The 144179-nt window shown below is 29.3% G+C and overlaps 3 protein-coding genes across 4 annotated transcripts in view; 1 reads left to right on the top strand and 2 right to left on the bottom strand.

The window, feature by feature from the left end:
- Nucleotides 1–340, bottom strand: part of LOC113556021 (myeloid leukemia factor) — an 8625-nt gene extending 8285 nt beyond the window's left edge. Inside the window, exon 1 of one of the 2 annotated variants that reach the window (XM_026960719.1) lies at nucleotides 1–340. This exon is cut by the window's left edge and continues 32 nt beyond it. In XM_026960719.1, coding sequence (XP_026816520.1) covers nucleotides 1–21 — 21 coding nt within the window. In that variant the 5' untranslated portion in view covers nucleotides 22–340. The other variant, XM_026960718.1, reaches the window with a different exon arrangement.
- A 26413-nt stretch (nucleotides 341–26753) lies between these two features.
- LOC113556628 (disheveled-associated activator of morphogenesis 1) lies at nucleotides 26754–52083 on the top strand. The gene is made up of 15 exons (XM_026961694.2): nucleotides 26754–27139; nucleotides 38904–39002; nucleotides 43998–44123; nucleotides 46541–46639; nucleotides 46721–46993; nucleotides 47777–48256; nucleotides 48328–48445; nucleotides 48520–48652; nucleotides 48751–48877; nucleotides 49101–49661; nucleotides 49731–50029; nucleotides 50774–51077; nucleotides 51242–51496; nucleotides 51568–51738; nucleotides 51820–52083. Exons 1-15 carry the CDS (start codon nucleotides 27122–27124, stop codon nucleotides 52081–52083), a joined length of 3327 nt encoding a protein of 1108 aa, XP_026817495.1. The 5' UTR covers nucleotides 26754–27121.
- Nucleotides 52084–56799: 4716 nt separating this feature from the next.
- LOC113557537 (diencephalon/mesencephalon homeobox protein 1-A-like) lies at nucleotides 56800–143727 on the bottom strand. The gene is made up of 6 exons (XM_026963111.1): nucleotides 142822–143727; nucleotides 121471–121524; nucleotides 97662–97764; nucleotides 97334–97457; nucleotides 61766–61940; nucleotides 56800–60658 (listed from the first exon to the last, which is right to left on the bottom strand). Exons 1-6 carry the CDS (start codon nucleotides 143291–143293, stop codon nucleotides 59904–59906), a joined length of 1683 nt encoding a protein of 560 aa, XP_026818912.1. The 5' UTR covers nucleotides 143294–143727; the 3' UTR covers nucleotides 56800–59903.
- Between the last annotated feature and the right edge of the window lie 452 nt (nucleotides 143728–144179).

The raw sequence follows: 144179 nt of genomic DNA, 5'->3' as shown, positions 1-144179 counted from the left end.
CATCAATGCATTAGGAAACATGTCGGATTTGCTGTGGTAAGTCGTCTCCGTAAGAATCGCAAAGTTGATTCGAGAAATTCAAAGTTATGTACTATTTGAATTGCCAATATACAACACGGATTGCAAAAAATTAAAATTATTTATATTCTAATTTCTAGTACTCAGCACGACAGCTGGAAATTAATATGATCGCACAACACTAAATTCACAAAACAAAACGCGTAGAAATTAAAATTATACGACGATTACCTAAAAATAAAACACACGGATCAGTGAAATGCGAATAGCGTCAATATCGATTATCGATGTGATAATTGTAAATCGCAATAAGACATACAATATTGTGATTTGTGATTTTATTTTAGTTTGATGTCTAGAAAAATCCAGAACTTTCTTGACATAATCAGTGTTACCACAACTGAAACACTAAAATATTTTATAGTGATTCATAAATTAATAGCACCTACGACATTCTAAAACTTAAAATATTTTGGAATTTTTCACTTTCTCAGTGCTCAATTAGATGCCTAAACACGACTGACACGAATTCAGTTAGAGACTATAATATTAGTATATTAGTATATGTGATATACCGTATGTCCTAGAAAACAGGGTACACTTCATCACTCAAAGGCGCCCGGTGCTAATGTGATTTTGTCTTTAAAAACACGCTTTACGGGAATAATGATACTGCCCTGTAGAATTAACCAAATTTGATTTTATTTTTTTTTCAATTGGCAGAGAAAAATATTCTACAGCCCGCATCGAACTTCTTTTTTCGAAATTTTGATCTCGTACTTAATAATAAGTCTTTAAAAAAAAAGACAATTTTTATCTTTTTTTATTAATTATTTTATACTATTATTTAAAATCAAATAAAAAATTTGAGTTCGATGCGGGGTGTAGAATATTGTTGTTTATCAATTAAAAAAGAAATTATCTGAAAATATTCAGTTGTCAACGAGTTATCCATATTCCCGTGGTCATTTTGGTCCGTTGAAACGCCCAAAACGGACAACTAAATATTTCATTATTAATTTTTGGGCGGTCTGCGTTTGAACGAATTACCTTTTTACCCGCATAATGAAAGTAATGTGTTTGTGAGACAATATAAAGATAAAAATGTAAAGTTATTATATAAAATCTATAGAAACATAGGCATTTCAGCATTTGTTACAATAAATTCAAGTAAAAACTAACACAAAATGCAATACTATAAATAAAAATATTTACAATATTCAACGAAGTCATATTAGAAAAACAAGAATATATTTTAAAAACAAGCTGGGATAAGTAAATACCAGGTGAGTACGAAGTACCGCGTATTATAACTTGCATTTATTATTTTAAAATATGTATTGACTGTATTGTTTAGACATAAGTTTTTACATTTAATTATAATTTAAAAATAAAATTGTATATATTTTTACAAAATGTTAAGCATTTAAAAAACATAAAATTAATATAACATAGAATTTAATTATATATTTATATTATTATTAAAATTAGTTCGATGTTACCTATACATATTATATGATTTATAAAATAAAAATATTATCAAATACCTGGCTAAAAACAAATAATAATTTATCTTAGCTATATAAACTGCTTTTAATGTAGTATTTCAGGATTTACTATTTCTTTCAACGAATGATTTTTATAAAAATCAACAAATTGAGTTTCCATTTTATTTTTCCAAAACTCAGTATTACGTTCTATTTTTTCAACAAAAATATCCGTAAAATGTGTATTATTTAGACTTATTATAAAACAATTATTAATATATTTTTTAATTATTTGTAAATATTGATTGTTGAATACAAATTATAACTATAATAATAATATTACCTTTCGGGGTCCATACTATAAAATAACACGAACTTTTATTGGCTACTCTATAATTTGACCGTGGATTTGATAGTAATAATAATAATTTTTTTTTTTAAATTTTATGTTTCCATCTTGATCATTTATCAGAAATTTTATTTTATTAGCTAATAATCCTTCTTTGGGGGTCATCATGTCTTGAATACTATGCGGACATTTAATCTCTATTATATCATTATCTCCCACTAATCCACCAGGAGAACCCGCCAAAAATTATATTCTGCATCTACAAATAGACCTGCTGGAAAAACTTTTAAATTATATTTTATTTCAAATTAATCTTTTGTCATTGGCTCATATTGAATTTAATAACTAATAAAAAAACAATTAGGCATTTTATCAATTGTAACGAAATTCAATCCTTGCTTGTTTTGATATTATGTTAACTTGTTTTGTTTTATTTGCACATATTAATACAATGGTTTATACAATATTTTCCTTTGATATTCAGACTAAATGTATTGTTTAATAATTTACAATAAAATTCAAGGGGGTACAATAATGTGGTGGAAAATAAGAAGATGAACTCCCAGTTTAGTTGTGTTTACGAGCTCTACCGGAGTCTCCAGATTGATTTTGTCTGCTTCCACAGTTAGGTGTTAATTGCTGCGATTACTGGCGTTTTCACAATTAGAAACGAGTGAAATAACAATATCATATATTCTACACCACTCATTTCCCGACAATGCGTGGAGAGTGAGATGTAGAATACTCGATTATGGCTCCGTTCAACAGAACGTTGTCCACTTGTCCTCTACTAAAGCCACTAAAGGTAAACTTTTTAGTGGACCGCGGTTTGTCGTAGCTCAGAATTTATTTATTAGCTATTTGGTCATATTGTTTTTCACGGTATGAGAGGGCAGTTGAATATTCTCCGGCTGAAACACAACCAGCTACGGAAGCTGAGGGAGAGTGAAGGTGTCTTGGAGCTGTATTCGACGGTCTTATATAGTCTTCGGTGGCTTCATGACCGCATTATCTGAGTTACTGCATTTGTGGTCTTTACAGAGTTTTATTTGTTATTTTTCGGTGGTTTGATATATTTGTATTTTTATGGTGATCATTTGGATATGGTATCAAGTTTAAATGTTCGGAATAAATGAATAGATAATGTATAAAAAAAATAAATAAATGCATGGTCTGCAACGACGGTGGCAGGGTGAGCGTCCTCTATGTTGGGAACGAGACGTATTTTTGGTCGGGGTGCGGTGCGCGGTAAGTTTTCATGTTTTGATTAGGTTGATGTACAGCACAAGAGCGCGACACTAGTATACTGAGCGATCTTGTCCCATTACATAATTTATTAATTTCATTTGAATATTAATTTAAACTATATAGTATAGTCTTACGTCATTGATGTTGTTTTTGGTGTAAATATTTCACTGTATAAAATAAATTTAATTGTATTTATTCATGGAGTATTGTTTCTTAATTTACATACATGACCGAAATTTGAAGCAGTAAGGCGGTGTTTTCATTCATCTATTGTTCTTCTTTCTAACAAATTGATTGCTTGAACACTCAGCTTTAAGTTATTTAAATATTAATTAGACTTTGTTCCAAATTTTCTTGTGAAATCGGCAGTTCACCGCAACCCAACTCATTACACAGATCTCCGTAGTCTTTATCGAGTCCAGAAAATGGTTTCAATTTATTAGTTTATGAACTAAAAAAATATTATCATAAATAAGAGAAATATTTAAATGTAAAAAAAATAATTTTTTAATTTTAATTACTCAGTACTCAGTAGAGTAGATGGTCCAAAGACGAGTTTAGATTGTTTACTGCTCTGTTACCTGTTATGTTTTTCTTTTGCAATTTCGTATGTATAATTTTGTAAACTTTCCTGGACTTTCTTTAGTAGCAGTTTTATGAAGTTTACGTATGTAGTCAAGACCAAAATTAAAAGAGGACACTGCTGTCATCTTGTATTATAAGAAATTATATAATTGGTTAAAAATATATCAAATACAATTTACAGAGTACCTAAACTATGTACAACATTTTTTAATTATTACCTCTCAAAGAATAGTTGATTCTTCCTCCCCCCCACAAATTTAGCAACTTCACTATTATACATAGTTGTTGTTTACGTCGTAAATTAGACTATTTGCATGATATGCTACTAAATTTTTGGCTACAGAAATATCTTGCCATAGGTAGGGACGGCTATGGAATATAAATTCAGGCCAGGAAAATGTATTACCCAGGCCACAAATCAATGATTACCTGAAAGGCGTTACTTTAGTAGTGGGGGTAGGGGATGGTTAAGTTTATGTTCTACTCCCTCCCCATCAATACTACCCAATTTATTTTATAATTAATCATTTATCTAATATTTTAGTTTTTATTATATGTAAGAGGACATAAAAAAATAGACATTCAATTAGTATCAATATTTTAGTTTATTTAACTAATGTAATTTACATACAAAAATAAATATGTATGAAAATATAAAGAAATGTGGACAAAAACAATTCTACAAATTTAATTATTAATAGAATATAAACAAATTGGGTCGGTACTATTTTTATGTGCTCGTTATAACTATTGTCTATTATATTTTGAATTTTCTTATTTACTACATATAAAATATTAAATAATATATTTTAAAAAAGTTGCATTGAATAATTATTGTTTTTTTTAAATGTTCCGTTGAAAATCTTCGTCTATTTGCTAATACGTATATATTTAATTAGGTAAGTACCTTTACTCCGTATAACCGTATTATATTTTCAACAATACATAAGTGATAACATATAAAAACAGATAATCAAACTTGTATTTCAGATTCAGTTAATAAAATATAAAATTACACAGTATTTTTCAGCATTTTGCATCAAAAACTGTCAAATATGCACTTAAAAACACAAATAATGAACTTCTAATAAAAAATAGAGAAATATAAAAAAATAATGTTTTAATTATATGCAAAACAAAATTTTGATAATTTAAATGTAGATATCATGAAACACATTTCTATGTAAGAACGGAAGTTATTTTGCAGCCAAAAAAAATATGCAAAATCATAAACACCCTATAACCCTAATAATAACAATATAAATATAATAAATAAATCTTCATGGATTACCTACATCATTGTAAATTCAATACATTTATCACTTCGGTTAGAATCGAATAAACTAACTAATAATAATAATAAAATATATTATAGAAGTTTAGGTAAAATATTATTTGTACTTACAACACCAGATAAAGCATTACAGTTTGTCCCATAACTTCTTTTGGACCAAGCTCCATCAGCTATAACTGTGATCATAGGAATTCCATTTTCATTTACATCGCATACTCATTGACAGTAAAACATTGTTTATGTTGTAAATAATATTATCAAGATAATTATAATAATTTTTAGTGTTTTGGTAAATATATATTTGATGTTTATAAATACAAGTTCCGGTACAGCGTGCCGTGATCCTAATAAACCTGTTCGGTTATACAGGTAGACGGATAGTATAAGGGATTCACTCACACTAATAATCATAACACTACTACATACACACAATATCGTGCGAGACTAAATAATATAAGAATTAGGTTGCCAATAATTTACTCCTTAATAAATAGCCGGCACCGGGCACCTTTATTTTTCAATTCTGTTTACGGGACGTTAAACTAGACAAATGGATCATAAATTCCTATGGCTTACAATTGTTTTAACTCGTGTAGTTTGCGCATGCGCAACATAATTTCATTTTTTTTAATGACAACTTTTATTTTTAATATAATTTTCAAATTACTCAATGTTTTTCAAGCAATGTCGATCTATCAATATATATTTAAACCCAAAATTGGCGAAGTTTTAAGAGTATATTAGTAATAATATGGTCTAAAGTACGAGTATAATTGTGTTTTAAAAAATACTTTTTTTATTACCTATATAATTATAAATTATTATATTACATATGCTATACTTTAGGCTTTTAAATGTGCATAGAGAATCAGCTGTAGTTAATTGACTTATTATGATGATTAATTATATTCTAGCCTTTGCATCTTAAAACAAATAGTACCTAGGTATCGCAATATCCGAACATAGAGTTCGGTGCTACCGAGTAAAATATCTGAATATTATAAAATGGTGTACCTCAAGGGACTACCCTACCTCTCACAGTCTCACATTGTTCGACTTACCTACTAATCAATGAAATAAATTATTTAATATGATAAATTGTATTAACTTTACTAATTACTTACGACTCGCACTTCCTTTTGTTCTTAAAACCACTCCATTTCAATGAAAAACTCAACTTAGGTATACTACGCATCAATTACCTAATATGATTATCATTATGAATATATTTTCAAAATTGGGAGAGGGTTCAAACTTTTAAGTTAGGTCTGGCGGCGAAACGGTAGCGGCGAAATGTCCGGGTTCGCTTATTTTTTATTGAACTTAAACGACAGTAAACTTTAATTACTAGTACTTGATCATTGTTAGACATAAATTAATATATAAATTTACAAATTATCAAATCAGTAAAAATCAGTAAATACAAAATTAAATACTACTATGTTATATTATTGGTATTGAATATAATCTGTAATAAAATTATATTATATGGTTATTAATAAATTACAACAAGATACTTTAAAATCATTATTATATAGTTTATTACCTTAAAAAATAAAATCGTATACAAATTAAATAATGTTTGTACCTATACCTAAATCGTACGTTATGTAATAAATAATAATTAATAATATAGTATTACAACAAAATAATTCAGTTTAAGAATTTCGTAAAAAATATAAAGGTTGAAATAAATTTGTTTGATACATTTTTGGAATATTCTTCATGGTTAGATCAGGAACATGTATTCGTAAAAAGTATCTATGACCATATGACTTACGAGTAAATATTTGTATAGCATATTAGTATATTAATTATAATATAAGTAAATATGATTAATTTCGTATTTAAATTTAAATATATAAAGAACATACCAATAATAAAAATCAAGAATTAAAAATTAGATAATAATAAATTCAAAACTTATAATAACACTTTATTTAAAAAATTAAATTAAATTAAGAATACCAAAAATAATATTAGGTGAACGGTATATGCCTTCACGACTGTTCCTAAGTATCTTCGTTTTCCGAAAAAAGTTTCAAATTTTTGGTATAATAATGATAGCTCTACAGTGGAACATATAATATAAATGTAAAAAGTGCTTATATGAATTAATTTTAACATATTACTCAAAATTATACCAGAATATAGTATTATTACTTATAATTACTAAGTACCTACTATAAGCAGTCAAAATCTATTTCTGCAACTTTAAAATGTGGTAGATTATAATAAGTATGGGACGCACGTGTCACCCTTCGTTTAATAGATATTTCGTAACCAAAAATAAATGCCTGCTCAGTGTTCACTGTTCACGAACAGACACATTTTAAATATATCACTCAAGAAAAATATCAACTGCAAACTTCTTTTTTTATTTTAAATAAAATGCAATGAAATAATAATTATTAATAATATTATATGCTTTATAATTGATATGATAAATGTGTTAGAAAACATTTATTTTTATAATTATTTAGCTTATTTTAGTATTAAAATATTTACTTGTTTTTACACAATAATATAAGAAATATTCAAATATATGTGCAGAATATTGTACGTCCTTTTTATCAACTATAGGTATTTACTTTGAATACCTACTTAATGCGTTACCTATAATGACCAATAGACTATATATATTCTTATTTTAAATAAGATATTGTATGTAAATATGTACATAGATATTAACTTATATATATATTAAAATGTTATCATATAATATTATTTTTATATTTCAATCATTAAAACTTTTAGGTATAAGAAACTAATAAATATGCTAAATAGTGTTAAAATTATAAGTTTATATTAAGAATAAAATTTAAAAAATCTTAAATTGTAATTATATATGCTAAGGAAATTGACTGAGGAATGATACAAAGAAAATAGAATTATTTTATAAATATAATTCTGGTGTTATCTGAAATATAACGGACAATAAATTAATAAGAACGTGAGGAAAGTTACAAAATTTGTCTTTGCATTTAGGCAAGAATGCAGGATATATGACAAGTTCAACTTCCTCATATGACATGTAATACACGGCGTATATGCATTAATGCATTATAATTTATTTTATAAATAAATTTACAATTCAGGAAAAATTTTTAAAGTTGAATAAAAATATTTTATTACATATTTATATGTATGGAATAAGTTTGTAATAAAAATATAAAATTATTAATTTTAGAAAATTACCAATGTTGAATTATAGCGTTATTTACTGAACTTTTTCAAAATTACCGCCACTATAAAATGGCCAATGGGGTTGAGGTGGTTCGTATTATTGATCGATCCGAGAAGCGACGCACACGCCACCACTGGTCTGGTCCACTCGCGCTTTCAGTCATCTCGACCGTGTACGAGAATCCGGACTTCCGGGTTTCCGTAAATCTTGTTATCATTACGTAGCTTTGGTCCAGTGATAGCAATTGTACATTTTTATTGTTGTGCGAAGTGCGTTCGGTAGCAGCGGAATTAATGATATTATCGACGAGATAATATGTAAGTAGACAACATGATATTCGTATAATATACAATACAATAATCCAACACTGTACACTGTATATCCGGTGTAAACGTATATACCTATTTGTTGAGGAGACCGGTACACCTCACCCCGCTAATAATCACCCTTTGTTTTCGACAGTTACCTACCTTATTAAGTATTCGTTATGTGGGCACACGTCACATGTAGTATTGCCTACACCAACTATACAATTACACTGTGTGTTAATGTCTGTTGATTTTCTACTGTATTTTTTAATAACAGTAAAGAAGTAAACTATATTGTGTCTAATATGTAATAATTATACTATATGGATTATGGTAGTATTGACTAAATTTCTTTAAATTTGTATTTACTCTCACAAATAGTTACCTACTTTTAAATATTTCAATCTAAATTCGAATTATTATTTATAAAAACATTTTCCACCTACCTTAATGATGTATTTTTTTTAAAATAATTATACTTAAATATACATACAATAATTATGTGATAAATAAAAAATATTATAAATATAAAAATACAATGATAAAAAGAGTATATGATATTAACCGCGAAAATTCAAATATTCATATGACTGATATATCCATAAGTAAGTAGGTACAATAAAAATGTAAACAGTAATATAATAGTAAATAATAAATATAACAACTCAACTTTTTTTTTAAACAACTACAATGTTACAATATAAACCATAATAAATTGAAGTATTGAACAATACTTATACACGTAATCTCGTTAATTTATTAGCTAGATTATCTATTGATTATTTAATTTTATATTTTATAATTATAAGCATAACTGCATAACACATTTAATACATGTTATATATCTATTGAAATATGATTTTGTTATATTTAAAAGTGTTTTAAAAGAGCATATTGATCAACTTAAATAAGTGTTTGCATTGATTACAATATTATGCTTGACGCCATTCGTGTATTATTTATGATTTTAAATGAAGTATAAACAATGATTTATATGATAGAGCAACACATATACTTTCATAATCAATTATACTTTTGTACCTCGTCAAGCAGGGTTATAGTTGGACGTTGGACTGTAATACAATTATTATATACAAATTCCAAATATTATTTATTTAGACTAATGCCTAAATGCCTAATGGCTATCAACTATTAAAGTATAAAATGTAGGTACCTACTTAAAATATTGAATTTCCAAACTACATTTAATTAGTAGAAGGCATGTTTGTATAGTTGAATGTAAATAATAAATGATAACGATTAAGTGTGATTACACAGATAAAACGCAAAATATCTATTTTAACCCAAGTTTATTAGTTTGAAAATAATAATTTATTAACCTATCATTTATTAACAGTATTCGAGAAGCAATTCGATTAAATATAACAAAAAGTATTAAGACTAAAATCTTATTATTAATAACTTCAAATAGAGGTTTTATCTTTTATGTCAGAAATAATGACAAAAGTTGCAAATAATATTTTAATATTATAATATTATTATATGTTTAGGTAAATACATTTCAGTTATAATTAAATAATTTAATATTTTAAGAAAAACTAAATAAAACTTTTGTGAAAACGTGTATATGAAGAAATGGTGAAATTAAATCGTTAGTTTGTTTTGCAAACTTCATAAATTATTCAGTTACATATTTTATATTTTTGTTAATTTATATTTTTAACGCTGATATTTAATTAAAATAGATTTAGAACATTTGAATTAGAACTGACGACAGTAAATTTAAGGTTGATTAAAAATATAATGTAATACATTCAATTTATTACGAATTTCAATTACACAATTATCAAAACATTATAAACAGTGTGGTATTATACATATTCTGTGCCAATGCTTCCAGTCAGGGCTAGGCTTCATTATTGCCCAACTTTTTTCGAAAGAATAAATACATATAACTTTTAATACTGTACTAGGTACCTAATATACAGTCATACGGATTATTTACATACAATTACACATTTACACAATAATGTAAATAATATTATAATATTATACTTCGGTTTTTAACTGTATGAAAATAAATTACAGTTTACGACTACGATTGAGCGTTATTTATAACCAGGGCTCGGGAATTAGCACTTAAAATCTTTAAAATAAGCGCTTAAAAACATCATTATAAGCACTCAAATAAGCATTTAAAAAATTTCAACTTGAGCAAAAATATTTAATTAAAAATAAAACTTTCTTTTTACATGATAAAGTTGGTACTAGACATAATTTGTAACTGTACTAAAAATAATATAATTAAAGACTACAAAAAATATTGAAACAAAATGATTAGGAAGTTTCTAACTAAAAAATCAAAATAAATCTTTATATTATAAAAAAATTAAACTTCACTTTCGAGACATTTTGCTTTATTGTTTATAGATTTTCCGAGGGATTTTCCGAAAAAACCATAAAAAGTAGAAAAATTGGTCAAAAAAGCAAAAATAATCAGAAAACTGGTAAAAAAGCATATTTTTAAAACAATCGTCGAAAAAAGTAAAAAAAGCACTTTCAAATTTTATAACTGAATGTGTTTTAACATGCCATACACTTCCATTGCATTCTGCTACATATTAAGTCAATCCCTAGAAATAAGCAAATGCTGTAAATCCCGAGCCCTGTTTATAACTTATTATATTATGTAATATTTTATAATTTAAGGACAGAAATATTTAATATTTATTTAAACTGACTATATATCTATATAATATATATTATTAGTTATATTACTTGGAATTAAAAGATATTAAAGTGGAACTTTTTTTGATCACGAGCCAATCTATGAAATAGACCAACACTATTAAAAACTTAGGTCCGTGAAGTAAGTTATCTAAATAGCAAATTTAAAACTATATTAAAACAATAAGTTTTTCAATGTTATTTGGATTTATTTGTAAGTATCTGTAAATTCAATTATTTCTAGCTTCCATCTCAGAAAATATTTTTATCAGTTCTTTTGTGTCCATTTGTCTGTTTTCTAATAATATGATAGGTATGTTTTGGTTGTTTTGAACTTTTTTCTAAGTATTACTAACCTAACCTGTCTCGTGAATTTTAAAATGAAATACAAATGTTTGTATATCATTTTAGATTTTGAACGGAATGAGGAATGTATTGATTTTACAATGATGTATGCTTTTTTTTATTTTTGTGTCTGTCATCACGTTTTGGAGTAGAAATAATGCTTTGATTTTTTACTTCAGCCCCTTTTTGAAAAGAAAAATTAATCTAGTTGGTATTTAGGGGGAGGAGTCAAAAAATTGTCCAGTAATTTTCAAAAGCGTCAGGCAAAATCTTAAAAAAGTAACAAAATAACGGGAAATTTTACGCATAATCAGTTTTCGACAAAATCGATTTTTTTATTTCGCTGTAACCCAAAAATGAATCATTGTAAATACTTAAAATATTACAAAATGTTTATATTACGGTTATATATTTACGATTAAATTTTCAAAATATTTTGACTTTTAAAGCTTTTTGCAGACAATTGAAATTTTTGATTTTTCTAAATTTTTTTTAAAATGCCGATAAAAAAATTTTGCTTTCCAAAAATTCTTTAAAATTGAACACAAGGTTTATTATAAGTTGTCCTTATCGTAGAAAAAAAAATCGTTAATCACAATTTTTGTTTATAAGCATTTAAAGTTCAAACGTTTACAAAATATGTCAGAATCGCAAAAATTAGCAAGGAATTTTGAAGTTGAAAATTTATAACATTTTTGTGATTTATACCTAAGGTAAAAAAACTCAATACAAGGTTTTCCATAAGTTTTCCTTCAAATAACTGTAAAAAAGAACTCCAGCTTCAATATAGAAAACATTTTGTGAGCATATGAAATTTAATTTTTTACGAAATCACGTAAAATAACAATATATTACAATTTAAATATAGGTAATAATATAATATTATTTTCTACTAATTATCCTAGACTAACAAATCATCTCTGTTCAGAATCGTTTTTCGTATACAATGATACCTGTCATTGCATTCAAATAGTGACCTACTCCCCATTTCTACTATACACTATACAACAGAGCAATACCCACTTGCCCACGCTTTTTTATAATACAAATTGTATTTACAAGAGTCAAGGGTCTTTCCGGGGTCCTCCAAGTCCAGGGCCCCGGGGCATTGCCGTGCCTTGCCATTCCATAGTTACGCTACTGGAGGCACATCCAAAAATGTATTAAAAAAAATACGTGAATATATTAATATAATAATTTTTTCTTTAGTATACTAAAGAGTTATTTATCCACATACTCACCATCGTTTGTAATTGAAGTCGTGATAAAAAATATTTTTTAAAGAACAATGGAGTGTTCTATTTGTTTACTGATTTTCATCAATATTATTTTTATTTTTTTGGAAATTTTGATATTTATAAAAATTAAATTTCAAAACGACTATTTAAGAAGTTAGTAATAAATAAATTAATAAAGTATATGTATTTGACGAATCAATCAGTGGATCAATATTTTCAGAAAAATATTATTTTCAAAAAATTGTTTTGTTGTAAATCCAAAAGAAACTAAAAATCGATTATTATTAAAAAAAAATTGTGAAAATAATGAGTTGACTTCAAATTAGAAAAAATATTTTCAAGTTAATTTGTGTTAATTGCTTAAAAAAACTTTACCGGGCACTATGTGTACAGTATACATATAGTCTCGATTAGTCAGCGCCGGAATAAAATTACCGAACACCTCTAGCACCCAAAATAATAAGATTACGTAACCTGATGTCTCGCGTGGAGCCTCACTGCTCACTGGATGCCGACGGCGATCGCCCCCGCACACACATGCCTGACGATGAAATACGATTTCTATCAATCCTTTCCACATGTGGCACACGCGCACGCGTTTATACACGGTACGGACATTTAATATCCATTAACAACGGAGGTACCGTCGACGTATGTTAATGTAACAATATAACGAATGCGTAGCGAGCAGTGTACTGTATCTACATAATAATATGTACACTAATAGAATAATATCGTATTATATTATTATATTACATAATATAACATCTAGTTAAGCGACAAAAAATTATACGAAAAGACGACATTATTGACAATATTATATTTTGTGCAAACCTGACGTAATACAGCGAGTTTCACGTTGGTACAGATCATTTTGATTGACCGGTTGATACATAATGCATGTTTTTGGAAATACATTTTATTATTATGGGTACTTTATTTAAGAAAAATAAAATAAATAAAAGATACTATCAGTATAGTTGATTGCACTTGGCACGTAACTTATTTTTGTTTTTATAAATTATAACCATAGCCTATAGGTACATAATTTCGTATTAATAATACGATTTTATTTTGACAGTTTAAACTTCAAAACTATAAAGAACCGTAAAACTGATTATCTGATGTACATGTACCTACTCAGCTTCAGCTATTATACCAATAAAAGTTGAATTTAATATTACAAACATTATTATTATTTCTTAATTATTAGTAATGTGGTTTACGTTTTAATTTGTTGATTCTATAAGCCCACAGATTTCACTGTAATATTTTAATATATTTACTCAAATAATAAAGTCTGATTAATAATATAATTACGAGAAACGACGACCTCAATTATTTATGGGTATACCTATTTTATTTATTAGGTACATACTTTAAATTATTATTGCCAACTGTGTATAATACTATAATATTATAGTGTTACAACTTACAAATGTATAGACAATTATCACGTACATGGTACATATAGAGAGAAGCGTTCTATCGTCAAAAATGCAATGATTTTTTTTTTTTTTGCAGCTGTTCCGGTGTTAACGGTCCCTTGCCCAGCCTCGGCGAATCCACCCCTGAAACGTGCGTGTCTCCCCGTCTATCAGGTATATATATATATACACACACATATACCCGACGCACGCACTCGCGCTGCGCACACAAACACACCCAAACGGCGAGCACACCCAGTCGTCGTCTGTATAACATTTAATAATAATAATAATAATAATAATAACAATAATATGGCGCGTGCGCCCCGGCACAATAGTCTTTCGGCCGTGGCGGCGGCGGAGAAGCATCGGCGGCGGTGGCAGCAGCAGCGAGCAGCTGTTGGTTTGGTGGTCGTGACGTAGTCGTCGTCGTCGTCTGCCGCAGAACAACTGAAATATTATTATTACTATTATTATCCCTGTCGAAGCGGCCGTCGTGCATACACCACGACCGCGTCCGAACCAGCGACCGCCGTAGTGCGCGTGGAGGTGCCGCCGCCACAGCAGCAGAGCAGTCACCGACCGCAGTGTGCAGCCGTTCGCCGTCAGTCCCGTTTACCCGTTTAGCCGTCCCTCGGTGTTCGCGAAAACGTCTGCGGACATAATATCGTTTTGAAATTTTTGACATCGATCGTCGTGCGATCGCGATCGGTAAAACGAACGTCCACGCCGTTATGCTGTCGTCGCCGAACACTCGATAACTGTGGAATGACTACCGGTTTGGTGAGTACCTACGCAATAATAATAATTAATAAAACTATACAGTATATTATAATAATAGGTATACTACTACTGTAAAATATAAACGGTTACATTATTACTCTTTCACGGTAGAATGTTCCCGATTTAAATTCGCTAGGATAAACCGGTGCGCCTAATTTATGCCTATTTTTCGTTTCCGGTTAATCAATGTTTGATACGGGGCGTTTAGTTAGAGGATAGACTTCGTGGATAGATAGGCTTACCCCTACCGTTAATTATTATTTACGATAACGAAATTAACGTGGAAACATGAAAAAAAGGAAAGATCAGTTTTGGGTTGGAGACACGCCGTGTGTTTCTCGACCACCTTGTCAATGTAGTAAGAAAAAAAATTAAAGCCGCCGTTTTTCATTTTTAAATCTATTTAGAATCAATCCTTTTTAAAACAAACTATTTTACTTTTTAAAGAGAAATCTACACTGGCTTTATATCTTTCTTGTATACTGTACTTTAAGGTATATAATTATGAGTGTTTTGGTGATAAAATTAAATATTGTATAACATTTTTTTTATTATTATTATCTACCGGTTTCCGTCGACCGGGTTTCCCGCCAAAACAAATATAAATATATCAGTATTCGTTCGTCCTCGAAATTGCTTATGAAGACTGGTTACCGGTGTCACCACTCGCCCGTTATTGACTATTATTTATTATTTATTAACATTTAACTCTAAGCATTAACACTATTTGGGTCTTTTGTAAAGCGCACGATACTTTGTACACTTGCCTATACATAAAATATATAAGTAGGTTTAATGCTGACTTATTGATGTCTGATAACAATACAATTATTATCACGATACCGTTAGATATTTATGGTTTGCTGCGTAAAATACTGAAATGCACGCCTGGCTAGTGATAATACTGATATTTTTATACGATAAACTACATTTACTATGCGTTGATATTATATTACAATATTTAAAGTATTATTTAAATAATTATTAACAGTTCTCTACTTATACTTTATAGACACAATGCAGTATGTCAGAATTCATTTTACTCGTTTAGTTTATATTAAATCCGTTCAGGCGTTCAAATTAAAAATAACTTAATTGTTTTAAGTATACCTAGTTATACAAGGTTACTATTTAGTAGAAATGTAGAATATGTGGTTGAACCGATTCAATAATTTAATAACATCAGAAAACTTTAGGTATATGTGTATTATAGTTTTTTTTTATTATAATATAGTTATATCCCTCACCCAAAATTACGTAGAATAATATAATATATAAATATTTTAGATGTTAAAAGCAAACAAATTAATAGTATATTTTATACCATGCTATACTATTTATTGACAGGTATAATAGGTATATTCTAGTGAGAAGGTAGTAGATTTTCTTGTATTTATGGCATTTGGTTAATTATTTTTAGAATGTTTACGCATTTAGTAAATAATAGTGTGTATAATATTTTTTGTTTGATTGTCTTATTGGTGATTTGGTATTTTAAGAAAATTGCATTATAAAACGCTTAAACTCGTAAAATCGAGTTTAATTTGAAAATAATATAATGTATTTGTTAAGATAAACATCGATTTGTACCAGTGTTTATTGGTTAGGTATTCCAAGTGAATTACCAAATAACTCATGGCTATGAGTCATGGAAACGACATGTACGTGTTCTCTAACTAAAACTATATTTGTTCCTTAAAAGGTTTGTAAAAATATACTGCTTTAATGTTTTTATTATTATTATTATTATTATTATTATTATTGAATATAATAATTGTATTATTCTGATAAGCTTAAAAAGGATTCTGTTTGTATACAACTTTTATTAATTGGTATAGATTATAAAAATTAATATAACACTGAATACAATATGCAGTATATCAATGACCAAATTATAAATAATACTGCATTATTTTAATAACGGTTAATTTGTTATGAAATTTGATAATCTGAGAAAGTAAAATGCGTTAATAATAATGTTATATTTATATGAAATAATAATAATAATGCAAATTATATCGCTGAAATAACATCCATGTCTTGTCATATATATATAATGTAAATTATGTAAAAATCAACTTAGATTAAAAGGAAGATTAAACATGTGTTTTTGGTACTTGAAAGGAGTCGCATAGATATTACTAAATCGTCTAAATCAAACAAGTTACAAATAACGGTGAATCATTGGGCACAACGTGTATTAATATTAACGATAAGGTTGACGAGTCACGATGAACAACGGAAATACTAATTTAAAGTTTAAACTGAATAATGCCCATATTATTTAGGATGTTGTACTGTTGTTTAGTTTAGGTTTTCAGGAGAAATGATTTAAACATTTTCTAATTCTTAGTAGATATAAATCATCTATATCTTTTAGACAGATGTTTTACTACTTGATTACTCAACCATTATATGTGTGTCGAACTGGCAACTTTGGATACGTCAAAATGACTCTTGTACCTACATTTCATTTTAAAATATTATTGAATTTTTGTCAAATATTGATTGTAGTATGTTATATAATGTTGTGCCTTGTGTTGTAATGTGATGTTGTTTTACTGTCTATAATATCTTATCAGAAGATAATGTTGATAATAAAATATTTGATTCTAATAAACTGGTCAGATTATTATGTTCACTGGTATGAGTTTTACAATGTGTAAATAACATAAATATATATTATAACTTATAACCATTAATTATATCTATGATATACTACATAACTTTAGTAGTATTTTAATATTTCTATAATTTGTATGTATTATATTTATATAATTTATCTTATAAATTAAGTACTTCAGATTTTAGTCAATATTTTATTTTAATCCTATACTATATTATTACCTCAACCTACCTAATGCCTATTCTAAACGTAAAACGTAGTGACTGAAAATGCAGTCGGCATATCGATTTTTATGAACATTTTCGCAGTGTTAGTCGAAAAGGGTTATTCACGTTACTTTTGGGTGCGTCAAGAAGGGGCCGCACTACAATGCTTGTTAATGAAACGTAATCTAAAAACAGCAATGTATAGTGGGGAACAAGTTCTTCCCTGTGTATGTATTAAATTCTAGGTACCTACTTCTACAATGGTTGAAAGGCCTGATGAGCTGTAGTTCTGGGCAATAAGCAATGAGTGTGACCCTTCAGTTTTTATGAGCAACGGACTAGTCATTCCGGTGAATACTTGAAATACTGTATGCAATTGTAGTTTTATGTTTTCAAACTAGAATTTTTTAACACTGTGTTGACTGTTAGGTTTAATATTCCGTGTTATACGGTCATTTGTCAAAAGTAAACGGAGATAAAGCGTAAAAAATTGTTATATACTCACGAAAAAAAAATTATAATATATTATACGGAATACGAATTCCCGTAATATGTAATATACTCTATAAATAAATGCGTTCTTTGTTGTATGTATAAATATCATCTCGATTAAATCAGTTTGATACATGTATATTATTATATGTGATCTGCGAGGAATGTTCCATATTGCGGTAAATATAGTATGTAAAAAAAAAATATAGTGATGATAAAAGGTAATAGGTATAGGCTTATAATACATGCAATGCGTATTGTTATACATAAGTCGTAGGTATATAGTTAAATCAGGCATTTTACTAAATGCCTAGGGCCTAGGCAAATTGTCAAAGAATTAAATTGTTATGCAATTTTATTATCCGCCTATAGACCAGTGGTCGGCAACCCTTTTGGACTCTTGGGCTACATTCACGAATAAAAAAGTTCGCAGGTCGGACAAAAATAAAAATTGTATATTCTTAAATTACTTAGTATATATATATATAAAATACTGTCTAAGACTTTAAAATAATGAAATGTATAAAAAAAATGTTGCTGTCCTAATAAATTTAAAGCGGCGAGAGTCTGGTTGCCGATCACATCGTCTTAGACAATTCGTTAAATGCCTATTTCAAGATAGGCAAATTATAAAAATGACACATTTTGTATTATTTTAAAAATGTAAATATATTTTATTATTAATTTTTTCATTGATATTTTATATTTTTATAAGTTTAAATGCTTATAAAAATATGCCTATATTTATCTTTAGTATTTTTAAATAGCTATAATTAAAACTTATGAGGAACCTCGTATCAGATTTTCAAACTTTCTGACTCAGCAAATATTTTTTAATGTTATTTATATAAAAAAAAAAAAAATAAAAACATCGAAAACTTCCAGTATCTTTATATAGCTTAAAAAGCGTCAAAATATTTTGAAAATATTATCATGAATAGAACATGTTAATTTAAATATTTGGCAAGAATTTCAATCTTCAAGTAGGTTAATATATTCATTTGTTTTTGAGTTACATCAATTGAACAATATCGATTTTATTAAAAATAATAAAAACTGGTTTCATAAAACTTCCCGCTTTTTCTTAATTTATTTTTCCGATTATTATTTTTAAAAAAGGTACCTACTGGGAATTTTCTACTTTGATTCCTAAAAAATACCAACTATATCGAATTGTTGATCAAAAACCACTTTTAAAGTTAAAGTTTGAAATATTTTTTTAGTATCATGGTATTTCTAAAATGAACGAGGTAATATACGTATACTCCTTGTGATGGTCCAATGAAGATAACATTTTTATAATTTAGAACATTATGAGTAAAGATCAGTAGGCTAATATTACTAAAGGTATTATATATTACAACAGTTTTTAATGAAATCAAGTACTTTCATAAATAAGGCTTAAACCAATGTAATTAGTATATTTATGTGAATATCAAATGAGTAATAAATAAATAAAAGTTAAATTATTTTTATTCAAAATAAATAAATGATACAAAATTATATTAAACCTAATTTTGCTTATTCCAATTTAGTTAGGTACATCAATTTTTGTTTTACAATATATGGCTAAATATGTCTCAAATTTGTTTAACCCTATTTTTTAGACAAAATATAATTAAATATATATATACTAACATAGAAACACACAAAATCAATATTCTATTTCTATGTAGCCCTAGACTCTTCACAAGATTTACTATGTTTTCGAAACATTTAAAATACCTACTTCTTACACTGATGATACGACACTTTTAAAAACATTTTATTATTTAAAATAATATTATTTTCATTTTCGCATAAGTACTTTAGTAGGTATACATATAAGATAATTTTAACATATCTAGTGTGCTTTGAATCTGTATGGTATGGGTTGTGTGAAAATGTATGTCATAAGTTGTATAATTAATCTTCTAATTAATTATTGTTGACTCAATTTAGAATTCAGATACAATGTATATTGAAATGTATTGCATACAAAGATTACAATTTTCTACTATTTAAGCGAATTATTTTAAATATTTAACTATCTATTGTAGTCTATATAGTGTAGGTATTATATTTAGGTATGTACATAATTATTTCAAATAAAAATGCAAATAATTTATTTAGTTGATATTAATATATAGTATATATCACAAAAAATATTAAAATTACATTACACGATTTTATCAACATAAATATTAGTATTGGGACGATATTAATTCAAGTACAACAATCTATTTTATCATGAAAATATTTATAATTATTTATATATTATGAAAAAATATAATAATTAAAATAAAATATAGTAATTATAATTTTTTTTTATTTTTTATGTATTCATATTACATATATAGTGTACGTTTGTAGGTTATACGTATGATTATTTTATAATATAGAGATTAATAGAAAGACCTGACAACCCGGTAACTTTTTTCTCATCATATTTTTGAAATTTAGATACTTTAAGAAGTACAATTATGCATTATAAAATGATAATGGTATGGATAAGAACAAAAGTTATATAATTAATTACAATTGTTATATATTTATGTCACACCTAAATATACATACGGTTAGGTTTTAAAATAAAAATGTATTAAAATTCAATAAAACTTATATAGGTAATATTATTATTATATTATTAATCATTGTTATATATTTTGTATGTTGGTTATATATTTAGATATATAATAACATCATGATAAATTATTGATGTACATATTATAAATATGCCTTATTAAATATTTAGCGTTTGACGTCAAGATAACATTACAACCTTATAATAATGTACAAATTACAATAAATGATAACATATCTCGTAGTCGACTACTATAATCTCTATTCCTATATGTAGGTAGTTCAGTTATTTATTAATTCGTGCTTATTTTGATAAACAAATTCACTCATTTTAGGTATGCGTACGACTGTGTTTCAAAAAATACATTTAGTCTATCTTGTGCGGTTTTGTATAGTTCTCGTTAAAGTTAAAATAAGTAAGAATCCTCATAAACCTAATCATATTTAATAGATTCAAAAAAATGATCTTTTTAATACTTTAGTGGTCATGATTGAATGGTAAACACATTCACTAAAATATAATTTTGGACATCCGGCATAAGAAAGGTCAAGGGTAAGTTTTGGTAAATTTTTATTGATAAATTTAATGGTTAGATTAAATTTGACAGAAGTGATTAAAGTTGATATTGCATTCAAGTGGACACAGTGATTCTCATGCTGTTAACAACGCCCATTGAATACAATGTTGTTTGTTGTTTTTAATCGTACCACATATGTTATAGACTTATATAATTATGACAGCCGCAAGTAATTTATCCCCACTTAAGATTTTTATCCTTAGGGGTATCGTGTAACGTAAATAAAACTTAATATATTGTTTATTATAATCCAAAAACTCTTCCAAGTGGGAACAAAGAATAACATTTTTTCTATATTACGGTTTTAAACTAATATTAACATATTACATACATTTGCTTTACATCGATTATAATATATAAATAAATAAGATTCCAGTAAATAAATGCACATTCCTAAAAAATTATCAAAACGTGTATAATTTACATGCTCATGAGTTGAATTTGTGCGTATTGTTTTGCAATTATAAAACGTTTATTTAGTTAATGATTCTCTGTACAAGGTAATCCAGTTGATATTGCAGGTTATCATTTGATCAATATTTTTAGATTCAAAATAGGTTATTGTTAGAATATTATTGTATAGTATTATGACGTTTTAGAATACATTTTACATAGTTGTCTACTTTTTATGGAAGGTGGTATCTATTTATGTATAATATATTTTTATTAGAAATAAAAAAAAACAATTTAAATATTATGCCATTAGTGTATAATATTCGTAAATTTTAAATAATAACTATCAATAAGCAATAAGCTAATTAAGAAAACAAATGTATTACCTATATAATTGTATGTTAAAAGCCGAATACAATAAATAAATGTATATTATATATCGTATATGTAAAAAAAGTTTGTTTCTAGTTTTATTACGTAGTTGCTTGTTTGAGTTATCAACAATGTCTCTAGCTGACATACAATTGATAACATTTGAATTATTATCTATGTAATTCCTACGCATTAACAGTTTAATGTGAATAATGAATACACGTATAATAATATTCTAACATTAAACAATGTAATATGAATAATGTAAAGGTATTGTTAATAAAAGTATAACATGATGCTAAGTATTTGGTATAAGTTTTTTTAATATTTTATGTATGATTATTTATGTTGCATACCTTATATTACCAATTTATTGAGAGCATTTTTTAAAAATCACTCATAACATTTTTTTCATTATCTTAAATAGGTACTTAGGTACTATAATATTTATTATTTATCAAACATAAATTATTTATTCACATAAGTACACACGTGTAAAAACACACAACCTGCTTACTTTTACGTTTGATAATAGTTCAATTCACTATAATATTAAAGCTACAACAACAGAAAGTTGGTTATATTGAACGAAAATTTGCTATGTTGTAGGTACCTATATGTTCGTAAGATAGACAAGATAGTTGCGGGCGTGGCGCCTTTTTAACACAAAAAAAGTTCTATTCATTTTTCAAATTAAGTATAACATATATCATGTACAACGTTATCTTGAGCTTATGCAAGTTTTTTATATTCCTATGTGTAGATTTGTTTTGAACATCTCACGAGCCTTTACATTTTTATAATAATATTGTGCTATTATAATTAATGTAAGTTATAGCACAAAGCCGCGGCGCGATTTTAATCACTATTATATGATAATGAATACTATGGATTACTCAATCATCCGTAGCTTTAATATGTTTTCTTTAATAATTATTAGATCATTTTTAATACGTAGATATTGCCTAAAAATTATTATAAAAAATAATAATTTATAATTTTACAATTTTTATATCATTGAATTTGTTTAGTATTATTATTCATTATACAATTAGAATAACTAAAATATTAAAAAAAAAATAAAATTTTAGGTATACGAATTATTCAATTATGTAATACATTGTATACAGAATTAATAGTTATAATATAAATATTGAATCTATTATAACAAAAATAAATCAAAACTACATGAGACTTATATTATAAATTCCACTATTAGTCAAGATTGACATGACCATACGATGATAATTAATGAATTGACTATAATTACATAATAAACATACATTATATATATGGCGGCAATAATTTCGTAGTAATCATATCGTAAGTACAAAAATTATACTTATCATTTATATAGAAAGTGTTAATATAAAAATTTGGTAAACATTTAATTTCTAGCATCTGCGGTTATTTGTTTTAGAATTACTCCAAAAAACAAAATTTATTTTGTCAAAAACCGGTTTTGTGGGTAGGATTTCCATTTTTATAATTTTTTTTTTGTTCTTGATTATTTTGAAAACTGCTGATTTTTTTTCACCAAGTACTGACTAGATCCAAGTTGATACCAGAAGTTACCCTCGAATTTAACAATCCAAACATTTTTTTTACGATAAAAATGACTAGAAACAAAAAAACATTGTTAAATCTAAAATTAATACATTCATCGTTCGCTCAGAATATAAAGTATTATAATATTGCTACATCATATAGTTTTATTTAAAAAATATTGAATAAAATACATAAATAAAACCGTATTAAAAAAAAAAAAAAAACAGAGCAGGAAGTCACTCTGCTATATGGGTTTCAAGTGTACTATTGAGTTGGTGAAATATAGGTCATTAATGCATGAAGTGTTATACTGAATTCAATGATGAATTATTACATAGAACTGGACATAACCCCGATAGGTACCAAAATTGTTCTGAGCGGAGACGGTGTAATACTGTGATAACCTCTATTTCTAAGGGTATTTTATTACTTGCTTATGTTTTTATTTTCGGACGTATTAGTATACATTTATCTTAATCTATGAGTCACTTTTATCTGTGGCTGTGGTACCTATCTAAAAGCAATTTAACGCTAATACTTAAAAGATACTTATCTGTTCTATCTGTGAGATATGATGTCAGAAAAATATAATTTAAATAGATTTTTTTAACAGTTATTTTTAATACTTTCTATTAAATGTAAGGCAAATTTAAGCACAAGAATACCAAAATTAAATTTAATATTATATCATAAACATGATGTTTTAGACAAAATATCGAGTAGATATGTATAAATCGTTAAAGCATTTTCTAATATTCAAAAACATTAAAAATACCTAATGTTGTTAAAAGTAGAATTAGTTCTAATTCATTTTTGTTATATAGTTGATTAATTGGTTGATGAAATATGCATAATGTATTTTAATTCTAATTTTTTAATACATAACATTATTTTATATTGAATTTCTGATATTGTACAAATATTAAAAATAATATAGATAATGTTTTACATTTTATAACCCTGGCCCTTATTTACAATATATATTACTTATGATGTGTACACGATAAATATATATGTAATGCTACACAATAAATAAATAAAATTAAAAATGTTTGTAGATAATTATAAGTTTAAATTAGCATTAAATATACATTTCTTTGAGTAGGTAACAGAGAAAGTAATTCCAATTTCCGAGACAAGTGTAATAAAAAAATATTAATAAATTAAATACTTGATCACAATATGCATATGCTTTTTCTTATATTACGATTATGTTATGTCATTAAATTGTGATTATGTTGTGACCTATTGCAAGGAATGAAATCATTTTATTGGCAGTGGTGACAATTTTAGTGATGACAATTTGGTAACCTGTAACGTAGGTTTTATAGGATTTGTGCTTTTGAAAAATGAAATTGATTTCATAATGATTTTCGATACTGCAAAACAATAAGTGTACTGAAAAAAAAATACCAAAAACGATTTCACAATCGATTAGTCGATATTGTCGTTTATGACAGTATAATATTATATTCTACAGTATTGTTGTGGGTAAATTTAAATTTGTCAGATATGAATATTTTTAACCTACTCATAATTTACTCTTATAAAAAAAATGCAATTTTACTTGTAACAATATTTGCATATACCTATCTATCGCATAATAATCACCACAAACATCAACCAATAATTAGCTAATTTATATCATTTATTGTCTTAGTGTTAATATATGTATCTACCAAACTTATTATATTAATATATTAATATATTTAGGAATAAAATAATAATATTGTATTTATTGTAAGTCTGATGCGTTATAAATTATAACTATTAGTAAAATTTAAAAATAAATATTATATTTATTATTAAGTTTTTACTTTTTATTATATCATATAATAATAATTATATTTATAATAAACAATAATATATATTGAGGGTGACTGGTGAGGATGAAGCAACATTAAAGTCATGATGATATTGCTGTTGATGTATACAGATCTTGTCGTATATACACGTAGGTACATACATAAAAAAATACGAAAGTATTTTTTTAATCATTAATTAATTTTTTTTTAATGTAGTTTTTGTATAATTATTTATTGAGTAAAAACTATATAATGATTTAATAGTATTAAGTGAACAGAGTGCAATGTTAATGGCATAATGATTACCATTATAATTTTATCAAGCCGGTTTTACCCGTCAAATTAGTTGATTATAACACCTGATTAAAAAATGTGATAGTGCCTATCAAACAGTTATCAAACAAACGGTGTATTATATATTATTTTAATAATTATTGAATGATTATGACTATAATATACATTTCTGTGTCTTGTCAAATTATTTATACATTTTATACATAAATCTAGTTTTAATATAATATTTTATTAATGTCAGTAATGTCACTATTATCGATTTGCTAGTTGCAACGATGTCATCAAGTTTTTGCTTACATGCCATATGATACATGAACCACTATACTAACAACTGTAACAATTTCTGTATTTTAAAATCATTATTTTTCGTGTGTGGAGGTGTAAATTGATTAATTCATGAATATTTAGACCCATGTGGCCAAGTATACCATACATATATATACCAAGCGTTCAGCGTTGTATCCTATAATCCTATCCACCGCGAATAAACTGTCCACTTTGGTCATAATTTGTTTTCAGAGCGAGATTCACTGACACTGACAGGACCGTGAATTGAAGTACACTAAAACCAACTTACATTAAGTGCTGTATATTATTATATTGTTTATTTTTTCCCGGGCAAAGTTGGGTAATACAGCTGATATAATATAATAATGTATTGTGTAATGGGAATATCGTGTGCCGCCGACTAGATGGACATAAACTTTAAGACGTGTATAACCGTTGCGTTTAAATAGTATTTTTAATCAATGGTTATAACTATTAACTACTTATAAGCGTATAACACAATAACACACATTTCACGTTTACGAGGCATCCGCTAGATTGCGGGCGAACTGGTACAATTGAATGGTAAAAAAGTGACTGCAGACAGCTTGCGCGTGTCTAGGAACATGTGTAACCGCTGCCGCTGCCGTCTGGTGAACCGCAAACCGATCGCACTATCATCACGATACGCATCGCAGTCAGTCGAGCGTGTCATGCCTGACCGGTTATGTTTACCGGCACATTATTGTGACGACTACGAAGACGTACAGTTCTGTTTTATTGTCATTCAGCCGACGATTGACGATTTCGTGTGCGCATTTATTTACAACATTTAAATAAAAACAACAGCACTCGGAAAACATTTTTTTAGTCGATATTTTCGTAGTTTGTACGGCACAAATTCAAGACAAGACACAACATCCTTTTGACTCGTCTTCCAATTTCCGCCGTGCGAATGTTGTAGATGCGCGAGCTAACGCGCCCGCTGTACTTCGCCCTACGACGATTTTAAGCCATACCGATGAAGCTGATCAAACTGGTAAGCGTTGTTGTCTACGTATACCTATATAATTCGGCGCGCTTTGACAACACGTATGTCGTCTATTACTCTAATTGCGTGTGACTGGCCGCATGAAATATACAAAAGTCTAAGTCATCTGTGTAGTAGGGGGAAAGTTAAGCTTCATGTAATATTTGATGAAAAATAATGTGAATTTTGGTAATATTCAAAGATATTCAAAACGAATGACGTAGGGTGCTGGGTCCCCTTAGGCCCCAGCTAGCCCTGTTTGCTTCATCGCCATGTATGAGTCTTGTCGGTACAGATCGTATCATAATAGCGTACTGGTATAAAGATTAAAATCGATGTCGAATATTTAAAAAAAAAACATTTGTTTTGCCAATGATATGTACGTAACCACTTGCCATAGTATAGTAATCATTCACAATAAATCATTTAAAGGGAGTGCAACCGTAAAAGACGACCACCCGCCAATTTCAGTTTTACACGTTTACTGACGCCACTGATAAAAATAATATATTACACCGTATTATTCGTCATATTATTATTTGCACACACCACACTGGAAAAGAAAAATACTTATATTATCTCGACGTGTGTGGTGATGCCGTTTTTTTTTTTTTAGTAATATAATATTTACATACCTATCGCCAATTATGTGTTTTAGTTAGTTGAATACCCGGAGTGCCAACGTATCGTTTACGATTTTATTGGTTGATTTCCGTTGTGTTTTGTTTTTGCTACGTTTTATATCTGTTCTCTATACGGTGGTCTCTTGTTTCTTATAGGAGCTATGTTCCCTCACCGGCCTCACCCCGTAATTAAATTAATCTGACACGATATCCATTAAATGTTGTACCTAACATAATAGTTGTATATAATAAACAATAATATGTATGGTGATCTAAATTCAACTACTGGTGAATCGCTAAACATCTTCGATGACGTACTTGCATATTTATTATTTTTAAATCGAGCCAGGAAAAACACACTCGTTGATTAAACCATTTTACGATAGTGGTAATATTATTTATCTGAACGAGGTTCGATTTTTATGTTTTCTTGCAGGCCGCAGTTTAATAAGCAAATAATATATTATTTATATAGATATCATAGTATAAAGGTAGGTATATTATAGTATAAATATTTATATTTATATATGAATGTACTACCGGTAGTAAAGCCGTAATAATTACGCAGATACGACTTTCATTCGATGTATGTTTTTTGTCGACTATCGTAAAATGTTTTTGACACTATAAAACTGCCTTGATCAATATTATGAAGTCAATATTCCTGTGTGTTACGTATGATAGAATTTTTAAAATCACTCCCGAACTATTGATAATTATGATTATAATCATACTCTCTGCAGTTATTGACTCTAAAATCTATCTGTTTATATTTCTTGGCATGTCTCGTACTTTTGCACTAAAAGTAACAAACAATACAATTTATATTTACATATTATTATGTGCAGTGGTCCTGCCAATCAATATTTTTATAGGACCACATTAGTAATTCCGGAAGTTTTCGCAGGCTATCAAAATTATACGTATATAATTAACTAAAAATAGTAAAAGGAAAAATATTGAAAACTTAATTTACTTCACTATAAGTATAATTAATAATTTATTATTTATTTAACGAACAATATCAAAAGTTTTTTACAATAGTTATAAAAAATAAATAATGTTGGTTTACTTATTAAAGTTTATGGTTGTTTTATTAATGTGTAAATTATTGTTTAATTAATTCACCTATAATCTATGAAAATAGAATATATGCACGGATTTTTTTTTCGAAAATAATTTTCTTAGTTGGATAAAATGTATCCGTGGGCAACTTATTTATTGTATACTTATATAATTTAATTTAAGGTTGATGTATTGGTTATCAATTATCATACAAATATAATCGTATGATATTTTAGATTTTAATATTATAATATATAGTGTTACAATAGTTAAAAACGACTGATGGGAATTCGTTTTCCTATAATTAAATTTGATTCTAATTTAGATATTTAAAAATAATGTTTAATTTTATTATTTAAGTATAATTGCTTTTTTATAAACTTCCACATGTATACATTTATACGTAATATTTAATTTCTGTTGAATAACCTGAAAGTATATATTAATAACAGCATTTTTCAACCAACTAATAATTTATTGTTTTAGACGTTTCATTGCATATATAACGTGACACCATTATTTTTAATTTATCAACAATAGTAATTTATCTATAGGTACTTATAAAATATAATAGCTTACATGTAATACATTATTCGGATATGTAACTGATTGTAATTTATTTTGTTTGAAGCATATGTAATATTATTTACACTAATTATTTTAGTAAAATTATCTAAAACTTACTATTTTATGTCCTAACCATAGAGTAATATGTTTCTAATTATATCATAACCTAATTTACAGTAATTTTATCTTTTTGATTTAAAAATGATTTAAACTTTTTCTTTTGATATGTTTGATAATTATTTATTACTACGGCTTTTAAGTAGACTATTACGTGATTTAGTATAATGAGAAAGAGAATTACGTTAAAAGGAAGCGAAAGGGATTAATAATTATCCTTAACGAAAATAGTTAAAAAAAAAGTTAATTTATAAATTATACAATATATATCAATGATTATACATGCTAGAATAATAGTTTGAAATAAATATAAATGTACTACCATGCACATCAACCATATTATGGTATAATATTTTGCATTAGGTAATAAAATTGTATAAATACCTTTAGTACCTATATTATTGTGGTATATTATGATATACTTATCTACTTAATTATTTTAATATTAATGTGTCTTATGCCCGGGAGTGAAAATAATAATAAAATGTCCTTTAAATAATCCTTACCATATACATATTTATATGCTATTTTTTGTATTTATAGGTAATAACTAATAAATAATAATCAATAACATAATATTCAAAATTAAATTATTGATTTTTGTTGTAAAAAATCTTATGTAGGTAGATTAATCCAGATATTTTTAATTAATAATCTTTTTTAAAAAATATAAAATTTTTCTTGTTAATAATTTAAAACTGACAGCAGGCTCGTTTTCAAAAAATGCTTGTTTTATAAATAAAAATAAAAAAAAACAGTACCTATCATCTGACAGCAATTCTACCTCGGACTAGGTAGTCAGCACTTATATTAATTATGTCATCTTAATATGTGTATTAATGGAAAACAGTCAGTAAATTATGAAGTTTAAATGACACTTTATTTCTATATTATATATTAAAATTAATTAATTATGATTTACATTTAAAAATATTATTTAAGTTTAATAATTGGTCCAATAATAATACCATCTAATATTAACATGTTTATATCAAACAAGACTTTTAGACACATGTATATAAAAACTCCGGTACTATTGTCTCAGATACTTACCAATTCTTTATAATATAATATATTAATATCTTAGGAGTATAATGTTGATGATTAATGATAATGATTAATGATTATGTTAAATAAATATCAGGTTTTGTCATTTTCGTTGATAAATAAAATATTATAGTAATATATACGCGTGTTCGTCGCTTGACATCAATAAATTATATACCTATATTGGCTATTATATTATCTGAGGACAAAATCACAAAATAAACACTCAAGTATATAATATTGTTGTACGCTTCTATTACTACGACTTCCGGAAAATACTGGTCATGCGGAGGAAGACCAATAATGTAATTTAATAAAAATAATAATATATTAACGATGTCCATTATTGTTTTAATCGGAGCGAAAAAAAATAACGTATAAGGAAAAATTGCAATGATACTCGAGCAATCAGGTTTTCCGATCATCCAATTAAGCTATTCTGCGAACCGTTAACCTAGTGACCAGTAAACTATTATCGAGACTATTATGTATACATACAGGGTGATTCACCAAGTATGCACATCTCTATATTTTCTATTTTCAAAATCTGATTTTTAGAACGTTTAAGTATTTATACTTATGAATCGTATTTGCATATACTTGGATTTTTATACCATTTAAGGAGTGTTGTATAGCGATAAAACGTATTTTATGTTTAAACGAAAACAACTCTTTTTTTACTGTAATTTATCAAGGAACAGAGTTTTTGAAAATTTTTATGTTTCTAAATCAAAGTTTAAAAATGAATATTTTTAAAATTTTAAACGTTGTGTAGATAGGTTTAAAATATATGAAGGTTGTGTTTATTTGAAAATTATTTTAAGTAATTATAGTATATATTTATCAATTTGTAAAAATTGTCTATATATAATACGTATATTTTATATTTGTGTAAAACAATTATTGTAATAAGAAAAGTTTTTGTACCTTAGAAACTACTTTGATTTTGATTTAGACGCTTCAAAATTTTCAAAAAGTTAATTAAGTAACAACTTTCAGTGAAAAATATAATTCTCATTAAAAAAAAAAAAATTTGTATCGCTTTAAGATTCTTAAATGGCGTAAAAATCTATAAGTATTCGAAAATACGGTACCGCATAATCAAATTTAAAATTCTGAAAGAGAATAATAGTAATTATTAATAATAAGATGCTGAAGAGATGAAGAGATTATTAAAAGATAAAATGGATGCTTAGTAAATCACCCTGTATATAATCGGTACTTTGCCTGCTGCTATACCGTTTATTGTATAGTATACAATCGCAGTAGGTGGTATGTACATATATAAAGCACTTGGCGCTAATTTTAATGGGCCATACAAATTGTGATGTCACAGTTTTAAAATTTTAACGATAAAGAAAATAACCGTATAGAAAGAAAAATAATAAAATGTTTAAAAAAAAATTCGCGAACCGAAAATTGCCGCCAAAAACATAATCTATAACAGTATAATACCCATTAAATATTGCCGTTATTTTAATAATAATATTGTAATGTTGATGTCAAGCAGTAGCATCGTATATTATTATATAAATAATACCGTGGGCGGTATACGTAAAAGAGAAAATACTTTTTAGGTGCCCGACGGAAACAAATAGAAGAAACGTTAATATTATTGTAAATAGTACGCGCGCGTGCCGAGGTGGTTAACCGAATACTAATAAAACGGCACAGTCGAAAAATCGAGTAAAAAATGCGTTTAATTGATATTCCAGTGTGTACTTTGACACGGATATAAATTAATATTATACTTTTCCCAAACTCTTATAGTATAGACTATAGATACTGCATTAACGATCATAATACATGTCATACAATACTATATTAATATTATTGTTGTTTATGCACCGATGACGATGACCCGGAACGTCTTTTATTGAAGGTTGTGTAGCTATGTTCCTGCTAATATGAGGGCGGAAGAGTTATAATCATTGTGGTGCAATTAGTTGAATTTTTTTTTTTTTAAGTGGAGGCTTTAGTCCCAAGTACCCACCAAATAATTTATGCACGTATAATGTAATAATACACTGTATCATATTAATATTTAAAATAAATAAAAAGTTAAAAGGCACACAAGCCTTTATGGATAATAAATTTGGGGGAGGGGTCATAAATCTTCATTTGAAGGAATAGTAAGTTCTCCTATAGTTAGTTATCATAATGGTCATATTACTACGTCTCGACTCGTCAATATGCATCAATATAGGAATGAAAACGTGTTATATAAAGTATAATATTGTCTTTATTGAATATATATTTGAAATACAAAAATACAATAGTAAACTATAAAGTAGCGAGTAGTGTTATGACCTACCTCTGAACGTCTTAAATATCTCCAATAACCATCTGCCGAGTTCTTGTAGTCGTATCCTTTTTACATTATCTTATTATTAATACTTAAAAGAGCAGCGGTTGTAGTAATGGCGGCTGTACTGTAAAAGGCAGATTTTGAGATCTCGTAGTATTCTAATCCGTGAACATCGAGTTTCGATGAGTTCCGAAAAGAGACGTGTGACAATACTTAAATAGTTTGATTAGAATAGTGCAATGTTCACCATTACGCTCTTTGCCCTCACCTCATCATGCTTGTGCTGTTAATTGCCTTATTAATCGTGTCATACTATATGAAAAGTATGTTATAGTATTCAATTATGTGTGTGATTTTAATAGGGTACGTAACAATATTATATAATACGTATCGTCTTCTATATTATTGCTAATACTGCAATAAATATTTCTTCCTTATTATAGTAACGCTGTAGATGATGTATATTTTGTATAATTTGACCTAAACAATTTATGATTGATGCTAATAATTAATTAATATAAAATAATGTATAAATAAATAATTATAGTACACAACTGACAATTGATGAACAGCTTTGAGTGTTTCCCACACAGACATGGAAACGATTGGAAATTGAAATGTCATCTGAAAATGTTGTAGGACTTTAACCTATTGTATTATATTATTATAATACGATCGCGATCTATATGATATAATCAATTGGTACGATGTTATAATGGATATAGCGGTCTGAGTTTGCATCTTGGACACAATGATCGAGGTGTGTTGTTCCTGGTATTATTCAAAATTGTTAGGCACAGAAAAACAAAAAAATAAATAAACTCCCATGACGTAATTAATAATTATGTACCTATACTGTGCGCGAGGTCCGTGTTTCACTATCGTCGAGCTAACGTAGTGTATACTACCCACAAAATATGGGCATCCAATGTTTCGAACATTTGTTGTTTTTTATATTTCTCATTGTATCAGTAAGTATTGGAACTATAGGTATAAGTGCGCGACGAAAAAGCGTAACTCATTTATTATTATTTATTTATTTATTTTTTTTTTTTTGGTGAAAGCGGATGTTTTGTGTTTAGTATATTCTCCCTTATTATATAGTTAGAATAATAATATCTCCACGATGTCTTGTTTTGCTAATTAGCTATATACGAAAAACTGTAGAATTCATTAATACAATTTAAAAACAATTCGTATCGAATTTCGTTTATTTATAGAAGTGTTGCAAATATTTTTTTCAGCAGGAAAGTATATGGTTGACCTTCGATTTGTGTTTCAGCAATTTTAATTTTTTGCATGTTGTACAACAATAATACAGATGATATCGAACTAATTATATAGGTAGTATTTTTTATACATTTATGTATATATATTCTTTTAATAACTCCTGTTTACCAGTTTGTGTATAAGTTATAAAGGTACAAGTTAAATTTTACGTCCATTTATTTTTTATTTATTTTTACTTTTCAGCAACAGCGCATTTAAATCGTATTAAAAAAATTAATTTTTCAGTGAACACATTTTTTTATTAGGTATAGGTATAATATGTACTTGTTTCATTACACACAATACACAATATTCGAATATAATTACTTTACTACTTTAGTTTATACTATAATTATTATAGTTTAACTATAACATATATATGTGTATAAATATCGTATATTATTTCTATTTTATGTTCCATATGTTGTCGAGTGTAGGCATATTGCTTTAATAGTTATAATTTACGGAAATAATTCACTGTTTTATATTGTATAAAACCCTTGTCAAATATTCGTGCTGTGCGAAATAATCAAGGTAAGCCACATAGGTATATTATTATTGTTCTTGGCAATATCTCCTATAACAGCTTGCATTATTCATTACAATTACAAATCGAGATAATTAATCTAGGAAATCATAAATACTTTGAGGTTTGCCTTTTGACTGTAATTCTTTAGGAATGTCATTAGTCCTTTATAGAAATGTTTCGTTTTGAATTAATAGTATTTCATATGGTAAAATATTTCTTTAATGATTTTATATTAACCAATTTTTAATATAGATGTTAACACTTTAACCTATAACAAACAAAATATTGTTATATCTAAAATGTTATAAAAATTGATTTGATCATTAATCGATTTAAATTGTAGTCGTAATTTTATTCGGTTTGAATGTTATGATTATTTGCAACTATATACAGCTTTTTATTTTCTAATACTCAAATGGTCCTATTTGCTTTCAATAGCAGCTGTACTTCTGTTACCATATGTCGTATGCGTATGATATTGTAATATAGTTTCTTAAATGAGGATATGTTTAACATAATATTATATATTATATTTAATATTTTAAACGTTATCCTGTAACGTTCAGAATATATTATTTTTATTGTTCGAGTTAAATATGAGTTAAAAGTACAAAATCAACAATTGGCCTAGTAAATTGTAAAAATACGTGACAAGTATTTTAGTTTTTCAACGAATTGACATGCTTTTTTTAAATACCTACCCGGCACATTTAATTCCAAAAATTCTACGTGCTATAGTGTTATATGAGTAAGTATGTTCACACGTGTATTGGTTTGATAAATAATATAGTTTACACCAAGTGGGTCAGTAGCATGAATAAATAACGTTTATTATTTTTCAAATCCAATACAAAATATTGGTACAATTCTTCCAAATGTAGTCAAGCTGATTGTCGTTCAAAACTATACAAGTAAAATAGTTGAATGCGCGCCGACCTGCTGGTAAATAATGCATTTAATATGTATTATTACATTTATTTATTATAGGTATGGATTATAATTTTAATAAAATTCTTATAGCTGCAGAAATGTCGTACATAATTAATAATAATTATAAGTTATTCGTGTTAAGAAAAAATAATAATAATAAAAATATAAGTAGGACTACCAGTAATGTAAATCCATTAAAATTATAAAATATTATTATAAAAAGTGAATTTTTGGTAATAAAATTATTGTATTGAGGCTTATATAATAATATAGACTATAGTTCCTGAATATATTATAATAACACGACGTCTTGTATCTCGATATTTGATATTATATTCACATGTTACAAAAACAATTTGACATTTCTTGTTCTATAAAATCCTGATTGCCGATTCTATTTCGTTATTTATTACAGATGTGTAATATACTTATATACACACTTACACAGCATAATATCCACTTACTCGTACAGAAAATACGTTTTAACACAATATATTATATATTATATTATGCTTATTATTTATTATATTACACACTTAGTTGTCGTAAACTCATAAACGCGCGTAAAACTTAGGCGTATTCGGTTTCCCTATATTTGTCAAACGTCACGTGCCTATACTGCCTATAGTATATAACACGAGTCGGGTATACCTACTGTTATGCAAATATTATGTTTTATCTCACTGTTTCAGTTGGTTAGAAAACATAATATTATATTAAGCTTGTTGCATCAACTTGCGGGGCGTTTAGACTTCATATTATATTATATACTTTCACATTCCTTCACATTATACTTCCAGGTACAAATAGTAATAATAATAATAATAATAATATATTTGTATAAACAAATTTGGCATGTGTTTCCGCTTTGGCGTCTGGAGGTCAATAACGGCGGCCACCCGCAACCCGTATAAAAAATATATATTATATTCGTATCTATACCATATATTACTTATACCGTATGCGATCACCCGCGGTCTGTCTATCGATCACGTGCGGAGCGCGTTAAATCGTTTTTGTAAAAGGAAGAAAAAAACTAATCTATCTCACCGTCAATCGTAGATGAACGCTTCGATCAACTAGGTATTATAGTAGCAGGTATATAGTTTCCGACGATAGGTCGCGCTGTGAATAAGACAGAAAAATATCGTTCGCGCAAGGTTACCCACATCTCGACGCCTCCCCGCCGCCCAATCCACCAATTTATAATTGATTGGTTTCGTTTTGTTGGATCTCTTTTTTTTTTTAACGAATATTGTCGTTTTGTACTTTTGTTGAGATGATGATGGATGTCAAGTATGCCCACGTCTGCGTGTAATGCGTATATCAAAATGTTAAGTTGCTATATATGATATATATAATATGCGTACTTGCTATCCGTATAGCGGCAAGGCTACATTCTTTGAAAGTGAAAACCGGCGTGCGGTTCATGTCTAATATCATACAGATGATAGGTACAGTCGACGACTACAACGACGATGATGATCGACTTTTATTCGTTTAGGCTACGCGTGATTTATACGGCCGGAGAAAAATTAAAGTAATAAAAAAAAAACAACAGCTGATATTATTCACGGTGTTTTTTTTTTCTCCTAATGTATAAATCGTTTTATGATAGAGAAATCAGATGGACTATCTTTTATAATGTGTGGTATACTTATTACATAGCTACGGACTGTGGTATAATTGAGGTATGAGAGTTGTACCTTGTTGTGAACATATAAATATAATTTGATTATCGCGCGGACAAACACCGAAAGCACTTAGATTCAGTTCAAACACCGTAAACCTATAATTATTGAATACTCCCTCCCCCTATTAACATTTATCCTTACTTAATTTGTTTTTATTACCTATTTTCATTTCGAAATGAATTAGTCAAGTTTTAGTATCTTTAAGAAGTGAGAAATAAAGTAAGGATCTTGTTCAGGTCTGTAGTTAAACGTTAGATTTTAATCTTAATATACAATTTGCAATAAAGTTTTGTATAGTTATTTTCTTCTCTAAAATCCAACTCAGGATTCGCCACAGACGTACATAGGTATTATCATCATTATTGAAGCAGGTGTGTGTGTGGAAAGCCGCACCTTAATTCCATTCGGTGTATTTGGTATACATACAATTACCAAGTACCCTTATCCCCTTTTACCATTAAATGATGCATTCCAAATTATTCAAATTTTGAATTAAAATAATTTGTAATTATACTAAATACTTATTGAACACTAAGCTCAGAATTTGTATACTATTTATAAGAATAAGTGTCCTGCATATTATGTTACAACAAATGAAAATCGCTCTTTTTTAATGAATTAAGCTGATGATTTTTTGTTAAAAATTTTGATAATTTCGTTTATCCAGCTATTCGAATTTATGTAGTTTAGGATAACAAGTAAAAAAGGGTGATAACTTTCTTCAAATAATAAATGGTGTAATAATCGAATTACCCGTTTGAAAATATATAGTGTATATAAGTACCTATGCATACTTAAAAATAAAATAAATGCGTGAAAAATGGGAATAAACATATTACACCTTGCACATAAAGGTAACATTTAAATTTTATTCCTAAAAATATTTTATTATGGGTAATGTTGTAAATTATGTATAGATATAACATTATATTCGTATCTATAATACAACTATATTACTACTAGTTTTCGTCAGCTATTTCTCTCTATATATATCTGCTATTTGTGCATACTTGGTATGATAATGATTTATAATTATTGATCTATGTTTAAACAGAATATAATATAATATATTCGTTGTAATCATGCATCATCATAATAATAGGTATTTTTATTCTATATAGCTAGTGTAATAAGTCGTATTTATGGTGGTAATAGTTATCGTATTATGATGAGGTATAATAACGTGGATTGTATAGTTTATAACTGCACAGATATAATATTATTCGATATACTTAGAACATTTATAATTATTAAGCACAACTCTATGGCCGAGTTCGATGATAATATGATATAAACGTGAGTATATTATTATAATAGGTATGTTATTGCTGTACACAAATTTATAATCCCGTAAGTACGAGTTGATAATTGATATCGAATGCAATTAATTGAGAAAAATTTATCAAGTGGTTTATTTTGTTTAATATTATAAGTACTCAAATATAATATATAATATAAAATATAATATATATTGTAAATAAAAAAACTATTTTAATAATAGTTTTAAACAAGGCGGTGTAGTAGAAGGAAGGGTCCTCCTCGTACTTATATTCTATATAATGTGATATCCTTATGTAATAATGATATTTAACAGAAAACTTTATTTTTTTTATTCGTGTTTCAGACTGTACCCCGCTCCATGGCGGGCTTGGCGGAGAGACTATCGGGAATGATGCCTACGCCTAGCGTAAGAGGAAGAAAGGGCTGGTGTGGCTGCCTCAAGGTAAATATCAACATAATTTAATAATAATATTCACATATTTATTATATTATATAAAGTCACTGTAATACTATATATATATATATATATAAATATATAGTTATCAGCGATGTTATAAACAATATATGCACTCACTATGCTACTACTAGGTTGGTACTTATATCAAAATATGCATCGTATTACAAAATAGCTATGGACGATAACATTATTTATCGTTTAAACATATACTTACAAATACGCTGTAAAATTATGCAGCTACGTATATATTATATTATACATGGCGCTAACTGCAACACCGTGACGATTCCGTGTTCTGAGCCTGTCGTCAAGGGCGGATTACATTATCATCGTAATTATCTAAGTCTGTTTAAGCCGTTGAAAGGACAAACCGCAGTGTCGATTGAAACCGCAATGAAAATGATTTTAATTGACACCGCAGTTGGACGTCGTATTCGTCGTAATAATAACATTATAATATAATTCAACACTATAAACTAAAAAAAAAAGTTGGTTTTATTGATAACTTCTATTTTTTGATCGGTATAGATTCTTTTGGAGTTCATATCAACAGTAAAAATAACTGATTTGTTGAATTCTTAAACTATTTGTTACTTGAGAAAAAAAATAAACAAAATATCTCCTATGATAGGATTCGAGATACATTTTTATAAGTAGGTAAAGAAGATAATATCGTTCACAATTGTTCTTTTTGGCTTAATATGCTTTACACTTATAAATAATTTAAATTTTAAAACAAGTATGGTATATTTTCAATACTAGACGATCTTATGAGAAAACGCGTATGCGATATACCCAACTACCCAAAAGCTCTAAAAGAACAAATCAAAAGAGCTGTTTAAATAGCTATAATAAGTAATAAACTAATAACCTATAACCTACAGGTTGTATATAGGTACTAGGTAGTAGATACCTACTAATGCGATGGAGTGGATAGCGATTAGTTAGAAACAATCAAGATATTCTGTATATGGGATGGTTTATTAGTATATACTATGGATACAATATGGTAGTGTGATAGAGAGGTCCCTCAGTCCGCAACCTTGAGTTATTACTTTATAAAATATGTATAGCCGTATAGGAGTTATATAGAAGTAGTGACGGGCGTCAAGCTACTACAAGTCCCGCGGTTAAAACAATATTATTATTTTTGACGTCTTCGGTCATTAATTATTTTTCCAGATTACCTTTAAGCCTTAATTTTATTTACGCGTGAGGGACGCTGTAGTTTCACTAAGTAATTTACGGTACAAGGAGTACCGCCAGTAGTGTCGTCGTTTATTTATACGTTTCGTGTTTTCCACGTGTATCTCATTGCATTCTTATTTCGTGTGATAAATCATACCTATTAGCATTGTGTAATGAGGAATCGCATGCATGATGTATACGTATTGTAGAAAAGGCATTCTTTGAGATAACAAGCGCATAAGATAACAGGCGTAGTATTTTTTTTCCTATAATACAAAGAAACATTTGCAATATTTTACATGTCGCAATTAATGCCGGAATGCCATTTTATCGATTATACGATTAGGTCTCTTGGAAAATGTCTAGGTGGCTGTCATTAAAAACGCATATAATTTAATGTTTTTAACAACTACATAATTTATCATTATTTATTGGTCATTACTCGGTAAAGTTGCCACTCGTCAGACTCGAGTTACAAAAAATATAAGTATACTGTAGATTAGTAACGTTAAAAATATGTTGAAATAAATTTACTTAAACAAAAAAAAAACAAACAATTACGGTATTCGAGAATAAATTATACATTTAAAACTTGCAGGAACATCTGGTTTTTAACTTTTTAAGTTTAGATTGTAATTATTGTCAGTAATAATATATAGTTCACAAGCAAAAAAATATGCTTTGCTCTTTTTGTAATGAATTGTTGGTATAGAAATAATTAAAGCTCGAAATCATGTTTTTATTTATGGTTATTATCTTATTGAGATTAATAATTAAATTAAAATTAGTAGATAAGATAAGATAAACATATCATATTTTATTTCTTATTAGTAATTATTATAAGTTATAACTATTGTATATGATGACATAATGCAGTTATATAATATATTTATTAATGCACTATAAACTTATAACATTCAATAAGATTAAAGATGATTGATTGGTACTTAAAATCCAATAATAATAACTTTTTTTAAAATCTATCTATTGTTTTTTTATAATTATAAATTATAATAAAAATTCATATCCACTTAAATTTAGTTATACTTAGTAAATGAAAGTAGTTTATAACTCGCTTAATAAATACTTATAGGTATTACATTTTTTCAACTTATTCAATCCGAAATGTTTATTATTGTTCTTATTATAAAATTGGCTATTATAGCTAGTCATTTAGGTAGTTATAAAAGAAAAATGTATTAGTTTAATAACACATGTTATGTACAAAGTTAACTCTTAGCTTAAAAGTTAGGCTAACCACTAACACAACGTACTAGAATATGAGTACAAAAGAAGAAAATTAAAAAAGCTCTATTATTGAATTACGAAGCCAATTAATAAAGCAAGATTATGTTGGCTGTTTATATGAAAATAACATAGTAAGGAAGCGGGACATTCAATAAGAAGGTGCGCAAAATCACAAATAAATTATTTTCAGTGTGGTGTTAACAGAGAGAAGAGTCAATACCAAGTTTGTAGGAATGATACGAAAAAAGATTATGATTAGATCTTAAGAAAGATAAGTGCGCGAGTTATAATTGCGATTATAGGATTAATTAGACAATTAAAAAACCCATACTTTATGCATCTAGTTGATTTAAAGTTGTTTAATTTAAATTGTAGTTAATCATCGATAATTGTTGAAATGTGGTTACAAAATCAAGTACTAATTAACAATTATTTCGTTTAACATTGAACACAAATTTTTTTTCGGATTATCTGAGACATTTTTGTTATATAGTCCTTAATTTGTTTTTTCTCGATTATTCATTGTTCGTAAACTCAATAATTAAATATCAGTAAATCTCAATTTCACCAATTGTGTAAAATATCTGAACACGTGACCGACGGGTCAAGCACCTGGTAAATATTTTAATTAGCCACCTCATATTAAATACTCAATGATTTTGTTTGATGACTGATGATTATGGTTATCGGAAAGACAACCCACTGTGCTGAAAGTGTGGAATTTTTAAATATTAACGCGCTGACCTAGCCTAAGTGCGTTTTCCTTGTTAAAAACAAATGTAATTGGCAGCTCCAAGCTACAAAACGTGTATAATCGTTTAGATTAATCGATGGAGCGGACAGTATTTATAATAATATTATGCTTTCACCATATGACTCATTTATTATCATTCTAATTTTACATAAATTTATGCGAGTTTATTTGTACACCTATAGGGATATTGTTATTTGTTGCTGTATATAATAAACATACACGAAAAATATAAAAGCATTGATATTATTATTGCAAAATTATAGAAAATAAAGCGTAAAAAATAATGTTACGATGTAAATAATATTATTTAATATAATAATATTGTACTCTGTTATCGTATATAATAATACGAGTATGTAATAGGTATATTTCATATTTTCGTCGATTCAATAATATAGTAGTCGATAAAGATCCACTCAACTAGAGTTTTCGTTGTTTGAACTGCGACTTCTACGAATTGTATTGCCTCCGATAGTTATTATTATTGAAATTGTATTTCTCTTCATGGTACAATGAGAAAAACATCGATCAAGTTCAGATTACGTAACTCATCATGTTTCAAGATCGTTACTGACGATGAAAAGTGTATAAAAGGATTACACATGAAAAATTAGAAAGTAGAAAGAAGTACTCATCACCGACGTTTCGATTCTTAATTTTTCTATACCTATCTATATAATACGTCACGTACGGTGCTTTAATTAAATTGGATAATATCATCCGTATCTGTCTGACAGTAAGTGATCAAAGGATATTATTTATAAAACCTCTACAGAATTTTATCCAGAGGCGCACGCACAACGTTTACTTTTATTACGAATACTTTGATGCACTTGAAGTGGTTTTATCTTTCTAGAATAGATATACGTTTCGTATCATATATATAGTTATTTATTAGTGTATTATTATATTATTATCGAGAAATGAGTGAATTTCTTCTTAGAACATTTCATTTTTAATAATATTTTGATTATTTAATACTACATTCATAGGCGCAACTCCAGCTCTATTTCTGGGTAAGCTAAATTGATATCAGCAACCCGTGGGGGCTTTGCCCCTACACCACTAGTATTGATAACATATAAAACTGGGGGGGCCAAGCCCACCCAAGACCCCCCTAGTTGTGCTTATGACTACATTTAATAATTTGTTATTAATACGATAATACAATATGATATACCACTACAGGACCACGTATTACTCAGTATTAGTTAAAATTTGTAATATGGGTACTTATGTATAGATATGTATTTTGTTCGGAAAACAAGTAACTGAAGTAATGTAACCTGCAGTGTACTTATAAACAACATAGCTGCATGGGCGTAACTAGGATTTAATAATTACAGGGGCTAGAGTCCTAGAAAATCAAAGTTAAAAATAATTTGAAGGCTAATTGAGGCTAAAAAGTAAAACCTTGTAAGGGCTAAGCTCCACTAGAACCCCCGAGTTACGCCGATGCACAGCTGTCATTAAAAGTTTAAAATTCATTACATTGTCACAAAGAGAATAAAATCTTTTATAGTTAATAATATAATATGCTTATATTAAAATGTATTATCGTATAAACGCCATAGAGTAGTATACTCCATGGAAAACGCTAAAATCGTTTTATTATTATTTTCATAGTTTTCATTACATATTTTATTTAAAAACATAGTAACACAGTGCGTATATATTTAGTAAACAACTATAATGTTATAATAGAAGCTATCGACGCACAGTATTCACGTTGAATTTGTTTATTATACTTAATTATGTTTGCAATACGCTATATTATGCGTTTTTTTCAGGACGACGAGCCGCCAGAGATCACGTACATCGTGGTGGATTCAGGTACTCTAACGTTGCAAAAGATGACACCCACACTACCTATGCCCGAAAAACCAGAACTAGACAGACTATTCGCCGAGTTGGTTGTAAGTGTCACGGATTTATAATAATAATATAGGTACTATATGAATACCCGGTGATGTATCATTTTAAGCGTAATGTGCAATTTACACATATTTGTATAATATTCTACATCAGTACCTTATTTGCCGCCCTTAGTCGATTTGTTTGCTGAACATCACGAACAGGACGTTATTTTAAATTTCTATAAGACGTGTGACGTATAGTACCTTCCTGTTTCTAAAATTAATTTCTGTGGTTAAGAACTTATAATTTTTGTTGATATTGAATTAAGTCCATGCTACTTTTATGTGCTTGAACTGAATCTAGCTTATTATCTTAATATCTTTGATTCTTTGAATGGAGTCCGTATAGATAAAATGTCATAATTACCTATACAGTAAAATTCTCTCAAAATTAAATGCTTTTTTTCATTCGGGACATCCAAATATTATTATTCTTGTGGACACTCTTCTGGGAATACAATCTGATATATATATAATTAAGAAGCAAAGCAAAAAGACCATGTAAAGAAACAATAGAAAAAGAAAAATTTTACGGGAGCAGATAAACAAATATATAAATAAGCAAATTTGGAGATTTGATTTTTTTAAATCTATATCATTTAAATTTTTATTAGCCACTATATTTAATTATTAACATTATTTTATTACACATAATTATTATTATTAAAAACAATGTAAGCAATCAATATATATCAATAATAGACTGAAGGGACTCAACTCGAATAACCTAACAATATTGGTCGGACTCAACTCCGATAACCCAAAAGTCTTTGCAGGACTCAATTAAATATTTGGGACTCAATTCAATTTCAGCCATAATTTTATACATAATTTATATAGTATATAGGTACAACGGTACATATATTTTAAAAAATGTCGTTACTTAAATTTATATAGTTAATGTTCCATAGCTTAAAATTTTTAGTTGGATTTTTTTTTTTACCAGAATATTTCAATTGATTTATAATATAAATTATACTGTTATACGGTTTTTACGTAAAAAAAAAAAAACCTAACATTTTAAATAGAAAAACATTGCTAATAATTATTATGTTTGTTTATCTCGTATTGATTAAGGCTCGTATTAATGAGTGTTCTAATAAATAATAAATTGTCTGTATTTTATCAACGTTGTATCATCGCAAAGTCTTAACTACTACGTTCACTTGGCTTGATTAAAATATGTGTCCTTCTAAGCGTCTGCCTATTTTTTTTCCGGATACTAAATCCGCAACCGATTATATAGGTAATGTCTCTATATTCTTATTAAACGTTATGTAAAAGTATCAGTTGATTTTAGTATTTTACATCTTAGTCCCCATCGCCGCTGTCGTATTTTTCTCTTTTTTTTTGGACGACGTGCATGAAAAATCGTCTCCGATATTACGCAACAAGCATTTTCACTTACATAACACGCACACGCGCATAGATATCATCGACTCGTCGTGCGATCCCATTCGACTCGCACAGCATTGTTGTACAGTGCATGAGAAATTCTCAAGGGAATTACTTAACTATTAAAGAACTTTTGGGATTAGTTTTTATGACCTATAAAATATTGACTGACCACACACACGATTTAACAACCGTCATATTCGTATTACGTAATTTTGTGTTATTATTTATTGTAAGATGTACATTGTATTGTTGAGTTTGTTGACCGGGGCGCCGATCTTAATTTGATATTATAAATACGGACATTTTCGTTACTAATCGTAAAAACGTGACTGCAAATCAGACATGGTTAAAAATAAAGATAGGTAACGTGGACTGTGGATGTAGAGTGCATGATGTTGATATTACATTTATTATTATTACAATGATTATCATGGTTTTTTTTTTTATTTTCACGTTGACACTTTTTTGAATTAGTAAAACAACTTTGTAGTTGTACCTACGTATTTCATTGTAAGCCCCCTAAGATATAAATAGTTATAATACAACATTCGCATGGTACAATGAGTACGCAATTTTTGGATTTTCTTAATTGTATTTTAAGAAAATAAATCTTAAATTATTTTCCATTTGTAATAAAAAACTAAAAAAACTAAAAAAACTCAATATCATTCAACAGCTAAAATATTGAATAAATCTTCATGGAAACCACTTGACTGTTTTTTTTTAAATGCTTTGACTTTTACTATAATACTGTCCTACACAAATGTTTTTTTTAAATTTGTTTTAAAACTTTTAGAATTTTAACTTTGTTTTTTATAAGTTATGTAAATATTTTACTACAATAGTCTATAATTTATTTGTTTGAAATAATGTAGTAATATAATCTAATTATAATTATAGAATTAATACTAAATAAATATAATATTGACACATATAATTAAAATCTCCTAAATAATAAATTCATCAATTTATAACAAAATGTATATTATATAATACATTTTTTATTTTATTTTATATAGGAAGAACTTGATTTAACTGCTACTAATAAAGCAGCTATGTTGGAACTCCCTGAAGAAAAGAAATGGCAAATTTACTGTAGTAAAAAAAAGATATTAGAGGTAAAAATATATATTTAAAAGTTAGTTGATATAATTTATTAGTTACTAATACACAATAGTTAACATTATTAATTATTTTAGGATCAAGAAAATACAACAGATTTATCACAATCACCTGAAAATTACATTGAACGTATACAATCGTTGAATGGAGATGAACAAGAAAACACCAAGTTATTTGATTCCTTAAAGACTGCTCTACGTACTCAGCCTCATAGCTTTGTATTGAGATTTGTCCAAGCTGATGGATTAGTTACTCTGTTAGGAGTTTTGTCATCTATGAATTATGATACTCAACAAGGAGCTATGCACACATCAATTATTGGCTGTATCAAAGCCCTTATGAATAACTCTGTAAGTTTATTATATTTATGTTTATGAAAATTTGTATGTGTTAAATGTAATTGAATAATTATATTATAATTGGGTATTATAACTTTTTAATATTCTTGATTGCTTTAATAGTTTGATTTTCTTATTGAAATCCATATTTGTATGTTGTTCTAACCTTGATTCTAACTTGTATAATACAAAAAAATATTTTATGAACCATAATTAGTTAATTGTATCATGTAGTTATTTAAATGTAAATATATACAATTCTAACAACTAGCAATATAACAATAATAATAATAATAAATTATAATGTAATTTATTATTGTAAAATAGCAAAATTTAAAAAAACTTATTAAACCTAACCTAGGCCCTAAGGCTAGTTCAACATTTTATTTTTACATTTTAAAGTTGATTGTTTAAAAAAATAATTTGTATTACTTCATTATGTTAAAGATTGGCAGCCTTCTCTAAATTTATGATAGTCATATTAAGACTATTTAACTTATTAAATAATATTTAAGAGGTTTTATTTAATAATTAATTTATATGTGCCACCATGCATTTTTTTTCCAATTTTACATACTTTTTCTGTTAATAAACTACCCTTTTTAACTATAGAAATTTTAAATTTTCAAAATTAGTAAAAATCATGAAACATTTAAATTATGTTCAAACATCTCCTTGGATTAAAATTTTTATTTGTAGAATATATATTGATGTTAATTCAGTAAATTATAGTTGCACATAATGTAAAAAATAAATATTTGCATCATTTTTAATAGATTAATTCTATAATTTTAGACTGGAAGATCTCATGTACTAGCACATCCATCAGCTATTAGTACCATTGCTCGCAGTTTACTCACTGAAAATCCCCGTACTAAAGTTGCTGTATTAGAAATTCTTGGTGCTTCCTGTTTAGTTCCAGGAGGCCATAAGAAAGTTCTTGATGCCATGACAGACTATAAAGAGTTTGCTCATGAACGAGCCAGATTCCAAGGCATTATTAATGATTTGGATAGAAACACTGGCGTGTATAGAGATGATTTGACAGTTAAAACGGCTATTATGTCATTTGTAAATGCTGTTCTAAGTTATGGACCAGGACAAGAAAGTTTAGAATTCAGATTGCATTTGAGATATGAATTTTTACAATTGGGACTCAAGAATATTATTATTAAGTTGAGGGAACACGAGAATCAGACGTTAGACAGACACATGGATTTCTTTGATATGGTCCGTAATGAAGATGAAAATGAATTAGCAAGGAAATTTGAACAGGTAGTACATCTATTATGAACTTAATAAGTAACATGTTTTATTCATGTCTTTTATTTATATTATAATCATAGGAGCAAGTAGATACTCAAAGCGCTACTTCTATGTTCGATTTACTACGCAGAAAATTAAGTCATTCTCCAGCATATCCTCACTTCCTTTCACTTTTTCAACATTTTTTGTTATTACCTCGTGAGTAATAAATTAATAAATAACAGTTTTTAAAACATAATTTTATTATAATATCATTTCTATTAATATCGTAGTTGAGTATGGAAGCCTTCCACAGCATTGGCTTTTATTTGACCGAATTGTACAACAGATAACACTTCAAACTGATGCTGGTGCTGATAATGATGTATCACCAATTAATATAAATGTTAAAGAAATAATTCAACTGTAAGTAATTAAGTAATAAGAAAAAAGTGTTATACAATTAAGTATATATGAAAGTACAATTTTCATGTTAAAGTTTTAACATCATTGTTTTGTTACAGTTTGGCCAAAGAAGAAGAACTTCTCGATGCAAAAAATAAAGCTGAAGAACTCGAAAAAGAAAATACTAGTATTTCTGCTTTGCTTGCTAAAAAAGAACAAGAACTAGACTTAAGAAATCAAGAAAAAGTAAATATAAATTCTATTTGATAACATTTAGAAGGTCTATATAATTGTGATAGAAACAAAATTTAAGAAATAAGTACATATTAATAAACAATTTTAATCTTGAATTCTTACTAACAAAAAAATTGATTATACTATTTCTATAGTTATTTTAAATGATAAAAAATAAAAATAGTTTGATTTAGTGACTTGTTTAGTAATGTTTATGTATTTTGTTTCACTTTAGGAAGATATGGAAGCTAGTATTTTAAGGATTAAAGAACGTTTGGAAAAAGAAATATCTATTCACTTGGAAACAAAACAAAAGATATCTGAACTCGAAGATACTTCAAGTGAATTACAGCATAGGATAGCTTACGAGCAAGGGGAGAGAAGAAAGCTCGAAGCAATGCTTAATAATGGAAGTTTACCAGATGATGCTAAAGTTAATTTTAGCCCACCTCCTATGGCTATTCCACCTCCACCACCACCTCAATTAGTAATTAAAAGTAATGGTCCCGCTCCACCTCCAGCACCACCACCACTACATATCCCTCCATCAAATCTTCCACCTCCGCCTGGTTGTCTTCCTCAATTAGTCGTCAGACAAAGATCTGTAGAAATTCCGAAACCATCTGCTCCATTAAAATCTTTTAACTGGGCTAAGTTACCAGAAACTAAAGTGGCGGGAACTGTGTGGGCTGATATTGATGAAGGAAAAATGTATTCATCTATTGATCTTGAAGCAGTCGATAAACTATTCTGTGCATACCAGAATCAAAAACAAACGAATGGCACAATGGCTGCTGTAAGTAAAATAATAACTAATAAAAAAAAAAAAAAATAACTATAAGTATAAACTAATTTATTTTTACAGAATGAAGGATCATCTGAAGATCTAAGAAAGACTGGTAATAATAAATCCAAAGTCTTATCTGTTATTGATGGTCGTAGAGCTCAAAATTGTACTATTTTGTTGTCCAAATTGAAAATGTCTGATGAAGAAATCGCTAGAGTGATAATGGATATGGATTCTAAAGACATTTTACCATTAGACATGGTTGAACAACTTTTAAAATTCACTCCAGGTCCAGATGAAGCAGCTTTATTAGAAGAACATAGTTTTGATTTAGACAGTCTTGCCAGAGCTGACAGATTTTTATATGAAATATCCAAGTTCGTAAAAAAATATATATTTTATAATTTAAGATGGGTAGCATTCCTTTACTCTTGTTTCATGTTTAAAGTGCCCATTTTGTGTTTCTAACAAATAGATTCAAAAGTAAAATTATAGGCCTTCTAATAATTATTTTTTTCTTTTATTTATATTTTTAATGTACCTAGTAAAAATATTATTGTGATTTACTGAATGATTAAATTATTTAAATTTTGTATGTTAAATAATAAATAAAAAAAAAATTAAATTAAAAATAGGTAGTAATCATTGGGTATTTTCAAAAATTTCTCTTAATTCACATTAAATTATAAATTGTTTACAATCTCAACTTTGAAAAAATAATTGTTATTTTTAAAGTTGAAGAAAAGTGATTTATTAACTAAGGGATTTCCTATGAATTCTAGTGCATTAATAACATTATTCACAGCTTTAAAACTAATGATAAATAAGCATTATAGTGATATGAAAAAATTAAATTACACTTTTATATTTTAAAAATATATAGTAGGTACATTATCATTCATAATATAATCAAATATTTTGATTAATTTTATTTTTAAACTCAAATTTTTCTATATTTTTCCTGAAATTCAAGTTAATAACAATCTTGTATACAAATAATAATTTATTTTTCACTATAAACTCGCCGTTTATCACACAAAAAAATTTAAATTTGTTTATTTGTAACCTTTTAGAAATTGAAAATAATATCACCTAATATATTTTTTTTTTATTTCCTTTAGAATTGCACATTATGACCAACGTCTTCGTAGTTTAGTATATAAGAAGAAATTTATTACTTGGACCGGAGAAGTTGAAGGCAGAACAAAAATTGTGATGGAGGCTTCACGTGAAGTAGCTCGTTCTAGACGTTTAAGAAAACTGTTAGAATTAGTATTAGCACTTGGAAACTATATGAACAAAGGAGCAAGAGGAAATGCATGGGGTTTCCGTTTATCATCTCTAAACAGACTTACGGACACTAAGTCAAGTTCTGTTAGAGGTATAACGTTATTGCATTACATTGTTGATATGGCTGATAAGAAGGTAGTGTATATAATTTATTAACATTATGTATAATATGATAGGAACATAATATTATCACAGAATAAATGTACTATTGAGTATTAATTAAAAATTACATATTCTGTGGTATTATATTTTAATGACAACAGTACCACAATTAATTATTTATCCATTTATTTAAATAGTTCAAAGACATTTTATTATTGGAAGAAGACTTACCTCATGTAAGAGGAGCTTCAAAAGTAAGCTTGGCTGAACTTGAAAAAGACATGTCACAATTAAGAAATAATTTGAAAGAAGTTGAACGAGAAATTGAGTTCCAAAGAGTACAACCTGCTGTACCAGGTGATATGTTCCTACCAGTAATGAAAGAATTTTTAACTACTGCTACCTGCAAATTTTCTGAATTAGAAGACTTATTCCAAGATATGAAAACTAGAGTAAGTACCTTATTTGAATTGTATTATAATTACTATTTTGGTAAATGTTATTAAAGTGTCTTATTATACAGTTTGATCGAGCAGTCAGATTATTTGGAGAAGACAATTCTACAATCCAACCTGATGATTTCTTTGCAATTTTTGATTCTTTCTTAACGGCTCTTTACGAAGCACGTCAGGATAACTCTACTGTTAAAAAGAAACGTGAAGAAGAAGAAAAAAGGACAAGACAAGAAGTGGAGGTTTGTGTTCCATTAATAAAGACCTTGGAGTTAGGTTATATAATAAATATGTTAAATTAATACTCATTTTTTTTTTTATAGTTAAAGAAATTAACGCTGGATCGGAAAAACTGTAAAGATGGTGCCAGTGTTTTGTCTAATGGATCTGGTGGTCGTCAGGTTTCTATTAATGGTAAATCTGGTGACAAGGCAGAATTTGACGATCTTATATCAGCCTTAAGAACTGGAGATGTTTTTAGTGAAGATAGTATGGCAAAAATTAAACGCAGTAGAAAATCCAGACATTCGCCTCCAGCCAGGGAACATAGCAGGGACAGAGTACTAAACGTTACTCGAAAAAAATAAATAGATTTAAATTTAAATAATGTTTTTGGTATATTTATTGTTTATTTGATTATATTAAAGATGACTAACTAGTAGTTTTTGCATTTTATTCTACTTTCTGTGATATACATTATGTCGTGTCCAAAATTGTTTGTATGACTACAAGTTCAATCTATTTGGCTTGCAAATAATCTTCTTAATCTTGTATAAATTTTCTTTTATATTATGTTTTTTTTTAAACTAAGTTATTTATCTGTAAATTGTAAATAATAATAATGGTAACACCATATTAGAATGAACAAAATATGTAAACCACTTTTATTGATAGTTTATAGATTTTTATATAGCATAAATTTAAATTACACTGGTTTATTATATAATTTCAACAACGGATAATTTGCATTTTTTAGTGCAACTAAAAATTGAAATTGATGTTTTTTATACTTTGAAAATAAAATAATAGAATAAAAAAATTTTCATTTAATTTCTACCCAATTGTTACTACATTTAATAACTGCTGTTATTATAAATATACAATAATTGTTTATATTTTTGTTGAATTGTACTATGATACTTTGTGTAAATAATAGTACAAGTATTATTTTGAACATACCATTTTTTGATGAAACTAGATATGTTAATGTTTTTTTGAACGTATTTCATATCAATTTTATTGTTTATTTAAATTTAGTTAGAATGTTTTTATACAATATACATTAATTATTATTATCCTGTGTGAAGTGGTGTTGTAAATCACATGATTTAAAATTATCTTCTAACTAAAAACAATAGTGTGTGGCCAAAGATAAACGATAGTTTATTTCTCTGAACTGAAATTATTTTTTACTAAATTTTTGATTTCTTTTTAAACATTTTTCTTACAAATAATTATTACAAATATTAGCTTATAACATTTGATAATTTAGCAGCACTAAAAGTAACCCAGAATGTTATCAATTTAATCTATTATAAATAAATTAATATATTACTAAGTATTTAATAAAATATAGACTTTATTACTAAAAATACCATAAAGTTTAATTATGGTAATTTATTATGTTTTTGGAAAAAATATACTACTTTTTCGTAGTTCATTATCATAGTTTTAATTTTTATCCAATAGTTACTTTTAACGCAATAATTACAATTAACAGTCAGTTTGATTGTATTTGATCTTTAAAATATTTTATATGAATGTATAGATTGGAATCGTGGATCTATGATACACAATTTTACCTTTTAAAAAATATATATATATAAATACAAAACTATGGAAAAGATAGTCAACAATTTGTAAAACTATAGAAAAAGGAAATGACAACCGGTATTGTATACAATTATTGTAGTTAGTTGATACAAATAACAAAATTGTTAAAAAAAATCAAAAATCATTTACATGCTATTAACCAAAATTAATTTTAAAATAAATCTTATGCAGCACAGCAGATTCATTAAAATTATTTAATTATTAGTCAAAACAAGTCATTAATGATCACTTGTATGCAACCCTACATAAATGTTTTATAATTAATACCTATAGTTGCAATATACTCATACTTGTTGTGTAAACTATTAAATAATATATAATTATTCATTTTTTTTTTGTGTAAATATAGGCAATGCAGTTGTAAATTGAAAATTTGAATTATTAATTTCAAATTATTGTGTTGATGTGCAATACTAGGTATGTTAGTCAGTGTTAAACTATTTCTATGATACCTAGCATGTATAATAATGAATAATTTTGTTGAAATAACTGATATTAATACTTTAATACTGTGATGCTTACATCAAGCTAGAACAACCTAGACACCTAGTCAAAGTCAAAGTATACATTTGTAATACCTATTAGATACTTACTTTGTGTTTTTGATATAATTTACTTAGTTCTAACATGTGTTAATATTTTTTTGATAGAAGTATAACCGACTCGACATTGATTCTCAAATTACCATAGCACCACTGTTATGTAAACAGTTTCATTGGTATCATATTAGTAAAATTATTAATGTTTGATATTTTGTCGTTAAAATAATAATACCTAATAATTACCTACTATGGAATTTAAAACGTATTTCAAAGCATAGTATGATTATACATTTATACGGCATTATAGATAGGCTTAATAAATACATCGTAAACCCGTACGTTGAGATACTTTAAAATGTAAAATGATATTTTATGTTTTTGGGAATTGAGTTGGGACAAAATATGAAAGCATAAAAACAAAATGACTGTAATGGCTTAATAGCGTTTTTTCCATTTAAGTTTCAAAAATTCCACTCGTCAACCGTTATTTCCAACCTAACTTAATATTACTATATTATTATAACAATATGATAAAAAATATATAATTATATGTTAAAATATTATTCTCATTTACCAAAATTATTATATATTAAAATTAATACATATTATATTTTATACAATTATATTTATATTGATTGTATTTTATCGGGTATTGCAGTATACTGTACAGGAACAGCGTATTCGGTGGTCACTATTTTTCTCAGTAGGTTCACACGGCACATAAAACGCTTTTAAGGGGTTTGAATTAGGCAATTTAAATAGGACAAAAAAAAAAAATTAACATTTTTAATCGTACATTTAAATATATACTTATTAAAGTACCATACAAGTTACAAGTGGTCCCGTGTCATAACATTGTTGGTTATTGCATAATTGTGAGATTATTATACAAGAAAACGGTTTTACACGAAAAAAGGACCATTTAAGTCGTAGTTAAAAAAATCATATTTTTACAAGACAAAAGAGGGTATTAATATTAAATTTAAATGTGTTATAATAGTTTCATAGCGGTATACAGTATAGAGTCCAGTGGTAAGATTCTTATACCTAGAATTGTGTACCATTGTACCAAGTCAGGCAAATGTTTAATGTTATAATATGTGTATTTACATTCTTAGCATTATTTTGGAGTCCAAACAACAACAAAATGAATTTCAAATGAATTGAACAGAAGTTTTAAAACAATATTCTGTATTTTGTCCATTCAACAACCGGTATTATAATGTATTGAATACCAATACTATAACTATAACTTCATTAATTTAACTAATTTCGGGCGTTCTCAACACTGTGCCCGCATGAGTCGACTTTTTATAATGATTGATATAATGCAGTTGATTTAACAAATAAATATTGAATAGCTAGGTTTTAAGTTAAATCAACTACTTTATTTTTTGTATTTTATACGTGTGCTATGTAATTCGTGTGCACCAGTGCACTGGCCAGTGGCTATCCAACTATCCAAGACATCATCATTGTACATCACCGGTCCACTGAACGCGGTCAGTGTGTTACTCAGTCACTCATTGTGCAAAGATTAGTTGAGGGCTCAGGTAAGAGCACATCATGTCACATTCTCGTTGTAGAGAAGACGTCTATTCGTGTACGCTTCTATGATTCTTTGCATTTTTAGCATACGCGATAAACAGTATCTATTTTAAGCAATGCTCAATAATATAGGTAATTCTTGATACAGACTTTGTAATTATTTATTATTTATAGGATAAAATTGATAATACATTATATATTAGCCATTTGAATAATACCTATATCTGTTCCATCCATATCTCTTTTACCTGTTTCGTGAAATGGACAATGTTTGCGCTCATCTAACAAAACAGAACAGCAGTTACTTATTACGCCACTATATACTGTATACACAATATGGAAATATGGAATATGACGGATGACATTTCGCGAAATGTATGTATCTTTAAACTATATTATAGGTATTTACATAACAGGAACTAACTTGCCTTTAAATTTTTAACTAGCTTATGCACAGCACTGTTAATTGACATTAAAATAGATTATCATACCAAGCAAATAGTGAATATTATGTTCTCCAGACTATTCAGCCTTTCAGCGTTTTAAGGCTGATATAAAATGTTATTATCGAAGAAATAATTTAAAAATTTGTTTAAATAAATAATAATAATATTAATAATGTACAATTAGAACGACTGAATTTAATTTCAAATAGTAAAAATGTATAAAATATATGTTTAAATGTTTTTTTTTTTTATTTGGCAACTATAATAAAATTATCAAATTAATAATAATGAATCATCGAATAAACTAAATTGTGAAAAACGAAATTCGTTTTTATTTTCTAGATTGTAACGTTTAATGTTTCGAAATATAATATATAAAAAATAAATGACACCAAATTAAGTATAATGTTTTTTAAGTATACATTTCGCGAAATGTTATCCATATCATCGCATAGTTGTTAAGCGATGAGTAGAAACCGCGGTTCTATTTCGTTTTCGTGAAATTAACGCAAACGTTGTCCATTTTACAAGACTATTTATAATGTGATATACCTAATATTATGGGTGTGATGCATAATAAGTATTGTAACAGTAGTGCTTAAATATAATATTATATTACAGCAGCTACCCCGAAATATTAGGTACATTTAAAAAATCATTTTTATTTTTAATGGTCTATGAAAATCACTAGAAAAATTGATCAGATCCCCTCCTCCCGAAGAAAAATTCTGGCTACACCACTGTTATATTATATTACATTATAAGTGTATGATTTACAACACACTCGCGCACGTCATGTATAAGTTGTAGGTATAAGAGTGTACAATAGCTCATTTATGTATATAATATGTATAATTAGTATACTCGTTTTCACCAAACAAATTATATTTCAAATTAATGATTATGAATGATAAAAACATTAGTATCCGTAATTTTTATGTCAGTAGTTTAGCATCAATATAATATAAATCTAAAATGTAGTATTATAGCTTTAAACATAAAATGTCCTATTCAGAATATATTAAACATATTACAATTTTTTTTTCACCGTAAAACATTCTCCTATAATAGACGGCACTAAAAATGAATATGAAAGTACACATGAGATCACAAAAAAAAAAAAAAAGGACAAAAATCAAAACGAAATAGAAAATTACAATAATATTATGCTATTGCAGTTAGTATTCACTATGGGTATATGAGAAAAAGGACGAACGGGGTTGGGTGTTTTAACAAGCATAATTAAGATAATATTCTTACTGTCTAAAATGCGCAATAAAATGTAGTTTTTCGAGCTAAGAAAAATTGATTTATACAAGAAAATGTAAAAAAAAAAAAAACAAAAATTACGAATTATTGCACGTACGTATGGGTATAATAAATATAAATTTTAAATAACAACACACGATAAATTATCTTTACAAATGTATACAAATATTATAGACTGCGCGTATGTACATGAGTTATCGCTACACAATTTAGATCAATATTATAATTAAATATTATACCTAGTAATATAATAGATATAAACAAAAAATAATCGTATTATTCAATGTATTTAAATAATAATGACGATATTAGCGAACAAACACGTCGATGAATACTATTTTATTATTATATATTTACATGGTTTTAACTAATATAAACCGATTATCGGGTATTCGTAAAAAATCAATAATTTTCAAAACCTGAAATAAATCTGACGACCATTTCAACTAATAATATTTTGTTATAATATGCGAGAATCCGTAGTTCGACCGGGCAAAGACGTATTTTGGGATCCTTTCTTTGGAAAAGATGAGATAGCCATCATATTATGATAAACCATCCCTTACAACACATGCGTGCACACGTCACCCATAGTAGTTTGTAAGTATAGTAAAACGCTTCAACTCTCGTTTATTAAATTTACTTTTTAAACCTGAATTATTGATTCAAAATAAATAATTATATTTACATTTTTGTCTTATTGTTTATTGCCCACAATCGACCTATCGATTTTCTCAGGTCATCGTAAAATAATAAGTGACGGATAGTGTATTGCAATTGATTTGGGAGAGGGTATTCGTTTTTATATATCATCATCCGTGAATAAATATTTCGTTGCGATGATCGTACCCAAAATTTCCAGATGCTCAAAACAGGTAGTGTAATATAGGATAAAGTCATTATTATGACTTTTGTTGCTATAAGCCCATCGTCCCTGGACCCCGCCACCAATCGTATCTCGCTAAATGTGTATAAACACACGCCTCCGGACGACGAGAGTGTAGGTAACTGAAATGTCGACGGATAGAAAAAATAAAAAATAAAATAAATAACAAAAATAGTCATCGGATCACGTACACACAGTTTATACGCGCACGACGTGCGTAAGGTTATATTCTTTCTTATACTAAACGTATTGCAATAACAGTGGCTTGCACATCGCGACGCAACAATCGTTATCTGAGCACAATGCGACGAGCACGCGGCACTGCGGCAGAGGATAATAATTGTATTGACGTGTGTGTGTCGATTCTGTAAGGGACACTCGGGGACGGCGACAGCGATGTTTACACGGTTTCGCAACAATATATTTATTTAGAGAACGGATACCGTGAAAGGGCATCATTTGATTTTTTTTTTTACCTCGAAACAAAACAGCAGATTAATTAATGTAAAATAATGGACGATTTCGCATTTTATTTTCGTATTGTTGTTTTGAGATAAAAAATTCAACTAAATGTTTTAAAAAATATCACTACGCTATAATGTGGACGAGTATGCCGAAAAGCGAAGTGAACACGGGACGAACAAGTTCCTGAAGATATGATACGGCAAGACTTCATTGACTGCGTTGGCGTCCACAATATTATGGGGGGGGGGCTTTCGATAACTGTTGGTCTGTAAGTGTTTGGTGGGGGGGGGGTATTTAACCTGAAAACGTTGCGGGTGGTTACGGTAGCGTTCAATATGCAACGGTTACCCTCAGTTCATATTATTTTCGAGTGTGTGTGCCACCAATTCGAAACGAATTCGCTGCAATCGCTACGTCGCCGATGGTCAATCGAAATATATTATTGGATAGTTGGCCAGAGGATCAAATTAAGAACTATTTAAAAATATAAACAAAAATAGTGGCCAACGTCTGATCACGTGATCGCGACGATGATCATAAATATAGTTATTGTACGAGGTAGTATGGCCGATACCCACTTTATTGTTAAATATTTTTCGAGCTTATAATAACCTATACGGCATTCGTTTAGCAGTTGACCCACCGATATTCTTTAAGGTTTATTAAAGATTTTTTTTTATTCATTAATATCACGCGATCTACCGGGTCTTGTTCAATTTTAGGTATGAATAACTGATAAAAGTGAGTCGTTTTGCAGTAAATATTGTGTATTATGCGTATACTTATCATCGGCCGGTAACGGAAAAGTAAACTGGTCAGGATACGCTATACGCAACGCTGTCATAACAATATTATTAAATCGCGATTAGTGGTATGCTAAAAATGAAAATATCGCGAAAAATGCACACAACCCCAGACCATTGGGTCACCAACAAAACAACGGTTTTTTATATCATTTTTATCAGACATCGGAATAGTTTAGCCCACCCATTTCAGATACGCCTACCTATACATAATCGTGCGATAAAGTACTGCCAAGAATATTATATGATCGATCGTAAATGATTAACGTGTACACCATAAACCAAGACGAAAGGATGACACGTTTTATAAATATTTTTGATCACATAATGTCATTAGTGTATATTTGTTTACGCACGATTGCGTGTACGCGTCTTGAAAATTCTGTGTCGGTGAGCACCAGATGTCCGGTATACGGAGGTGGGCCACCTGATAAACGAGTGCCCTGCAACCTACAAATCGTTATAGCGCTTTGACGTATCCGCGTAGAACGCGACTACTCTTAATTATAATATTTACTTAATAATGTTATATAATGATATTTACACAATGATAACACGATAATATGATACATTTATAATGCGTTTTGCAGCACACGCGATGACGGCGGTTGGCGATTAGAACAGCGACGACGACGTGTCGGAAGACGTGACCATTATGTCGGAGCCGACCGCCTGTTGCTGATGGTGGTTCACGCCTCGCACGTTGTTGGCGTTCGCGTCGCAGTCGGCCAGCACTTGGCCGCCGCCCGACACCATGGCCACGTCGGCGGCCGCCGCGGCTGCCGCGGCCACGGCCACCGCGGTGGCGGCGTTCCGGCTCCGGAACCCACCGCCGTTGTTGTTGACCAACATGAGCGCGTCCGCCGACAGGCTGAGTATCTTGGCGCTGTGCTCCTGCGCCTTGGCCCTGAGGCACGCGATACTGTTGTTCCGGAACTCTTCCGAGTCTTGCGCCCGGTTGGCGGCCAGCTGCATGACGGCCGCGTGATGTTGCTCCATCTGCGACTGTATCTCTTGCTGGATCCGCCGGTGAGCTTCAGCGTTGGCCGCGCACTGTTGTTGTTGCTGTTGCTGTTGCTGTTGCTGCTGCTGCTGCTGCTGCTGCTGTTGCTGCCGGTCCTGCGCCACAGCGGCGTCTTGTTGTTGCTGCTGCTGCTGCTGCTGTTGGTGCCGCTGCGGTGACATGTCCGTCGCCGTTTCCGGGCTGGTCCTGGCCGGCCTCTTGCAGGGGTGATTCTCCTCGTCGTCATCTTCGTCGTCCTCGTCGTCCTCGTCGTCTTCCTCTTTGTCGCTCTTTTGACTGGCACCGCTACACACGGTGTTGTCGTCTTTCAGCTGGTCCGCCGCCTCGATCGATTTGCGGTGCATGCCTACAACATTCAAGATAATATACATTAATTTAGTTTGTAATCAGTAATAAATCAAGTTGTAAATTGGGGTCGGGGTGGCGTAAGCTATTAATTTTTGCTACGATGATAAATTTAAATATTTTCGTATTGAAATTTGAACTTAAAAATAATGTATAGCGTTCTCCTTGACGCGTGCAGATTCGTCACGTGTCTATATGTACATTCTTTACAGTAACTTCATTACAAGAATCCCTTTTTATTGATGTTATAATATAACGTTACCGAGCCGTTAGAAAACCGTTTCATTGTCTATTAAATTGATATTGCGCGGGTTGGTGGAATTGGGTAAAACAACGTTTTCCGCCTTGTTAAAAAATTATTTCCTAATAATTTTAAGTATATATATATACATAAATACTTATTAAAACCGTAAAAAAAATTCATTGTTTATTGTATAATAAGACGTATTATTTATAAGTATAACACATATTATTGAAATCTAAAGATCGAAACCATTTGTATTCAATACAATTTAATTGTTAAGTATTTTATTTTTTTTAATACTATAGAAATTAAGTATGAAAAAAAACATTAAATATTCCTAGCTAATATCTGTAATTGTAAAATAATAAGCAATTAATTATTTCCTACATATTTCAATGTAACATTCAAATGCATCGTCGAGTTTTACGTCATAACGAGACAACCATTTTTAAAGGGGGAAAAGATATCAATTCATAATGAATTCGTATTCTATATACATATTATATTTTGGTATTTAGAGGTTTTTTTTTTTCAAATTCGAACATCGGTAGAGATATAATAGAATTTGCATGTTTAATGGAGTGGTGAGATGTTGAGGAATTAATACAATAATATAATCGCACTTGTACTAAAAGGCGTGAAAGTAAAGTACATGCTATGGAGTAGAATCCATCGGCCATTACGGTGGTAAAACAATGGCACTGTGATGGGAAACGAATCCTTAACAATGGACATTGTGCTAATTCATGAAGCTCATTTCAGTGTTTCCGTAGCAACCAATTTCCCGAACATTATAACGAGAATAATATAAAAGAGTGGGAGAAAAAGAGTGACGGAGACGTTATTACGGTAATAGGTACTTACCGAGCAACCAGGGCGCGACACATTCATTCTCCTTTGCACTTTTCAGGATAGTCTCCGGCAGCGGTAATGAATGTCTGACCATAGCACCATAAAGTCCATATTCAGCCATAATTGTGCTTCTTCCCCAACACTTTTCGGTCTTTCGCCACTTGGCTCGTCGGTTCTGGAACCAGACCTGCACGAAACAAAAACATTGTGGTTTATTATATGTGTACATATAGGTTGAGTGTTGTCGTCCCACGAGTTAACAATAGGGCACTTGATAAAAATAAAGAAAATACAATGTAATAGGTACTGTGAATATCTTGTCTCTGCACAATACGAATAACGCATATTGTATTCCTGCAGGGAACCAGAGAAACTCGAACTTACTTGTTATTATTATTAAAATAAAATGTACTTATTATCTACTGACAAACATTTTAGTCAATAAAAACATGTATGTACATATCGTATTCGTATAAATATACTGCGATTTTATCATATTCAAATTTAAAATATCGACGTTATAATACATGAGCATAAGATATAAAATCAGGTAGGTATAGGTATCTCTAAAATTGTTGGAAACTACTTTATTTATTATATAAAAATAAATATCATAATATTTAAATGTATATACGTCTTGTGATAAATATAAATGGGTACAAAAAATATTTATTATTTGTAATTGATTAATTATAACGACACGTGTATCATACTGTATTAGTAAATATATTTATGATGCCAATTTGATATATTGACATTTAACAGCGTAACATTATATCGTTTGACTATTATCTAAATCACTTGTGAGCGACGAGTGACCATATAGTTTATAATTTATTACTAGTTATATACACGCTACTATTGCACTATAATATTGTTCAAAATTGTAAGCACCCCGCTAGTATAACATAATATACTCGAGGAGTGTTGAAGGGTTTTTATTTTACTTTCAACAAACAATAACGTATCGATGAACGTGCATCGTTTAATCGAAAAAAAAAAACATTTTCAATTCCTTCTATCGTTTTATTCAAACAATAATTTTAACCTCATTATCACGATTTATCATTTAGTATGAAGTATATTGATTGATTAAAAATGATTTGACTCGGAATAACTATTTAGTATAGACATTATCGCTTGTAAGTTTTAACGATAAATGTTTAAGTTTTTTGCTTTTAATTTATTTTTTGTTTTTTTATAGACAGGAAACGTGGCCTATGTGAGCATGGCTGTCGTACGCCAATAGATACGGTGAAACTACGACAGTACTGGATTGTCTGGGTCCATTTAATAATTTCACTATAACCGGGTAAAAACTAATAACTAGTATTATATTACCGCGGATCGTGATGAATGTAAAAAGCCGCTGCACTCTACGGGGCTAATGAATAAGATAATAACGGTAACTTTAACAAGATAATAATATAATTTCGTACAACCCGATCGATAAACCTACAACTATAAGTCTACAAAAATTGAACCTCTCCCTCTTAAAATAATTGGCGGGAACGAATTAGTAAATAGGACTCGTGTATTAACACGTACGTATCATATATATTATCGACTTGCCGTCGTAGCTTTGGGTGCCACGGCAGTAAGTTATTATATAGAATAATTGTTCGTCCCGTTACAGTCAAAAATCGGAACTGGTCGTATAGTATCATATTATAATATTATAATATATTATGCGCTCGCTATTATTTTATTATAATATTAATAATATACGACGACAGTCACTGCCACCGTTGACATCGCGTATAGCTCAGTTAGCCGTGTCGCGGATTAAATCGGCCGGTCGTTATATATAATAAACGTCACTGCGTGAAACAGCAATAATTTCCACGAGTATCTACCCTCTCATCGTTTCTCCACTACAACCACCAGTGGCAAGTTATTAGAAATTCATTGGCGGCGGCGGAGCGATGGTTTTGATGGTTGGGGTTGTAGAAAAGGGGTGGAGGGATGCCGGAGAACTGCTGCTAATCGAAGCACACCCTGAGGAATTCGACTTTATATTATTATCGTCGTGTGTTTTTCACCAAAACCTCCCCGTCATCCTTAACTTATAACACACACGCACACATTTTTACATATTTAATATATATCTATTATACATGTGTGTGCGTGCGTGTGTCGGGGAGGGTGGGTGTACGCGTGAGAGGGTATAAACGATAATGCGCCGGGGGTAATCCGATTATGACGTTTCGTCGTCGAGTTAATTGAATCGGCGTGAAACGTACACGCAGGATTGGTGGGGGTGTATTCCGTGAATGAACGGACTTTAGCGATGTGTTGAGCGGTGAGTAGAAGGGAGTTAATAATAAAGTGCAAATGGAAATATTTCAGAAAACTAATTATAATTTTTCGTCGCCAACACGCATTCTTTTCCTTCTCCCCGAAACTTCGCTCCACCGGCGAGCTGCGAAGCGGTGACGGGCTAAAAATATAATATATTATGGCTTGGACGGTCGTGCTGTACTTATCACTATACGTATATAATATATATGAATTACGCGGGGCGTCAATAATGTTATTCTTTGCAGAAAGTGGTTGTACAATTATAGTGTTATCGATTACGAGTGGTTTGACGGTCGATTAAAATGTAGGTACACGTATTATATATATGTGTACACGTATAATATGTTACTGTCAATCAATTATGTGATAAATCAAATGCTTTGTCAATACATTTACTAGGAAATTATACCTTAATGTTTAATTTAAATTTGGTTATAAACTTAAAGTTATGTTACACAGTGTGACTGATAGATATTATTATATTAAATTCATATTGACTGACTATTAGATACGTATAGCCACTATATGTTGTGTTATGCAAAGTGTGCGAATGTGTAATACAAATTAATTATTCTCTATTGTCATATATCATATTTTTTACCTACAATATATAGACGAATCATGTATCCGATAGGGTGTAACATCGGAATATTACCCAGAAACGCTACATTTATAGACACAAAACCATAATACATTTAGGCACTATTTTTTTCTGATGCTGTAACACATCTCGGAAAGGGCACTATAGTCAATAATAAATTTATATTATGTAGGTTTTAATAAACATTAAGCTTGTCACTTTTTTATGTATGTATCGTATTTAAGTTTATAAGTTAGAAACCAAAAATATTATGAACATGAATTAATACAAAAAAAGCTGTAAATCACGTCACGCTGACGTCGCCTACAAATTTTAACAATGTAAGTTAAAATCGTATGGCTATGAAACGGCACTTACTACGATAATTATAGTGGACTTCTATAAAGTGCGATATTGAGGACAGTTTTTAAAATACATTCGAAATTTACAATCATTTTATTTTAATTACCATAATTTTATTGATTACTATATATATATGGAATATGCAACATATTTTTAACTTATTATAATTATCATAAATATTATTAGTACTTATTATTATTATAGAATATTGTATAATGTATTTAAATATACTATAAGTCCATGGTATATATATATGGCTCAAATACTTTTTTATAAAAGGTATTATACTTCTTTCATTTTGACACTCAAATATAGTGTCTATATTTTAGGGATATTGAGTGCCCAAACGTTTGATTTTAGAATATTGAACAGGTAAAAATTCCAATTGTGCTGCAATTAAACTCGATGAACGGTTATTTAAGATCTTTTATTTATTACAGTGAGATCAACCAAATATTACAGAGCCCAAAAGTATAATATTATATATTATTGTTAGTACCGATTAGATTAATCGATTTTACATCGCAGGCCTATTTCTAATTTAACAAGTAAATTAAATAAACATATCTTTAATAATTATGGCCGAAAAAGGCCTGGTTGTCATTGCTTAGGAAATATTGCTAAGTACAATATATCATTGCCTGAAAATAATGGACATTAACGTTATTTCATAGTCAATATCGTACAAGCCTAATGTGATCGAGAATATCGTTATTGATTAGTCATTAACAATAATTCCTTAATTTACGTCTTCGATAGTAACATATATATAAATATACGTTAGAAGCCATATTGCAGGTAAAATACATTATATACATTTGATTGATGTCTGATAGTATATAATATGGCTGCAAAGGATAAACGAAAAAAATGCATAACAATATTGTTGTTTTGTCATAATAATAGGTGTGATACTATCGAAACCGAAATAAAGGATAGTGAATAGTATAATACAAATCATAAACCGTGCATTATAGAGGTGTACAAACTGTGCGCGTGACTATAGGAGGGGCGTCACGAGTGATGGTCAAGGAAACCATTGCATAGAACTGTGGAGGTGAAAAAAAATATAACGACGACGACGATGATGATGATGATGGCCACTGCCCATTATGATGGTGTAACGATAGTGAAAACGATCAATAAATACATTAATATACGCTCATAACATAAACATTATATTTTTTGTCATTAATAATTTCGGGGCCGTCAATATGTTGTGAAAAGACGAAGGAGACGTAAAATGAAAAGGTTTAAACACCCCTGCGGGTACTTATAATAATATGTACTACATAATAAAATATCATGTTATACAAAACCTCTGCGTTAAAATATAATAAATGAGCGCACGGTTGTACAAAATCGTATTAAATTTAAAATTTGGAAGGCATCTGTATTATTGGATAACGTGTAACTACTAACACTATGTAATGTGCATAATATTATATTCATTTATAATTTGTGTTAAGTCTATAAATTAAAACGAATCATCATTTTGACCGCTTTGGACATCAGAAAGATTATTCACAATAGTTTTTTGTAATTATAAATTTATATATTATTTATAAAATCGTTGTTATTTTTTTTTTTTTTAGTTTGACGTTGATACTATAGTTTTCGGATTTTAATGTAGTTAACGAAGCAGGCAAGGGGTAAAATAATATTTGGCCATAGTCTACTTTCGTATTGTGTTTACCAACACGAGTTGTATAACTCGGTCCACTTGAAACGGACGATACGGCAAATATAATCCGACTGGTAGAACCGAACAATAATAAAATATATTATACGGTCAAAAAGTCCTACAATGACCAAAACTTTTTTGTTACAAACTCTCCAACAATATCATATTGTTTACCATATTGGCGTATAGACCAGTGTAGTTCAAAATACACTTAATGCATCATATTGCGTTGTACGCATAATACCTCTTCTATATGTCTTGACTTTTACTGCGCGTCTTGAAAAGCGTTCATATTTTATGATAAAATGGACATAATAATATATTGTGTACGTACAATGTAGTAGTTAAATGATTAATATTATTTATTACATATATTATCAAACTAAAAAACAAATTTATCTGTTAAATTAGCATTCATTTTTGCTACCATTAGACAATAGTTATCTGGAAAGATTTCAAGGAAATTTAATTTTGATTTTCTATTATAATTGTATTATCATTTTAGTTTTTATTCTGTATCAGAATAAACTTTATAAAAAAAAAAAATATATACAGTAAATTTTATACTCGTATTTTAAATTTAATAAACGGAAAAAAAATTTGTTTTGAGAATTGTAATTATTACAATATTTTAAATGCAATAAAGCAATAGGTAATCAACTACTTATAAGTATTTTAAATATATATATAAGTGGTATGAATTGGTTGGATTGCATCAGGATAAAGTGGGAAAGTAATGGATTATTCTACATTATCAAATATTTTATCGTCATTTGATATTTATAAACTGTAATTTAAAAAAAAATGTATTACCGAATATTATGAAATAAAAATATTAGCTACCGTTTAAATACGAGTACATACATACGGTGTTTAAAAAATTTGGAAACGGCTATTAGACTAATTATTGGGATTGATAAATGATAATGTGATATAACTAATACAATTCAATGATATATTTTATTTTTTTGATATTAAGATATGTAGGTATACAGTAATTAAAATGTTTCCAAAACTTTTTGAACACATTTAATAATATCAAATTTATTATTGGCTTGTAATATTATTATCTTATTATTATTAAAAAAAAAAAAACCTTTTAAGAGATTATCATTTTTTTTTATTTCACCGCAAGTGAGCTTATCTTTGCTGTGATTAAACAAAAGGACCCTCAACCCTTGACGTAGACAATGACTATCGTCTGATGAAGTGATTTCTGTTTCAGGTAAAACGTGAGCGTGTGTTTCCACCCTCGAGGAATTTATTTGAAAGGTTTTTTTGTTTTGTTCAAAAAAGGTTAAGAAATGCCAACGAAAGGTTTTATTTTTGTCGCCATCTTTTGATAAACGCATAGAAGAATATAAATGGACATGCCTGAGCAACAAAATAATTACTAATACAATGAATGACGTTAGTTGATTTTTATTATAATATAATATATAGTAAACGTGAAAAATTATGCTACTTATGTATTAATGCGTGTCCTGGGATCCAGTCAGTGATGGAATGATATTTATAGCTAAATAAGTATTACTCCATTATTTTTAAGTATTATTAAATATAATTATTATAAACAAGATTATTAAATTAAAATCGTGTATTGAATCTATAATAGCAAATCAGTTTTAATTTCACCAAGATTTTAGCTATTTTTATAATCTTCATTGCTGTATTATCTCATAAAAATGATGTATGTTATTATTACCATTTGTATTAAAAAGTAATTCAGTTTTAGATATATTTAAAACGAGTGGTTTCCACTGTTTTCATAACCTTAATGTTTAATTTTCGCGTACAATTGAATTACGTATTTATAAGAAAACTTGAATAAATTATTGAAATTACAGTACTTAATAATAAATTTAAAACTCGATTTTTTAAAAAAAAGTCGTATTGATTAAAGGTATTGATTTTAAGTGTTGATACTTGGTTAATAATAATAGATATAGTTGTAGTTGAATCAAGCGTTATAATCCAAAATCATGTTTATAAATTGCAATATTAAGTTCTTTAATAAATAGCATCTGCCGTCCCCTATTTAAGGGCTTTAAATATCTCGATTATCTCTTCTATTATTTCCCCCTATCAGATTGGCGATTCGAATGTTAATAGAATATCGCGAGTACTGGCTTACGCGGGTGTGTTTCAATACCCTATTTATCGTCATTTTTGTTTTTAAATAATTTTAGTTCGATGAGAGTAGACCTTCTGGCGCTAATGTTCGATTGGACTCGCAATCCTTGCAAATATATTTGGACTATAGTTGTGGGTACTGAACTTTAATGAAATGCACTTGTTTGAGAAGCGACGCGTGCACTGATAATTGCGATATTTGCACTATTTCAAAAATATGTACATACGTCGTCATACCGCGCGGTAATTAGTTTTTTGTAAACTCCGGCGGTGACTTACCTAGACATAATGTAGGTATAGACGTACATCTTGGCAGCGGTGGCCGAATGTCAAGTTGACCGTAGGGGTTGGCGGAAGTCGGAAGAGTGTGATGGCGATGACGGGGGGAAACGGGGTCTTACACACACTAGCGTTCATATGGTGCACATTATACACACACAACAGTATGTGCACGTACACACAGATATAGATACGTAAATGTTCGTGTATATAGAAGTGGAATGCCAATACCGCGGCTCGCACATACCGTCCGACAGACCGGCCGTCTCTATAAGGGTCATTAATTTTGTTTGAGAACTCGGTAAGTGGAGGATTAACGAATTAGCGGGTGGCATTATGTGCGCCGGCACGGAAAAGGGCGTCCGCGAACGTAATTTATGGGCATCCGGGAAAAGTCAATTATCCGCTCGCCGAACACCGCGCGCGCACATTCTTGGGACGCCCGCCACTGCCCACACAGCGTCGCCGCGCCCCGGCGATATTATGTTCCGCCCGCGTACAGACGGCGCTCGCCTATCCGTCCGCAAAAGTAAAATAAGAAAAAGGAGAAGGAGAAAGAGAAGGAGGAGGAGGAGGAGGAGGAGGATGATGACGACAACGATGTGTAGTGTAGTAGGAGTGAGTGAACACGAGAGAGGGGTAGACAGAGAGTGAGTAGAGAAATAGACGGAGAGAGAAGAGAGTGGAAGAGAGGAAAAGGCGCGTGCGTAAGGAAAAAAGAGAGAAAAATAGTTCTTTTCGGCGGTGGTGACTACGACAAAGACCGATTTAATAAAACCGTTCACGGACCGACCAGCAGCTTCACGTATATGTATTGTGTGTATATATATATAAATGCTGTAAGCTTTTTTTCACTCCGTGCCCACAGATTCCTTTTGTCGTCGCTGGCAGCATATGTTTTTCTTTTTTTTCCACGTCCGTAAATGTCGCCTAGTTTTTTTCTTTTGTCCAATACGTGCCCTCTTACCTTATTCAAAACCAGACCAACAGAGATCGATTTTCCTACTTAAATAATTTATATGAGTTGTCGTGAAATAGTATGCAATACACGTTATATATACGTGCAGTAGGTACAGTTGCAGGGAACATATCATCATGATATACATTTCAATTTTTTTTCACGTGTGTCCAGTTAACTCATAAATATATATTTGATGAGAAAAATATATAGTAAATAATGTGGGAGAGGTCTATTTAATCTTTTTCCCCCGGGGGGGGGGGGGGGCTCGATTACGTAAATTTCTGTACTTTATGAAATATTAGATCAATTTGAATTTCGATGATGTAATAAAAAGTCGATAAATCATAGTTTTCGTGTAATATAATATCACACAAAATATAGATCCAAAGGGGATAGATTCCATTACCCCTGTACAAATAAAATACGTATACTTAATAATCGTAAACGATTGCACAGTCAAATATATTTACGAAAACTAAGTGTTAACATTGGATGAAGCAAATTAATGTGTAAGTACGTGTACAATTTTCAGATATCCTTCAATGCATTAACGTTCCGGTAGCGACGTCTTTATCTTAACACCCTTCATTTATTTACGGTATAGCTGTCGAGGTCTATTGACTGACGAGTGAATAACAAATGCAATCCAAGAGATAAATACGAATGGAATTAATGGTTTTCATTTTCGCGTGACAATAGCTACAAACAATAGTCGAATGAGAATAGTAGGTATGTATATACGTAAAATCTGGCCACTTAAACAAGTATTCCATAGGGTTCCTCCTATATCATTTTTAGGCACTAGGAGTTCTAATTAAAAAAAAAAAAAAAGAAAAAAAATGATGGGATTTTATACAGAAACCTTTTTTTTTATATATATACAACTGAATGATATATTAAAATAGTTTTATGGGTGTTTGTAATTGTGCTATATAAACCTGTATTGAACAAACAAAATAAAAACTGAACTATACAGTCTGTGTGGTAAAAACTGTACAATACTCTCCATATATTGTTTATATATAGTTTATTGTATTGTAATACAATAGAATAATAATACAATTATTAATATTATGTTTATTATTTAATTTTAATCACGTTTGTATTTTATTATTATTAGCAACGACGGAAATCAATCAGTCTATTAGCGAGGGACGCGGTGTGGTGGTAATCGGGTTACTATCATATAATGGCAGGGTTTGTATATTCAAGTATCTGCAATGACGAGCCGTAGTTGACCCGATTAGTTAACAATGTGCTTTGAACAGAGACACCGACTCTGCAGGGGCTATGTGATATGTCTGCGGATCAATCTTCAGCAGGTATTTTAGAGGATTAGCCCTTAGTGTGATTAATTTGGAATCGATCAGGGCGCCGAATAGTTCATATTGTACCTACAGGTTTCACTAACTGTGGTTGCGTGAGGTATATGGACCGTCAGCATAAAATGATGCCAATTAAATGGGAAAATTAGCTGACCCCATTTGTGTGAGTTTTGACGTCCAGAGAGAAAACTCTGCACATCGAGTATTTATGTATTATTGTATTAGGTCACTAATGAAAAAATGTTACAAATTGATAAATAATCCTCGTAAAAACTTAGTATTATAACTAGAAAGCGAATCGTTTGAATTAATTTTTATATTAATATCGATACTATAATGTAAAATATATATTATTACATATGTTTTTAATATTATATACCTTACTAAAATCATCTTTTTATTTCAAAATGATTTAATTTTAATAGTGATCTGGACATTTAGTTGAATAATGATTTTTTTTTTTAATATTGCAATAATTGTTTATTGTATAAAAAATTATTGTGATTAAATTAATTAACTTGGTTAAGTTAAGTATTTAGGCCGCTACACCAATATTTGTTTTCTCTGTTTATCTCCCACATAATATAGCAATAAAGATATTCCGCATTTTCACGGTTATGATTCTTTAGTTCAGTTTAGTGCAATGGCACTTATTAAATACTTATAAAGAAGAATATTTTTCTGTGCATTGACCGAATAGATTTTAATTATTTATATTATTTTATAAACATAAGCATATTTTAATTTAAAATAATTTTGATTGTTTTTAACCATTAATAACTTATTCAAAGTAGTAAATATTATCTGTACAGAAAATATTATTCTTTATAAAATATATAATTGGTGCTATTACCCTAAACTAAACCAGATTGAACATCTTTTTTAATAATACAATTCGTTACATTTTATCACGACTGGAATTTCATTAGTTTGAAACATTTGAATGTTAAAGTTTGAATTTGACATTTTTGAAATAATTCAATATGCTCACGAATTGTTCCTAATAAATTAATAACTGTATTTATTTGATTTTTTTTATATATTTAAATGTGTCGAGTATAGCGTATTCTCTCTTTCTTCCCCTTCCCAATTAGTGATTTTTATCACTGTGTACTTTTATAGTTCTGTTATTTCAATGTATTTAATGCTTTGACATAGAAACGGATACTAATTCTAACAAACAATTATTCAGAGTTTTTATCTTTAAATTATTTATATGTTTTAATTTAATTTTATATTTAACTTTGTATTTACATTTATTATCTAATCGAGTTGCCTTTTGATTTTCCAATATTATTTTCAGAATATTTATAATTTTAAACATATTAAAACGTGTATCATGTTAATTATTACTGTTAGTGGTTAAAATGTTTCTACAACTTGCGGTTATTCTTTCCTTTAAGAAAGTTGTTTTCATACTTAAGTCTATATAGTTTTTTTATAAATCAATATAATTATTTACATAGTACAATTGCATACCAATTCTAATAGTCTAGTTATATATACCGGGTGAGAAGCTCCTGCACAATGGGTGTGGTACTGTAGTTTTATGTTGTCACATTAGACAGCTGTCCTAGCTATACTAATATAATAATTAAACATTATCATGGCCCGTGAGGCGTTTATTCTTTTAAAAGTATGGCTGGACGATTTGATTTCTATTTAATGACTATAATAATAATTTTTTTTTCATAATATTAACTAAGTAGTATTTATCACGATTAATAATATTGGTGTAGTCGTACAAATAATCGAAACCGAGTGAATTAAATTAATTAGTGTCTATATTAATAATTATATTTTAATAACACTGTCATAGACTTTAGTAATAAAATTCACAGTCAATTTTTAAAATAATAATGACATGATAATTAAAGCAAATCTTATTACTGCATTTATATTTGGAACATATTAAAAGTTGAACTTTGTTAGGAAGTCGTTTTTAACTCACATGTTTATCACTCTACCAGCATATATTATAATATGTTTAATATAAAATATTTTATTTAAAACATTTTCTTGTTGTAACCTAACTTAACTTAACCTATCTTCAAATGTAGAATTTAAAATGTCACATTAACGGTCCTATATAAAAAAAATGTTTCAATGAATAAGTTTTTATTATTGGTCATCAATAGAACATTACGATTACGAATTATACATATTATATTAATAGTTATATGTGATTTTCTTAGGTATGTCATTAACAAAACAAACTGTATAAGCATAAACAATATATGATTTTTTTGATTTTTTTCCAAAAAAATATTTATTTATAGCTTGGATAGTTCTCTGTGATTATCAGTCATAATATTTTTACTTAGATGTTTTTATACCAATAGATTCTGAACGTATTTATTAAAAAAATCTAGCAGTGTATGTTTACGAAATAATACATAAAAATTATACAAATAATTTAATTCTTGGCTGAATTTTTAAAATGTGTTGTCTATAGTACATTATCGATATCAATATATTATATAAATTATACGCGATATATTATGTATAGGTGAATTGCAGCGATAACAGAGTTTTAATTATTAATGTTGAATACTTTCGTGGAAATTGACAACTTTTAGGTACCTATACGTGGACGTTATCGGGCGAACGCTACCGTTCACAGTGCGAAACGAATAAGATAGAGAAACAAAAAAAAGGCTCTAAAAACGGAAAAAAAACATCTACCAATGGATGGACGTGGAGCATCGGTGTGGAGGTAGTGGATAGTGGTTGTTTTTGAGCAGGGGGTGTGAACCCGAGTCGAAAGAGAAAAGGATGAAATATGTATATATATACATATACAGTACATACATAAAAAGAAGAAAAAATAATAATAAATAAATAGTAGTGAAGAGGAGAGGGGCAGGAAAAAACGGGAGGAGGTTTATGGTATTAAACGTATAAACATGATAAACGGGTAGTTTAGATGCTCAGCGGTCCGTGGTTTGGCGTCTGTAATCGAATTATCTGTTGTCGAGGCGCATGTCCCGTCCGCCGCCGCCGCCGCCGTCGCCCGAAACTTTGTTAAGTCGATATGTGTGTGCCACACAGCCATTGGGGCCGACAAATTATTGATATTTATCGTCCGCGTTACACCCACAAGCACGTCGTTATAATAATATAACGTAGAATATACCGAACAGTCGGTCGTGCAGACCGTTGGCGAGGGTGTGTGTGGAGGCGAAGGTTGAGTGTATATATTTATATATATATGCAGACAGAATTAGAGAGAGAGAGAGAGAGAGAGAGAGAGTGAGCAGAGGTATAGAAAGAACGAGAAACAAACGCGAATTTATTGCCCGTGCGGGTTTTGATTTAGCAATATAATATACATAATATTATTATTATTAAATTATTATACGTGTACACTGTACAACTACTACAATGCTGCAGTGTGCAATTTCCACTCGCCCCGACGGCGTGACTTTAATTAAATCTCGTTCAAAATAAACTCCTCTTCCCCTTCACCCCACTGCGCGTATATACATGTAAACTGCTACTTGCTAGTACATAATATTATATAATACGTATATAAATTTTGCTGTGATATTTCCGTGGGCAACCCAATATCTACTATAATATGATGTGGTGGGTATTATATTATATTATTAAATAATGTTATGATGTGTTTAGTATGATTCGTGCAAATATGATATTATAATACCGTATTATACTCAATAATTATAACGTAAAAGTTTTAACAGCTAGCGGGCGTATCCTTTATGACTTTACTCAAAGGTTTCGGTTCATCAAAATAAATATAATTAAGCTACCAGTACTAACAGTTATTTCAAGCTTAACTTTTTTAATACATAAAAAAATACATGATACGAATGTTAAATTTAAAGTTTTGCTATTATATTATATTATTACACGCCATTTTTTTTTTTTTTATGACAAAACTTGATTCATATAATGTTTATCTATTTGTGAACGTAATAAAGTATGATAATTATGTATACTTATTATAAAACTGTATTTTATGACTAGGGGTTAAGATTTAAATCGTGCATATGTAAATTGTATTTAATATTAATTTCATAAAAATAATCAACCGAAGAAAGTTTCACTTTTGAATAAAGTAATTGTTAAAACAAAAGAGAAGAATTCGTAAGAATCAAAAAAACTTATGCAACAATTTACAAAATATCGATTCCGATTTCAGATTTTTTTTTTAAATAAACTAAATATAGGATTTAGTGAAGTCTTGGTCTCAAAGTTTTCCAAAGGTCTATTTTTTTGTACACTAATCGTAAAAACTGAAAACAAAAATGTTAACTCAATGATACACAAGTTTAGATGATAATTTTAAAATTACTGCAGACTTCAATAAGTATCTATTACCTAAATCTCCTGTATTATGGTGTAATATATCAAATTTTAATTAAATGAAGTTCAATTTAAACGATTTTTTTCTGTCATATGTTTATTATTTATTAAATTTTACAGATAATATTTATTTAAATATATTATTGAAATATTAATAATTTATACAATTTTTTATATCCATAATCAATATAAAGACTGACCTGTTGCGCTAAGTAGAAAATGGTTAAAAATTCTAACTAAAATATCCTTTTAAGCGATCCAATTACGTAGCAATAAAAATTCAAAATAACATCGTAAAAGTCATCAAGTCGATTGTTTTTATTGTTCTATACTTTGTATTTTATGTATAAAGTGAAGATTGATGTTTTATTGATCTTATTATGTCTGTATGTATTATGCCTAATTATCTTTAAATGATCGATTAATACATAACTTAAAATTTAAATAAAAACAGATGCATTATGGGTTGAAGATTTATTTCCAACCTTTCAATTTTTAGATTAAAAACACACTGTTATGTGTTAAAAATAGTTGAAGAAATTAGGACAACTTCCAAAATTCATTTATTTATCGTGTAAGTTAAACGTAAGTATCCAATATAATAATTTCACGTTAATAAATGGACGGTTCATTTAAATTATTTCAGTTTTCAGTTCGCTATTTCTATATTTTGATTTAAATAAATCGCGTATGCCCATAGATATCATGGATTTCTAATGACGGTTTGTATAAAAAGGTTATTAAAAAATCAAAACGAGGTATGTACTGATGTAATGTTATTTGCATGTAATTGAATCACAATAACTATAATTTTCCGATAAAAATTGAATGAGTAAAAAATGAACCTAATTATACCTTTACTTTATTTTTAATAATTTATAATAATACAATATTTGAACGAATTTAAATACCAGACATGAAGTCAAGATAAAGTAAAATAATAAACACAGCGGTATACATTTTTGGTTAACTAAAGCAACTTTGATTTTAAATCAACATTCGCTGTATTATTTGCAAAATTATAACAAAGACAAACGGTTCTTCTATACGTAATATACCCCATTATACTTCATGCAAAAAAGTTTGGTAATGGAACTATACTATATCATTGTGTTCACCGCACATACAAACATTCAAACACGCAAACGCACACATTAGAGCACATCACGATATAATGTAACAGTACGAGAGCCTCGTGTCTTTGCTGGTTCCGTTGTTGGGGTGAGTGTTAACCCTTTTTGGCGAGGGCAATAATTTCGTTTCACCAGCTGTTTAATGTGTGTAAATGTGTTTGGTACGAGGGTGTTTGCAATTTGTTACGACGTCCATGTGCGTGTGTATTTGCTACTAGTGAGTACCATATGTATACACACACATACATACATATATATATATATATATGGACAGAGAGAGAGAGATAGGGTTTCCGGGCGAGAGTATATATTATGTATGTATATGTCTAAACAAAAAGACATATATTTTAAGACGGCGCACTACTCTGCTATATAAATACCTGAACGCATTCTCGGTCTTAGGTCGGTCCAACAGTCACCGTTTTATAAGCTATGATGTGAATTTATATCGTCTAAACGACAACGGTTATAAAGCGCCACGTCAGATGATAATAAAACGTCAGTGAGCGGTAAAAACGTATTCTTATACTATTATACTGCAATTTTCAGGCGTATACATCATAGTATAATACAATTGCACATTACAATACAATGTGAATTTGGCGCTGTTATAGTTGTAACAATTGTTTTACTGTAGACATATATTGATAAAATTAAACATACATGATACCTACTTACGGATTAGTCATTATTAATTATTGTGATAGAATAGAAATTATGCACATTGCAAGGGATACAAATTTACAATAATATCGTAAAATTACTTCGGTAGTGAACAATCTGTGAAATGATCATAACCGCTTTAAAATAGTATTATCACACGTCAATAAATTGTTATTATCTAGTCGCAAGAATATATATTTTAGCACTTATTATAATGGTAGCATCGATGGCCAACACGTGTAGTAATAATATTCGCATTATAGTCCATAATATTATTTTGTTCAATGGTCCCCTGAGTCGTATTCGCAATAATGGAAAACGATATTATTACGTTACTGCTGTAGTATATACACACGCCATCCCTTCGCCACCATCAACCGTATATGTAATAATATATTATATAACATGCTCTATATCTATATATATATATAAATTAACTGAATATAGTGTGTTATCCCGACGGGTCAACACCGATGCCCCTATCAGCAGTTATACATTTTTTTAACGATCGCCAGAGGGTTGAATAATTGTTAATTTTATTAACTTTTCCTCTCCCGAGTACGCCGTTTCCATTTGTTACGAACGATTTGTCTCAGTTGAATTAATTTTAGAACAAAAACACACATCGGAAACGCATCAGTGTAATGCTGCTGCGTTGGGGTGCGCGCTCACTCGCGTTTAGAACAACAATTGCATTAGATCGCGGCTACATGTCGGTCGTGTAAAACTTAAAACAGCAAAATAAATTGTTTGTTTTAAGTGCTACATATTATAGTATCCGGAAATATATTTTGATATTAAGAATTATGATACGAACAAAATAACTATACATTTGTGTAAATAACTATATAATATTGTCTTTCAGCACTAGTCACTGAATAGTAATTTAATTGTTTTATTTAAATCTGATATAGATAATTATATCATTATATGATGTTAATTATAAATTATACGTTTTGTCATAGTATTTGATAAATAATTATTAACTGATATTATACTATTTTTAATTTTGTTGAACCAAAACTTATAAAACTATTCTGGTTTCAAAAATATAAAAATATATTATTGCAATAAGTATAATAAATAAATATATCGTTTTTTCAGGGTAAAAAAGATCAACATTATTTTTTTTGATTAGTTATAATTTAAAATTTGATAATCAAATATGCATAATAATGATTTAACTTTAAACAAGTTTTAGTTATTTTATAATAACTATCTATCGTAGAAAGAAACATGAAACAATTTCTCTGACACTTAAACTATCTTTTTATTCATATTTATCTTTCATATTTAGTCAAATTTTAAGCTATTATTAACCTATTTGAAAATGTTGTTTATCTTTATTTTTTTTTTTATATTATATTTTTATATAAATTGATATTCTCATTTAAAATGTTTAAGAAATGAACATAAGATTCTTCCAAGTATAGAGATTTAATTTTTTTAAATATGCCCCATACAATTTTTATTATAAAATGTTCAAAATCATGAAGATTTATAAATTATTTTGTTATTAAAAATTCTCAAAATTTGAATAAATCAAGCTTATAAATGACTTTTATATAATAGGAAACAGATTTCATAGGCCGTTCTTAAAGTAATCAACAATTCTTAAAAATACTAATGCACACATTTTTATAAACATTTTAAGTTCAATTTAAAAATAAAATATATTTTAGATTAATTTCTAGTTATTTAAATTGTAAAATTGTATTAAATATTAGGTTAATAGCAGCTAGTAATATAATAAATCAAATCATAGTATAATTATTGTTATATTATAATATAATATACGCGATTTGCTTCTGTCAATAAATAATAAAAATAATATATATAATATATAATAAATAATGTTCAAGCTGCGTACAGAAAAAAAGTAAGAATATAAATGATAAATTATTAATAGCAATATAAATAACTATGTAATAAAATATCCTGAGTAATATAGATTGATTGTCTATCAGACTATATTTCAAAATTTCTGTACGAATTAATATATTATACATTAAAAATGTACCGATCGAAAAGCTATAATCAAAAATAGACGATAATATATTCGTTTACATTACCTACCAATGCAGACAACGTAGTTAATACGTCAGGTGGAAATGAAAAACGTTCCGAAAATATACATCAAAGCGTGTAACGTGGGTATACCGCTCGTTAATTTGTACTGCCCTAATACCCCAAATAATTGCGCCTATAAGCGTGATAATTGCGTATAACACTATACTATACAACTGGCAGTTGTCTATACCAAAGCATAGTGTCTCTAAATGCGATTATCGCGCGCCGTTTCTCCCGAGTCCCAGCCATTGGATTTAATGACGTCGGGAGAAAAAAAAAATTATCACTGGATTTTATACTATTATAATTTTACGCGAGTGAAACACAAAATATATAATTTTGTTGAATAAATATAATATTATAATTAAATATTATGCACAGGTACTTAATAATAATACCGCCCACTACAAACTACCACCGCAGTGCAAAAGTGCACACAAAATTTGTCGAGAATAATATAATATTTCATGTTCAACTGTGTCGAAGGAAAAAAGGATAAGCCCTCCCAACTGGTAACACCTAATGCGCGAGTGTGTATATTGTTTTGATGATTATTTTTTTTTGCTTTTATCGCGATCATCACAGAATCTTGTCGTCGAGCGGGTAAAGCACTCGGGCGGAGTCGAGAAGATTCGAGCGATTATGGTTTGTACAGGATTTTGGCCGTTTCAGAAATGCGTTATTCGTATAATCGCGATGGTGTTTGACTAGGACAAAAACACTACGCGCACCACTGCAGCAGCGCCGCGGCGGTATCATAGATGCATATATTAATATCACATTATTACTTAATGAAATGACGGTAACGTCATGTTACATCGCGTTTGGTTGCTGCTCGGGGGTGGCTGTCGCGATTTTCGGGGCGTTGGCGGTGGGTTTTCGCGAGACCCACGAAAAGTATGCTCTCGACCATCAACCGCCGATTGCCGGCATAACCGCATAATGTGCGCGCGATATTGTGATATCGTGTTTAACATCACAAATGCACAACGTAATGGTGTATTATATACGCGTGAACCGGTGGCGTTCGGCCACATCGTTAGTGGCGGTGAGAGGAGCACACGGCGCGGACGTATAGTCATACATTGTATTATAATAGGTACACGTTATCATTACGGTTATAGCGACGGTGCGTGTAGATTGTATTGTACCGCGGCGGGAGAATCACAGTACGGCGTCGCGCGCGTATAACATTATTACGAGACGTTTCGTTAACGTTATATCCGGTACGCGCACGCGACGAATTACGCGAAACGTATTTATTTTTTTTTTTTACAATTTTTTTTGTCCATCGTCCATACAACGACAATAACGACGACGACGAAAGTCCCGAGGCGACCTGCTACGACGATAGCGCGCGATGCCCGCCCGTCGAGAACATTTCGAGCGTCGCGTGCGCGTGCTATCCGTGTAAACCCGTCGACTGACCGACCGTCGGACGGACAGACCGACACCGATCGAGTCGTCGTCGTCGTCGTTACACGGTACGGTGATTCGCGCGCGATAATTTGTAACAAACCCGCGTGCGGTATTTTATTCGCAATTATATCGGACCCCCGGCGAGCCGCCGTCGTCGGGGCGCGTGCGTGTCGTCAGCGGCGCCGTGAGAAAACCGTCGTTTCGGCGTTGTTATTATTACACGACGTATAACAACAACGACGACGACGACGATGATGATGGTAATAATAATAATAATAATAATAATCACATGTAATAACGATACTGTTTTTTTTTTTACTTACTCCCCGCTCGTGTTATATTATATATTATACATATTATTATTATAATGTTCGTCGCGTTCCGAAATTAACGAGCTGAAAAAAGAGAAAACCGACGACCAGATGCGGCGAACATCGTCACAAACTGCAACACGTGCTCCAATAACATTATATTTTTATAATAACATATATTGTTTGCATTGAGCGCGGATAATAATCTCGTGTCGCGGTATAGTTACGATTTCTTATTATACGATGACGATACGACGTGAATGAATGAATGATAATAATAATACGATGGTGTATACACTGCACCTGCATACCTACTGTACTGTTGTGTGGTGTTATGACGATGCGCCTATGAGACGTCGCCGAAACGATATGTTATTATTGTTAGCTGTTACACTGTTGTGCGCGAGCACCTATATCGATATTCGTGTGTATTACGACCAAATGGTGCAAAATCATCATACAATGCATTGTTATAGTATTATTATGATGTGAAATACTGACTGATATACATGCATTAATTGGAGTACCTATGCATAATTTATATAATTTTGATAACCTACCGGCGTGTACTAATGGTTCGCAAAACATTTACCACCTATCTGCTACAGTGTGCGGTGTATACGATGAGGATTTTGAGGGGGAACAGGGTCCCTCCGCCTCGGGACTGGGCTTGGTTTATTCCTTTGAACATGTAAATATCAAAATGTAATAATACCTATCAATAGTAATTATCAACAACAAATGTTATAAAAGTTTTTACGCGTAACAACTTAATAAAAATAAATAATCACGCTTAGACGAAATAAGTACCGCTAGTTCGGTTAGAGCAATATAACAATTTATTTTGTATAATAATTAGTTGTGATTTATATAACTAAATACCCTTGAAATTTTGTTAAAGCCAATTAAGCCCATATAATATTATGTCCAGTTATAATACACCACCGCCGACGTCGGTTATTGCTATGTAATCATATTATTATAATTTATAATATTATAAGTTGACACATATTTTATTTTATTATTTTACACGCGTATCATAATCTACAACTATCAGATATAATACATACTGTGTACAACAAGCATTTATACAGTATACAATATATATATATATATATATATATGTTTCGTAATGAATTTATTTACTATTTGTGTATTTTAACGGTTAAAACGACGACCAATAATTATTAAGACATTATTGCTTTCATTTGTTTGAAATCTTATATTATAATAAAACCCATAAATTACCCTATACAATTTTAATATTATATTAAAACCCATAAATTACCACTATACCTTAATAATTGTATAGCGTTAGAATGTTAGATGCAGAATCATTATCTGAAAATTCGGTTTTAATATTTAATGAGATAATAAAAATATAGTATTTGAGCTTATTGCTTTTTTATTATTATTATTAACGAAACGCAAACTCATAAATATAATAAAACTAAATAGGGTTTTTGTTCAATGATTATTTTTTTTTAGTTTTATAGTTTTATCGTTATTTATTTAATATTTATTATAAACGTTTTAACGACAACAAAGCTACTGCAGGAATATGGATTTATTCATAACCATACAATCGCCGAGTGGTTGAAATAAAACGAATGTTATTAAGGTGCGTATTTATAGCTGCTATACCGAGTCTATAGTTATATATTTATTTAGTTTGTATTCTTGGTTAGCTATTCTGCGGCTTCTATAGTACTTAAACTTAATGAAAGCTCGTACGTCCTTTATGATATAATATATATATATTAAAGCGAATCGCTATAATTTGTGTTAAACACCTTACACGAGTAAAGGTACGAGCCTATAAATTATGTTATAATTTGTATAATTTACAATATTAAAATAGTATACGTAGTAGGAAGTACCTACCTACATGACAAATTTAAATTATTATTATCACGTAGTTATTATTGAATATAGAAATACGAGAAACACAAGAAATTGACAATTAAAATAATTATTGAAACTATTAATTATTTTAAAAATATACATTTTAAACTTTAATGTATGGATCACTTATTAATTTTTGTTATGATATTTTATTTATTTAAGATTAATTTAACTAAAATTAAATTACTGTATTAATTACGTGGTTAGTGGTTATTAGGCGGAGATTATATATTTTTTATTCCGAATTTACCAATAGAATGTTATAGTTAAAGTATACCGAATGATATCCAAAGATAGTGTATTTTATATGTTATTAAAAAATATATGGTATATTATAGAAAAGTTTGAGAGATTTATGAAAATTAATAAAAAAACTTCTATGCAATTTTATTAGAATATTCAGTATATTATAATTACTATACATACAATAGTTGTAAACGTATATTTCTTAACGAGATTACGTATACTCAATACTCATTATTTTTCATATTTAAAAAATTGTAATGCCGATTGACTGACTATAACAAAACGTTAATTTTGAACTAACTATATTTAACGGATATTAATTTTGCTTATAATATAAATTACAAAAATATTTTAGGAGATAAAACAATTTGTATTCTGATTAAAAAAATAATCTTTAAAATAAAGTTAATTTAATTATTTCTGTATGTAACAGCTTTTATTATAAATACATGTAACTCCATACATTTATATTTCACAAAGTTCGTAATACTTAAGACTTGGAGAATGGAGATATTTAAAACTGTATACACACACGATTTATTTTCTTATAATATATTAAGTATTTTAATGTACTAATTTAATGATCTACAGCAGATTATTTGTTAATTAAAACGCATATTAAACATAGCAATTTTTATAATTGCACTGGTAAATTGCCGTATTTCGAATAAACTATAATATTTATAATTATAAAGGTACGTTACGTATATCATTTATGCACATAAAAATATAAATAATATGTATAATACGTATAAATGTATTATTATATTGTTATGGAAACGGTCGGCTCAGTAACGCCCCGAGGGCACCGCATCTTGAAGCAATAATAACATTTCAGTACATTACTCCCGTCTCTCGCGTAGTTACCCAACCGTTTGCCATTCGATTATCGTACTTAGATCGTTTATCCGGTGGCATCGGAGTAAAAAGAGATAATAAAGTAAAATATAAATAAAATTACATTAGCGCTTAAAAAACAATGAGAGTATGTACACAGTATATCCATAAAAAAACAGTAATAAATAGATATAACGACGACGAAGAAGAATAGGAATAAGAAAGAGGAGACAAGTAGGACGAGAGAAAGAGAGCTGGGCCAGTATAAGAGTATAAAAGGGTCGTAAACAGCCAAGTGTATAAGAGTTGAGACGTTGTTCGGGTTTTATGGTGTGGAAGCATCCGGCGACGCCGAGATCATTAATAACAATTATAAAATGATTAATTGTGCGCCTTTCGGGTGACCGGCTGCGGATGGAAAAGGGGGAGGGGGTGGTTTGGTGTATATACTGTGTATAATGCATGTATATATTATATATATATATATATGTTTATCAAAACGCTTAATTTCGCGAATTCTACCGCTCCTCCCGCACAACCTCCCCACCTCTTAGACCACTCAAGTCAACACCCCTTTACCATCTCTAACAACGACGTATAATGGTTTCGGCCGAGCGGGCGCCTATTTTGAATAATAATTGGATTACTGTCGCCCGATGTTTCCCAAAAATGCCTTGTCCCGTGTACGTGGGAAACGAGCGGGTGCGCGGAACAGAGGAGAGTAAAAATTGAATACACCGTTTGTTATGGGACTGGAAATATATGCGAAACGATAAGGGGCCCCGCAGACTGCAGTAGTTGTATATTCGTATAATAAATTACATATTATACACTTATGTATTTGTGTACAAAATGAATAGAAAATGCAAAACATATATTATACTTTTGAAATTGAAATTATTGTGTTTATCAATTTTATTTCCATGTTATCATGTATAACATACCTATATATAGTGTACAGTGTTTCACGTTGGTTGTGTTATAGTATATTATTAGGAAAGTGATGATCTATGATATATGTATATGACATTCTTAAAATGTATTATGTCTAATTGTCGTTATAAAAAATTATTGTTGTGAGCTCATCACAAATACGGTAGGTAGTTTAAAAAAGAAAAATGTAAAATAAGAGTGATTAATGAACGGAATTTTTTTTTAATTTTCAAGAAAACTGTAAGTACTTAAAATTGAGTAATTAAAATTAAATATAATTTAAACGTATAAATGGTATTAATACACCTACTGGAAAAAAAACCGATGCTTGCGAAATGTTTTTTTTAAGTCAAACATTTTTTAAAAGGCATAAGTGTATTGCTATCGTGCTAGTATATTATATTTTAAATTAATAAACACAAGGATTATACATTTTTTTAATGATCTAGATGATATAATATTATAATAAGACAATTATATTTTCTCATTATACCTTATAACCTCGTTGCATAGATACTCAAAAGTCTAATTTTAATACGTGATAGTTATGCTTATAATTTACTTGTATTTATTTAATTTTGAATACAAATTGCTATATGTGAAATATAATGGATATAATGAAATGCAATATGATATTAATTGCATATTTTACTAAGAAAATATAGTTTTTTATTGTTCATCAATGAAAAAATTAAATATATATATTCGCTTGGTAAAAACAATTAATACAAAATCCTAGTTATTTATGAACATTATAATAATTAACAATCACTAAATTGTAAATGTACTTTAATTTAAACCAAACGTTGGGAGGGGGTACAATTGTGTATAGGTATAAGAAAATTTAATTTCTTCCTCGGTGAACGTAAAGAAGTATACCTAAATATTTACTCGATATTTATTATTTATCCTTAAAACGCTTTTGTATAATATAAAGGTGAGTATTACCTATTATTGATCTGTTACATATTATACTATTATTATTTTAATATTATATAACTAATTTAAACACGACTAAATAATATTAATACTAGTAATATTATTATTTACCATATACCTACGTAATGTCTAACGTTGTATATAACAGTTGTTTTAACGGTGGGATATAATACATCGTAGTTAAAAGATTATCGTTTGTTTATCCCTACAAAAAATAATGTGAATACCGTTGGACACATTTTCTCGACGACGCGGCCATTTCTTCTATATTCCGTCTGCTACTTTTTCTTTTCTAACACTCCATCTTCACCCTATTATCCGGCACTTTTTTTTTACCCTGCTATCGTTATATTACCCTCCTCCTCGCCCAGCACGTATATTATATTTGTTATTTGTACAGCACGTTACTACGCCATCGGTTTAATGAAGGTATCTCGTCGGTCCTAAATTGTATTCGACATTCGTATAGAATATATTATACATATTATGTCCTCGTTGTAGTGCGTTTCCGACTTCCAATGGATGTATAGATGACGTTCAGTATTGGTATAATATTAACTGTAGTCGAAAACCGAATCGGCAGAAAATTCATTACGCTAAAAGTCAACGATGATTTCAAAAGGCTATCGTGAAAGAGCCATTTTCCATTGAAAACCCAAGCGCGCAGAAAACTGTTATAAATGCCAAAGGCCGAGCTTCCGGTGCGGCTATATATATAATAATATATATACAGATACGTGTGTTACATATAGATATAACTACGTGTTGTTAAGTTTATTTACCAAACGCATTAATCCTTGTTAAAGCGCGAGAGCCACTCCTGTGCGAATATGTACGCGTATGTATATAACACGGACTGTTACGTCGAATTACATCGATTCGCGTATTATTCAATTTGTCCGGACCCACAAAAGGCCGACCACTACACTATATACTGCCTATATAGCCAGCCACCGCCATCGCCGACCGATCGATAGATAATAATATATTATAAATGTGTGTCTACGCGTATCGATACGAAAATTATTTGTGCAACACTGCAGTAACTATATAATATACATAATACTTGTCTATAATATATATACCTATTTCCTATAATGTATGCATATAACGGAATAATGTCTAATGCTGCTGTAAATCATATCGCTCACAAACATTATTATGTCGCTTCGTCCCGAAGTCGGATTTGAAGAGGTATTTTATCATGATTGGCGTTGATCACGATTTTTTTGAAGACACCTACAATTTACAAATTGATAATCGGCTTTTATGTTTATTAAAAAAAAAAAAAGACATTGTACTAAACAAATTATAGAGTTCTGCAATTAAAATATTTTAAAATCATTGCATTCCACTTAAATAATAAATAAAATTATACTCAATTATATAACGCGGTGTCGTAATTTAGTTTAATATAATTTTATAAGTTTTACGTAATTTATGGTTAGGTTGTTAGGTATGACTAATACAATATGAGTCGATAGGTTAAAAATAATTTTGATTTCTGATTTCAGGAATTCCCTTTATTAATAATCGTTGTTAAATTTCAATACACAGATAAAAATACCACAATAATAAAATATTTTTGATCTGATCTAAGTTCTCAAAATTCTAGACCTAGACATGTATCCCGTGTTGTTTATAGTTAAAATAATGATGGTATAAGTGTCCACCGCATCACTCGTTATTTATTCATTTAAATGGATTTATGTGGGTCAAATTTACAAAGACAATATTAGCTTTACCAAATTTTTACCATACTTAATAACAATATAAGACACTTATCTATGGTTTTGCGTTTTTATTTTTTTGTTAACTTAAAGACAATTCAAATTCGTAAAGATTTATTTTTTTATTATTTTTATTTGTCTATTAAAAAAATATTGAGTATTGATTAAAAATAAATAAAAACACCATGCCACTGATACATTTCTCTTCTATGTAGTGCGATAATTTAGTAAATATACTTTAAATATTCTTTGAGTATTATTCCTATTCATAAGTTTGTTCCACGCCTAACCGTTTTTCTTTGTATTCTTATTATTACGCAACAATCATTGTTGGTGCTGACATAGGATCACTTTTAAAATACTTTGTCTCTTTAAATTAGCATTTAAAATAAATATTTGATTAAAAAATGTAATTCTGTTCAAAATGTCATTAAAATTGCATATATCAAACCCCTTGAATAGCGATTGTGTGACATTTAATTTACCTGATATTATAATGTATTATCTAACTATTTGTGATACCAGCGAGCTATATATTGTTATATAGCATTAAGTTCAAAGTTTCTTAAATGTATTTATCTATTATTAGAAGATTTACCAATGAAAATAAATCATCGTATATCATACTCAGTTATTACTTATTATTAATATTTGTACAGAAATGTAGAGAAATAGAGTACAATAATAAATAATGTACCTACTCGTATTACCTATATATAGCTGACAGCAGTTGACTAATGAATAATATTTTTTTTTTACATTATTTCGTTATTGTATGTAACTATGCAAACGATTGAACTCATTTTCATAACCACTACCAGACCATATTATTATAATAGTAATGAATATCACCTCATTCGGTTAAAATAATGTTATGAATTATGATATTCTTACTGCCGTCGCATCATTAGTTATTGTTGTTATTGTTTAAAATTAAATAAAAAAACATTTGTTTAATAATAATATCATAGTCATGTTGGATAAATAACTCTTTATACGAGTTATTATACATTTATTGACGTTTCATTATTTATGGACTTGTGGTTCGTTATTATTTATTTCACTCAATATGACATATTGTAATAATATATTATCTTAAGGTGTTAAGTAGAGGCACTTGAATTCATATAATAGTATACCTAACTATAAAAATAAAATGATATTTTATTATTTTTTAGAAGAATCTCTATTTTCAGTTTGTAAAAACATTTTTACTTGCTAACAAGCTCTTATTAATAATCCGTTACAGAACCTAGACAATATTTTTATACCATTGTCCGTATACATTGTTCTTTATAATGCATAGTTTAAAAAATTTAAATTTCAAGTAATGATTGAAAACGGGGTGCCAACAATGGACGACTTCCCCTTCTCGTAATTTAAATATTATCTCATATTAAATATTTCTTATTGTATATAACGTGTAGATACAAACTGTAAAAATAATACTTTGTTTCAATAAAAAAAGTAATAATTGATGAAAAATAAAACATAAACGTATAATATGAGTGAAAATATAATGATTAACGACTATAATCTTGAAAATGAAACGGTATTTTTTGATATTATACTTTGAAATAGATACAATAACATAATATATAGTTTTGAATTTAAATATATTCATACCATTCGTAGGAACTGAAGATATTCGTTAATAATGGCTAGGTTATTATGGTAAAGCGTATATTATTTATTAATAACACGGAAATGTAGGTAATAGATAATGAAAGAAAGGTAAACATTTCATATATTATACTTTTAAACGCGAACAATAATAAATGATGATTTCAATTTTTATGTACGAATATAAAAAAAAAAAACAAGTTTCACATTAAACCTATTATATTTTGTTTTTTGTATAGACGCGATGATGATGATGATGATAATAATAAAAGTATGACTATATATACAAATAAAACGTAAGAAAAACGCTGCGATCGAGGGCGGGCATAACATTATCCGTCGGAATTTAAAGGCGAAAACCGCGGGAACAACTAGTGGAGAAAAAAGAAGAAAAAAAAAATAATAATGTGTTGTCGGATGCGTTGACAGGTTACGACGGTTATTATTCAAAGCACACCAACATAATATTATTATACCACGCTCGCGTCGAGGGACATGATTCAACACGAAAAGTGTTTTTTACGACAAGGCATAATACTTGCATTATTTCGCGGCCACACATAATGCGATATTGTTATTTGTAACTACAGTAATAATATTATGATGGCAATCCATATACGCGCGCGCGCGCGAATAAACTATTATAATATTAAATCCGTTATATTTTTTTTTTTTTTTTTTTTTTTTTTTTTTTGATAATAACATTACGCGTCCGCCGGGCATATTATTATTATTTCAATACAGGTGAGTTGTACAATGCAAAAACCGTGTTATTCTTAAATCGTATTTCACTGTAACCGAGTGAAATTTCGTTCATTCGAAACGCCGTTAGGAAAACACAGTCGGACGTTTCGCATAGTAAACCTATACCTAAATATTATTTTTTCGCATCCGCGCACACACGCGGCTCGCGGAATCAACAATGATAATATTATAATAATAATAATAATTATTGTAATAAACGTAACGGCAACGATTTCCGCGGCAAGTAGTGGACCGAAAACTGTGAAGATAGTAATTATATTTTAACTAATAAAAACGGTAATAACATATTATCATACGAAATTATAAAAAACTAGCATTTATTTATATGTGTTTATTTTTTTCACGCAGTCATTATAACTATTTACCACGATAATAATAATAATAATAATAATAATAATAATGATAATGATAATAATTGAGGGAACCGTCAACAATTACAAAACGTTATCGTGCGCGGGGAAAAGGTGTGAGAGAAAGAGGTATATATTTAGAGAGATGTGTATTTTTATTATTATTATTCCATCAAGTGGGCCTTGGACCGTAATGCGTTTTTTGTAAAATCATTATAATAGATGATTGCCAATTATTGGGATCCAGTTGTAACGAGACGGCATCCGGGCCGTACGTGGGTATAACGACCTCTCTATCAAACACCGAATACCCGAAGACTGACAGTTACGATGATAATAATAATAATAATAATCGTACGCGCGCACACGGCTATTATGCACGCGTGTATAATAATGTAAATACACATATATAAAATATAATTGTGATTCAGCGTTTTATAATTTCTGGGTTGACTTGTCTCCTCCAGTAATCAGCCCACACACAACAATGGTCCTGGCAATAATGACTGGGATATTTTTATATATATTTATTTTATTTTTTTTTTTTAACTCCAGTCCTTGCACATGTAACTTTTTTTTTGTATCTCACCTTCAGACATAAATGCCTTGGTTTGTCTACATTGAAATTATCTCTGAGATACCTGTTTAATAACACTGTTAACAACAATGTAATATTAAAACCTAATTGTATATTATGTTATCGGGTAATCATATTACTGATTTACATGCTAATTATAAAGTAGACAATTTATATTATATTCAACGTCGATCTATTGCCGTACACGTGCATTTTATTTGCGATGATTTTTCACGGTTATTTAAAACTATGTTAATACACAATATGATGCTTTAGGTCACATAACCTTACGCTATGTGACTACTTGTTTTGGGGACGTATTAAAGACATATACTGCAGTATATATCCACCACGAGTACCATAAACCATAATATAGAGTAGTTAAAACTATCGAGTCAATTATAACGGACATACTGGAGTTAATATCGGATGAATACTTTAATAGAGATTAGATAGTACATATGTATCAAAAATTAAATTTATAATGGTACCTATTAATTTTAATTAGTGTATGGATTATCATTATACACTTAAAATATTATACAACCATTGCTTAGCGGATCATACTTATTGAATAAACCTGTGTATAGATGGTAGTATTATAAATTGTCGTTACAATTCTGTTTATTCATGACGTTTATATAAGATGTATAATTATAATACACGATATTACTGCGATGCCATTTATAATTGTCTTCTTATAAATTGACGTATTCACGAGTAATTTAAATACGTTCAATTATTTTATTTTTAATCAAGATACATGTTCGATTATGTTTAAAATAAAAGTGTACACGTGCATGCGTATGTGTGCAGTTTATATATTGTGTATATTTCTATACAGTGAACATAAAATATTATGTATAGTATATTCCGTTTCAGATGTATACTGTGTGTCGTAAACAGTCAATCATTCGATTTCGGGGGCGTGTGATGAGAGAGAACTCGAGGACACTATGTTATTTTCACCGCTACTGGACGGGAGCCCTAGAGAGTGAAAGGGGATGAGGGATGGTGGGATAGAGGGATATTTAAACGGATGAAGAAAGGGGGAAGTTATTTTCAAATCAACATCGCGGCGGGGCGCCATGGCACGGCTAGTCACAGTGCCCCTAAATGGTGGAAATCTCTGCAAAAACGTCGATAATGAAACCAAACGGACTTGATGACAAAAAAAAAAAATTACAAGGGTCAGCCTGACACTTGGGCGTATCATTTTGAAATCCACATAACAGAATATAAATTCAAACACAATATGTATACATATTATACATACGAACGCTATAAAATTTGAATGGAACTTAAATCTCTTTTAACACTGTTACAGAACATTTTATTTGTAAAATATAATATAATATGCTATGCACATTATTTAATTTATTATTATGTATCAAATCACTAATCACAAGTGTCGAAAAAAGAGATGGTATATTATATTATATGTAATACTGTTTTATTCTAATATCCTATACGACCATACTTATTGCTATGCAATATGTGTATTTGATGTTTAAAAATATTGTAAATCCGATATATCCCATAAAATAATAATTTAATGATATAAGCTTTAAACAGTTTATTGGAATATTATTTTTATTATTTTCTAAATTATTACATGCTATACTGAAAAATTATATTTTTAATTTTCTGCCAATTAAAGAATACACAAACTTTCAAGTATAAAATATTATACAGAAAAGTAGGTACTAGGTACCTAATAAGATAATTATACTTCTTTGAAATATTATTTATATATGTATATATTATTTATTGAATATATATAAGTTATGTTGGTACTAAGAATTGATGATTATTTAGTAAATCGAATATTTGTAATATGATTAACGGATCAACTCGTTAAATATTTAAAGCGTATATTATGTATAATATTTTAACACGATAACAATTATACTGTACATCGACCGAAAGAAGATTAACTCAGAGGTATTTTCATATATTTTTAACTTCGAGTTTGATTTTGTATAAATCGTACATAGTTTTAATTATTTTTTTTTTGTATTTGATAACATTTGTTGTGACTTAAAGTACAAAAAGCATTACATTTTCAAAAAAAAAAATATGTATATATTATACACAGCATCGTTCACTGTGTTTCTTGCAGCTTGCAGATTAAATTATTAAGTGCGCTTTGGCTCATAAAATAAATTAAGGGTAACCCCGACTTACGTCACACAAATCAAAGCACTGACTTAATTAAAACTGTACTACACCACAGTACCCTCAGACGTATCGTTCAAACTAAGTTTATGCGGTTTTGATTAATTACACGACCAGATCGTACGAACGCAATGATAATAATATAATAATAATTTACCTTGCACGCATGTCATCATAATTCATAATGGCCGCCATACTCTTTTCTCTTTGCGAGTTTTCAAATGAACTCTGTCATGGGTTTCTTATAAAGTTATAACTCATTTTTAGAGTCGTCTTTAGCATTTTCAAGATACAAAATTAAATAAATACGTAGACGGTGACAATTCATAAGCATAATATTATATGAGCGTATACAACGGTTAAACGATTTTATTTGTACAAACACTGTTTCCTATGTTGATGCTCATTTTATTCTTCGTATGCTGTGTCCTTTGCATTTTACTTGCATATTATATGTAATATATTATTAATAATATTATAGCTGTGTAGGTATACGGTTGAATGGATGCAACGATAAATGTATTTGAAACTGAACTGTGTGTAGATCATAAATAGAATTCCGTTTCAATGATTGTATTGTATAATACGAGTATATATTAATATACTAGTGCTGCAGCGATGTCTTTTGTGTATTGTGAGACAATCGTCTATGATTTGTTTATTATTTTTTTGATATCCATTACTAACATTATATATAAAAAAAAAATATGTAAATATTTTTATATTTATGCAACGAGCGCAATCAGTTTTGATGTACCTATAAACCTATTGATTACATGTGCATTACCATTTCATGAACTAATGAAAAAATACGACGCTAATGCACAATGGGTAAGAATGATATTTAGGTCACCAAAAATAATTTTAAAATTGGCGATGAATAGAAATATTGATGATTAGAAAAACTTCTAATTTTTTTGTTAGTAGTGCTCATATTTGTTTTGCCTTTACTTGCCGAAAGCTTAATTACGATTTAATTAACGAAGCTATAATTATTCATATTTTACTCTTATTATCCTTAATTTAATAAAATAATACAAACATTTCCTGATCAAGTTAAATCCCTAACACTCCTTCAAAATAAAATTGTTTAAATATAATTAAAAGAGACAGCAACGATGATTTAGGTGAATATAAAATCAAATATTGTTTATTAATTAAATTAAAATTTCAAATTTTATATTGAAATTAGTTAATATTGAAAAACAATATTTTTGATTGACTAAATATCGCTTTATCCTATTAAGTGACATGTCACTATCGCACTATTAAACAATATAGGTACTTTATTGTACACAATAATTTCAAAATCATGTGCTCATCCCTATTCTGTTCTCTAAGCTGTAATAATAATGAAGTTACAATTCTGATTTTTTGAATTTTAATAAATTTATTATAATTAGGGGAAAAAATAGAGTCGATGCTCATCATGCTTAGTGAATAATCCTGTACATTTTTTTTACCTTAGAATAATCGTGCAACTATATATTATATTTACACGATTTTCGCAAGTAAAATAACTTTCTGTAGTTTTTTAATTGGTTGTATACTGTATAGTGTATACCCTTAATACAAGATATAAAAAAAAAAAATGTTTTGTCGACTTACGACTGGTCGTAGCAGACTAGCAGGTGCCATATATATATTATAACTTATAAGTACGTAATATCATCATGCATAAAGTTGGAGCCATTGCAGGGGTGACTTATCCGATAAATTCAATAGTTTTTCGTTTCAAACTTATATAATTTATATATATATATGCATAGTTCAATAGTTCAATAGTTGTATATAATATATTAATATTATATATACAACTACACCACTAGTTATTATACAAAGACCTCCCCTTTTAAATAACTGCGGACGGTGGTGCGTGTTTGTAGTATAGACTGAAATATCGCAGAGTACAGTAGCGGTAATAGTGGTAATAGTGGTATATAACAGTAATATATAATTGCTAGGTGCGCGTTTCTAAATTTACGCGTCGTTCGCCAGTTGTTTCGTGTTTCCCGTCTAATGGTTCGCGCCGCCCGTACGGCCACCGCTGCGTATAGACTCCGCCTCGGCCGCCCTGTACGTTAATTGGCCACTTGTCCAATGGCTGTGCTCCAAAACCATTCCCTCAGTTAAATAAATATTTTCAATTTCCTTCACACCCCGTCCGTGCACCGTATATGTATACCATTATATAATTATTATTAAGTGCACACATATACCTAGCTGTATTCAGTATACACCTCAAACGGAAGTATATTCGATGCACTTAACTCGTCGCAATTACATTTCATACATATATATATATATATATGTACGATCACCACTTTTTTACACGCACATTTTTATTATAATATGATGAAAAGGCATGATGATATCATATAATATTATCACGATACACATAATAATATAGTTATTTATTATATATTACGGTTATTATGTATGTACATAATATTACATATAACTGATTTGAGTTAAATATAAGTCTAAATAATATGTATTAAAAACAGAAAAATAAATATAGTAAACCCGAATATTTATGCAGTAATATATATATTTATCTTTTATGATGTAGGTATAGTAGAAATTGCGGTTATAGTGGATTTTAAATAACTATAAGTATACATACGTATTGTTAACCATAGTTAAAACCTACAATAATATACAAACTATATGTCTTAAATTTTTTTTTTTTTAAATAGGTATACAAAATGATAATTTTAAGCTCATATTATTATCTATAGTCGAGCCTCTAATAATTTTGTACCACATTACCGCAGTACTACTAAAACTGCAGTATTCTATTATTTTAAAAGTGCTTAGAAAATACAAGTTTAATGTACCTAATTCTCTTAATTTATTTAGTGGGTGGTTTTGGGGTTCCGGTAAGGGTAATGTCAGGAATACGTATCATATACAATACTGCATATAAAACAAATACAATTAATTAAATTTAATGTTTAACTCTTAATCCGATAAGAAAATAAATTAAGTTTGTAGTGAAGAAGTCCGTTATGAAAATTGACCTCATAAATATATCAACTTACATATTTTAAAGTCATAGAAAGGAAATTAAATTTAAATTTTTATATATATGTATGATATCAGTGTTATTGGATAATGGATTTATCTTTGTTCATATGAAAAGTCATATAACATTATCACTAAGTATACATATAATATACTAGATTTATATTTGATATAGTATACAGTATACCTATAATAAATCATATAGTTATTTTCGTTGTTAACCGATTGTTTAAACGAAGATTTAGAAATAATTTATTAGTTCGAATTATTTAAATATATCATGGTATTTTTATCGATTAAAATTCAATGTTTTTTTTCAAAAAATAACGTAGGTACACTATATAGTATATACAATTATACAGTATACATAATACGTATTTCGTAAAATATACCTACTCGTGCGCAACAATCGTTGATCTAAACATTATAAATTGAGTGTAAATATTGTAGTTACAATTCTATATAAATGCATATTTATAATTGTTTGCATACGTTGTATTGTACATTTATTAAAATAATCAAAGTAAATAAAAATCTTGTGAAATAGAACATTAATATCGATAATAATTTCCCAAACGTAATATAAAACCTTTAGTGTATTATTAATAAGTGCATACAACTTTGAACATATGTAGGTATAATAATGTCTGTATGCAGTTACACAATAACAATATTTAAACTTTTTAAAAACGTAATTCATCATTATATATGTAATAACATTTAACGTAGGTACTACTTATTTCTTTATATAAACGTAACGTGTGTTATAAATTATTCAAGCACAATATTAAATACTTTGGAAAATGTAAATACTATTTTTAATATTTATTTTATTATATAGGTTAAGATAAATGTATCGCTTTTAGACAGATAGGTTGAAAAAATTATATCTAATAAATGATAACAATAATATTCCTACCTGTATTCGATCTTCAGGCAAATCTGTTTTTAAGGATAACATTTCTCTTGCATAGACATCCGGGTAATGAGCGTCTTTGAAAGCCTTTTCTAATTCTTCTAATTGGTAACTGGTGAATATTGTCCTATATAAATATTTATTAAAGTTATAAATGTTTTTAATTAATACAGATTAATGTGGAATCTAAATAATGGTAAGCTATTATTTTAAATTTTTAATTGATGAAATACTTTGAATTATTTTTTTAAAGTGTAATGATATCGAATTCCTCATTTAAAATTAATCATAGCTTTTTGAAAATGTGGGGGTTTTTTATTTAAATGCTTGCCTGTGCCTTCTTTTTTTCTTCTTCTTGTTGGAACCAAATGATGTTGTCATTGCTTCATTACTGTAATCTTTGCCTGATTCTTGATGGTTTAAATGACTTAATCCTGAAAAAAAAAATAATATTATTATTTAAAACAAAATTAAAAATTTGTCACGGTAAATTGAGTAATATTTACGAGGACATTTTAAATAATAATGGCGAGCTTGTATTTAACAACATATCATATTCATATAAATATTGTTTACACCTTAAATGAAAACGTAAATTAATATATTGTGCATATATATGATAAATACAATTGTAAAGATAAATAATGTATTACTATTATGTAATACATATATGTAATAATATTTTCTTGATATTTTAAAATAATTGTTTTACTTATACATATTTGAATTCAATAATAGTGTTTTATTATTATAGGATGTTTACTCATAAGTAAGTATAGATACGCTACATCGCTTTATTAAAAGCATAACACTTTTAAATATTCAAAATAAGAAAGTTTTAATATTGTTTATGCAAATAAAAGTAAAGTAGAGGTGAAAACAGTCGGTAAAAATATTTCGTAAACGACATATTATTTTGTCGTCCAAATAACCCTCTAATTTACATTTGTATAATATATATTTATTATTACTTGTTTCGCAAAAATAAACAATATTACACAATCTTACATGTACTTTCATACTAATTGGGCACTGTTTTTTCAAGTGCCACTTCATAATATGCGCTTTATTGTTTACTTAAACAAATTATATTTTTGACATCCCATGGCTTACACAATAAACGTTTTGTATATATTTTTTCGTACCTCTACATTTATATACATTATACAATGTATAATGTAAGTAGAACGTAAGAGTAGGATTTATATCAAATTTCTATATCTAAATACCCAAATATATTAAATATCTAATAAAATAATTTTATGAAAAGACTGTAAACAATAAAATCAAATACAATATTATAAAATGTATAAAATATCTACTTAATTATAAATGAGATTAAAATGATAGTCAAAATAATACAAACTATAATATATTATATAAATACTTTGATATTTTTTTAAACTTAGGTTTTATTAAAACTACCTATGTACCAAAATTATTAATTTTTGTTTTTAATCACTATAAAATTTAAATCAAATTTGAGTTACATACATATAAAGTTGTTTGCATAGTTTGAGAAACGGAATATTTTCATAAAAACGTTATGATAATTTTAAATGCTCAAATTTATTATAAAGTCGATATCAAATAGTATTATCTATGGGAAATTATAATTATTATTCAATAATTTGGAAGTAATTGTTTAACTAAATAAAATTGCACGACTCAAGTAGACTTTTTTTAAATGAAAAATAGACTTGCGTCTCATATCTTATATATATATCCCCCTACAGTATGAACACTGCATATATTTTTTATGTATCGGTATACTATATATGTTAATATTAAACAGGAGTTCTACATCTTGATGGTAAACCTACGGGCTACGACAAATAAATTAAAATACAGATGTATTAAAATAATCATAATATTTTAAAAATGTATAATCTTGAACAGTTATGTTTAAAGACATTAATTGCGTATTGGTACATGGCTAATCGGCCAATCCATTAAACACGTGTGGTGAGCAAAAAACAATTCGAGATCGTCTGCTATACCCAATCACATGTGTTGAGAAAATAGTTAAAAAGAAAGACGGCGCAACATATATATATATATATAGGCAGATACCTATTATCTCCCGAGAACCAAATACCATTATCATTATATTATATTAGATATTAAGATAATAATATATATGAGTACATAATTAAATTCCCAAGTGAATGTTGTATAGTCAATAGTTTTACACTGCTTTCACGCCGATCAAGTATATAGGTACTGATGAATAACAATAAGGTGTATATATATATATTATAGTGGATGTTTAAAAAATAAATAATAAAAACAACTTTTTCGCCTTTCTTTATTGGGGAACAGCAATAAAAAAAAAAAAAAAGTAATAATAATAATAAAAATAAAAAAATGGTGTACACACGTTCGCGAGCGGGTGTGTGTTTACTGCACGACACGGTCGCGGTGTGTATACATACACATATACGCACACGCACTCGACGGCAAAAAGCTATGGTTCGTTTCCGGTAACCATGGTGACAGCAGTGCGACCTGCTGGTTTTATTATGTCGTACTCGCATTTATAAAGGCCATGGTGGTGTATGTGTGCTCGCGAGTGTGTGCGTGTGTGTGCGTGCGTGCGTGCGTGCGTGTGTTTGTAAAAGGGAGGAGAACGTTTGTCGGATGAGAGACGGAATAACGAGTGAGCGAGAGGGAGTAATAGCGGGGTGGCAATAGGATTGAAAGAGTGAGCGAGAGAGATTGATCGAACCGGGTAAATAGTGGTGGTTGCGGTGGGGGTGGGGAGAGGGTGGCGGCGAGTATAAGAGTCGGGGCACGGGGAAAGATTATATGCGATTGCGTCTTTTCCGTATAAAGGGCGGCGCCACCGCCGCCGGTTGCCTTGCTAACTTTTGTGTGCAAACTGCCAAACTTACGATTACGGCACCAGAATAGACACCGCAAACGGTGTAAAACGTATACGTATATATATATATATATATATAAATCTATTATTTGATTTAAGGGACACTAATTGGTGTGCGTCGTCGCTGCTGCCGCAACAGTAAATATATATTCCACCACTGCACCCACGTCGTACATATTATATCCTCCGCGTACCTTTATATTATATATATATATGTATGTACTCTGCACGGTGCACATAGCATACGGCGAGTCGTGCGCTCTCTCGGTTCAGCATTTTGTGTATACTTATAATATGGTAATATTACATTATCGAAATATTATAATAATATTATGTGTATTACAGCCTTCAAGCAGTACCGTTCAACAATCGGTCTAATGAAGATTCCCGAAACTGCCGCGCCGCACCGTGTGCTCCGGCACGTAACAGTACTTTTCCCGTTCATTATGAGATAATGTAATAATACAGTGAGGCACAGTAACCGGTATATACTTCATAATATATATATACATATTAATTAGAATAATATTTATAAATCTATAACAACATATATTTATCGGTTATAAAATCAATATATTATGCTCAAATAGTCTGTATTTTAGTATTAGTTGCTTAGATTAAAATCGTGTGGTTATCATTTCAATATATTTTAATAAAAAACTACAAGTCTACATTTTAACTATATAACCCTGTAAACACAATATTTATTAGAACCAGGTTTCATGGTTCTCAGAAGGTTTTAAATCTAACTTCCAATCTATTTTTTTTCGGATCGAATTAAACGCCAGAATCAAGAACATTGATTTCACAATAACTCCCGGTAAGAAAAAAAATTAAATTTAATATAAGCTTGTAAAAATAACGTATTAATTCTGTTTAGTAATTAATTTGTATCCAAAATGTTTTAAACTTAATTTAGTATTGAATACTAAATAAATGTATTATTAAACTATATGACGGATCAAAAACTTAGTTAAAATACTTTTGTTCACAAACTAGTTTGTATAAACATTTCAAATTCTGATATATGTTTTATTATAATTTGTATTATGGATTTACGATACCATTCTGACGGTCTACTGGTTATAATATGGCTATTAGTTCTGTATAGATGTGGTATGCAAGATATATAAAGATAAGATTACTTTTGGTCAAAAAACAAATCACTAAAATAAAAAACGAAGCGATATCAATATTATGTATTTAATATGTTATGTCCACTGAGAGGTCTCTTCAATCTATAATTCCTGTCTGTGTGTAAATCACTGTATTGTTTACGTTTTGTCAATATTTTGAATTCTTTAGTAATAAAAAAGGTGTTGTATAAAATAAAACAATTTATAAGCAAAATTGCATCAATAACTTGCTTATAATATTTTATTGTACACACATAAATGATTATTCAGATTTCAGTGTGTATGGAAACTTAATAAATTTCTTACTATTCATGAAATTATTTTGAAAATGATAAATTGTCACCACACATAAATATCTATTAAATACTAGTTAATACCAAAGAATAAGGAAAAATTGGTTTTAAAAATTCTAGCTAAATAAAATTCCACTAGATTTGAGAATTATGGTATAGACAAGTTCTACATGTCATTGTAGATAAGAGGATAGATACAAGATGAAATAATGATTTATATTTTATTGTAACTGATAAATTTTTTATTGTTTAATCCTATATGACTAATATTTATAAAGTCAATATTTAATATTATATATTAATTAATAATGTGTGAAAATTGAATGAAATACAAATAATATATTATAAATTTAAACAATAGACAATTATTAAAATTAAACTGTAATATGGAACATAATAATTAAGGCATAGTAAATAAAATATTTTTAATTGTTGACACTATACATGCGAAATTATGGCGGATTGTTTTTGTTTAACAAAATTATGTGTTATTTTTTTATTTAAACATACTGTAATAACGGAATCATATTTTGGTATAAGAAGAGCTAAAAATGTAAAATTACTAAACGATTTGAAATTGGATAAAGACGAATATAAAAAAAAATAATAATGACATTGTAGAATATTTTTAAATTATGACTCATTCAATAAACTTGACATGAGACACTTTTTGGAGATGAAGATTGGTTATTGATTTCAACGTTCAAACATACCTATTAATAACTATATTGCATCGAATTATAGAATGGGAGACGAGTGCCCAATATCACTGATTCCATCTTGTTTGCATTAAAATATTCAGTATAAAAATTGATCATTTTATGTATAGAAAATAAAAATAAAATTTAAATTTCTTAAGTTAAAGTTTGAGTTCAAGCGAATTTTGAGAACGATTTTAGTAAGCAAAATGTATGTTTATTAGTTTTCTAATTAGAGATTTGCGGGCGTAGGTGTAGGTTAATTTTTATACCTATTAATACAATTTATAAAGTGTCGAAATATTGGCGACCTCTTATCCAATATACCCTCAGCACCCCCGCTAACTTACACAAATAATATCTCGAATAAAGTCTTTTTCGTATGATAAACTGTTTGCTGAAAAACAATGATATTAACAAAGCACACAAATTAATATCGATCGCGTATCATAATACACGACAATGTGGTCTTTTCTGTAGTTGGTAAAAAAAAATATCGACAAATGTAATATTTTAGCACTGCCTCGTCTTCGAGAAACAAACAATGAACTCACTTCATGTATTTTAAAACAGACATTATGTTTGAATACATTGTGGACGAATAATTACTTTGGCCACGGTATTGAGTTGTATTGTTTGCGGGAGGCGTCGGGACTTCCGGTGAATCTCTAAGCCGCCGCCATAGCTACGCAAGAATACAAGTTCGTTATATTTAAAGACTTATTATAATATTATCGTCCTTCCTCGACCATGTTTTTATAATAGGCGCGAGTATAATATTAAAGCGCATCGGTTGAACGTGAGTAAAATCGTTAAGACGTCGGATACTATATATATATATATAAATAGTGATGGACGGACGCGCGGGTTTATTCTTCAAACGATCGTCCTTCGCCGTGAAGAGAGGTGCATTATTATTTATTATGGTTCGTGGACGGATATCGCGCAGCGCGACACAAATAATTGGTGTTTTCGTAAAATCCGCTGGAAATCAATAGCCGACGTTTCGTATAATAATAATAATAATACGCGTGTTACCCACACATAAGTGTACATCCGTCGTGACGGCTTAAGGATGCGACGAGTGGTGAGAGGAAGGTAGCTATGTTTTTGTGTTTGTGCTGGGGGTGGGGGTGTTAAATACCGATTTTCGAGTGTATTATAATCTGAAGGTACACAATAATATAATACGCGCGCCCATTATTATGTGTGTTGGCCGGTGAATAATCCTACGGAAAAGGTGTAACTTTAGCTAACCCCTTTTCAATTTTTGGCAGTATATAGTCATAGCATTGTCCGCCCGCCGTTGACAGGTCGCTAATCAAAATATTCCGCCCACCAGTGTTGGAACCAATAAAAGACGTTTTTGTCCCGCAAACGGTATGTATAATACCTGGTACACTCGCCGCGGTACACGTATAATAATAAATAAAATAAACGTTATTATGTTACCGCAGCAGCGCTTTTATTTTTCAAAAAAAAAAAATAATAATAATAATAAAAACGGTGGGCGTCGCGTGCAACCGGCGATTCATTGTTGCCAACATTTTGTCAGTTCCCTGTCACATTTCTTTATTCTTCCTCGCCTCATATACATCTAACCCTTCACTTACAGCACACTCACACACACGTTGCAGATGTTCCCTTGTTCAAACATTATTTCCGTTATTGTTGGCCAAAATACGATCTGCTACTGTGTTCAATGTGATAAAAATCACTTAATCGATGTATGTATTACTACCTAATAAAATATATATGTGCCGTCGTTGCCCACCTATAATAACCATATTATCGTATATAGGTACAGCCACAAGCGGTCGTTTACAATACTCCTCTCAAAAATACACCTCACTTAAGAGGACGTTGTACCCCATGACGTGATGTTTCCATCTTATACTAACGCATAACACAATCGAACATTAATATCGTTCAGAGAAATCCGTTTTACTCTTTTAGATTCAAAATGTATTTATTTTACAGTGGTGTAGTTTTTTGTTTTTTGTGTTCGTGTACACGGCAAGTAGTCGATAAAATGCTCTCCGATTTTTGACAGCATATTTAGATAGAAAATTGGATCTTGTTTATACTTAAGAGGTAAAATTAAAAAATCTTAGTATAACTTTTATAATCAGGAAAAAAAACAAAAATTAAAGAAAAATGGGAATATTTACATGAATCGATTTTTTGACAAAATCGATTTTGTTTTTTTTTAAGTTAGGTTATTTTAATAATGTAAATTTTCAAATTTCTATCAACTGCTTTAAAATTAAAAACCTTACGTTTTTGTTGCTGCGTTATGTATTATGTGTATCTATTTGTAAGACTGAGACAACGCGGCAAATATATCGTGCTGTTATTAACATTGTGATCGAAGTTGTCATTACCAAATAATGTCCCTATATGACGCCGAATTCACGGAATTGCTGAAAACGTGAATCGGCAATTTGGTTTACAACTTCGAGAAATCGGAAATATTTGTTTGCTGATTTCGTGAATTAGACGAAATTTTTTCTGCTGAACGCACAAATTATTCCCTGACGCTGCAATTCTATACATGGTACTTGATAGACGCAGATTTAAAATTACTAAATAATAAAACAAATATAAGTTAAGAAAATTACTACACCGAAATCATTACGTTAAGTAATATTAATTATTAATCATTAATAATAAAATAATCTTTGACTGCTTCACAGATTTTTTGATCCAAACTTATACAACTTATTTTAATAAAACAAATACATTTTAAGATTCATCAAAGTATTTGTCATAATTTAGATTGTTATCCATTTTAATAACTCTAAAATAAGTACCATGAAATCTATGCCCACGCTATACTTCATAGTTTTTTTTACCTTTCTTATGAATGGATTTGAGGGTAAATATGTGAAAAAAAACACGACAATACACAGTTGAACACTAAAATTCTTCCTACGTATTGCACATGCTATAATTTGAAAGCGTTTATTATGTTTTGTTAGAGAGAAAAAGTGAGAGACAGAGAAACAATTAAGGTCTCAGTAAATTCGATAAGGTCTACGTTACAATAGGCACGTTGACAACATGTTTTCTCTACTTCACACCTACACCCCTGCTTTATTGTTTCCCTCAAACCTACAACTCATAAGAATATGTCTGTGTGACGCGATTTTCTAAAAAAGTATTAATAATAATGATAATTATTGTTTTAACACGTCCACGACATTTTTCTCGTCAATGTTTATAACAAAACATGCCTGAAAAAATATTGAATAACACGTGTGGGATATTAATAAATATATACGCGGTGTGATGAACTATTGCTCACCGCGGTGATAGTGACAACAGTATAATTATTATACAGCGAGACTCGAATAAAATAAATCAAAAGTCGCAAAGTAGTTAGGCAAAAACGCTCGCGTTAGTGACGTTAGTTTAGGTATCCATATTATATCATACAGTAAAATATATGATGAATTGATGACGAAACATGTGACATATTGTAACAAACGCGGGACACGTACGTGGCTGCAGTCTCCGGGGACGAAAACTACTATGTAAGAGGGCAAGCCTGAACTGTTTCTTAGTACACTGCACCGCCGTGGTACAGTCAATCGACCACGGTGCAGTGGTGGTGGTGTTGAAATGTGTGCCAAAAGTTGGGAGAGGGGGAGAGAGAGAGAGAGAGAGAGAGAGAGAGAGAGAGAGAGAGCAATCAAAGGGATGTATAGGAGAGGAAATTTTGGAAATTCAATTACAAGTCCGTTGTCGTCCACCACTTATGTCGATGAGCCGAACACACATACATATAAACACACACACAAACAAACACATACAGAGGATAGTGTATATGTGTATAATGTTTCGATACACGGTGAAATCCGATGGAGTGTTAAACGTCTGGTCCATCGGGAATTGATACGAGTACAACGGCAACGGCAGCACATATAATATTATACGCGAGCAATGCATGTGGCGAGGGAAATAGATTGGCCGTGTGAATGCCGTGCCGAACACAACAGATGCGGTGTAAATGGGTGGTTTGTAAAAAGGTCTCAACTATCTCTCCCTCTCTCCCCGTCGCCGTGTCTGTTGTCTCTCGTGTCATCGATGATGAAATCCCATCCAGCTGCAAGTTCAGAGGTATACCTCTAGCTAATACCTTATGCTATGCACAATAATATGATATAAAAATGTTATGTAATTCGCGTGTAATATTGTCATATAGGTGATAGCAGAACCGCAGAAGTTTACGCTCGTTTAAATCTCAAATGACCGTTCCGGTGATTGCGACTGTTTTTTTTTTTTATTTTAACACTAAAATACTAAGATAATTATTGTAGTGTTATTTATTACATAATATCAAAGTGTAGCACACCGAATTGAATTATAATATTATTATCAGATAAAGGATCCGGTGATTGACAAATTACAAATATATTTAAAACATCACAGCTAAAGACTATTCAATACGTAAATAAGATTATATCAATAAAAATATCAAGGATGTTTAATTTAGGTAGAAATGTAATAAATTATAATGATCTAGTTTGTTTTTCATGATATGCATTGAATAAACAGATACATTTGTATACCTAATTATAATAAATACGTTCATAAATCATAAAAAAGAATCTCTAGTGGAAAAAAAACATAAAATACGTGAATGTGATACTTTATGAATTTATGTATGAAGTATGAACCTATACTATAAAGGTACACCTAAAATAAAGGAAGAATTATCTATATGAATATCGGGGATAATTGACTGCGTACTCGATTAAATGAAAAAAAAATTAAATAAATAAAACGAAAACAATTACACTTAATCAGATAAAGAAATAGTTTTTTTTCTTAATCAAAATGCTTGAAACCATATATTTTATAATTGAAAATATTCTCAAAAATCAACTAAAATATAAAAATGTGTAGAACCAAAATTAAAACCTTTAAAAATATTTTTTTCAATCCAAACCACATAATATTATAGTTAACACATCATTAAAATTATAAAATAATATTAATATAGGTGATGATATATGTATTATAAGATCATAATAAAAAAAATACCCATCATTGTAAAACCAATGGCTTCCATGATCCACTCAGAATCTAGAATGAGAAAAAAAAATGTAAACGTTTTAATAGATATTTCATTAAACATTTTAAAAGTATAATTAATCCAATTTTAATGTCAAATTAAAATAAGAGAAATTTAAAAATTCATTGTTAATGGATTAATGAAATATAGTATTGCTTAAGGGTTTTTTTAAAAAAAAAAAAATGATTAAGTACTTCAAAAAAATAAAAATATATATACCTATTTATTTCATTTTCGATCGAATTTTAAACACTATGCTTATGCGTTTCTAATCATAATTCTAATCGTATTCTAGTCATAATATAATACAAAATTAATTTAAAAATAACAATGCAACTTATATGGAAAGGGTGTAAATACGATTAATTTGTATATTATATTTTCTAAATTGTGCCATGGGTATATTATATACTATAATATTCTATACACCAGTAGTATATATTAGTATGACATGATTTAAATTGCTCAATGTTTTATATATATATTATATAATAAATAAAAAGAAATACTATTGAATTAAGTTAGTAAAAAAAAGTTTAAGTTTAATGTTGTTGTTTTTTTACTTTTTCAAATATTATTTCTGTTTATAATGTACGCCAAAATGTTTAAGAAATGTTTTATTTGTGTCTACTAAATTATTAAATAAAGAAATATCGATTGATTTATTTTAACTTTAAATCAAAAGTGTATGCAGTGTATATAATAAGTGATGTATTATGTATATTTCGCATAGCATGATAAAACAAAAACATTTTACGACATTTTATTTTATAACTAATTTCACAACTTATAAACATCAACAACAAACACCGCGATCAAGATATATTTCAATTCAATAGAATGGTCACTTAAATTAGTTACGTATTATTACGTAAAAAAAAAAAAAAAATACAATTTTGGTGTTTTTAACCATAATTAATTCCCCGTATATTTTTATATAATAGTAAGGTGGTAATAGGATTATTGATGATAACGATGAGGGGTGATGGAGGGAATAATGTTTATAAATATTATGGAAACTAACAGTTTACAATGACGATGATAACTTAATAATAATTATTATTGCTATATTGATTTCCGGGTGGAAAAACTCGGCAGCGACGAGTGATAGACTACCTAATGTCCTACTATATAGATATGGATATATATATATATATAACAATGATCGCAACGACGGAGCAAGCAGTAAGTATATAAAAGGGTGTTTGGGTGTTAAATTGAAAAATATTTGCCCGCCAATAACCCATTACGGGTGGCTTATCGAAATGCCTCGTAATTTACTCTCGGGGCCGACGTCGACGCACGCTTTCATCTCACCCGCGCCGTTGCATACCCGTCGCCGGAGGATACCAAAGTAACCGGCGGCGGCAGTGCAGTGGTGGTTATATGATTGCTAATAACGGACGGGTATTTTTTTTGCCGGGACGACCATTTGAAACGCGAGAATTTGGCTTACGCACGGCCCGCAAGGGATGTGTCCCGCTGCAAGACACGACGTGCGAGGAGCGCAATAAACGGAAATACTTTAAATAGCTTCTGTGATCCAACATGGCGACAGCGGTCGACGGCCTAATCCTCACGTTTTCCTCGGGCTGACAATCGCGAGCTTTTCGATCCAATCAACCGGAATTCCGGCGGCACCATCACCATCCGTTTGGATTCTCTGATTAATTCGTCTCGCGGTCGGTAACCCGGTGATTTTTTTTTTTCACCATCACGTACTACGGGATACATACATATATAGCTTGTATGTGACTGTTAGATAAGGTAATATACCAGTTATATGGTCATTGAGTTATTGTTAACACGTGTCAGAATGATTGGCGCCGAGTTGGGTTCGTGTAATCACGCGTGGTGTATTATATAGTGTTATTATTAGTATTACACGAAAAGCTATAGGTTCGTAATACTTCATAGCAGTCCGCATGTCAGGAAAAAATATAAATTTGCAGTTTAGTTGGTACAATGCAATTATCTGCAGGTAGGTCAAAAAAACCATAATTTGTCCACGGTTAAAACGGGATTAGGAGAGTTAACGAAAGCGATTTCATGTTGGTGGACCCTGCCGCCCTGGCAATGGATAATGATAGGTGATGGTTTGTGTTTGTCAGTATGGTCTTAAAGGTCGGTCACTAAAAAAATGATGACGATTTAATAATCGACAACCTCACACTATAAAATTATGTTATAAACCCGTTCACGTAAAACTGTGGTAACGACATCTCGTCGATCCCACTATTAATATTATCATATTACACGGATTATAATATGACAAATAATACACACTACGGTCGTCTACGGATTGAAGTTATTTCGTATTATCATAACCATAGTATTGATAATTTAGCTTTTGCGTTCCTTCATTATATTTATTAATATTTCGACCAAAACGATCGTGCAGGTCCTATCACACTGCACGCACAACACGATGTATACCGTGCACAACTTACTATGTAGCGTACAATAATACGTTTAGGTTTATAATTTGTCGATAACCACATGCCGAGCATGACGTCTAAATACAGTGAAATCTGAATTGACTACAGACACCCGTGTAAAACGGGCACTTTTCTCAACGGAAAAAATTATAAAGCCCCGGAAAATAGTTAGCTTCATGCAATGCGTTTCGACCTGCAGCCTATGACGGTCTCTTTTTATAACGGACTACAAGAATCTCAGTTCAAGTCGGGGTTATGACTAATTATACACTTACGAGTGGTGCTTCTTCATAACATTAATATCGCACCAGTAACGATAACTTAGTTGACTGTGTATATTTATGACTATCGTGTATGTATTATCAACTGTAGAGATACGCGTATACCTATGTTTAATGTCATGTATTATTAATACTTACTATCGACTTATTATTTTCATGAAAATACACTTTTATTAAATATAGATACGCGTGTGCGAGTTTGACACTGGAACAACAGCGAAGCCCATCTGCAGTGGACGCTTTCGATGGTCTCGCGTTGCTGACTGTCCGACGTCTGTTATGTACGGGTTTCGCCGCAGCAACGCTACACACGTCATAATAATGTACACGTGATAACGCAACCGACTGATACGCTGTCGCAGCATCGTGCACCGGCCGTGCTGAGCACGACAACGGTCGCTTGCATTACGATGTACAGGCTATATGATATTACGTACGTATTATGCATACAACGACGTTATAATATAATACTATGGCCCCGCGGAGGAATTAATTCCGCGGTGACCACTCGACGCACACGCTCTGCAGGGACGCTGCACCTAATCGACCGTACGATTGCACGCGTGTTATATATACGCATATATAATACTATACAAACGCGTACAAATAAGTATTATACGTCATGTGCGCCACTTTATATATTATACTTGCGCGTGTGTGTGTGTGTTCGATGTGATACGCGTACGGGGCGATTCCGTCGGGAATACAGGCGGCGCGGCGGGCAAAACTCGATACGGGCGACGGCGCGGTCGGTCGGGCGAGGAGGGTTGCGTCGGCGTCGGGATAATGCATGTGCGCGCGGCGACTTTCCGGTCGGGCGATCGGACGGGCAAACACCGTGAAATCTCTAAATGGTGCTACTGTATACGGTACCTGATATACATACATACACACACATAATATAAATATATATATATATATATATAATGCAAGGTTCGACGAGGCCACAAGTTCTCTGACGTCACGGGGCAATCGGCCGGATTGAGTTCATCAACTTAATGTAAGTCCCTTACGCCATATATATATATTTTAAACATGTATGTTGTGTGTGTGTCGACCGACCGGACACAAAGTATTCTTCTATAATATAATAGTATCGAGAGTATATAGATAACTCCATGAACGCGCGTCCAACACCTTCCGACAATCACGTATAAAAGGTATAATCATATTGTGCGTGGTACTATATTGAGTCGTGCCGTTTGGCGCATATTGTAACATTTATTGAAATAAATTCATATCAAATATTATTAAACGGTTATCTAACTAATATTTTATAATGATAAAATATCAACTACGTATGAGATGTATAAATTATGTAATATACGTAAGGGTAGAACATTTCACAAATCTTTTTGAAATATTTTATTTGTGTGAAAAAAATTAATCACATCTTAGATAGTTGATTTTATTATTTGCTAATCAACATTATTTTATAGTTTTTTCAAATTACAGTAGTGTTATTAGTTATTATTTGTTACAAATATAAATACTATTTTTGCCTCCAAACAGCATAATGATTTATCTGATAAATATCGATAGGGTAATTTCTGAATTAAGGCTATCAATAATTTTTCATTAATGATTGTCGAATTCTAATCATTACTTAATAGTTACTCGTCATATCTTTATCGGGATTTGTGCTTATGTCTAAAAATATATATTTTCTATAATTTAATATTTTAGGAAAAGTGAAATTTTCTATTAAAAAATTAAGATAGTAAGATGTTAAAATTGAAAATATTATGTAGTATAAATTATTCTACCTATTGTATAATTCTATAATAATAATATTATTTTTTATTGCATTTTATTTATTTTTAATTAATAATATTAATATTGCCGCTTCGAAATAGTGTTTAAATCGATTCAGGTATATATTTTGTTATTCTGTCGATCAATATAATTTGTCGAAAACAGTTCAGAAAATATCTATGTCTGTATTTTATGGCTGTTTCTCATTGATCAGTCATATTTGCGATCTCTTCTGAAATATGCTTTCGTATTTCGTACATTTCTCAAATATAAAAACTATTATTCTCATTCTATAAAATGTCGTTTGATGTAAATCATCAATAAGGAAATGACCGAACAATATATAAAAATAAGTATGTGACTTCGTTTGTTAAAAGCCGGAGTTAGACTTTAAAATACATTTAATGTTAAACCATAAGCTCGTTGACCGTTTTTGGTATTTTGTTGCTGAAAATAAGAAAATGTCCGGAGAGAAAAATTTTATTTTCGTCGTAATATCTATATTATCTTTAAAGAGTATTAACATATTATTTATGGGATTTTTGAATCAGCGGCTTGATGAAAATGATAAATAACTTTTTATTGATTCTAAAAAATTATGTAATTAAATCGTATACCTCATATTTTATCTGACTCGTTATACATATTATATAATTATGTTCAACATTTTTGTGTTGTATACAAATGCAAATTGTAAAAGTAACAATAACAGGGTAACATAAAATACGTATCCGTTAAGATTTTTTTATTTCTATTGATTTGTTTTATTTTGTAACGTGTATTGCTATTATTTTCTAGATGAAATTATATAAAAAATGTAAAATTAATATACATCAATAATGATCATCGAAAAACTATCTATAATAAAGATTTAAACTTAAACCGAACACCTGAGGTAAATACGAAAATCTTCGCAGATGTACCAATTTATTTTAATAACGCTAATATTATATAGGTATAAACGGCGTATAGTGTTTTCGCATGGTGGCAATTTGTTTCGTTATATTATTATACGACGTAGCCTAACGTAGGTAAGAGCATTTATACATAATATATTTATTATAGTATTATATACGTATTCGACGTTGATCAAAACGCTTCATTGGAGTGAATTAGATTTATTTCAGCATATACCCCGGTGGCGAATGACGATATTTATAGCTACTAAAGCGCACCGTTTTATTGGCCGCCCGTTAATGTAAGCCGGTTATGATGCATTTAAAAGCTAAATAATCCTCTACTCGGTTTCCGGAATCTGGGTCTCTTGAACCGTCCGGAAAGACGCAATTTTCCGGTCTCAGTTAACATAATAACATAATCGGATTGATTACGCTGCAAGCTGTATATGACTATATAGGACGCAGAATTTTTTTTCCTTCTTCAAAACGCTACCTGCTCTGCCGTAATAAATGGTTTTGTTAGGTCGACCAATGGCAGTGTGCACATTATGTATTGGACACATAATATAAAGGACATGAAATCTAATTCAGCAGTATTATGCAGAAAAGGCAACTAATACTATACAGCGCCTACCTATATTTTATAGTATATACGTATTATAAATCTGGTTTAACAAGAAGTCGTCTGATATTTGTGTTAAAATAAAAGAATGAAAATCCAATTATTGGCTGAAAGTAAAAAGTAAAATAATACTAAGTTATTATATAGTACTACTAATTAGTAGTAATAGTAGTATAATACCTACAATAATTAAATATACGCCATGTGATGATTATATGTTTTCAATGAGCTGTAGGTATACGTATATACTTTATGCGATTTATTAAATTTAATATTCTTAAAAGTCAGATATTGTACATGTACTTACGTATAGTAGTAGGGTAAGTATCTACTCTTGAACTTTCACTAGATATGTATTATATATTATTAATTACATTTGTTTATTCCTATTTTTCATCGATGAAAAATATTGCACCCTATAGATTATAAGTATTAATTTATTGGGGTTCCTACTTACCTAACCTTACTTAAAATATGCGTACACAGTTTATTACAATGTCATAATATTTTTAGTCTCTTCCATGAGTTTCATGCATCACTCGTGATGCTTCAATAATATCCAAAAACAGTTTATCAAGCTCCCCGATAAAGCAAAATATATCATCTTAATCACATCGATATGTCGAAAAAAATTGAGGTAGCAATAAATAGGCTTTTTACAAATATCCCATAGCTTTCTAATGAACAAAGAAGATCCACCTATTATTTGTCTTTCATGCTGAGTGCACCAAGTATTAAATATGAATATCTTACACACGAATAGTTTAGGAAAAAAGTCCATCTTTCAAATGTTATAAATCTTGATATACTCAGTATGAGTGGTTAAAAAATGGATTATCTGCAGATTTTAACAAAATGTATAATATTATATAACATTTGATAGCTTCAAAAGTAAAACATTTTTTTCAATAGTTGTGCATGTCATTATTTTTTTTTTCTATCTTCTGCTAAAAACTAACCATTTCGATCACGTAAATGTCGATGTGCACGTTTGAAATAAAATAAAAGCTGGCCAAACGACAGGCGTTGGATCGTACGCCTTACATATTCGATGTATACCGTAAATATGACTATCCACCATGTATGTATATTATTATTACGTAGGTAGTGTTTTAACGAATGCCTACTATCGAATGAACGATGAGCTAGCTGCAAGGTTCGCGAACGGTGTGCACAACTGCAGTAATGGCTGCCAATTAAACCGCTTCAAAGGAACCACTCGTGAAGCCGGCCCCCCACCCCAATATGGCCTACCTTTCAACTCCATGCACGTTTGCACACAAGCACGCAATACGTATATGTATATTTTTAATGTTTACATGGGATATACCTGACAACCATACAACTTAACTTTTCGAACACCTTTTTACAATACTATACATGTAATAATATTCAATTCTCGTTCAAAAAACGTTACAGACAGAAATTAAAAGTTTAAATTTGTATGTGTCGCACTTTAATGATCGTCGGAGAAAATGTATTGTTCTTCATAAATGTTGTAATTTTGTGAGTATACAAAATGAGTTTGTAAAACTCTAACAACAGTCTTTAATACCCGTGGCAATTAGTTTTTATATCAATAAGATATTTCACATGCAGTGTGGCGTAAAAATAAAAACCACAACCTCATAATATGTAAGATAAAATATTATACTACACGTCCATGTGGCTATGTATAAAATGTAATAACTACTAATACTAAAATCAATTATTCAATATTCAAAAATAATTATTATTCGAAAAATTCGTTAATATAATATTTGCACAATTGCACAAAAAAAATTAAGGTAATATATTTTATAATAATACAATTTAAAACTTACACTTTTATAGATTAGATAGGTATACTATAATAATTTAATAAGAAAACTGAGTTCATTTACATTTTCATAATATTTACAATGTATTGTTGTTTGATTGGATTACTTGATCAGAATGCGTAATAATTAAAATTCGTTATGCTCATATCATGAATTATATTGAATTCATAAACGGTCTATAAATATTTTTTATTATAACATAAACATTATTAACTATAATAAATAATGTTAATAAAACATTCGTTCCTGTTTGAAAAAAAAAATTATCACATATGTATTGTTGTTTAATATGTCATTATAAGTTATAGGTAGCTTTTATTTATACTTTTCTCGATTTTTGAAAATACATTTCTAAACATATAAAAAAGAAACATGTGCTCTTATTTCTTGCCAGTGGCAAAGTATGAAAGTACTCGAGAACTCTCAAGTCACATAAAACGAAAACAAAATACTACCCTTGTTTTCAAAATAGTTTTAATGTTAATTCAAGTCAGTACCTCAAGTATGGTAGTTTGGGATGGATATAAAGAAAAAGGACCTCATTTTATCAAGCCCACAAACACGCTTTATGTCGAGAGTAGACATAAGACGTCCACTAATGAGCTTTACGATGAGAGTTAATATAGTGTTGAAAAATAAAAAGGAGAAAAGTAGCGAACCATAATATTATAAGATTATACATCCAGTATAATATTTTTATACTAATTGTCCGCCAAATAATAATAATTATCACAATCATCAGTTAGTTTAAATTTTATGTAGCTGAGTAAAAAAAAAATATTAAATGACTCATTAGTTATTTGAAATAAAGTGAATTATTTGAATGCAATATATAAATGTATAAATATATATAGTGGCTGAGTAATATTTTTAACAACAAGCTTTTTTTTTAAAGTATTAGTACTTATTCACTCAAAAATTATTTATGTTTTTGAAAAAAATGCATGCCTTGATAGTTATTATAAAACAACATTATTTTATATTTTATTACAATAATTGTATTAAAATTTACTACTTTTGTTGAATACATTTTTAATTTTATATTCCAAAGCAGAATATTTTCTTAAAAGTTTGTTACATAAAAATAAATTTTCAAACGAGTGGTTAATAATAGTTGTATTACTTAAATCTTAAGAGTATTATTTGTTTAGATGAACGGAGTATATATAGTATATAGATAAACATTTTACGAGTTACCCTATACAGTGCGCACCATTCTGCTTATTCTTCAAAAAATATTTTGCTTCGGAAAATAAAATTAAAAATATATGTTGTTATTAAAAAAGAAAAAAGTATAACACTCGAACAATGATAATGATAAAGGTAGTAAAAATATAAAATTTTTTCAAATACATCGGTCTGTTATGATTGAATTATGTAAAGAAATATTTTCAACAACCCTAATATTTTTTGGGATAATGAGCTTCAACAGAATTACTCTGTAGTTAGTTTACAACTGTAACATAAATGTTTAGTATATTTACTATAGGTACTATTTTAAAATTAATAAACTAAATAATAAATGTGAAAATTGTGTTATGCAAAGTATAACTTTTAAAAATAATTGAGAATAAAAACCTTTATATATATATATATGTTATTCTGTTACAACATTCAATTTAAACTTCGCTTTTGTTTATTATGGTGACTATGTTTTATGTTAAAAAGAAGTCTTACTGTTAACACTAAATAATTATAATTTAAACAACTTATTGTCCAATTTAAACATTAAATTATCGCTTTACTCTAGATTCTTGTGTTGTTTTATTTACATATATGTAGTTATATAGCACTAAATATTTAGATATACGAATATAGAACGATAAGTTATTACGTAACGAAATTGTATTTATTTAATACGATATTTTCTATTATCTAATTATTATTTATATTGCTATATTGCATCGAATGCAGTCTGTTTGATATTGTTTATTGAAAATATTATTATTTTATTTTTAAATTAAAAATTATTGTACCATTTTAGTATAATAGTAAAACGTTATAACATAATACTTTAGTAACTATAATACAATACGTTTAAATTTATGAATATTGATCAGTGTAAAATTTCATCGGAGAGATTCGTCAGGTGATTTTATGTAATCAGCGTGTATCTACATGTTATACGGTTTAATATTAGTATATATAAGTCGTATATTGCACATAGGTTAACGATCGACACGCCTGCTGCAATGTATGTAACATGTATACTGAGCAATATTATAATATATAACACTATATTGTTGTATATTATGGTATACCGTTCGATTCACGTCGTGTATTATCCATATGACTAAACTATTCGTCCAAAACGAGTGGCGATCTATCGAGCGTTGTATACGTTTCACTTTCGGCGTATGGCGTCCTCTCACGACGACATTAATAATAATTAACGTTTACAATGACGATAATATGTAGTAATTACGAAGTAAATCGAATAATATGGGTACATAATTATTGTTTATACGCACGTAACGATGATAATCATCCCCCTGGCAAACGAAGGACATCACGACCCATACACATATCATGTATAATATCGTCGCCACGGTCGCATTATACACGTAATATATATATATATATATATATATATGATATAGTATGGGTAATAAATTATTACAACAACAATAATAGTCGCAGTCGTAATAACATACAACAATAATGACCGTAATGATATGAATGGGCGCGCGCGCTCGCGCGTGTGTGTGTGTGTGTGTACGAGACGAGTGTGAATAGTGTGATAATAATAACAACGATGATAATAGACGACGTGATTCGGTTAGGTTAGCGCTGTGCGGGATTGACATATTGCAGACGCGACACGAACGTTATTGTTGTACGACCGCCGCCGACGCTCCGCCGCGGTGCAGGAGACGCGCGAGCGAGCGCCGACATGAGAACATCCTGTGATCACCGCGTGAGAGCCGTTCTCCTCCGTCCTGACTGCATAATGTAATATCGTGTAAACCTGCCGATTCCAATGTTCGACTGTGAGCGCGCGCTCGCGCGTGTGTGTGTTTTTTTCCATCCCCACTGGCTGAATATTGTAACGCGACGTGTTGCGTGTGTGGAGACGATGGAAAAACGTGAAGCAGCCGAATAGGAAAGGCGGGCAGAGTGAGGAGAGCAGAGGATAAGTGTATATACGCAATGTAGAAAAAGGAGATGCACCGACACTACACACCGCTACTGGTATAATACATAATATTATACACCTATATATATATATAGTATACACGTATGCGATGTTGAGGTCAACAGGTGACGGTGGCGCCATACGACGAATGCCGCCCACGATTTCAGTCTCTGGTACGGTCCTTTTCTCCTTCTGTCTACACGTATATTATGTACGCACACACACACAAATTATACGACGACACGTCTCGTCCGTGACATATGGCTGCTGTTTGAGTGATTTCGTTATGTTTATTATTATTATTATTATTATTATTATGTTGTGTTGCCCTTCGGTTTTGTTTTTGTTTTCCTTTCGTCGTCGCCGCTGTCTGAATTCTCTGTATCTACTTCAATAGCTGCTGCGACCAAGTAAACGACGACGACGACGACGAATAATAATAATAACAATATCGTCACGGTGACAACATGCTACTGTTGCCACTTCTGCAGCTACTACACGCCGCTACACCATCCACTGCCAAAACGACCTTCGAAACACGTTACGTTACCTCCTCCTGCAGGTTAGGTTCCGGGACGACGTCTTCACGATTTCACGTACTTCCTCTTCGACCTTTTTTGTATCTTTTATTCTAATCTTAGCCACGTGATTATATTGTATTACGTTAGAACAATAATAATATTATTGCAGCAGTCTAATACTGCAACCGTACACAACAACGAGTGAACAGGCGATTATTATTAATTCGGAGTGATATTCGAGCACTTATGATTATCGTTTCGATGCATATTGTTTTATTGTATTTGAAAACGTATTTCGTCATTTCGAAATGAAATTATTATAAAATTGTTATTCAAATTGTATATAATTGAGAAAGTAAGAGAACTATATTATCCCGTTAATGTATATATAGGTAACTCCCTAGTTTTATCATACTTGAGATTAAAATATTAAACAACCTTAAAAACCATCTGCTCTAATCAGAGTCTTCTGTTATGTATAACAATATAATATAATACCCCCAGTGGACCAATCAAGAATATATCTTATAGAATCACTATTTTATTAGTAAAAAGTTTGGAATTGTCAATAATATTATTAAATATGTTTTTTAAATAAAATGTCTACACAGACATTTAAGTATAAAAGAATATATAATGGCAATTTATAAAAACACAATACTTTTAATGTTAAAAAAATTATTATACAAGAATATTTATTTTTTAAAACATTTAAAGATTTTAAACCGATATTGAGTAATAGTTTAAAAATATGTTTCTTCTTAAAATTAAAATTATGGTACCTAATGTAATACTTTGATACGCACCGTATACTTGTCTAAAATATAATATCTTAATCTATAATATCTGAAATATTAAAATTACAATTTACCTAAATATTTAACTACAATATTAAATATAATTTAAAAGAAAATAATTAAATTAAAGTAAGACACTATAATACTGGAATATGTTTGATTTCAATATTTCATTGTTAGAAAATATGATAGTAAATTCAAGTAAATATAAAATAGAAATATACTCATGTGTCAAAGACCTTGGTATTCTTTTCGACACTTAACTATTATTCTTTTCTCGTATTATTTCTATTAAAAATAAAACACTCTCTAAGTGTTTGGTCTTATTATGCGTAATTGTTCTTCCTTCAATGACCCTTTCACCAAAATGTATATTGTAAAATGTATTTACTTCTATAGTTAGGTCTCGTATCTATAATATGCTGCAATTATTTGGGATTTCAATACTACTATTGGTATTTCCAATTACGTAGAAGCTATACTTTTTCAAAATAATTTTTTTCATTTTATTATTTTTACATTTAATAATGAAAGGCCTCCTAAAATTGATAATAACAACATTAATAACTTTTTAAATATTAAATCCTTACCAGATCGAAGAAGATATTTTTATGTGACTAATATATTCTTCTCACATTAGAAATATAATATATTAAATACTATAATAGATGATTCACATCTATCAAGTCTTGCTAACATCAAAATAAATTAACATAATAATGGAGATCTCTGTTTATTTATAAGTATGGTTCTTTTAAGTATAATGCTGTTCTTCCCGTAAAGCATAATAAATAATCAAAACACCAGCATGGATTGATAAACGTAACAAAATTAAAAAGATGTTCTGAACGCTGTTGGACAGTATAGCTTATTTAATACAAAATAGAAAAATCGTGGGGAAATTTGTACGGACAAGGACGAAAATGCACTTCAGTTATTTTAATATTAAGATTCAGAAGAATATATTGTTGATATTATTGATCAAACCTAGTCCGGTGGCGCCAACAACGACACGTCTTGGGTTATCCATCATGTTGCTGTATGTACATACACGCGTTTTATTTTATTAGATGTATATTTTTTAAGAGCGCACGTTCATATTATCATTTTGTTTGAATTAATCTATTAATGTGCTTGTCAGTACACGGCAGAGTTCTACAATCGAATTAAATAATTTTAATAATATATTATAGGAACATAGGTGTATAACGTATATGTATATCTTAATCTAAAGAGCGACATGCTATTGAAATGGTATCTCAATAGACGACAAGCGCGGTTGAAGAGCTATTGAAGACAAACCGGTATTTTTCAATGAACGTTCCCTATTGCTCGTGACAAGAGGTTAACACCACAATCGTGTTATTTCATCACACGCTGCAGAATAATCGTATAATATAGCGTATTCTTCGAACATTCAGACAGTGCGTTTTGGCGTAAAATAAATTATTCTAACCTAATTATCTGCACGCAGACAATTAAATATTGTGTGTTAATTCACGTCTAACATCGACGGGTTATATTTTTCTTACATTCTCTATTTACCGGCTTGTTTTAATTGTATTTTTATTATGTTACGTAATCAATGACATACAAATATGTAATAAAGTATTCGTATGTAAAAATAAAAATAAAAACAACTGACAACCGATAGACGACGTACTATCACAATGACCATTTCAAATTCTTAAATACTACAAATAATCCTAAAATAAAATCACACATATATTATACATAGAAAAACGTGGGTACCTATAAATTAGAATTATATTTACGTTACCTGACATGCAGCTATTGGGACTGAACGCTGGATTCTTTTGTAGTTGTGAAAATCCTAAAAAATCAATAACGAATTATGTAATAACAGTGTAGCTTAATTTTATATTATTATGTATAGTATATTTACTATGCCTTATATATTATAGGTATACCATGGATTAACACTAATGTAAACTTGTATGTTGAAGAATCAAGATCATCATTTTACTATTATTGTTTACAGACAGTTTTGTATGCCGATGTCTTTACTACGATAGTGAATAATGGTTATTGATCATATAACTTCAATAATTCGCAGTGGTATAATACTAACAACTCGTATGTATACCATATACATATACCATTATATTGATCAAATGGCGAAGAGTGTGTAAATGTAATAGTATAGCTCTATAATATAGGTAGGTACGGATAATATAATATTGGCATAAAAATCTTTCTGACTTATTATCTTTGAATTTCCCATGGTATCTTTACTCAATCGATCGCGTAAAAAAATCGTCTTTATATTATTTCTTTTATATTCATAAATCTAGTGAATTTGTGTGCAAACTGTACGCACCAGTATCGAATTACGACAGTAGGTACCTATATGTGTTTTGATTCGCAAAGGTCTCCGCGGTAATCCGACCTGACAGTTATCGTATTTCTTTGGTTCATGTATAATTATATATATACACACACACACATACTGTCTATTATTAAACTTAAATCGTTTTCCACGATACACTCAATATCCTATATCCGGAGGTATTATAAAACGTTCAATAAAAGATTCGGTTTTTTAGGGTACAAATAGGCGTTTTGTTTTCAAAGACTTATACGATAACATTATCGAAGAGAACAAAATATTCAATACACGGTGGTTAAACATTAATTTAAGAAGTGCAACGAATTATTTGAAACCAGCCGCTTATATTTCTTATTTCTTTTGAAATAATAAATTGGGGAAAAAACGATTCGTATAGTTTGTGTGATACAACGGGATATTAAATTGTTCGGGTTTCATTCAGATATCGTTTAAATTATAAATAAATTATTTTAATCGATAATGCTCGTCATACTTTAAAAACGTTATTATAGTTATTTTATTATATACTAGGAAAGTTTAATTGGTAATTGACATTTAACATCAAAGATTATTTTAGTTTGTAATTATAGTAAAAAGTTGAAGGCTGTTACATACGTAACTATACCTAATATATACTTTAGTAACGTTATACCAGGTATATAAATATCTATTTTATATTTTTTTACATTTATTTATCATTTTTTTTCTTTAAAATTACACATAATAAACTATTTATGATAACTACCTATTACTTCTGCAGTAGTACCATAGGTGTTTCAATAACTTAACTTATTTGTATTAATTTAAAAAAAACTCTTAAAATACAATATTATAATAAATACTAATAAAGTAATAAAACTTGAAAGAGCCTACTAAAGAGCACATAATTACAGTATTATTTACTTAAAAAATTAAAAATGTAAAGATAAAATGTCGCCACTGAGACATTTCTTTGTATTATGGCTGTTCATATTTGTATAATAATTATTATTCACCACATAATTACATATACCTATTATAAAACAACATTTACAGATTGATCAGATTTTAAAAAATAAAAAAAGGTTAAAAAATTATTTATAATACAAAATCAAAATTAACTTAATTCCATAAAATAAATACCTCAGTCAAAACTTTGACACTATTTTTGTATGTAATAATATAGGTACAAAAATGTATAAACGTGGGAGTTATAAATTAATTAAAAATATACAAGTTTAAATTATATGCCTTTACACATTTGTATGTAAGTAAAAGTAGCAAAAAAAAAAAAAACCTACGCTTTGTAATAGGTTTTTTTTTTACTTTATGTGCACAGCGGAATTTTGTACAACAATTTTTTTTTTTTTTAAATAGCTGAGCTAGGCAAGTTCTTACATATTAAATAATATGGTTCAATGCAGTGCCGGAACACATAATGTAAAATTAACGAACATGTGAATAAATTGAATAAGTTTTAAACATGGAATTAGAATTCATCGTGGCCATTTCACCCTATTTATAAGGTGTTAAGGTGGCCGACCATGAATACCTATTTGTATGTAAAAATAATTAATGTGGTTGGTGGGTCGTCGATGCGAAGGAATAAAACTGAAATTAAAATACGTGTGTCAATGGTATAAAACAGTTTGCGTTGTTGCCGCTGGTTCAATATTAATTAATAAGCGATTAAAAAATTACACAGACTAAAAAATTATATAGGTTTAGAACAATATTGATTATATTACTATAATAAACAACTATTGTCTGTTTTATAACTTTATTTTAGTAAATATAAAATCAAGTATTTTCTATAAAGTAATGCATGTTTATTCAGAAACAAAAAATGTCACTTGGAAATTGTTATGTAACACATTGTTATTATTTGTACACGTCATACAAATCAAAACGACTCTGATGAAGGTATATCCTGTATTTTGGACGGTTTCCAAATGTTTACATTTGTCATTGGGTAGTATTACAAATTATAGTTTAATTTATATTAATTACAGGCTAATAATATTATTAGTTTACCTAGACAAACAATAATATTTAAAAAAAACAGTAGGCAATACATTAATAAATTAAACCAAATTAAAACAATTATACACGATCTTTAATTGGTAGATATAAAATATAATACTTATGACTTATGAGTATTGTCTTAGGCAATTAAGACATATTAAATTTATTATGGTTACTAAATTATATAAGTATTTGAAAACCTTAAATAATTAGCAAAACGCGTTGAAAGTTTTTAAGTATATAAAATAATATATAAATATAATTCATGTTTAGCATATATTGTGTGTATTTACTTGTATTCTACTTTAATTTAATAATTAAAAATAGTCAACTAAAAAAAATTATTACACTAATATTTTTCAAACTTATTTTATAATACATGAATATAACAGTAAATAAAATTGTTTTTTTGGTTTTCTATAATTTTAATCTAGATTTTGCTATTACAAAATAAACTAAACTGCCTGTAATAAATGTTAAAAAGCTATACTGTCGAAACCTATAACGTGTAACCATGTTTAGTCACGAAAATAAAATTGGTTTATGTTTATAACATGATAAATAAATATTTTAAAGTTACTGTCAAATGTGTCTACTGTCTACACACAAGACACGGAATAATTTTTAAATTTTATGTTTCAAATATATATATATATGTATGTCTTTAATTAAAGGGCAAGAAAAGATTAAATTAATCTATTGTGAATATATTTGCCTTTAAATTTGTTAGATATTAATTTTTAAATTGTTAGGTATAAATTAGATAAAAAAATAAAAATCAAATCAAAATAAACATGTAATGTAGTTAATGTGTAATATGTACTATATATCATGTTATATTGCTTAAATTATAGTTTAACAAGAAATGCTGTCCATATCATTACAGTTTTTAAAATTAAAATGTATGTATATATTATAATACTATAATATGTTTAAAGAATTATCCTTTTTTACAATATTGTTTGCCAATTAGGCAATAATAATGATCTGGGCGGAGTTACGAGTTATATTAAATAATTATTTTAGTAATAGTATTAAAATTTTGTATAAATATAAATTTTTATATTCTTTTATGGTTTTTCTTGATTATTTTAAATATTACTGAGAATTTTAATTTTGGCTTTCTAAAATTACCAGCTATATATTGTTCTAGAGCATTTATTTTACTAGAAAAATGTCATGAGATACAATAAAAAAACAACATACATTGCTGTAAAATCAATACATTCGCTCCACTCAAAATCTAAAATATATGTAAATGGTTTACAGTTATAAAATATAAATTGTTTAGTTAAATTATTTAGCCAATGACTAAAATTTTCAGTTCAATGTATTATTTTTAAATTAACCTGTCACGACACGCAGTGATTATTCGTATCCATTATAATTTTTAGTTTTGGTGCTCAGTTGTGGGAGGATGTTTATTTGGAGATGTTTTATGACCACTAAGAAAATTGTACATGGATGTAGTAATTTAAATATTTGTGCACCATTAATAACAAACATATTTTGGGTGTGAACGAGAGAGTTTAAGTCAGTAACCCTCCCACTGAATAAAAATATATAGCCCTATAGACTATATTAAACCGACCGAAAAAAAATCAAAACCATTAAATTACCGAACGTTAATCACTGAAAAATGTATATTAAGTTTTAAGACTAATTGACAATTGCTTAATAAATTATAAAGTAATAAAAGAAATAGAATGTTTTAGAAAGAATCACAAAAATGAAATTCCCGTCGTTTAGGCACAGTCAATCGAAGTTTTTTTGGCTACGATTCCATATTGCATCCTAATAATTTCTATTTTTATAAAAATCCATTCATCACAATGATGTAATACAAAAAATAAAATTGGTGGGGAATATTATATTTATACAATATATATATATATATATATATTAAGCTATCAAATTAATCCTCCTTGATCTTTAATGATGGACTAATAATAGAGGGGTCTGAAAAATCAACAAAAATAAAACACCTCCCCCCCAAAAAAATTTTTGTTTGACATACAATTTAAGACTATTCTATTTTCATTATTAGTTGGTGTTTAAATTTTTTAAGAAAAAATTAAAGTATAAATTAATTGTTGTATATTACAGAAGCTCTTTTAGAATTCCATGCTGTGGTTGTATTTTCAGTGTGCTAACTATAAATATTAAGTATTTTTAACTATACCTGTGTATAAAGATTAAAATAAAATATACTAATAAATTCTCTTATTATGTATAAATAAGTATAATCAATATTCAATATAAACTACCAAGTTGATTACCATAACACAAGTTAATTAACTGTATATAATAATTATATATAGTGGAGTATGCTTATGTATATTATATAGCGGATGTATAGGTAGGTACTTAACTATAGCATTCACCTAATTATTTAAATGTGAAATAAAAATAATTTAATATATATTTTTTAAATATGATTTAAATAGACACTATTGTCACAATATAAATAATATACATGTGATCAATAAGCGTATACTGTACCCATTTATCTACAAATAATATAGTAATTTATTAATACTCCACATTTTATGTTTTTTTGACATACAACTTGAATGAATCTGTAATATTTAGTAAATTCATTGACTTTGTATAAAGTATTTTGATTTATTTTCCTTTTTAAAATCGAATTTACCCGCACCTACATCGCCGTTCTACCCACTGTACCTATACCCCATTCAGGCACTAATGCGAGACGACAAAATTACAAAACGACGGCTGCGACAGCCACGCCCAACAATTAGCAACGTCACGTGTCTCCGTGCATTTCCAGGATTGCGTGTGACAGCCTCACACTATTCTTCTTCGCCTCTCGTTATAATCAGTAAATAACTGGTTCCAGACCACCCTAATTCGTTTCCGACGACGACGACGACGACCTGTTAGTGACAAACCCCGCGAAGGACTAATAATAATATTGAGCGAGAACGAATAATCGTAAACTTTTCCGGGTATACGCCCACATTGTATTATTATGTTATAATATAGGTAGCTACGCATTATTATAATAATTATAATAGTACGACATCACTCAATAATCATGGACTGTGTATAATATGATTATTACAACTATTATTGCAGCATTTGATAGTTTGACTACTGAAACACTTAATTTTATTAATTTTGTATTTTTTTTTTCAACTAATCATTATCGTTAAAAATTGTTTACCATTATACATGATAGTATTAACGTATCAATCTATAAGTGATGTGACGAATCGTTTGTATTGTTTTGCGAAAACGCTGTATAGATATTCGTTAAACGTTTGGTTAACGGGTAATGATCATATACTTTATTATATCCGTACGATCTTATGATTATCTATGATGATATAGCTACGCCATTAGAATGTATATTGAGTATAATAGAAACATTTATTAAACATAATAAAATAACTGCATAAAAAACTGTTGTTCAACTCAGCTTATGTATATGTATATACATAAACATACAGAGGGATTCATTGAAAATGCCACCACGCATTTTTTAATAATGCATTCAATAAATACTCATTTTTGTAATTTTGAATTATAGTTAAGAACCGTGTTTTTAATTGTTTAGATTTTTTACAATTTAAAAATACCTTGGTAATATAAGTATTTTTTTTAATCAGAACCAACCTTTTTACTGTAAATTGATAAACAGATGACTTTTTTCAAAATATTGATATATATATATATATATATATATCAAAATGTGTACGTATAGTTTTTTGAATTATTGAAATCTTTAAGTAGCTGACTAAGAATAATAGTAGTTAAAAATAGTTTTTTTTTTTTAGTATAAAATGGATGATAGATGTAATAAGAAATCTAATATTTTTTATACTTCTGATTAACGATTTAGTAGACAAAGATTCTCATTTAAAAAAGTGGTATTGCTACCGGACATCCTATTAAATTGTATGAAAAATCTAAGTATTAAAAATATGGTTTTTAAATATACTAGAACGTTTTTAGTACCTATTCAAATTCAAATGAATTTGTTATTAATTGAAAAATTAAGTTTTCCCTGTAACATTTCTCTGTATATAATGGATTTATATATAGACTAAGGTGTCGTTACAACAATTTTATTTTTAAGTGGTTTAAGCGAATAAATAAATTACAATGATAAATTTCTTATTATAAATTAATAAATTAAAAAATGTTTAAACTGTAGTAAATAACATAATCCCTGTTTCAAAGGAAAAAAAAATATAATATTATAGGTATAACTGTAAAAAGTATTTTTACAATACCTATTCTAAATTCGGTCGTTCTGAATTATCTTTAGAAATTAATATAAAAAATAATCGCTTAACGGTGTAGACTGTAGATAAGTATATACTAAAATAAATTATATACAATAAAATTACACATAATCGATGTATAAAATGTAAGCGAAACTAAAAAAAAAAGAAGGTATTAATGGTCGTAACAATACCAATATAGTATGATTAACAACAAATGAACGCGATGAAAGCATTTAATAAATAATATAGGTACATATTTATATTATTACCGAAGTTTGGATAAACCGATAAACGTACAATTGTCTTCGTTAATATTTCGACCATTAGCTCTGCCGCCGTCGCCAGTATAATAGCTTTATTATATACGTACACAATATAATATTAATGATAATAATAATAATATGTATTATAAAAGGGGGGCCGTTGCACACTAATAAACGACCCCGTCGTCGGTTAACCAATTTTGGTCAAATCGATATGTACGGCGGCCGGCGGCGCGTGGCGGGCCGACAATACAACAGTCGTGTCAAGGATGGAAATTCGATAGGACGGAAAATGTAAGTACGCGGGTGGTGGCGGGTACGCCTAAAAAAACACTCCCCTCGCGCTCGTCCCGGTTAATAATAATAATAATGATGATGATAATAATGATAATGATAATAATTTCGTCTTAAAGTATACGGCGTTCATAATGAATTTAATGAATAACAATAGTAATTATTAGTATTATGATATTATAGTCCGTGCCCAGTACGTCAAGCGCCGCCGCAGTCGACGGACGTCCGACACTAATGTACACACAGCACCATTAACAAAAACATAATGAAATAATCGATATCGCCGTCGCGATAGATATATAATAATATGTGTGCAACACTTTCGGTGTACCTAAACATTTGAATGTGCACACAGAAATAGAGGTACGACCATACGGTATTACAATACGATCGAAAGTGAATGGGCTTAGGCGTGTCTGCTCGCGCTGTAAAAATTGCCGTGTTCGGTTTTTACGCGCTTTTATATTATTATATTATTATTAGTTGTGTTGTGGCGAAAATCCGACACCTTCACTATATACCTTTTATACTACATACACCTACGCATTAGGTGTATTCACACGTGAATATATATATATATATATATACATTATGTACGATGCCGCCGCCGAGAGCCGCCGCTGTGTTATAATAAACGCCAAGTGCTGTGGTCGTGGTGGTGGTGGTGGTGGTGGTACGTTACTGTTGCGGGTGCGCGCGCCGTTATATCACACGTCGTCGTGTGTACAGTAGTCGTAGTCATAAAGGGGGTACCTATACCTATATAATATTATTATTATATTATTATAATACGAGTTCGCCACGGTTCGGACAATGGTCGTCACACGGCCACTTAAAACGTCCGCTCGTAATCCGATTTATATTCGTAACGCGATTATATTATTATTTTGATTGTTATCGTCCCGATATTTCTGCGGCATTTTCGTTTCCAATAAAACGTCCTCTACTTATGCTTTTTACATATTATTATTGTTACTGCGAACAGCCACGTCGTATATATATATATATAGATATGTATATCGATCGACCTTTTCAACGCGAGAAGCACGTGTAAGTATGAATGTACGATAATATAAATGTTGGTAGGCACATATTATAATACAATATGCATTATTATCCTCTTCGTATACTAATATTGCAATAATGTAATATTGGGTATATATATATGTATATATATATATATATATATATATATATGTAGATGCTTCGTCGTTTTGAGCGTTTTCAATCGAAATGATAATTACCACAAAAATAAAAATTGTGTATAAAAATGATTTACAATGAACGCACGAGTATACGTCCTATGCATATTATATGTATATAATATAAACGATCTGTAAGCAAACCGTATGTATTACACTTCACCCACAAAACTGCACCTATAGAACAAATAACGGCCCGAGAGGCGCGTAAATAATGTACGTGCATAATATGTGTATGTTTTTTAAGTGGCGTTATGTTAAAACAACAACGGCCGAATCTAAAATGGATTCCGACTAATTGGAACTCGAGATGACTGTTTAAAAATGTAAATAGCAACAATAACAGAAAAAAAAAAAACTTATATACACGCGCAGTCACTACAAGTGTGAGTTCTCTGTGCTCCTCTGTGCTGCACACTTAATGGTATACATTAATATATGTAGGTACGTTTCTCCTATTATAATAAAAATGTCTCAAATGCAAAATTACCTATTATGTAGGTACAATACGGAAAACTGTTATGGGTACACTTTGAGTTTTTATTTTTTTTTATACTATGTTTTAGCACTTCAGAAGTTTGCAACTGGATTTAATAATCATATTAATAAAAATTGATTTTTGATTGTTTTTTTTTTTTTGAACAAATTATTATTCATTGCGATAAGACTAAATTATATTTCATATTACACGCGGATTTATAGTAGATGTTTTAAGAGTTTTTGCGTTACCAAAAAACGAATTTTTTTTTAAGAAACGCGTTTACCGAAAACGCAATGAATAAAATTATTCATTATACATATACTCACTGAAGGTTGAGTATTTTAAAAATACATATACTAGGTAATAATCGTTTCGAGGACGCGAAAGAATGACTTATACGAGGCTAATTTGCATGTTCGTTGCTCTCGAAAAACCGAATGAAGTTTGTCTTTTCCCCGTTTAATTAGCATTTTCGTATCAAGTACAATACAATGTACGTACATAACACATTTTTGTGTCACACCCCGCGCTGTATTCCCGCCAGATTCCCTTTCATGTACGACCTTAATAATTAGTACGCTACACCGGTGGGTTTCTATGTATATATGTATAAACTATATATATATATATACTTATCTAGACACACACACACACACACACACACACACATACATAAACACGCGTACACACACGCGCATGTACGCGTAGTGGAGGTTTTTGAAGTGCAAAACAACACAACAACGGATTATTACTAGAGTGCCTGGGACCGATGACGTGGGGTTCGGTCGGGGTGGTGGTGTGTTTTAAAATAAAAGACCAGACTTTTTGTGAAGCCTGGTTTATTCTGTCGAGGCGACGGCCAGGAAGAATCAATAATTTGCGGATGCAAAGTAGTCCCGGAAACCTTCCCCCCAACAACCATCCCATCACAAAAACCCACCTACCCCGAATACGCTTTCACACGTGTAATATATATACACGTACAACGTGCGCGCATATATAGTTATATTACACTTATAACTACACCCTTTTTTCCATTTACCCCCTCCAATGCGCTCATAAAGCAAAGCAAACACCTCGCCTGACACGTAATTAGGTCGACATGAATTCTACTTCCGCGTGTCCTTAGTCAAAACCCGTGATGACGCGACACCGATCAATTATTTGTAAAAATTATTCAGAACACACGTATAGCTTACTATCATTATCTGTTTAATTTCTTCTGAACAGTTCAGTTAAAATAATAATATATTCATTAATGCAAATACCTACTGTTAAATAACCACCCTCTCACATGAAGTAGTAGTAAAATGTTCATTCAACAGTAGGAATTTGTCAACTATTTTATAATTTTTGACGAAAAATGTATCAATTTTAATAATATTTCAAAAATAACTTATATTTTAAGAGTGGCGAATATCAAGGTAATGTACGATTGACTGTTTTTGTATCTGCAGTATAGAAAATGCCTGATTTTCAATTTAATTTTTTCTCAGTTTGAAACGTCGACGCGTGGAACTATACTTTTATATTGTTTATAATATCTGCATTCATTGGTACAGTATACCTATAGTTATTATTATGTATAGGCACATCTTATACACAATTTTTTAATCAAACAATTTTGTTATTAATTTGATGAGCCGTTAGTGAAATGGTCAGGTCATATGATTATTTTGCACTAATTTAAAATTATAATTTTATATTTCATTAGGCTTTTAGATATTTTAATTGCTTAAACGCTACGCTTTATTGTTTAAAGTATATAGATGAAATTAAATTGTATTCTACCTGCTGAGTAATAATTAAGGTTGTTCTGGAGTTAACAAAATTAATCAATTCGTTAGACAGAGCCCAGAGGTGCCGAGGATTAAGGAATTGAGTTGTGGGGTGGGAGGGGGACGACAAAGAAAATTACGCGCTCACAATAGCTCCCGGAGTGGCGAAAATAAGTTATATAATTAATGAAATTGTTGGAAGACGGCGGCGCTTTCCCCAGGCGACGTAATTACTTGTCAACGGCAAAACCACCGCGCTAAAACGTTCCTGAAACTCTTCACCCTATCTAGTGTGACTACTGGTATTAAAAGAAAAGAAATGCACGAGGGTGAAAGAAAAACAAACAAAAATTAAGCCATTTTCTTGACGGGAAAAATTATTTTAATTGGGATCAAATTTATTCGAACCGATGATGGTGAAAATAAATAAATACACGAATAATAACGCTTTTATACTTTTCGACAATGTTACATAATACGCGATAATCATAACATATATTATTTAAATGTTAATTTTTTCACGATGATCATCGCAACACAACTAAGGGAGTACGCAGCAGTTTATTTAACAGCCTATTATAATATATTTTACTTATATAATAATAACGTAGGTAGCTGAAATTAAATACCGTTTGACATCGTTTATTCTATTACGATGACTTTTTGTAGTCTATTCCAACGCGTTTTCGCGATACAGATTTAATGGACGAGAATAAAATAGCTTTTTTTTTTTAAATATTCCTTCGCTCACTGACGTGGAAATGTTTTCTTTAATTGCACGTTAAAACATATTTTAAAATGTAATTCATTCTAAAGCTATGGTGATGGGCTTGAATTTTTACGTATACAAAAAAGAGGAATGAATAGCGACCGAGATTTGATTGCGGTCTTGGCTACAAAAAAAAAAAAACATTACTCAAGGGCGAGAATCCTTGTAATTAAATTACACCCGTTCGTGCAAATCGGAACTCCGATAATTAACACTGGGATTTAATTACGACTCGGGGGGGGGGGAGAGTAAAAAGCCAACGAAAAACCCCTTTTTCGTGGTACAATATATTATTTTGACTTTATTAAAATCTTCTTAAAACTGCCGTGTAAACGAATACCCGAGATGCGTTTATAAAAACGAGGTTTTTTTTTGTCCACGTGTTATTCACCATTTCAGGTTTTGTCTCATTTAAACGCGTGGTGTTATTCTGTAAAATAATACGGTACCTACCTATACACACTGAAAACGCACATATTATAATATAATGTGATATAATATAGTATTTACGACGACGACGATGAATGCGAGTTAGGACTTAAACTATAGTCACTATAGAGTTTTTTATGGTCCTCGTCGAAATTAATGGTTTAGTTGAGCAGAATATTGTGATATTCTTGTCGCCGATAAAAGGCACCAAGCTCAAAAATAAATTGTTTATTATCCTATATATGCTCATATATGAATACGGTACACGGATACGTTGTAACAATTCACATGCGCAGCAGTAGCAGCAGTGGATTGTCGTTTTAAGTTCTGGCTAACGGTTGTGCGGTTTGAATCAACGGCGAGATGGAAAAAAATTATAACGTACGGGCATAAAAAATAAATAAAATAATAATAAAAATGTTTTGTTGTTTTTAAACATTCTTGTTAAGTATATATATATATATATATGTTTAATATTTATAAAGGTATATGATTATAGAATGCTGAATAATCGTTGGAGATTACAAAAAAAAAAAAAAATCGAGTCTATTCTTATACCATAACTCGTCTTACAATATATAACCTACCTACTACACATATTATTATAAACGGTTTTTTTAGGGTAAAAAAACACCAATCACGACTTGAAGAATTTCTGACATCGACCCTATTTTGACCTTTTCTTGCGCACATGACGAACATATTGATGATAATATTATGACTCGTTTTCTACATATCTCTTACTCGATCTGTAGTGTTATAATTTCATCAACCACATATTTTCAATTGTATACGCGTACGACTCATACAGTAATGTGTCTACCGTTTATGTGTTGAATTTTGGAATAGGAGAAGCTTCGTATTTTCACGTATGAAGGGAATCACAGTGGTAAAACATTTATGCGTAAAATGTTAATGCGCCACTACATTTTTTTAAATATTATGTTTGCATTATTTATGAGCCAGTCAGTTAGCGTTTCTAACATCATAATAATATTATGTGTGTGTTGTTAAAATGTATCTAAATACGCTTGTTATTCAATAACGCCAATTATAAACATTAACTATAATAATAATATGGCGATATGTAAATTTGTCACTGTTCATTAGCTGCTGTTTACGGATATTCAGTAATATTACAGTTTTTCAGCCGGCGCATGTAGACATAATATTATGTATAATATTTGTTAAAAACATTCACACTAATTTCGGACGATATAAAATGAAAACAGATTATCTATTACCTATTATATACTAACTGTCTTAATTTAACATTATTTTAAATTTGTCTTTGACTCGGTAATACGAGTCGTATGAGTCAATAGTACACGACAGTAGGTATAATGTAAAAAACGATCTAATTATTGATGTATAAAAATATTTATATTATCGCTAAACAGATTTTTATTTATTACTAGTTATTGTTGTTTTTATTTTTATTTATTTATTCCCTGCATTATTATTGTTATTTACAAGTAATTGTAGTCGTTCTAAATTCATTAACCGCGAAATGCGTACAACTAAAAAAATAGTAGATACTATAAAGATATAAATGAATAGGTATCAGCTGCAGTAAACTCGTGTACATTCTACATAATAATGTGTAGCAACTAAAATAATATTGTTAAAAGAAACTGTTTATTTAAAGTTACGAACTTTAATTTTTAATTTATTTTACAATGCATCGGCTAAAATCTTCGTTATAATAATAAAATACAATTAATATGATTGTATATTACTGTATTCTATAGGCACATTATTTAAAATGCAAATGCTTTTTCTATGTTTAAGAAATACAATTACTTTTTCAGCGAAACAATGTTAAATGTAAATTAAGTTTTACATAATATGTTATTATGTTAATGAATACTTTAGATTCGAAAAAAAATAATGTATAGGTGCATATTGGAACTTTTGTACGATATTAATTTTGTGTATGCAACTACGAATTTTAAGTAGTTATATACTACAAAATATTTATATATATATTATATCAATGGGACAATGGATCATATGATATAATATTATACAAAAGTACTAGGTAATAAAATCAGTTGGATTTTTTTTCAACGTTGTATAATCGTTTTATAACAATACATGTAATAATAATATGAAGTGAATATAAAAAAATAATAATAATATAAATTAATTTCATCATTCTATAACTATACTGACCTCAAACAACCATTGAAAATAATATAAACTGTCGTCTTCTATGACGATTTTATAGATTATTGATTATGTTAACTGGCTATATTATTATTAATTTTGTTTGAACAAACATCTTATACATTGATACAATTATTGTATATAAATGTATATTATTATCTATACTTGATTTACACTAGCGTAGGTAAGTATAACAAGAGTAGCTAAATAATTTTAGAATTAATTAAGTACTTACACGTTTTAAATTTTACAATAATTATTAATTACTAATGTAAAGTAAATTTTCAATAACGTAACATACTTTTTGTTCAATAACTCTTAAGCAAACACAGATTTAATATGTTACATAAAATATACGGTTGCAACATGAAATACAGGTGAAATAATTTACAGGCGTTTGTTGTGAAGTGTATTCACCCAACACAAGAGGTACTTAACATTGTTATTGTAATTAGAACATTTTTATTTTTATGGACCTTAGGTTGGGTATAACTATTATTAAATGTAAAACAATGTTTGTGACAGTATTTTTAAATTGTATCGATATCCAAAGAATATGTTAGCTTCAAAATAACAAAATTCTTACGAATACCGATAATACAAGCTCAAAATATCTCTATTAAGCATACCTAACATACATTAATAAGTTTTGTACATAAATAGAAAGATTTGAGACACTATATACATGTATATCACATGTAAATTAACTATACGCTATAATAATATAATGGTCTACTCACCACAGCACAAATCTGATAATATTTGTACCTATGTTGGTTTTGAAAATATGGGATCGGGTATAAAAAAATGTGTGGTGTTTTGTTTTTAATTCCATGTGCAAGTATGCGTGTGTGCGTGTTTAATATGAAAAGGAACGGAATGAAGGAGCTAAAAAAAAAAATCGTGTTAAACTCAATTGCGAAATTAGCTGTGGACGTGTTCGTTGTTTACACCAGGCAACTGGTCTTTAACAAATTAGGGGAAATATGTTTTTTCTACTTTTGTTTTTTTGTTTTCTTGTTTTTTTTTTTTTTTTGTTTCACGTTTTAAAGAAATCTGAAATGCAATACGGGGTATGCGAGACAATAGACGTGTTCCAACACTTGCATGATCTTGAACTGTCAGATTTTAAGCTAAAGGTATTAGGTATGTATATACACTAGTGGCTGAGACGTGGAGAGGATTGGACGATCAAATCTAAAAATTCTAAATTAATACAACACAAAACACTTGGCTATTTAATAAACGTTGCTGAAATTACTCGAGTTTGATGTAATAATTATGTCGAAATCATTATTTAGAGTATTATTTTTAAAAAATAAAATAAAAATTAATAGCAATAATAAATATGCTCGTGTTTTGATGGCTTACCCAATTTTACTTTTAAACCAGTTATAATATCTAATTTACAAACAAAAAATCAAAATTATATTCACCACTCTGACGATATTAATCCCCTTGTTTTAGCTGCTCACATTTGATTAGTATTATAATACTCGTATGTTGGTACCACATACGTATAATATTATGGTGTGGGTACGTATTTAATGTATTTGCACAATAAGCTGATCAAATTGCCAACATTATTACATTATCATAAAAGTAAATAATATTAAATATAAAATTAATTTCAAAAACCTTTTTGTATACCTATTTTAAATAATTTTGTTCTCGTTATTATTTGAACAGTTTATACAATTTGAAATCTCGACACCGGGCACTTATTACTTTATATGTGGACCGAAGGGAGTAACAATGGGACTGTGGATATAATAATATGTGAAATATTTGCCTTGTTCCCGCTCGGTCCCTCATTCTTTCTTATAAACGTTTACACTCCTCTCGCTGTATACCACCAGAGCCGTATGTGCATATAAAATAATATAAGACAAGCAATATACACACCTACAATAAGGACTCGTTGTATAGACTCGTGAATTTTAATCAAGGAAAACTGTATGTGTGTGATTGTGTGTATATATATATATTGTATAGTATAACATTAATTATTCAAACTTGTTATTAGTGTAAATTTTTTGTATACACAAGCTATGTCTTACCACTTACACCAGCCATTGTTTTATTTAAAAAAAACATGATTTAATTTTTATTCCAATATAGGTTTAGGTATCTATATATTTTATTGTACGTGAATACAGCAACGTAACATATTTAAAAGTATGCTTGAGTTATTCTTAGAAACAAATAGATATATAAGTAATATAGTAATATAATATACACTGTACGCATGCGCCTTATGTCTATAGCCAAACTATCTATGTACATTATACCTATATAGTGTTTTTCTATATAAGTATAATTTATATATGCAAGTCCTAGCGAGTGGTTTCCAAAATATCTTATGAATTATTAACGGCAAACTTATTTTAAGCGCAGTATTGTATTTATTTTATATTTTAAATTATTAGAGTCTGTACCGAACAAAATAACTATATAGGTTAACCTATGGGTGTTATATAAATATACTTTGTATTTAGGAATAATTTTTTTTAAGGTCAAAAGAAAAAGTTAAAATGCTTACAACCAGTATTTCTATTGATTGAATATATATGAAATGTACTTACTTAGAAAAAATTGTTATCCTATAAAAGTTATTTCGTTATGACCGTTCCAAATTACATCCAAAGTAAAGTAGTTGGTTTATATGTATTTGTATTTATAATATGAATACATTGTATAGGCAATTACTGACCATACACGACTGCTGCACATATAATTTATTACACTGTTTTGGTTTAACATATTTGACGATTGTTTGATATTTTTAATGCCCTTTTACAAAGTACAAATTAACTTGTCTTTGTTTAGGTAAATCAATCTAACATCTAACACGATGTGTTTACCGGTAATGGTCCACAAAAACAATGGTGTGATAAAGGCGCCTCTCGTTCTCGACTTGTTTAGAGCCTAATTTATTATATACTTTTAACTATTGATGAAAAGTATTTTTTATAGCTAATTTAGTTTTATAAAGGTGTTTCAATCACAATTTACTGCTTGCAAGTTGTACTTATTTTAACACTATATATTATGATAACTGTCACGTTATTGTCGTAAATAATTGGTACCTTACTAATATAACGAATATACACCACCATAGTTGACGAATATCAGCTAAAGTATCTATACCATCGTTGCATATCAAACACTATGAGAGGTATAAGAGAGTCAATTATAACACCTAAGAATAGCCTGGATTCAATACAATGGTAGGATACATAATTGTTGTAAACATATAAAATTGAACTGATATTATAAATCTAATATTTCATTTAATTAACACAATATGTAAATAAATATACATATAAGGATTATGTAGTTTTGAAAATTAAACATTAGGTTTTGGGACACTAGTATAAGCATAGTATATATATATTTTTTTGTATTTGATTTTAGGTACTTAACAAGATAGTTTTTTTTAACGAAAAAAAAATGTATCTTTTAGAAATTTATATTTATTCAATGTTCTGTTCAAAATGAAATATAATAAGATGAATAATCTTAAGTTCCTTAATAGAAACTTGAATGTACTAAAGCTATGCTTGTAATATTATAGTTACATTGTGTACTGTGTACCTATCTTACAGATTAATCTATGACTGTTAACAAATATAAACTATATTTTAATTATTATATTTGTATCTAACCATTATACAAACACTAAGATATTTGAAATTATATTCTCTATAATATATAAATGTGTTTACTAATATAGTATAAAGTATGAACAAAAAATATATTTAAATTAAAAAAATGTTTTTAATTCAAGACAAATTAATTTTTAAAATATTTTTCTATATAGCACTGCCGTGATTCCTAAAGGGTACAACGTAATGACGATAAAGGATTTCCTGAAAATGTGGTCTTTTTATTCAGACTTGTAGAAAAAAAATATGTACGTATAAGTTTGTATTACAGTATTTTGTTACTTATAAATAATGAATAATTAAATGTACGATTAGTTGGCAGCATTTGTTTTTCTAGGATTTAAAAGTACGTAAGTACTTTTTACTATAAATAAGTAACTATCAACAAAATGTTATGTGAAAGTGTGATGCAACTTTTAATTGTTGAAAATAATAATGTGCCACGAAGAAAGTGTATTTGAGAACCACTGACAGTGTAGATAATAGGTCAAAATTTATTTGTCATTAGTCATTATATATTAAGTATATTTTTAGAATTTTTTTAAATTGTTTTTATGTTCATAAATTATAGTTATTATATAAATAAAATACATGCTAAAAATTCATATTTTATGTTTACATGTTTACTTTTATATTATGTTAGGTTATGTCTAATCAAAATAAATGTAATTTATTTTTAGACAGTAATAGTTATAAGATTATCATGATCACTTTATATTGAATAACTATATGCTCTTTAATATTTACGACACAAAATTATACAGGTGTAAGTGGATGTATGTGTGTGTGTGTGTGTGTGTGTAATTTAAATATGTGTTTTTAACTGCATTATAATACGTATTATGTAATGTGAAGTACTTTTTTAATGCGCTTAATAATTTTTATATTCTATAATAAGTTTTCCATCATATTGTTTAAAAAATATACCTACTTATGAATTCAATAATTCAGTGAATATATTATTGTGCTTGAAACCAACCGGCAACGCATAATCAGGGCAGAGTAAAAATAACAAAACTTGTCAAGCATATTATATCTTAAGCATTCTTTATTCATGGGTAGTTCAAAAATGCAAGAAATTTTTTTTTTAATTTACATACACATACTGAATATTGAATAAGGTCCGATTCATCGAATATTTTTTAATATATAGCTTGTATGGTCACAGAATTATGATTGTGTTTCAATACGTATAATCATCGTATACTATCTTATAATACTGATTAGACAATTTTAATTGATTGCGATCAAGTGACTAGCATATTTATCGTTTTATTTTTTTAATTTCCTTGTTACATATAAATTATTAAATTAAGTCAATTTACGGTTTATGACAAATCTACCGACCGGGGAATTGCATTTGGAAACATTTTGATTTCACATAAAAATTATATACGTGAAAAGGGAGCCCTACCCCACTTTAATATAAATTCAATTTTGACCGATGAGTTGCTAGGTGGGAAAAATCGAGAAAGCCTTCCTATAAAATTGGTTGGTAATTCCAATTCGGAAGTATTTGGGATTTGCTACAAGTTGCATTAAAACCAGTAGAGTGCTTTCGGCTGGAAGACTAGAATTAAATTGAAATAAACATAAATAATATTATGCTAAACGTCTAAAACTGATAAGGATTAATCTCGCGGTTAACCGAACAATATTTTAATAAAAATTACGGTTAAATAATGAATATTATATTACATTGTGTTAAAATGTAGGTACATGGATAAAACTCAAGATGTAAAATAATATTAGTATCTCTAAATTTATTTAAATTACTTTGAAAACCTAAGGTATATTGTATTTATTTTAATATATTATGGTAAAATATGTAGAGTGTATTCATGCAGTGATATATTTTCATTTTGAAAATTATTAATTATTAGTGTGAAAATTAAATGCATAATATTATATTTTAATTAATCATTGAATAAATATTTGTACATTAGTAATGTTTTATTTTACACATATTCTCATTTCTATAGTTCTTATTTTTAACTATTGTTTATTATTATTACATATTTTGAATTAAAATAAAACAAGGTACTTCAGAATATTTATTTAAATTTAATTTTAATACATCATTATTATGATATTAAAATACTCTTGTTAAATGCCATTAAAAATTATATTACTATTCATAAATACTTTTTTCAATTAATTATTAACTATGTCGATGAATAGAATTGTGTTATAAAGCTAACTTTAAGTTAATATAATACATACTAATTTAAAATACTTTTATGGATTCAATTAAATTATAATTTGTTTAATTTCGTAATTAAGTTTTTAATCGTGTATGGTGAACTAGGGTGTCAATACCTGGTTAATTTGAGTAATTATATTTTTCAGTATGTATATTTAAATGCATTTACAATATTTACATGTTATCAAAAATTTATGGCTGAATATTTTAATCTAACATGTACCTACCATAACTTCGCATAATGTGTTTAATTATAGTTGTACTACACTATTACAATCAATAATAGAATAATGATTGTAACTGACCCCCAATGTACAAATTGAATGTAAACCAAATTGTGTGTTTCATAGATAAAATAAATTATAATCTCAGAAATAATTTAATAAATGCATACGTATCCAATACGGCAATACCTAACTTACTTATAAGTAGATAATCAAAAATTACATTTATTATATTTGTGTTTATATTACATTAATTGTCAACTATGGTGTGTACTGTATAGAACCTATCTAATTGTAATTATCTATTGGGGCTAAGACATATTTTTGTTTAAAAAAAAAAAAAACTCAAGTAAGTAATTGGTACCCGTTTTGGAATGAACTGATAATGAGGCGAATTCCCTCTATTGATTAAAATAGTTATTCTCCATTAATTCGATCACCGCTGTAGTATACAATATCGTATTATTCGTATTGATATGACCTAAGCTAACCTATCGGAGAGTTGATGAATTAGTTTTTTTTTCTATTCAGGAAATGTGAATGGAAAGAACTCCTACGCGCTACACGCTCCATAGGTAAATGGTTATATTATAATTATATCGCATCAGTTATGTAGCGTGGAAATTGGTGGTCCTAAGGTCTAAACACGAGGCAGAGGCTCCTTTAAACACAGATATTAAACTATTAAATAGTGATACTAAAAAGTGTCCAATACTAAGACTAGAAGCACATTGTATACTTAGAAATCAGCTTTTGAGCCTTATTTGGTTATGAAAAATAATTTCACGTGATTTTTTGACATGATAATCAATGTACCGAGACCATCCATTTGAACGTATCGGGGAGGAGAGACGGGCCTAATTAGGTTACTAATACATATCTTCACTGAGCATTTAATCTTTCGAGTTATACCCGAAGTCGTTTCCGACGATATAAGCTAACTCCCGTCCATCATAATATTGTATCCCGTTTGTAGGTATATGCGATGGATGAAGGTGGTTTTTGATAATAACTTATTATAATTATGATTTCAAGACGACTTACCGGCTGCGGCGGCTGCTGCGGCGGCGGCGGCGGCGGCCGAGTGGTTGGAGGTGAGCGAGAGCGGCGCTCCGCCGTTGTTGTTGGCGGCCGCGGCGGCGGTCATGCCCACGGCGGCGGCCAGTGAGTTCATGTTGTGCGGCAGGAACGCGGCGGCCACGGCGGCCTGGGCGTTGAAGTACGCGAACCGGCTGGCCACCATCTGGCTGTGGTGGCTGTGGTGGTGATGGCCGTGGTGGTGGCCGTGATGGTGGCCGTGATGGTGCATCCGACCGGCGTCACGGTCGGCGGCAAAGCACGAAGACGGACCGGCCGGCCCGGGCGCCGACGGCGGCACCGGCGGTTGCGGGTACTGCGGCGTGACGGCCGACACGGCGGCCGCGGGGCTCCTGTTGCTGTCGGTGAGCCCCAAAAGCTCTTGTATGGCGAACGGCGACCGCTGCGGCATCGTCTTGTCTTTGGCGGCCGCGCTCATCGCGCGCTGCACATCTGCACCCGCTGCGGCCGTCGTCGTCGTTGTCGTCGCCGTCGTCGTAATCGTCGTGCAGCTACGCGTGTGTGCGCGAATTATATTAGTATTTCACTATAATCGTATCATATACTCTCGCGCGTATAACAATATATTATAACGACAAAAATAATATTATTGCGGTTATTATACGTGTGATGGCGCGGCGACCGTCGTTATCATTATCAATATTATTATATAACTAATATTATGTGTGCGTTTCGTCGTGTCGTGCCCGGCACGTGCGCTCCGGTAAGCGTTTGCGGACGGTATATCGCTGGTCGGACGAAAACTGCAGCGCGGCGGACGGCGTGCGCGCGATCGCGAGTATGTGTATGTGTGTGTGTGTGTGTGTGTTTGCGTATAAGTGTGTGCCGGCGAAACGCACCGCGTCCACAGGGATCCAGTGCCGGTGTGCGCGTCGCATCGGACGCGCGCGGTCGGACCGGCGGCGTCCCGGCGGCGGCGAAGCGGGCGTGTCCGCGGCCGTCCCGCTATTGGCCGGCCGGGCGTGCCCGAACGGAGCGCCGCAGCGATGGGGACCGCGCGCGCCGTACCGCACCGGCGGCCGCGTAACACCCACTTAGGATTTTTCCGAAAGGAGGGGAAAAAAAATACGGTACACGCGCCCGAATAATATACCCTCTCACTCGCTCCTTCCGCGCCGCCCGTTTTTATAAGGCTCCGGTCTTCTCTTTCTCGGCGCATTGGTGCGACGGTCTCTTCCCCTCCGTCCCTCGCTCACTCCGTCAAAAGACCGCGGGTCGTCGTCGCCGTCTTCCTCCTACCGCTCCTGCCGCAGCTTTTCGTCCTTTCTTCTCGATTTCCTTACCGCCGAGGAGACTCGCGATAC

Source organism: Rhopalosiphum maidis, chromosome 1 (genome assembly GCF_003676215.2).
Source record: "Rhopalosiphum maidis isolate BTI-1 chromosome 1, ASM367621v3, whole genome shotgun sequence".
Taxonomy (NCBI): Eukaryota; Metazoa; Arthropoda; class Insecta; order Hemiptera; family Aphididae; genus Rhopalosiphum; species Rhopalosiphum maidis.
This window is presented reverse-complemented; position numbering and strand designations above follow the sequence as displayed.

Coding starts and splice junctions, on each gene's coding strand:
- LOC113556628 (XM_026961694.2), top strand. Junction 44,124..46,540: donor GACTATTCGCCGAGTTGGTT/GTAAGTGTCACG, acceptor TATTTTATATAG/GAAGAACTTGATTTAACTGC. Junction 48,653..48,750: donor GTTAAAGAAATAATTCAACT/GTAAGTAATTAA, acceptor GTTTTGTTACAG/TTTGGCCAAAGAAGAAGAAC.
- LOC113557537 (XM_026963111.1), bottom strand. CDS start 143,293: ATGAGCGCGGCCGCCAAAGACAAGACGATGCCGCAGCGGTCGCCGTTC. Junction 61,941..97,333: donor TGCCTGAAGATCGAATACAG/GTAGGAATATTA, acceptor TGTTTCGTGCAG/GTCTGGTTCCAGAACCGACG. Junction 60,659..61,765: donor TGTCGCGCCCTGGTTGCTCG/GTAAGTACCTAT, acceptor TGAATGTTGTAG/GCATGCACCGCAAATCGATC.